At 39.4% G+C, this 143,571-nt stretch overlaps 5 protein-coding genes across 8 annotated transcripts in view; 3 read left to right on the plus strand and 2 right to left on the minus strand.

Annotated features, from left to right (window-relative positions):
• The window catches only part of LGI2 (leucine rich repeat LGI family member 2), a 20,689-nt gene extending 13,499 nt beyond the window's left edge, over positions 1 to 7,190 (minus strand). The window contains exons 1-5 of the mRNA XM_066185556.1: positions 7,006 to 7,190; positions 6,842 to 6,913; positions 3,880 to 3,951; positions 622 to 693; positions 1 to 57 (exon numbers count right to left, since the gene is read on the minus strand). The exon at positions 1 to 57 is cut by the window's left edge and continues 15 nt beyond it. Coding sequence (XP_066041653.1) covers positions 1 to 57; positions 622 to 693; positions 3,880 to 3,951; positions 6,842 to 6,913; positions 7,006 to 7,190 — 458 coding nt within the window. The remainder of the gene's footprint in view (positions 58 to 621; positions 694 to 3,879; positions 3,952 to 6,841; positions 6,914 to 7,005) is intronic.
• A 29,278-nt stretch (positions 7,191 to 36,468) lies between these two features.
• Positions 36,469 to 58,093, minus strand: SEPSECS (Sep (O-phosphoserine) tRNA:Sec (selenocysteine) tRNA synthase). Its single transcript, XM_066185557.1, has 11 exons — positions 57,915 to 58,093; positions 56,233 to 56,387; positions 53,897 to 54,015; positions 53,650 to 53,808; positions 52,982 to 53,135; positions 49,400 to 49,502; positions 46,592 to 46,721; positions 46,376 to 46,467; positions 38,695 to 38,788; positions 38,003 to 38,093; positions 36,469 to 36,874 (listed from the first exon to the last, which is right to left on the minus strand). The coding sequence occupies exons 1-11, from the start codon at positions 58,026 to 58,028 to the stop codon at positions 36,625 to 36,627; spliced, it is 1,461 nt and encodes a 486-aa protein (XP_066041654.1). The 5' UTR covers positions 58,029 to 58,093; the 3' UTR covers positions 36,469 to 36,624.
• Positions 58,094 to 61,095: 3,002 nt separating this feature from the next.
• Positions 61,096 to 83,066, plus strand: PI4K2B (phosphatidylinositol 4-kinase type 2 beta). The gene is made up of 10 exons (XM_066185558.1): positions 61,096 to 61,480; positions 65,532 to 65,680; positions 70,810 to 71,010; positions 71,490 to 71,621; positions 72,901 to 73,054; positions 74,561 to 74,628; positions 75,118 to 75,214; positions 77,667 to 77,800; positions 78,891 to 78,950; positions 81,515 to 83,066. Exons 1-10 carry the CDS (start codon positions 61,192 to 61,194, stop codon positions 81,686 to 81,688), a joined length of 1,458 nt encoding a protein of 485 aa, XP_066041655.1. The 5' UTR covers positions 61,096 to 61,191; the 3' UTR covers positions 81,689 to 83,066.
• A 186-nt stretch (positions 83,067 to 83,252) lies between these two features.
• Positions 83,253 to 93,721, plus strand: ZCCHC4 (zinc finger CCHC-type containing 4). Of its 4 annotated transcripts, none has more exons than XR_010721419.1 (13): positions 83,253 to 83,348; positions 83,538 to 83,656; positions 85,237 to 85,319; positions 86,020 to 86,295; positions 86,777 to 86,857; positions 87,173 to 87,245; positions 87,706 to 87,856; positions 88,363 to 88,463; positions 89,644 to 89,765; positions 90,347 to 90,422; positions 90,919 to 90,970; positions 91,445 to 91,575; positions 91,663 to 91,749. XR_010721419.1 is itself a non-coding variant. In XM_066185559.1 (13 exons), exons 1-13 carry the CDS (start codon positions 83,258 to 83,260, stop codon positions 93,616 to 93,618), a joined length of 1,494 nt encoding a protein of 497 aa, XP_066041656.1. In that variant the 5' UTR covers positions 83,253 to 83,257; the 3' UTR covers positions 93,619 to 93,721. The 4 variants fall into 4 exon arrangements, 3 of the variants coding, with proteins under 3 accessions (XP_066041656.1, XP_066041657.1, XP_066041658.1); XM_066185559.1 differs by lacking the exon at positions 91,445 to 91,575 and adding an exon at positions 93,495 to 93,721 and having other exon boundaries at positions 91,663 to 91,807; XM_066185560.1 differs by lacking the exon at positions 91,445 to 91,575 and adding an exon at positions 93,495 to 93,721 and having other exon boundaries at positions 86,053 to 86,295; positions 91,663 to 91,807.
• Positions 93,722 to 94,315: 594 nt separating this feature from the next.
• On the plus strand, positions 94,316 to 112,396 carry ANAPC4 (anaphase promoting complex subunit 4). Its single transcript, XM_066185564.1, has 28 exons — positions 94,316 to 94,458; positions 95,061 to 95,166; positions 95,763 to 95,895; positions 97,124 to 97,198; positions 97,312 to 97,338; positions 97,437 to 97,481; positions 98,966 to 99,050; positions 99,389 to 99,499; positions 100,075 to 100,158; positions 100,409 to 100,495; positions 101,180 to 101,244; positions 101,338 to 101,380; positions 101,534 to 101,610; positions 102,048 to 102,148; positions 102,230 to 102,281; positions 102,569 to 102,624; positions 103,798 to 103,844; positions 104,770 to 104,826; positions 104,987 to 105,043; positions 105,596 to 105,689; positions 106,343 to 106,440; positions 106,945 to 107,006; positions 107,098 to 107,136; positions 107,221 to 107,322; positions 108,426 to 108,503; positions 109,188 to 109,358; positions 110,515 to 110,638; positions 111,000 to 112,396. Exons 1-28 carry the CDS (start codon positions 94,351 to 94,353, stop codon positions 111,213 to 111,215), a joined length of 2,400 nt encoding a protein of 799 aa, XP_066041661.1. The 5' UTR covers positions 94,316 to 94,350; the 3' UTR covers positions 111,216 to 112,396.
• Positions 112,397 to 143,571: the final 31,175 nt, after the last annotated feature.

Raw genomic sequence — 143,571 nt, forward strand, 5'->3', positions numbered from 1 at the left:
TCTAAATCATTGAAGACATCCCTTGGCAGAGCTTTGAGATGGTTATTGGCCAAAGAACTAGAAAAGAAAGTTAGAGCTTAATATCATTGCTATCTCTTATCTTGCAATTCTTACCCAGTGTGAGCTCACTTACAGGTTGTTAATTATCTGGTACTGTCCAGCCACTGGCACTGTTAGAAGTTACCAGGAACAGGCATTAATTATTCTCATTCAAGAATGGAGATTGCTTGAAGTTCACATAAAAGTAAAATATTTAAAGCTTTTATTTTTCCCAGGTGCAAATGTAACCCACAGAGCAGTCACTGAGCACACTGGAAAGAGGCAGGAATTTTAATCAGGAGTGGGCAGTGTGGTAGTGGTGGTGGTACCAGCGCAGCACTGGGGGTACTGTTGGCCTCCCAGACCCAGCTGTGCCTGCACACAGGCAGCCCAAAGTGTGGCAGTGCTGCCCAGGCAAGAATTGCTCTAAGGCTGGTTGTTAATTTATGGAAGGCATGTCTTTGACAGCAGGAGGAAGCTGACACAGAGGGAAGAAAAGGTTTCTGTGTAGCAGGAAAACCGGTGGTCTCCCAGCAGAGTTTTGTTCAAGTAGAAAATACTCTCAGGTGTTAAATAACTTACAGGTGAGTCAGGTCACGAAGGCCACGAAATGCATTTCTTGAAATGGTTTCAATTTTGTTTCCTTCAATAAATCTAGGCCAAAAAAAAAATGTATTTTAAAATACTTAAAGTAACATTATTATTAGCATCAGAGTGCTTTAAGCTATGGTTGCCAGACGCAGCATATTTCTGGGCAGTTCCTTCAGACTGAAGGGTGGGAAGTCTCAGTGGAGTTGCTAATGTTCCCTTTTCCCCTTTCCTTGGGCAGACTGCAAGGAACAATGCAAGTACCTGGAAGAACAAGGGATGGCACATGACACAAACGTCCAGCAGAAATGGAACAAAGTGAACAAGGCCAAAAAAATTATTGCTCTCTTGGTAATCCTCTCAGGATGTGTTGTGCGAGGCAAGAGACCTGCGAAAGAGAACCTCCTGAGGCAGACTTTAGAAGCTAAAGTCCACTTTCCCCTCTCATAAATCACCAGCACTTTCAAACCAGCAGGCAGCACAGCGGTGCCAGGGCTGCCCAGGCTGCAGATCTGCTGTTATGGGTATCTCCTGTGGCTGCACACTCACACAGTGCCACCTCCGTGCCCACACAGCCCTGACTTGAACTGTGCACATTTGACATCTGCACAGACAGCAAGACCACTGCCTTGGTTTAGTCCTGGCTGCCACAGTTCAGCTCTGTCCAGCTGGGACATCTTCTCTGCAGGGTGCCAGCTCCACCCAAGCCATGGCCCCATGCACTGGGGGAATAATGATAGGCACATATGGATTTCAGCAGCACACTGCTCCTCCTGACTGCACATCAGCATTTAAAGAAAGAGCTGATATTTGAGCATCTTGACCCCTGAGTACTTGAGGACGCATCGCTAAATACACCATCATCCCTGCAAAGTGATTGCAGCCAGGTGGCCATCAAGATATTGCCTGAAACAGCTATACCTGGATGAAGACAACTGTATGCTGACTTTATAAAAGGCTTATGAGATCAAAGTGCCTCCCTTATTCCTAGTCAGCTCTGTTTGCCCTCCAGAGAAGTTAGAGAGAAAATGCTAGGAGACAATGTCTTTTCTCAAGAGAGTGAAGATGAGAATGCAAGAGATGACAAGTGCTCTTGGTTCTGCAGTTTAGGTGTAGGAAAAGTCCTTCATAAAGTGACCAGGATGCTGTCTGCAGGCAAAGGGTGCAGAGGAGAAAGTGCTGTGCCTGTGTGGGAGATGTCAGAGGCAGGTCAGCCCTTTCAGGGCTGTGTGGAGCCACAAATTCAATCCACAAGAGCAGAGTACTACCCTGCCTCCTGACACCCTCACTGGCAGCTGGCATCCCTGCACAGCACCAGCTCAGTGATCTATGCAAATAAACAAGGCTACACTGCAACAAGCTGGAACTCAACAATTCGCCAGATTCTTGAATCACCAAGCCTGGCTTCCAAGAGATACTACTCTGGGAATTCCAGTGTGTTCGCCAGCAAAGTGCCCATCCTTTTCAGGCCTGTCTTACCCAGACTCTGTACACAGGATAAGTTTAAGGGTGCACTGAATGCCATTATGAGTGGTGCAAGTGCAGCAGGACACAGCTGGAGATATATTATCTATATATAGGTACCAGCTATGGGTGGTCCCCAGCTGCTCCTCGGCCAGAGACTTTGGCTTTGTACCCACAGACACTTGTCATTCCTGTTTGTCAGTGAGGTTTCCTTCTTTACAAAGTCTGATCCCTGGTAACTAAGAGACATGAGATATGGAAGCTCTATTTGTTTTACTGCCTGCATGGCCGAAAAAACAAATCACAGAGAAAGGCCACTCACAGCCAGTTCCCAAAAGGTGGAGGGGTGATTTGCTGGGAAGAGGAAAAGCTCTATGGAATTGGCAGAAAAGACCACCACAACCATTAACTGAGACCACTTGTTCAGCTGCGAAAAGAATTTTAAACTGTAAGGCTTTACCAGTCTTCATCCTGCTCCCTGGCTTGCAGCTGGTGGTCAGGGATAGAGATTTGCCCTTTGACCATCTGAGGAGAGCAGGGTGTTTCATTCAGACAGGGATGTGGTTGCAGTGACCAGTGCAACTACCACAATGTATGCTATGCTATGGGACAAGCCCATTAACACTTGAAAGCAGGCCACTAATAGTACAATGGAAAACATTTTTCTTCCTTTTTACAAACTACTGCAAATAACTTCTTCCATGTAGACACAAGGAAAAGAGAATGCTAAGATAACTTGCTATCTCTGAAAAATCCAAATGTAGCTGAATCATGGATTTTAGCATATACCATTTACCATTAGCTGCAAATTCCATTGTCGGCTACTCCACATGTACCAGACTATTAACCCTGGATATACCCCACCATAATATCTATTTGCTTTCAAGATTTTAGCAAGAGTCAGTTTTATGAGCATTGGTCTTCCTGTAGAAAAGGACGAACATTTTCCACAGGTACATTTCAGCTTGGAAAGGTGGGTGGGATGAGGATTTTTTTCAGGTTGTATTGATAGTTTCAAACACACCAGCTCATACTGAGTAACACAGAGAAATGCCATCCTTTGGAGTGTGAAGGGAGGACAACCTTGTACCCAAGCTAATACTTTTTTATAAAAGCAAAAGGGGTGAAATAAAGATTAAAAAAAATAAGGACCAGAAAAAGAAAGGAGTGTAAAAATCAACTAACATATCAATCAATGATATAAACAAAAGGAGAGTTAAATAATTTTAAATAGTAATATAAAGAATTACAATAATTTATATTGCATGAAATTCATGTTTATATATTTATGTATTTATAATTAATTAGATAAAGATAAATTCTATGGACATTAAATAGGGTTTCAGAAAAAGGCAAAGTAGGAGACAAAAGTTGGGAGAAGAGGAGCAAAATCAGGGTTGTTCTGAACAGTACACCATTATTCTGCAATTCCTGCTTGGGCCACCCATAGGTCAGAACAGGCTGCTCCACCTCATGCCTGAGGTTCAAATCCCCTTCACAGGGGTGGCACTGTTCTGGAAAGCCAAGACCAGCTCTTGCTAAGTAATGCCTTTTTGGGGTTCTGTAATTGCACAGAGACACCTTGCATTCATGGCATCTTTCAAAAATGCACTGTAACATCTGAAAAATCGTCAGCCACCATAAAGAATATTTGCACAGGAGTGGAACATAAATCCTTCAGCTCCCCTGCTCTTGGGAATCACAGTAAAGACCAAGATTCTGCAGCAGGAGTCTTGGCAACTTATCAAAACATTTTTATTTATAAGGGACATAAAATACCAAACTTACAGGTATTCTAGATGGAAGAGACCAGCAAAGGCATCATCTCGTATAACAGTGAAGGAGTTGGAGTTTAGCAAGCTGAAAATGGAGAGCAGGCATTAGGAAAGCACATTAAAACTTGACACACTGGATTATGCCTGTTGTGTTTATTGCCCATGACCAAACTAATCTTACTGACTTGAGCCCGTATCACCCCACCAATGCAGCACACATAAAATACTGTGGAATGGTCTATTGAAAAAAAAAAATTAAAGGCATTACATGATGGTAGTTAATGTCCACTACTCCCCAGGAAAAATGCTTGCTGTGCCATTGACCTTGGCTAATTGCAACCTGGTCCTCAGCTCTATGGTCCACTGAGCAGAGCAAGCCATCACTAGATGGCAGGTCTGCTGAGTGTGGGCCCCATCCACTCAACACCCCTCCAGCCCCACTGACAGCTTTTAAGAGCCCTCCTCATCACCAGTCCTAAGCTCCTAAGCACCAGCTCTCATTTATGCAGTCGCAGTGGGCCAGTGCTCACTCATTCCACGTTCCCAGGGGAATGTTCCAAGCCTGACCTGCAGATGGGGCACAGCCTGCAGTGTGGGAGGCCTGCAGCCAGTTTGTCTGCTGGAAACACAGACATATCCAAACCACCGAGACAGACAATCCTGCTGTCTTTATAAAGCAAAGCACGGTGTCCACAGGCAGTGAGGAAGAGCTGCAGTGCTGCCTCCTCCAGGCACTGCCTTGCCCTACTCCCGTGTGAACTTCAGGGACAAAACATGCTAGAGCTGCACCAGAGAGGCTGTCACCTGAGCCAGCACAAGACAGCCAGGAAGGTTATGGAGGCTTTGCCAGCAGAGTTCATTCCTTGCTGTATTAAAGCACAGCAGCAAACAATCTCCAAATGTTGATGTTCAAAGGAAGAGAGGGCAATCTCCTTTCAAGAAAATAGCAAAACTTCTTATTTGGTCTAAAATATTAACACTGCTCAAAATAAATAATTTTTGGAAAATCTCAGAATTTTCCCCTATGAATGAATATGTCTGCACTAATTGCTTTATTATAGCAACTGATTAATCTTCATTTTGTATGGTTTTAGGCATTTTACTAAAATTAATTTAGAAGACTAATGAACATGTAACGCAAACTTTCCCTGTGATCCCTGGATATTATGCTAATACTAGACAAATGCTCTGTAAATTATCCCAAAGAAATCTGACAAAGATGAAGACCACCATCAAAAATGAATCCTTGCATTACTATTTTACCATGATTACCGCCACAGAAGACATTATCCTGAGGTACCCATGTGCTCAATTATGCATGTAGCTCATTGTTATTTAATTGGGGTTTTTTTTTCTCATGTTTTAAGGCAAAACTTACAAATCACACTAAACAACAGAATTTGTGAGTGCCCAAGGTGGTGGTGACAAACTCCTCTTACTCACACATCGGACTTATCACGTAAAGTGACATGAGTAACTTCTGCCTTCTTCAACAACCCACCTCTGCCCCACCACCCTACACACCCCAACATCTCCAGAAAACCTACTGCAGCTAAGGAAAAGGGACCTTCTTCATCTGCTCTTCCTATCTCTTCCTAGTACCACTATCCAAACCAAGCAAGACTCCCCCCAGCTCGAATTTTCCACCCACAGCTTCTCACCCATGGATTCTCCCTTTCCTTCCCTGGCACAGGTTGCTGTTTGCCACCCTTTATTGGTGGGCAAGGTCCTCGTGCCCTCTGCAGGGGGCTCAGTGGACACCTCCAACTCTCACAGAAACTTGGGTTTGGGACCAGTTTCACACTAAAGAAGGCGAAGGCTTCCACCCCTTGCTTTGCCCACCTCCCTCCAGCTTTTTTCATGGAGTGCTGCTCCTCTCAGTAGGAAGACAGGCCTTTGAGTCAAAGGAGGTGGGGTGCCCAAGGAGAGGAGCTTCGCCATCAGCTGCCTTTAGAGGCTAACTCTTGCTAAGACCAGTTTTAACATCTAGTCCTGTGGCAAGCACTCAGCCTGGGTTTCTGGCAGGCTTTGGATCTTTTTGCTGAATTTTTCTTTGCAGTGATTCTTTGCCTTGAGGGCTCAGTCAGTCCTTTTGGGGTGGAGGTGTGGAGGGCCTGCTCGGTATCAGGCGTTCCGGACAGGCTGCACTGGGCTAGACAGGATGCAGGCTGCTGCTCAGCTTTGCTGCAGACTACCAGAGAAGTGAGTATCCAGGCTCCCCAGGGAGCTTGTACCGCAGTCTCTGTATCTTCCTTTCTGCCTCCCAGGACAGCTAAATTAAGCAAGTTTGGGTAAGCTCCTGGAGCAGGAGGCACACACCTAACTGCAACACGGGCACGACCAAGCAGCTTGCCTGGGGTCAGGGAGGACGGATGGCTGCAAAGAGCTGGGAGCTGGACCACTGTCTCCTGGGGCAGAGGACATCTGTTGGGTTAGAAGGCATCAAAGGGGCCACCCTCCAAGTTGCATGTTGAAGCACAGAGTCATGCTGCAGACAACACTAGCACTTCACACACAGAGGATTCCCTCTGAAGTGTGTCCTGGAAGCCTCTGCTCACCCCATTGTGCCCACAATGTCATAAAGCCAGCGCCAGACTCCTGGGCACAAAGTAAGCAGGAGTGAGAGCCACCACCACGTAACTCTGGGGGACAAAACTCAGCCTTAAACTTACTAAAACTGAAGTTTTTAAAAAAGTGGAACTTAGGGCATCGTAAAACCTTTTCCCCTCTGTTTGTAACGAAATATACATTTAATTAAGTGGTTTCTGAGCAGAAAATGCATCCCTGAGCAGAAATGTTATGAAACAGCAGCTACATTGGGGGACCGTGCAAGCTGTCTTCTCCCGTTTTCCCCCTTTCTAAAAGGGAAAGGGAACTCGAGGAGAAACTGAGAGGCTCTATGCTTAAAGGGGCTCTATTTAGGAGAAAGGGGTGAGGTGCTACTTGGCCGTGCTCCTTCCCAGTGCCATACTTACAGCAGCTGCAGGGAGGGCAGGTGGGAAAACATCCTGTCCTTGACTTCGGAGAAGGTCCCGTTGACCAGGCTCCTGGAAAAAGAGACGCCACCCGTCAGGCGGGACCGCCCCGCATCCCTCGGCCACCCTCCCGCCGGTCCCGAGGCGCGCAGCCCCGCACTCACAGGGAGCCCAGGCCGGCGGGCAGGCTGCGCGGCGCCCCCGCCGCCCCCACGCACAGCGCCGACTCCCGCCAGCAGCTGCAGGGCGGCCCGCAGCGCGGCGGCCTGCGCGGGGCGGCGGGCGGCGGCAGCGCCAGCAGGGCGGCGGCGGCGCAGAGCGCGGGCAGGAGCCGCAGCGGGACCGCCATCCCGGCACCGCCGCTGCCCGCCGGCCGCTCCCCGCCGCCTCCCGCGCCCTGACATCAGCGCGGCGCCGCCTCCGCTGCGGCGCCGGCCGCGGAGGGGGGGTCCCGGCGGGCGGGGCGAGGCGAGGCGCGGCGGGGGCACCGCGCCCTCCGCCTCCCCGCGGGACACAAACCAAGAGAGCCCCGCGGGAGGCGCAGGGCGCGGGTGGCCCCCGCCGGTAGCTCCGGAGCGATGCTACGCCAGAAGATCGGGGGGAGCGTTGAGGTGCTGGAGCGTGTCCGGAGAAGGGCAACGAAGCTGGTGAAGGGTTTGGAGCGCAAGTCCTAGGAGGAGAGGCTGAGGAAGCTGGGGGTGTTTAGCTCGGAGAAAAGGAGGCTCGGTGGGATTTATTGCTCTTTACAATTAACTGAAAGGAAATTGTAGTGGGATGGATGTAGTATCTTCCCCCAGGTAAAAAGTGATAGGACAAGAGGAAATGGCCTCAAGTTGCACCAGAGGAGGTTTAGATTGGATATTAGGCAAAGTTTCTTCACTGAAAGGGTTTTCGGGTATTGTAAGAAGCTGTCTGGGGAAGCGGTGGAATCGCCATCCCTGGCTGTGTTCAAAAAATCACAGAATCATGGAATGGTCTGGGTTGGAAGAGATCTTAAGCATCTTCTAGCGCCAAACCCCGACCATGGGCAGCTTTCACTAGACTAGGTTTCTCAGAGGCCTACCCAACCTGTCCTTAGACACTTCCAGGGATGGAGCACCCACAACTTCTCTGGGCAACTTAATGTGTAGGTGTGGTGCTTTAAGGACATGCTTTAGTGGTGGACTTGGCAGTACTGGGTTAGTGATTGGACTTGATGATCTTTCAAGTCTTGTCTAACCATAATGATTCTGAGGTTCTGAGACCAGCTCGAGGGATGTCTAGATGATGAAAGAAGCAAATGGATGATGACACCACACAGTTCCAGTTGCTTTCCAGTAGTATGTGTGTTAAGTATGCATTAATTTAATCATATTGTATCTGAATACTTGAAAGGTTTCAGAACTGCATGTAAAATCACATTTGTGGCGCTGGGATTTGAATGAGACTAGTCAAGCGCATCAATAAAAGAACTACTCTTGCAACTTCGTGTTACAAGTTACTTGTCTTGAAATGTCAAAGAATTACTTTTTGTAACTCTTGTAACCTTCACTATCCTTTGTGTCCAAGCCTCTCTCCTTGGTTTGCATGGGCTGGTCACAAACCTCCAATGTTCATTTCCACTGCTACAGCTTGTGCCTGCTGCCCCCCATTGCCCGCACAGTCCAGCAGGGCCTCCTGTTAGGTGGCTGAAGACAGCAACGAGACTCTTTTGTGCTGAGCAGACCCAGTTCACATCTCCACCCATACACAACCCCTGCAGCAGGTAAAAATTCAGAAAGCGTGAGCAACACCTGAGCTAGCGGTTTAATTAATTTGTCATCTGATTAGGCAGAAACAAGACAGAGAAATTGTTTGAGGTCAGTGTTAGTCCCAGTTTTCTTTGCCTCGTTTAGTCTTTTCAGTGATTTTAATAATTTGTGTAATGCATCTCTTTGCAGGAGCTGTTTTGCACCACATCTGCATCTTAATTCTACAGCCACAATAATCTAAGGATGTTTATTTCACTGGGAAGCAGACAGAAATTGCTATGAACCGTTAAAGCTGCTGGATTTCCTGTCATTCTCTTTCAGCTGGGTCACTGGTGCTTTATCCTGATGTCATTGAAAGTGACAGAAAAAAGAATATTAAAAATTATAAGAACACTATCAGAAATCAAAAGGCTTTTATACTGTCTCTCACAGTATCCTTTTGAACAAAATATCCTGCATACAGGTAGAAAAGTCTGTAATAGACTGGGTGGGCAGCTGACTGACGCGTTGGACTTGAAGTGTTGCAGTGAATGGAGCTACATCAAACTGTCAGCCAGTCACCAATGGAGTTCCACAGGGCTCCTTTTTAGTGCCAGAGCTCTGTAAGGTTTTTATAAACTATCTGAACACAGGAAATGAATATACATTAAGCAAGTTTGCCAATGATACTTAATTAGGAGGAGCTGTGGACTCCCTCCAAGGAAAAGAGGCCCTGCAGAGAGATGTGGGTAAGACTAGAGGGCTGGCAGTCACCAAGCATGTGAAATTTGACAAGAGCAAGTGACAGATTCTTCACCTGGGACAGGTGATCCTCCTTATACATACAAATCAGAGGATGAGAGCCTGGAGGACAGCCCTGTGAAAAGAGATCTGAGGATCCTGGTCAGTGAAAAGTTGGATATGAGCCAGCAGTGCCCTGGCAGCCAGGAGAGCCAGGGTGCATCAGGCCCAGCATGGCCAGCCAGGCAAGGGAGCAGATTGTCCTGCTCTGCTCTGAGCTGGGGCAGCCTCACCTTGAGTGCTGGGGAAGTGTTGGGTACCACAATGTAAGAAAGGATATAAAGCTATGAGGCTGTGTCCAGAGGAGAACAACCAGGATGGTGAAAGATCTTGGGGGCATGAATTAATGAGGAGTGACTGTGGTTGCTGCATTTGTTTAGCTTGCAGAAGAGAAGGCTGACAGTGACCTACAACTTCCTCGAAGTGTCAGCAAATGCTGAACTCTGTCTGGTGATCAGTGACAGGACACAAGGAAATGGAATGAAGCTGAGTCAAGGGAAGCTCAAGTTGACCATTAGGAAAAGGGTATTAACTCAAGAGGTCAGTCACTTTTTCCCAGGGAAGTTGTCATGCCTCCAAGCCTGACAGTTTGAGGAACATGGATCTGGATCCCACTGAGTTGTATGGTTTTTTTTAGGTAATCCTATGAGAAACAGGGAGTTGGACTTGGTGATCCTTATCAGTTCCTTCCAACTTGAGAGTTATTCTATGATTCTATGAAAAAAACCCACAACTACAACTTCCCAAAACAGCAACAAAGTAATGATGTTCCCATGAACCAGACAAGACATTTCTCCATGAAGTGTGACTCCTGTGGCTGTCCAAGGATGCCACTTTGGGAAGCCTTTGATACATTCACTTTTTCCAAGTGTCACTCAGCATCGGTCAGGAAACCCTTTAGTTCAGTATTGCTACAGGGTTTAAAATGCCTACAAATGCCATATTGGTATGTAAAACACCTTCTCTAAAAGACACAAAGCTAGGACGCCAGCTCCACAACTCAGTTCTTCCACTTTCACTTATGCTTGCTGTTTCCTGGAGACGTCTGAAAATCCCAGGACATTTCAAAATGGAAAACCATTTACCTGCTAGCACTGCCCACAATTAATTTTGCAGACAACGTGTCTTCTGATTTAACTGATTTAAATGCAATCTATTTGGTGATCCTCTCTATCTCACCATGGAAGAGGAAGAAGGATTTTCTCCTGCTGTCTCCAACTGGGGTGTTCTGTGCAGCCTCATCTGCAGCATCTCTGTTGCCCTCAGTGAGGGGCTGCCAGGCACAGACCACCCTTGCTGGTGGTCTTGAAAGTGTCAAGGGGGGGTTCCCCATGAGTTGGAGGAAGATGAGGTAGAATGAGAGGCAGGTGCAGCAGGGTCAGGGTACTGCAAAGGAAGGCACCAGTGTGGAGAGTGTGGGCTTTATCACAGGCTGAGGAGAGAGTCTGGAGCACCAGCAGGACACAGCAGATGGTCCTGTCCTGCTTAAATTAAAAATGAGTGATCGTTTTGGAAAATTCACATGACAGAAAACAGGTATTTGAGGGGTTAAAAATACAAATATGCATCTAGATAAGCACATATAAATTACATTAAAAGAATATAAAAAATTACTTGGTTTAATAAGTGATGCTTATTTTATCCATGCAGCAGTATAAAAAATGCAGTGGTATAAAAAGGAAATCTTCTCTCTTTTATGAGAAGAAAATAGAAAATTGAATTTGATGTTGAAATAGAACATTAAAAAATGAGAAATAATACTGAAATGTGCATTTTGCTGCTTTCCCTCAAATCCCAGCTCACAGGCTCAGGTGATTTTTTATGTAGACTTGCAGGAGCATCCATGTAAGTCATGCCACAAATAAATGCAGTCAGCTGCACATGAAAGATTGTGCTATTCAATACCCATAGATAAAATGGCATTTCAGATGGGCAAAGAAGAACTCAGACAGCATGTCAGCAGGCATGATATAAGAACCTAAACAGATAGGAGGGGTGCAAAGGCTGTGCCATGCCTTTAAAAGAGTCACCACAACTGAGAGTGCAGGGGAACATGGGGATCCCCTGGGACTCAGTCTGTACCCCAGTGCAGACCTGTACAATGGTGCATGGGATCTTCCAGCTGGATATTAAGTAGAAAACACCAGGTGAATATGGCTGAGACATCTCGACACTGATGTATGACATTATCACTGTCATTTCTTCTAACACAACAGCTCTTTTTCTTTTCCAAAATTTCAGATATTTATCTTGAATTGCAAAGAGAAAATAAATCAGAAGAGCATTTAGGAGCACATAAATATTAAAAGAAAAATCTTGATGTGAAAGTTTTCACCTTTGTTTCTTCAGAATCAGGAAGGCATTTTCACTTTTCAATCCTTTTTTGATAAACCTCTGCTTTATTAAGTATTAACATAGAGGCTTTGACTGTATTTTTTTGCTGTAACTTGACAGAAGTGGAGAGTTATAGATAGAAGGCTGCTGATCACATCACCCCATATGAAATGACAATGTGGAAGGGAAAAACACGTCAATCTTTCATCTGAGAAAATTTAATTTCTAGGGTAGTTTGCAAATAAAAATGATCGCAACACACCACCTTTCCAAAGTAAGAAATTCGAAAAAACTTGTGGATGAGAGTAGAGTATTTCAGAGGAAGTGTTCCCACAATGAGGACCCTTAATTTCTTGTGACCCTGCTGTGGGAGAAGGTATGAGAAAATTAACGCTCTGAGCAATATTCATCTTGCTGAGTGTCTTCCTTTCTTTCTTCACTCATGGTTGATGTGACCTTTTTGGACTCCAACTGCTAGAGGAGATGTACTGCAACATGCAGAGCACGTTATTATTATCTTGAATTTTCTCCAGCTCTCAGACCAAATGTTTAGACTGCTTGGTCAGGATTAAATGTCCTTTGCTCTTGACTTCTGAAGATTTCTGGTCCAGATTGCACACCTGCTATTTTACTGCAGTTTTCCTTTAGAGAAGCACAGAAGCAATTTACTTTGTTGAAATGTAGCACTACAGGATAGACTTTTATGAAAACTGTTTTAAAAAATATTCTCAGAAATCATAAAAACCCGAGGTTGCCAAATCCTACATTGGGAGAGCTAGCATTGTTCTCTGCACTAACACAATGCTCCCCAACCCCAGTCTCTTACACCAGCAGCGTGCTGTGGGCCCTGTGTGGTGAAGCTGGTTATTCACATGACACCAGAAAAAGAGGACTTGCTCACATGTGCTGCCCTTGTTTTCGTGTTTTTTAAAAGGCCCCTAAGCCGAGATTCATGGTGGCTCCAAATCCCCAGATCTGGAAAGGAATCACTGTGGAAAGAAAAAGAGGCAGAACAAGTTGGGGTGGCCCAGAGAATTTCACACATAGTTTCACCTACAGCCCTATCCTGCAATGAGATGTTTTGAGATGAGGTATTAATAATATATTAGCACCATAGGAATAAAAGGAATAAAAAACAAAAGAAGCATAACAACCCACACACCTTCCTTTTTCCTACATTTATGAATCCCTGAGAGACCAAGGGATTAGTTGCAAATTGTTTCTTGAAGAGCAAGATTAATGAAGTCTGAACTAAGGCTGTGTACCCACATCCTCATGCACCTTCCTTCCCTGTGTCCTCATCCACTTGGGATCTGCACTTCCTCACTATGCCAGTTTCAGGGTCCTCATGCAATGGTTGCTCTCCTTCCAACTGTGCCCCAACCCTGTGCCTGTCAGGTGGGCAAGAAATTGGAAGCAGCTCCAGCTGGCACAGTACTCTGGGTGTGCTAAGCCCAGCTGCTGCCAAGTGCTGGTACTGCAAAGGCTGAGCAGAAGACGGGGCAGCCGAATGTTCCTTGCCTGCCCCTCATCTCTTCTTCTCACTGGCTCCCTGAGTGGGAGATCAGGATGTCTGTGTCCTCCATCCTTCTCTCCAAACTGGTTTAAGCTCAATGAGTCCAAAGTTACCAAAGGCTTCTGGCAAACAGGCACAAATGCAAATAGAGGCAGTAAGAGAAGTCTCATTTCTTTAGGACATCAGGCAAAGGAAAAGCCCCATAGAAAGGATGACAATTCTATGAGAAAAAGAGATTTTGTTATTTGCGGGATGGCTGCATTTCACTGTTTTGCTATATGAAATTTGATGTGAAATTTGACCACTTAACTTCCCAGAAAATCAACAAGGGATTTTAATTTTTCTCTTCCCACCTTAAACTAAAGAGGAGAATATTTCTAATTTACACTTGTAAATGAAAGAAAATTGCATCCTTTATATTTTTAAGGACAGAAAGACAATGACATTGGCTACAGAAAAAGTGGTCCACTTCTGGGTGAATTATGTCCTTTGAATTCAGTGAAACAGATTTACTGTATTTTTTTTTTCCATGTTTGGACAAAGCTCAGATAATCTGCAGCCCCTCAAAAACATAGGCACATGAAAATAAATTCTTAAATACCCCATAATTTCAGATAACCCACAGAGACAGGGAGGCCCTGGAAGAAGGAAAACAACCTTTGTGGGAATCATGGTGTAAGAGACGGTCCGAAGATCCCTCATCTGCCTCACGACCATCGTCAAGGACAGAGACTGAAACCCCTAAAAGGGACTTTAAAATCTCAACACAGGAGTTCTGGCCTGGCTGAGGTGGGATGTTGGCCAAGTGCTGCCTGCAGGTGTGTTCGATGGAAAAACCCAGCACGCATATCGGAACATCAGAACCTGAGCAGAAACAATGGGCGAGTCACGGTGAAGTGACTGCGCCTGCTGACTTGTACTGGTTGACACTGTACCTGCTGACGACCGACTTGTTCTGAGTTCTCTAAATGAACACACTGCAGTGATTTCCCCCACCTGTTTGGCCAACTGCCTGTCGCTTCGGAGAGGACTATAAAAACCCTGGAGACCCCTGCTCACTTTTGTGATCACCCCACTGGAGAAACTCGCATCTATAGGCATCTTCAAAAGCCTCGAGGACTCGACCTTCCATGTTGGTAGCTATAATCCCCATTCCCTCTTTTTCTGTCTTTCTTACTATTCTCTTTTCTCTCCCCACTATCGCATTTGTTGGCACTAAATAAAGGTGCATTTGTGATTGAGTAAACTGAGTTTGTCCCCCGCTGTGTCTTTTGCGCTCTGAGATCCCTAAAACGAACCATCACGAACCCCACTTGTGTGAGCGGATCGTGACACATGGCAAAGGAGTATTACACAGAAGGCTAGATTTTGCTTTAGGTTTTTTGGTTTGGTTTGGTTTTTTTGGGTTTTTTTGTTTAGTTTTTTTGTGGGGTTTTTTTGGGTTTTTTGTTGTTTGTTTTTTTTTGTTGTTGTTTTGTTTTGTTTTGTTTTTGTTTTCTGTTTATCAAATTGTACAGTCAGGTAATAAATTCTATCAATTGCCATTTGATCAACTGCAGTTCCTTGAACATTTCACCCCAATTCTGCTTATTGATTTCATATGCATTGAACTACTTCCAACATTGTCACTCAAACCTGGATTGCTGGACAGCACCCTCACAGAAGAGACAGTCACTACATTTTGGAAGGGGACAAACCCTCTGCAATCCCAGTCTCCCTGAAAATGACCCCATATTGGCTTCTGCACATTTGAGATGAACTTTAGGGTAATGTCCATCAAATGACAGACTTTGGGGGTTTTAATTACCAATCAGACTTAAACTGACACAGCCTTAGTGATGCTAAAAAGTGCTATATTTTCTGCCTTTTAGGAAAGTCAAATCTCATTTCAGCAAATGAGGACAGGCAGAACAGTCTAAGATCACCCAAAGAGATGCAGAGCAGCTTGGGTATATATTGACAACACAGCATTTGGTGCCATCTTTGCTGGATTTTTCTCTATTTCCTCCTAATTTCTATGTGGTTTCAGTCTTGTGCAGCCTGGGCATGTTGAATGCTGCTGGAAGTGTGAAGGGGCTGTGCTGACAAAAGGGTTTGGGGGCCTGGTCAAGCTCTGCCTCTTCCTTTCTCTAACATGTCCTATTCCATTTCCCCCACAGTATTTATACTCTGAAATACTTGTAAAGATTTGTGCTCCCTTGTCAGCTCTTTCCTCATAAAGCAACTACCTGAAGGTGGGTTGATCCTTGCTGGATGCTCTCCCACTTGTCTTTGCCAGCATGGAGAGCATCAACATAGAAGGTGGCCCTCTCTTGAGGTTTGTACTCATTTCCATGTGAGTCCCTCCCTTCACTTTCTTTTATGCCAGTCCCACAAAAATCATGAGTAGTAACCACTGTGCTACAGGGGAAAGTAGCATTCCCACTAATTATGTTCTGTTTTTAATGATGCTACATTATGTTAGAATATTTTATATTTATAAAATATATTTCTATTTTACTACGACCTAATCCAATACACTGAAAAGCCTATCCTAATGCACCAGAGCAAAGAATGCAGATTTAAAATGCCAGGTATTAAGTAGATCATGTAAAATCATAGTATGTAGACCTTTAACTTAAAATAATCATAACATCATTGCCCACCTTAGCAATCTATGTCCCTGACTACAGTTTAAGCAAAAAAAAATTGCCAAGTGCTACCGTATTACATTTGTCAATCAGTTCAACACGACTCATTTAAATTGCTTTGAGACACAACAAACACTCCCGTATAATAAGATCTGGCATATTCATATGTGTATTTTAGCAATTAAAGAAGCAGCACACTCATGGGAGGTGCTGAGGACCTCAGTGCTTACACTGCCATTCCCCTCTCAAGGCAACACAAAGTCCTTGCTCAAGCTTTGTGTGACAAAAAGATTAGACAGACCTGGATGATAACTTCAGGTGTGCAATTCTGAGTGCATTTTTCTATCCCTCCTCTGCCCAAGGCTGATTACCCAGCTTGAGGAAAGCTTCCTAATACTTCCTAAAGTCTTGTGAAAATAGTTCATGTTTTTCACCCAAAGTGTTCTTGACAAAATTTGAATCTTTCCTCTTGGTTCTACTAGAAGGTCCCCTCCCCAGCAAAGTGGATCTGTCATCTTGGTTCACCCGCACTGCCAAAATGCATCAGAAGTGCAGAGGATGGGAGGAGGAGAGCATCAGCAGAGGATGAGGATTTAGTCAGGAATCTCAAGTGAACTTGGACCATAGGTGTCCATGGAACCTGATGGGCTGCATCCAAGGTTGCTCACTCTATTGGCTGCTGCCCTTCTAAGGTCACTCTCTGTCACCTTTGAGAGGTCTCAGGGAGGAGAGGTCCCTAAGATCTGGAGGAGAGCAAATTTTGCACCTGTCTTCAGAAAAGACCAAAAGCACAACCTGGGGAATACAAGCCAGTTAGCCTAACTTTGTTCACTGACAAAATCAGGGAGTTCTCCAGGAGCACTTGTCTTCAATGGATGGTATTTATCTGAACATTAGCAAGGCTTTGACACTGTCTCCTGTGATATTCTTGCATCCAAGGGAGTCTGGACAGGTGGGAAACTGGTGTCTGAAAGCTGCTTGGATGGTTGGGCTCCAAGGGTAGAGTGAATGAACCATCCTATGCCTGAAGGCCAGTAACAGGTGGAGTGCAGCAGGCATGTGTCCTGAGGCCTGTTGGGTTTCACATCCTCACCAATGACACCATGAGTGCACTCTCAACGAGTTTACACCAAATGGCTGCACCATTCAGTAAACAGGACAGTAGGTCTGCCATCTAGAAGGATACACTGAAGGAACTGGCCAGCAGGAATGTCCTCAAATTCAATATGGATGATTGCCACATCCTGTACTTTGGAAGGAGCAATCCCTCATAGGGACACAATTGGAGCCCAACTGGTTGGGAAACAGCTCTGCCAAGACGGACCTGGGGATGTCAGTGGGTACAAGCTGGGCATGATCCAACAGCATGCCCTGGCAGCAAATGTGGCCAGGGGTTACCAGGGCTCTATTAATGACAGTGTGGCCAGAAGATCAAGGGAGTAGCCCCTTTACTCATCAGCATTGAGACTCTATCTGCAGTCCTGTGCCCAGCTTTGATCCTTTCAAATAAAAGGAAGACAGTGATGAGCTGGGTTGAGTTCAGCAAGAGCCTGCAGGCTGGCTGGAGACTGGAACGCTTCCCTCTGAGGACAGGCTGAGGAAACTGGACTTGTCCAGCCTGGAGAGGAGACGGCTTTAGAGGCATCTAACAGCAGCCACCCAACATCTGTGGGGAGACCATCAAGGAGGCAGAGCCAGCGTTTTAACCCACAGAGACACATGGTAGGAGAATGAGAGACAACAGATGATGAAACAAGAGAGGTTCAGATTGAATATGTGGAGAAAGATTTTTCCCATGAGGACAATCAGACAATGGGGCAGCTGTCTGAGAGGCTGTGCAGTCTCCATCCTCAGGGGTTTCAAGAAACAACTGTATCAAGCCTTGAGAAACTTGGTCTGACCTCAGAGCTGGCCCTGCTGAGCCAAGGTTGGACCAGTGATCTCCTGAGGATCCTTTCAATGTGAATCATCCTGTGATCACAGGAGTCTGTGGTAATGGAGCATTAGTTATAGAATCCATAAACAAGGATCCTGGTTGTAGGTGGCATCAGTGAGAATAAGAGATGCAATTTTGAAGTTTTTTGCTTCCCCTATATTTAAGTTGTCATTAAAAATGATGGATTATTTCAGGGTAGTTTTTTTTTTTTGCATCACCCTGATATATTCATGTATACGCACATCCATATATATAGAAACAGAGATCGTCTGTGCATTTTCCTCTGTGTATTTATCCACTAAATGCATGTTTTATAATCCTCAGTGTTTTTCAAGGCTACAGGGTAATCTGCTTCATTCAGTAGTTACTCTTGCTCAGGAAATGCACAACAGCCACAAATGCTCCACAGCTTGGTTGCTGGGTAAACTGTAGCTCATTTGTATTCAGCACACTGTGTAAAAGTGATAAGAAGCCAAATACTCCTAGGAAACAGCTCAAATGAAATACAGCACGCAGGAGGCAAAGTATTTATAGAAACAAAATATCAGCATTTTCCACACATTTACACAAAGCAATTTCAGTCTTTTCATAGGAAAAAAAGAACATCTCTGGCACTCATTTACTCATTTCCCTGCAGTCATATATTTTGGCCAAAAAGCACTGACTACATGGAAAACCTTCAGGTCATAGCAAATTAAAGATCAATGACAACCTAAAATAGATGCTGTCATATTTTCACTCCTAACATGTCTTTGCAATAAGAGCATTGTTTTAGCAAGTAAATAACGTGACATTTCTGCTTGAATGGGATTTTAGCATTGTGGCTGAACCCTGCCCGCAGATCCCCAGCCTGTTATGAGAGAAGGAGTTATATCTATGTTTAACTCCTTGGGACCTCTGAATTGATTCACTGAAGCCCACTAAGTACAAGACAGAGGCTGTTCACTGGAAAAGTAGCTGATAACATCTCCTTTTGTGTGCACTTTTCAGGCACAGGTTCTGTTTGGGGTGGGGAAGCCTTGCTGTGTCCAGGTGTGATGCCCATCGCGGCCCTTGAGACAAGCCCCCTGTGCCACCAGGGCTGAAATGCTTCAGGTGTGCTCAAGGGAAGCGAGGGAAGGACTCCCCCCACTCACGTCAAACTGGCTACACTGGCAGAGGGAGAACCAGGCCAGGCCCCCATTGCCCATCAATGCCTGGTGTTGCTGCACAATCCCCTCAAGCCACTGAGCACAGCACCTGTGCCATTGCCTCTGGCACCCAGCTGACAGAGCAATTTGTCCTCTGTCTTTGAGTGAATAGGTAGGAATAAAGAACTGTTTGCAAAGTGTAGGAAATTGATTCTTGATTCTATCAGATATGTTTTGAGACTCTGATTGTTATGTGTCGTCAGCCCTCCTGTCTCTCATATAGTTTTATGAGTACCATTAAGCCTATGCAACAGCTCTTATGGACTGGAGCAAAAATACAGTTTTTTAGTAATTCCGCAGTAATGTAATAGAACAGGTAACATTTTTGCATGAAGCTTAGAGAATAAACCCCTGTGCAACTAATTTGAAGTATTATTTCCATTTCGCTATCATGTGAGTGAAGGTTGGGAGACACCACCGGCTGTATCTTCTCTTAAGATCCCTTGGCTTTAATGATTTCCTATTTGCATATTTGGGGGTAGGGATTTGGAAATTAATGGAAAACATATGATAAAATCCCATCTGGAGTGTGAATTTAGCTCTTATTGATCTTTTATTGTTGGAGTTTTCATTAAGAACATTAAGAAACAGGAAAAACTAGAGCAAATGCTGAAATTTTCTAGTACAAAGCAAAGAAATAAAACAGTGGGAAAAAAGCATCTGAACTTGGAAACAGCAGAAAGACCTAAAAATGTCTTTTTGTTGCTATAGTGTACAACTGAGTCAAAAATATTTTAGACAGAAATTGTCTTATCTATTAGCAGAAAAGACACTAAATTTAATGGTACTAAGTAATCATTTGCACGTCCCTATTTTAGCCTCTGTTATCTTCAGTCTTTACCAACATTAAATAAGCCACTAAACATGTAGTGATCTCTACAGGCCAGTGATTTATAAAGAGAAAAACAAGTCTTGGACAGCACTGGAGGCTGTAGGAGCCACAAGGTGCTGTTGGGGCCTCATAGTTCAACAAAGTATTTTCTTGAATCTATTTTTGTCTATACCTACACACACAATGTCTGCAGGTAAAACAAAGATATTTAAAAATGTATTCCTGCAGAACAGGTTTCTTCCTCTACACCAGTCTTCAAAGCTTCAAATCTGTTCCTGCCTGGCAGAGAAGTGACAATATGTACCAGTTCTAGACAAAAGCCAGAAAAATGGAATAAACTGGGGAAAAAAGGGATGCTGTTACAAAATGTGTGAAAAGCTGATCCTGAAGCAGCTGCTAAGCAGCAAATCTAAAACTCTTCCTGGCCAAAAATGTGGAGGTTTTGCAAGTTATTCTATTTAGGAGAAATTGATGCTATGTTGTTTCTAAAAAAATTTCTGAGTCCTGTTCCTTCGGGCACTGGAGGGATTAAGAAAACAAAGATAGTTTCTGTGCTTCTAGCAACCCTCTTCCAGGCAGTCTATTTCCAAAACTGCCTTTCTGGTCTTTTTCTTGGGATCAAACTTACTTCGGGTAGGTCTGGCTTTCTGCCCAGTTCTGTGTTACTCTTCCCTTACATCTATAGCCAAGGATCATAAAAGTTCCTCTTCAAAGGCGATTCTGTTTCTTCAGTGAATTTACATATGTCATACATTGTATCTGGCGCTGATGCCAAGTGAAGGATGTTTGCTTCACCGATTTCTGTAAAACAGCTGGGTTTGTATGAAACCTACCAGAGACATAGATGAATATTCATGCTCAGGACATTTGTTTCACCCTTCAAGATGCTTACTGATTTACTGACATCTTTAAAATTAATGTGTAGGCTCATTATGTTTTGGATCATGTGGCTAAACTGATCCCGTTTCTCCAGAGCTGTAACAAGAATGTCAATGTTTCTCAGTGTGTAGCCAAACAATATCTTTTTCCTCATATCAGATTTCTATTTCCCATGCTAGGGTCGTTTTTATTTTTCAATACTCATAAATCATACTCATGCAACAAAACAATTCCTTTTATTGTGGAGTCTCCTACAGGGTCAGCAAGATCTTATCTAGAGCAATGCACACATGTTAGAAGCTGCAGTTTAGGAGTTGTACTTTTCAATTAAACTCAAAAAGACAGGCTGGGAAAGTAAGGTAATACCCCTCCATACAGGGTGTAGGTGCAGAGCATTGAAACTTCAGTAATGTATCAGATGGACCTTGGAGGGCAAAAGACACTTCCTTCCCACAGACAGGAGGATGGATCAGTAACAACAACTAATTCAGGGTAGGCTGGAGGGAAAAAAAAGAAAACCTGACTTAGAGATGAGATTGATGATAGAGGCATACCTTCCTGTGCCTTGTCTGAAGTCAAACAGGCTGCATGGCTTGGAATTTGGGCATCATCTACAGAATATAGTTTTCAATAGTGAGGTGGCTGCCTGTCAAATAACTTAATTGTTGCCCAGTACTGGTGGGTCCTAAGGTCAAAAGGTGCCTGTGTCCAAAACTGCCCAAAACTTAGGGTTCCAGATCAGGCATGCTTAAATTCAAAGGTGATGCAGAAATGGGGTGTTTATTGGCCTCTGCCCCTATGAAAGCCTTGAAGCACTCTATTTTCTTAAAGCACTCTAACATAACAAGGGACCAAGACATTCATAAAATGCAGTTCGAGGCACTATTTTTAAAATATTATGATAATCACTATGTTCCTCCCTCATACACTGCTTTCCTGATCATCATTCAATGAGGAAATGACAAATCTATTCTCAGTATTGCCCCAAAAGATTCTCTATGCCTTGAGGGAAGAGTCTTACCCTGAGGCTTAGAGTCTTCTCCTCCCTGGAAGTGGAGAGATGTACTTCATCCTTCCAGGTGTGACAAAGAGGAAAAAAAAAAAAATCCCCTCAATATTCATTAAGCTGAGCAGAAGGAAAAAATAGCTTGACAACCTTTGGCCTCATAATTCAGGAGGTAAAGAGCAGTGTTCCAAGCATGCCACTGCTCTCCAAGTGTATGGCAAAGGTTCCCCAGCTGAGGCCCAGCCGGGGACCTTCCATGGTTGCCTGCACCTCCAAGTGAAGCACTCCAGCCCTTTGGACATGTTAGAGGGTTCAGAGTATCTATGCTTTTAAGGTCAGAAGGATTTCTACAGCTACCTTATATATACTCTAGGTGCTACTGATGCAGTTCAAAGAGGTCAGAAAGCACAGAACTGCATGGAAGATGCAATGGGGTGCATGGTTGATGAAAATCTTAACATGAGCCAGCAATGTGCCACTCACAGGCCAGAAATTGAAGAGACTCCTAGGCTGTATCAAAAGGAGAGCGGCAGCAGGTCAAAGGAGGTGATTCTCCTGCTCCATTCTGACCTTGGGAGACCCCACTTGAAGTACTGTGTACAGTTCTGGTGTTGCCAACATAGGGAGAACTCGGAACTGCTGGAGCAACTCCAGAGGAGGATCATGGTGTTGGTAGGAGGAGCGGAGCACCTCCCCTGTAATGACAGGCTGTGAAGGTTTGGGCTCTTCAGCTTGGAGAAAGCTGTGTGGAGACCTCCTAACAACCTTCCCACATCTGAATGGACCTGCAGGGAAGCCAGAGAGGGACTTTTCATCAGGAACTGTAGTGAGAGGACAAGGAGTAATGAGCACAAATTAAAAGAGGGGGAATTTAGGTTAGATGCTAGGAAGATATTCTTTACTATGAGGGTAAAGACACTGGAACAGGCTGCCCAGGGAGGTTGTGGTTGCCCCAGTCCTGTCAGTGTGCAAGACCAGGTTGGATAAGCAACTTGGTCTAGTGAGAGATATCCCTGCCCCTTTGCAGAGGGGGCTTGGGACTATAGGATTTTTAAGGCCCATTCTAACCCCTTAACATCCTATAATTTTAAAATTCTGTGATCTGAAATACTCATGACTTTTTTTTTTCTTTTTTTCTTTTTTTTCCTGGCAATTAGGATTCAAGCCTCTGTGAACACATTCTCTTACCAAAAGTGTTCTGGCCTAGACATACCTCTAAGAGTCATCAAGAGGGACCTGAGGGACACGGACAGACCATACTATACTGCAGGGGTACTGGAATTGGCAGCTTTCCTCCTCTTACAGGGTATACCCTGCTCCAGACCCAGGCTGGCAGAAGTACCCCAGCCAGCATTTGCTTAGAGTTAAGTTTACTGCTTTTTATAGGCAGCACTGGAAAAAAAGTCTTACCAAAGCTATTACAAATGCAAGCTTGCACCCTGAGTATCACAGCTATGAGAGGAGGTGTGTTGTTCTCTGATGTGGAGGCTTGGCTCATGTGGTCCCACTGGTCCAGCTGTTGATGGCACTTCCCAGCTCCTGCACAGGGCTCAGGTCAACATAAAGTGCAATGCTGACAGCTGGATAGTGACAAGCCTGGCTCTCCCCATCAGTGCAAATCAAATGTCATGAGTCCCATCAGGAGAATCATCACTATGATAACTGCAAGCTGGAGTTATGGGATATTGCCCTAAACCACTCACTGAAAGCAGAATACACCTATTAGTTTGAATTCTGAATCAATGAGCAAAAAGAATATCCTTGCTTAAGACAAAAGACTGATATCGCCAGAGCTATTCTACACCATTTGGTAGATTTTTCTTTATATTTATATAACCTTTTCCTTTCTTTAAATTTTTGCTTTTACATTCAAAAGCAGAATTTTAGAAAAGTTCTATTAAAGATGACTTTGAGTGAAAATGATTCGTTTTGGAGCACTGTTAAGACCCATTTTCAGAAAGAATGGAAAAATACAGTCATGATGAAAGAACTTTGAATGAAGACAAAGGTAAGCTCTTCGGGAGTGCAGCCAAAGCTCTGGGTGTGGGAATCATGTTCCCAGAAGTTCCTTGCTTGACAGCTGGCTGCAAAAGACTGGAGCATGGGGAAAAGCCAAAGACTAGTGTGCAAGAGCAACTAAAGGTCAGAGCAGCAAAGAAGGAATATGAAAATATGAGATCAATCTGTTGGGAATAGTGTATTTATCAACGAAAGGCTTTGAGAAAGATTTGTCAGGAAGATGATGCATGCAGGAGAATTTGCTTGAGACAAACAGGAAGAATCTTGGATTGAATTCGGAAAGAGTAGCACCACCTATTGGTGACCATTTGGGGTGGCAAAATGCTGACATATTCCCAGCTACACTTATGCTGATAAAGGAGAAAAGCTGCTGCTACTATGATGCCTGTTTTTATAATGGACACCTTAAGTATTTAAAGATGGAAATCTTAGTTGCAGTTCTTGTGGCATAGTTGATGTCAATTCTCAATAACGCCCTAAGTACTTGAAAAACATATAGGTTTGAGCTTAACAGGACATGACTCAACCAGCATTACGTCCGACCTCATTTCAATTAAAATCAGAGAAAATCCACAGAAAAACTTTTCCCCTGTGTCTCACACTTACCAGTATTTAAAACTACAAGCAAAACTCTCCATATGGACTAACAAGCAGCAGAGTGGAAAAAGACTACAAGATAAATATCTGTAATACAGAATTTGGTGCCTTCTCTCCAAAGTGTCTAATCAATCAAAATGCATTTTGCTCTGCGTATTTGCCTATTATATTTGCTGACCTGTGTGAGTAAAGCTTATAAATATTGACAGTCCTGTGCTTTTTGGGAAAAAAAGGTTTCAAGTAAGGAGCCATCCATCATAGCATCAGTGCTCTTAAGAGCTGCTTAGAAATAATCTAGGACTTCTTGGGTTGTTCTAGGGGCCCTCAATTATCACTTATCATTGCTATAGGAGTGTGTACAGGATGATTACCCTCAGCAAGCGGGTTTCTATCCCAGCATATGTAGCTTGGACATGGTCTATTCACTGTGTCCATCTTCCTTTATTTGCCTTTTTTTTTTTTTTTTCTTTTTCTTTTTTTTTTTTCTTTTCCTTTCCTTCTTTTTTTTTTTGTGTTTGAGTTTGTTGTTTAGGTGGTTTTCCCTTTTATGGCTAGTCTGTTAGGAACCTCCATTCACAGGAAACAGACTTCTGTGCAGTTCAGACAGGTTAAACACTAGTGGGAAAAGCTTATGTGGAAAGATTTGATTAAGGTCGGTCAGGAGCTGCAGTTGATGCCCAGGCTGATGCCAAGTACCAGCAAGAGCCTCAGCTTTCCCTGAAGTTCATTTGCGGTTTATCAGCAGCTGGTAGGATCAGGCCACGTTCCTGCAAGCTCTATTAACGCATAATTGGATACGTTCAATGGTGTTCCCAAAGAGCATTGTTTTATCTCGTGCCTTAGTTATCTTTCACTCGTTTAACAGCTGGTTAAATGACAGATCCAGGCTAGAGGGAGCAATTCTGCCGGGGCCTGCCTGTGCTCGGCCCAGCTGCGCGGCAGCGATCGGTGAGCCGCCCGCGCTCCCGCCGACACGACTGCCCCGGGACACACAGGCCACACCTCGTGTCTCTGTCGGCTGCTTCTGCACGCTACTGAGGAGCAAAAGCAGCTTAATCTTCTTCCGTTTGACATTTCTGAACGCAGTTGTTAATTCTATCAGCCATTATATAACTGCAATATGATTGTGTATAAAGCGATAATATAACTAAATATTACTAATATAACTAAGTTATTATCTGCATTTTGCAAAAAACTTGGAACCATATCTATATACTGAAAGTGTTCCTGGAAAATGTGAAATATCAAGGGAAATTTTGTGTAGGTATGGATGAATTGTAGCTTAGATGACCAGGACTTATGTGAAGTCCTATACTTATCTATATTTTAACAATTCAAACTACTTTCTTAGTAGGATTTAAAAAAAAATAAATCTTAGAAATGACCACTTTGGATAATGTTTGCTTTGTTGAGACTTTGCAGTAAAATTGAAAGCAGACCTCAGCAACAACCTAAGTTTGGACGAAAATCATAAACACTTTGGAAAACAACCCAAATCTCTGCATATATATGCAGCATATGATGCTTCTCTGCACTCCGTGTGTTAAAAATAAAAGATCTATCCTGAGATAAAGCTAGAAAGAGAATTACTGTTTCAAATTAACTGACGGCACTGAATTTTTTCCTGACAAAATCTTATTTTAGACACCTTGTTTTCGGGAAAGCTACAAGTAACAGCTTAAAAAACAGTAACATTTTACAATGTGGATAAGTTATTTGCTTAATTTTCAGCAACTTTTAATAAATTTTTGTAAAACCATAGAGTTGAGGTAGGATTGGTAGCATGCAAGAGGCTGTGTAACTGTAATTGCTGAGATATTATTTTAATTATTTAAAGTATCTGTTGATAGTCCTGAAAACTGACATTTTCCTGCAGTGCATGTTCAATAAACTGAGAGCAGCAGAAATGGTGATGGCTCAGTGTCTCTTCACTGCTCCTCTGTCCCTCTGGAAGGAAACCAGAGAACTTTTCTAAGCTCCTTTTACCTTAGGCTATTTGAAATTATTGAAGGAGCTACCTAGTCAAACCCAGTAGCCCGCAACTTGCGAGCTGCTGATTTTTTACTCCCATATATTGCCATAATGTGGTATTTAGTCTTGTGGGTCCTATTCCACAAGACTAAACATTATTCAGGCAAAAATGTATTTATCCTTGTTTAAGTTGAAAACAGTTAAAAATGGAAGATTTGAAGCAATCTGCATGTGAAAGAGAGATGCAAGGACAGGGGTGGTATATGTCCTGACCTACCTGTCTTGTACATCATGCTTCGACCTGCTGCTTTGGGCTTCTGAGATAGAGCCAAAGGGCATAACTGGCACAGCTACATGAAAGGCAATTGGCCTTCTGAAGGGATCCTGCTGTCTTGTCCTTGTTAACTACAAAAAGGGAAAGATACTTACTCAGGTCCATCTCACAGACTGATGGAAAAATCCTTGCTTTCCACTTCAGGTTTTACAGACCTCAGGCAAAAATAAAAAATACATGCAAGTGTTGTACAACCAAAATGACAAAATAAAGAATGAAACTGAATTCTTAAATGAAAATATTTATGGGTTTTTGGTACATGCAAAGGCTTCTCTCATATCAGCTCTCCCCTCTTTGTGCCACTGTGAGTTTCTATTGATCTTTTTGGAAGCCTTGAACCAAGTCCTTCATGACACATGTGCTCTTAGTCTGGACCAGTGACATGATCAGTTTTCTGAGTCAATGTCATCCCTATGCTTTCACGACACAGTGCTTGCACTGCTATGTCTTAGTGAGGAAATGAGGTCACCCGAGACTCACAGATTCCTAAATACAAATGCCTGTTACTGTAGAGTAAGGCAGAAAAAACTGGAGCAACTACAATCCCTGCACAGCCCTGCTGCCACACAGGACACACCACCAGGATACACTTGAGCACGGGGCCATGTAGCAAGACCCTAAACACAGGATTTCTGCCAAGGAAGTCTGTTTCTCTCCAGCCAGCATAGGGGTAGGGAAGAGAGAAAGGAGCTACAGCACTGCCCTGTACACAAAAATAATATCAGCACTGCAGTGTAGGAACAAGAAAACTCAGGCAAACAGTGGGGAGGGGAAAGTTGAAGGCACCTTACAATTTATTAAACTCATGCCTGATCAATACAGGAGCAAAAGCAAATGCAAAAACCTTGCAGGGCTGCCTACACAAAGGACTGGGGAAAAGCCTAAAGTAGGACTAACCCCCTTGATAAGCCCTTACAGCTCTTCTGCTCTTTACTGAGTTTAGGACTCATTTAAATCTTATCCAAACAATTCCAATCAGCACTTTATGGACACCAGCTGCAGCCATGGCACTGACAGCCATAGTCACAATAGCCCTGGAGGCAGCACCACCTGTGTCTCCTCCTCAGACAGACCCCACCTTGACTGAAGGTGGAATGCAGCAGAAGGTGGGATGGAGTCGCATAAATTGAAAGCAGCAGCATGCAGAAAACCAAATCTGTAAGGTAAACAGCAGAAGAACACACAGCCACTGTAAGAAAAAAAGGCAGAAGGTGACAGCAACCTGGTAAACTGAAAAAGGAGGAGAAATCACAGAATTCCAGAATGGGTAAGGTTGGAAGGGATCACAGTGGGTCATTTGGTCCAAACTCCCTGTTCAAGCAGGGCCATCCTAGAGCACATGGCACAGGATAGTGTCCAGATGGTCCTTGAGGATCTCCATGGAAGGAGTCTCCATAACCTCTTTGGGCAACCTGTTCCAGCACCTCACCACTCACACAATAAAGAAGTATTTCCTCATATTGATGAGGTCCCCTCTCAGTTTTCTCTTCTTAGGGTTGAACAGGCCCAGCTTCCTCAGCCTGTCCCCATAACAGAGGCGTCCCCATCCCTTAATCATCCTCATAACACTCCTCTGGACCTGTTCCAGGAACTCCATGTCTCTCTTGTACTGAGGAGCCCAGAACTGGACACAGCACTCCAGATGAGCTTCACTAGGGCTGAGTAGAAGGGTAGGATCACCTCCCTTGACCTGTTGTCAATGTTCTCCCTGATGCACCCCAGGGTACCATTTGCCCTCTTGGCCACAAGGGCACTGCTGGCTCATGGACACTTGGTGTCCACCAGGTCCTTCTTTGCAGAGTTGGGCTTTCCAGGAGTTTGGCCCCAGGCCTGTGCTGGTTCCTGGGGTTATTCTTCCCCAGGTGCAGGATCCTGCATTTGCCTTTGTTGAATTTCGAATGGCATCTTTCTGCCCATCTCTCCAACCTGTCCAGGTCCTTCTGAAGGGCTGCACAGCACTCAGCTGTGCCCAAAGCTACACTCAGCATCAGCCCAAAGCTTCTCCCAGCATTTTGTCATCCACGAACTTGCTGAAGAGGCATCTGGACCTTCATCCAAGTCATTGATGAATAAATTAAACAGTACTAGGCCCAGTATTGAAGCTTTGGGGCCACCAAATTATGACAGGCCTCCAACTAGAGCCCATGCCACTGATTACAGCTCTCTGGGATCTGCTGTTAAGCCACTTCTCAATCCACCAGGAAGGAGGAACTGTTAGAAGAATGAGAAGATTTATCATTTAAAAAAACCCCCTCTGCTCTTCCCAATATGTTTATTTTGAGAACACATTCATTGTGCATGTGCAGCTTATCTCTGTAGCTCAGAGAAGAGAATAGATCAGCTCTCCGCTGTCACCTTGACTGACAGACAGCTGTTGCTGTGGCAGAGTGACAGCTGAAAAGCCATGTGATTGATTCCAATGCCATCTTGCTCGATTGCAGCTAAGGAGAGGCTTGTGTTCACTCTACTTTTATTGAAGTGATTTCTTCTAATTGTCTATTTAACACATTAAAAAATACTCGGAGATACAGGTCAGTGCTCCAGTAAGCTGATGTTCAGGTAATGTTTTCCAGGCACAAATGAAGATTTGCTTATGCTCAACACAAAGGCTGAAGAGAAAAAAAATTAATGATCTTATCAGGTAAAGCAGGTGTTGTGGTCACACCACCAAGGTCACTAGCATTAACAAAACACTTTGAAAACAGAACTGTGGCATGTTCCCAGCAAGGTGCTGGAGTGTTGTAGAGATAATGTACTCAGCCTCGAGGGGAAAAAATATGATGCGCTAACACTCGCTAACAGCTGTTAACGGCAGAGAATTGTGGACAGGAGAAGGATGTTTGACCTACCAGTCCATTGGAGAAAGATGTAAACAACTGGCTTGATTCCCCACTGCCTTGCTCCTACTACGGCCTTCTACGCTTATGCCAAGCAAATGCAGCATATATGCTAAATGCTCTCACAGCAAAAGAGCTGAGTTTTACCATCACTTGCATGGATGTAAAAATCTACAAAAACTGCAAGGTAGAGGAAAATTAGGGTGTGCAGATGCAGGGAGAGGGGTTTATGCAAGAACAAAGCAAACAGGGAGACCCAGAAATGCAGTTTAAGGCAAGTAAATGAGAGCAGCATCTTTTAGCTCTGCTAGGGGGTGCCCCAGGAGTCCTGAGTCACTGTTACTGCCTTCCATGACAAAAATACATTGTTACTGCCTCCTCTTTCTGAGCCCAGGCAGAGCCATCAGGTCTAGGAGAGAAAAAACACCACTCCCTTCCAGATCAGCAGACTGGACAACCCAAGGGCAGCTGCACACTTCACTTCTGCCTAGCTGACACCTGCAAGAGGGCCACCGCAGGCCCTGCCTCACTTGGTAGAGCACTGGCATTTCAGGCTGGCACAAGGTGTGCCATCATCCCAGCTCAAACACCCTCAGTCCTGCTCCACCCCACCAGCAAATCCACACATGGCTTACAGCCTTGCTTGAGGCAGCAGCAGTGTTTCACTTGCCATAACTACTGATAAGGGTGTAGAAGCAATAAAGAAGCATTTATACTGCCCATCTCAGTGCAAAAAGAGATAGAAAGTTATTAACTTGTAAATGAGCATATGGATCCAGAAGTCACTGGGTGAAGCCAGCACAAGACACTGTGAAGAGCCCACAAAGACATAAACTTTCTCAGTGACACAGAGTCATTGAGAAATATTTCCCTTCAAGAGTCCTTGGATCAATGAGGCTGAAATTCCTATGCATGCCTCCAGGGATGGGAAACGAACTCTGTGGGCCCCAATGAAAACATGCACTGTGAGGTCAACATGTGCATCTTGGCTGAAACTTTGAAGTGCTATCCAGATTTAGACACAGATTTAACATTCAGCTGAAATTTTTAGAAACAAAACTAAAGAGAAAACTAGAGCATGACAGTTTGTGCCATCTGCATGGGATATGAGCATGAGTTTTAATGGCACCAGTTAAAACATTATTTAAAAATTATATTCAAATCCATTTACTGCTTATAAACCCTTTAACAACAACAACAAAAAAAGCTAGTGGCATGTGCACTTGCACCTGCTGCCGTTGTACGCTCCAGTTGACTTCTTGCATAGGAGGTTCTGCATCAGTGGGGATGGCAATTCACTGGTAGGCATACCTCCTCCCTTCCCATCCTTTTCCTGGTGCACTAGGACAGCAGAGTCTAAAAAAACACACCCAAAATTCCTCAGTGGGTTGAGCGGAGAAGAGAGTACTGGAAATGCATAGTATTAGAGAGCAGGCTGCTACTGTGATGAAATGAGAGCTACATTTTGACAGTATTCTCTGGTGCTTGTACTGTGCAGGAGGTCAAGACTTGACTATGCATACTCTGGTCCTCCTAGAGACTCAACACCTCCTCAGCTGCACAGCAAGCATTTCAAACTATTTCTATTTTTATGAACTTTACAGACACTTTGCTCATCTTCCACTTAAGAATGTGTCTTTACTACATCCCAAGCCTCTCCACCCACTAAGCTATTTGCTATTGCAATAGATGCTGTATAGAATCATAAGCCAGAAGACAATGAGAATACTAAGCAGACCTGTATTTAATCAAGTTTATACAGCATGATGCAACTTTTAAAAAAAAGACACTTCTCTAGAAAATAATAACAGACATATTATTTTCCCTTAACAGCTACATTTCTCAATTTGACATATTGTAGACCAAACTAAGCTCTTTTCCGTTTTGGAGTTCCCCAGACTCCAGAAAGTTGCAGGTTTAACTCCTCAACAGTAGCTGTGTCTGCAAACTAGTTCTACTTTGCATGTGCTTGGCAGCCCAATATCAAAGCAAAGCAGGAATGCTTTCCCCTGCTGGGCACCGAATTCTCCTGCAGTCAGAGCTCAGGGCTGCACCCATGAATCACCAGCTGCAGTGCTGGAGCAATACAGCCTGCCCCAGTGCCTACAGAGGTAACTCAGAAATAGTTTAACTAAGGGACAAGAACGGCTGCAAACATTCTTTACATGAGTTTCCATAGCAATATGAGCTTTATATGTCACAAGAGCCAAACACATCTAACCAATGTAGAAAGCTACAAAAATGTTGGTGACCTTGCTCCTTTTGCCCTGGATTTTGGCCATATGCTCCTCTGGTACACTTCAGTCATAGGAAATCGGCCTCAGAAAATTCTTGGAGAAAACAGATCAGTAGTAATGCTACGTGTTCATCTTGAATTCTCAAGTGGTGTGTTCCTACTTGGGATGCCTAGAAAAAGATCACTAACACACACACCTGTGCTGCTGTCATCATATGTGTACACGACCAACACCACCCTCCAAACAGCAGTAGGTGTAAGACAGCAGCCTAACATTTGCAGCCCTTTGAGAACAAGTAATAAGAAAGCTAGTACCTAGCTGAAGCCGTTGCATTCTTTCTTCTCACATTATGTTAAAAATCAAAGTTTTAGTTCTGCTGTAACTGACTCAGCCTGGATCGGAATACAGGATCTAAGGGCAAATTAAATTTCACCATCCACATTAAGAAATCAATTCAGCTTCTGAACTGGATCAGCTTTGAATTTAGTTGAAATGGTTTGATGAAAGACTCCTGTCCAGCAGCAGATATAATTATCACACCCATCTTAATTGGATCATGAACTTGACTTTAGGATTCCCAAAGGAGTATTGAAAGCTTGATCCAGTTACACTGAACTCGGTCCAGAACACTGAAGCTTATCCATCAAGATAAATATATTACCAGTTCTTTGATACAACAGATGCTTGATGAGTAATGGAGCAAATGCCTTTTTAACTATGGTTTTTTAAAAGGATTATTAAACTGCACTAAAGTGTATGCTGTTATCTTTGAGGGGGAAAAAAGTATATTATATGAAAAACAATTATTACGGAGCACAATTTTTCAAGCACAAGTTTCAGAATTAAAAATATTTGAACAAAGGTTCGCTGTGGAATGTCACTTTGTACCTAATTCAAGGCTTTAAACAGCTATTGTTTAAAAAAATTGTCAGCTATAGGAATTGTTTTCCCTTCAGATTCCAAATCCTGTCAGACCAGGGTGATTAAAATGTCGCATTATAAAAAAAAAAGGGGCAGGGGGGAGGAAAAGGCAATCTAATCTCCCCTTATAAAAGTAAAAGCAGCAACTCAATTTTTAAAGTATCATGAACAAAAGGCTGTAGCCCATCTATCATTCACATGCAGATCCATGTAATGATTCTTCAATTAGAATTATTATCTGTACAGCAGCTGAAGACTGAGAACTGCTGATACACTGCAGATGAGAACATTTGCTAGTCTCTGGGCTCCAGCCTTTCTTAAAAAATGATGATCACACAATACAGATTGCTCGGTTTATATGTGTATTAAGCTGCAATGCCAGCATTTACATTTGCAACATTACAATTTTGCTTTCTTAGGCTCAAGAGAATTTGCTGCATCTGGTAGATTGTATTTGCTTTGTATCTTGGGCAATTGTTACGAGCAAAGCACAAATAGGCAATATTATTGCTCCAAGTCCTTTGTTTTGTTGATTATGTCAGATACTACAAAAAAAAGTAAACTAAGAGTGGGCCTGTGAGATGGGTCATTCAGTGCCAGTTCACTTGCACTATATTATCCCAGTGCTATTTTTATAAGGCATAGCCATCTGCTCCCTCATTTCTTCCACCTGTATAGATCCAGACAGTCTAAGATGCAACATCAGAGGGAAAGAAGAGGACCTCACACAACAGTTGAAGGCCCTGTAAGGAGGGGAACATCACTTTGGTGATTGAGACTGCAGCAAGCTGAGTTTTCCCTGCCTACCCTTGCACCCTAACTACATGCTAACTACATGACCTAGAAGATGATGGAGAGGTAGCTACATAAACAATAGCTGTAAGACAGCCTTACTAAATGGGCATCTCTTCTTGGTGTTTGTACTAAGGATTCCTGCTCTACATACCTTGAGTATGTTCTGAAGCCCAGGCAGCCTTCCCAGATACTTCCCTCATAATATAGAAGCCGGAGGCAGCAAGTTGGCTCCTACAGATTTTTGAGCCGGGTGAAAGCCTTTAGTGACGATGTAGAGATTAGGAAAAGGGCTGCAACTTAATTACAAAGCTTTTTGTCTTCACTGTACAATCTTGGAAAGATCTTCATAGAAGGCAAATACTACTAATGTATTCATTATTTGTTTTATGCTGCACAGTTTGATACCTGCCCATGCCACTGCCATCTCTCACAGTAATACTTTCAGTGGGCAAGAGCTGCCACAGCCATGAAAACTCCCTGGAACTGTTATACAAAGGAAATGAAAACTCTGCTCATAGGTATGTGCTCCAGTGTTATTTCACTACTTTATTATAGACATTACTGAATAGAGTAAGAAATTTATACTCTTACTTGAAAAATACTTTTTATCCTCCACTGAATCTCCTGTTTCAAATACACTGTAGAGAACTGTGTCTTCTCTGCTGACTTTGGAAGGATGTTGCCATTTGAATTACTTAAAATTTCCTTACATTTATGTGACATTATAGAATGGTCTGAAGACATTTAAGGAGGTAAACCAAGAAAGCAAAAGTGAAAACTGGCACAAAAGCTTACCAAAGCAATATAACATGAATACTTAGTTCAAGAGTTTATATATTGTGGTGGGACACATTTCTCAAAATATTTTAGATTTTCTCACTTCAGGTGGCTTCACTAAGATCTGTGAAGAACTTGAATGACACAAATTAAATTTTCTCTATTTGTTTTCAATTAAAGTCATCACATTTTTTTAATAAAAAAGGTTTAAGAAGTAAAAATCAAAAACTACTTAGGTCTATGAAGTCTTGTCTAGAGCTTTGTTGAAATTTTCAGCTTTGATTGCAAATGGGAAACATTTCAAAGACAGAAAGAAAACATTAGTCAAGTAAGCAGTTAAATCTGTGTTAGAAGTGATTGAATCACTTTCAACAGACAATTTAGTATGAGACCAAAAAAGGCAGAAATATGTTCCTCTCAGAGAAGCAACTGCTTTTTTTTCTTATTCAGAATATTACTAACCAAAATGCTTATTTTAGCTGCTATTACACCTCCCTAAACTCTTGTAGTAATAGTGCTAACATTCACATTCTGTGAGTGGTCATCTAAATATAAAAATAAATAATTTATACTCATTCAAGCAATATCAAAAACCATGAAGAAAGGTATTACTAAGGCCTGGTGGTTTTCACTGGCTGCTCCAATATACAAAATATTGAGGCAGTAAGCTGCAAAGATGTGGCTCCAAAGTTTATGGAAGTTTTACTGACTGGAAAAACAGCCTGCTTTTTTTTTAAAAAAAAAAGGGGGGGGGGAGGGGGGAGGGAGGGAGAGGAGGGGAAAGGGAGAAAGGGAGAGAGAGAGAAAGAAGAGAAAGACAAGCTGTTTACATCTCATTGCCACAAGGGCTCTGTGGCCAAGTTACCTGACATGTCTCCTAGGATGTGTTTGTACAGCAAACAACAAGGGTGACTGCAGTCTGGGGAGCTGTACCTGCACAAGCTTTAATCAATCTAATGTGTAACTGCAGCAATAACAATGTGGAAGCAGCAGTTCAACTTAAGCTGAAGATACAATGGACCTCATTAAGTGAGAGCACCTTCATGATGTTTAGCACGTTATTAACTCCCACATACTAGCATCACCTCTTGCATGAATTCATTTGAATGTGCTGGACAGACAATCTCTCAAAAGCTCCACTATTTTGATTAAGTGATTTACAGAGGGCTCTGAAGGATACATGTCTCAGATCCCACCCAACAAATAACTAAAACATTTCCTGGCACTTAAAACTCATTAATTGTGGTATCCTGAACAACACTACATTACAGACAGACAAAGAAAATGTCTTTGAGCATTATGCTTACTTTGAACAGTAAATTACATAGAAGCTATGTACAGTGCAGTAACCACATTTAAGAATAACTACACATTTTGCAACCGGCAGCACTGTCGCTCCAGTGATATGGAACCTTTGTTTGAGGAACAGACTCTGAATCTATTGTTTCTTTAATGAATTCAAATCAGCAACTGCACAGAGTCACAAGAGCAACAGTGCCAATGGCAAGAGACACTACAAAAATGGAAGTATATAAATTTCAACAACAGTGGACTAAAAACGCCAAAATACTCTCAGGTCTCACTGACTCTTAAACCTGATGTGTTAGTCCTACATGGCATTCCTCCTTCTCAGTGAGTTTTTGATCTGATCACCCAATTGAATTGGAAGAATGATAATTAAAAACAAACAAAAACCAAACAAACCCAAAACCAATGACTGTACCTCTTCACTTCACAAGTCCTCACTTTCAGTACTAAAGGTCCTTTGGGCAGCTGAACTATGCAAATGTTTTCAAGAGCTGAGTACTGACAGGATATGAGGCACTCTAGGTTCCTCTTTACCACTGGAGGCTAACTACTTCTAGATAGTTCATGACAGGTAAGAACACCTGAAAAACATTAGTATTCCAACTGTCATTTACCCATACAGTTTGAACATTGTAGTTAGTAAGTGCTATTCCAACATTTGCTTAAATCTTTGAAAAGAAACTAAAAGTGACACATTCACTGATGAAAAATGAAGTATTTTGAGAGCAGAGAAATGTGTTCTTTGGATGGTCTATACCTAGGAGGGAATTCAGTCACTGTGACAGACAATGTCGTTAAACAAAAACATGTGAATAAACATACTGTGATTTGGTCAAAACTGGTGGTCCAAATAGCCACATACAGATTGAAAGGCCAACTCTAAGTCTTTGTGAACATAAAGTTTTACTTTGGCAGATATTAACTGCATTTCATACATTGCAAAAAACTGGTGTCTGGTCCTTTGTTCTTGGAGAGAGTATCACCTACTTTCTTAGAGCTGAATTCCACCCAAATTTTTATTATTGTTTTCAATAACAAGAAATATAAAATCAAGAATAAATTTCTGTACTGCAGATGCACAGTCCCAACCCAATACAAACCTGACATACTTCAGACAAAAACCTTATCTTCATGTGTTACTAAATCTGTATCTTCTAGTCCTCCAGTTCTTCTGTGGCTGCGTTAGCATCACTTATTTCATTTATACTTTTTTCTTGCTTTACTTCTTTTCTAAAAGTCTTCAAACATTTGTCAAGTCTTTTTAGGAATACATCTACATCTTGCTTTTTAATTCCAATTGCTGAGGCAGCATTGAGGTAAGCACAAGGATAGTCATTTGCATGTGACATAAATCCTTTAAAAGTGTAGTTATTCACAGTTTGTACAGACCCACAGGGAACAACCCTGAAACAAACAAACAAAATCACAATTCAGTTAAAGAAGCCTTTACATTTTATGTGGTACCCTAGGTTGAACACAATTACACAAATTCCTACTGAAGTAGGGAGTTGCTATTCCTACACTGATGCTCAGCACCCGCATAACTTAAAATCTGTTGAAATGCCAGGTTAAACAGTACATACTACAAAAGAATGACTTATGTATCAAAAAGGAAAACCTGAAACCTCCACATCAGGCAAAGAACTGGAGAGTTTTAACTTCAAAAATTGAAACTTTTGAACAATTTCAGCCAAAGATTGTTAAAATTACAGGACCAGACAAGGTAATGACAGGCAAATTAAAAAGAGCATCTAACCACAGTATATATAGATTTACTGTCATTTATCTGTGCAGGAAGTGGAATAATCCAAGTCAATGAAGCATACCTTCTGACATGGAAACATTCAGCTCTGCTACAAAAAAATAACATTAAGTCTATGGCAGAAGTTAGCATGGCAGCAGTAATATTCAGATTAAGGAATGCTGCCAAAACAAATTTTAAATCATTTTCTTCTTCTAAAAGGTTTAAACCAAAATCATTAAAAATTATTTGGCTTGCATTTCATTGCAACAGTATCTCTAATAATAAATTCAGCTCAAACTGGCTCAGCCTATAGAGTTTTGCTTTTTTTTTTTAAACACAATTAGTTCCAGAAAGCAGAACTTTTTTTCCATTTGACAAAAAGCTATGTAGGATATTAAAAGCTTATTCCCTTGACATCCAGCATAACCATATTTGTGCTGTCAGAAACAGAACAAAGATCTCCTGTTGTAGCTTACACCTAAACTGTAAGATCAAACCACATCTGGAAACTAAATGAAATTAAGGAATACTAGGGAATAATGACACTAAATTAAATGGGCATAGATATCTGTTTAGGCTACCAAAGTAGACATGGAAAGCCTCACCGCTAACTCAGACAGGGAGACATTACTACTCTATAACAGTGATGATGAAAGGGTGATTGTTCTCTAACTCATTACTGTTAGACTGCCTACTGTAATCATGACAATTGTACAAAACACTTCACAGGATTTTGTACAATATATGCTAATACACCCCCCAACTCCCCCAGTTTTTTAAATTCATACCTTGCTCCAGAAACTTGTCTTGTGAAAAGCATAGATCCAAGCTGGGTAACAGCAGCATCATTAGTTTCATTCAGATTCTTCAGTGACACGGCTAAAGTAACATAAGGTCAGGTTAAAACTGCTACAAAGCTGCCTTTTCTCTAAAGAATCAGCACTTGAAATGACAAGTTGCTTTCCAACAGCAAGAATCTAGACAAATATTTGTGTTCACATAAAAAGAAAAGAAAAAAAAAAACAACAAAAAAACCAACACTGTCATAGATTACTTCCTTGGTTAGACTGTATGCAGATTCTGCACAGGAGGGCAGTATTATTTTGGCGTTCAGCAGAATTTTTGGTTAGAACAAATACCTTGAGCAGGAATTCCATAACTTCTTTTACAACACTAAGATGATGAGTAATTATACCCTAATTTATTTTTAAATCTATTTTTATGAATTATTACTACATGCTAGCATTTTCAGCCTGTCTTGTAATCATTTCTGTCAAATTAATATGGTGGACAGGAGCAAAATAATGGGTCCAGGTTACTACACTACTTTTATAGCAGATTACCTTATTGGTAACCTTATTCAATTATTATTCAATTTAGTAGAATGTAGTGATGTTTAATAGATAGGAATAGTATGTGGAAGTGCGTTATGAAACCGCAGTATATTAGATTTTTTTAAAGTTAAAACCCCAACAATTACCTAAGGAAATGGGATTATGTGGTGTGTCTAACAGTCTCTCATTGTGGTTATCTGCCAGCTTCTTCAGCTCACTTGAAAGATACGAAAACATCTCCTGAAAAAGAGATGCAATATTTTTGTTATTAGCTATCAAACAGAGAAAATAGCACCTATTTCACAAAACTGTTACATCTCCATTACATCCCACAGGTGCTCAGCTGATTCTCTTTTCATGTGTACCAAGTAAGTGGATTAGACAATTCTCTGAAATAATTCTATAAAGGAACAGCTCCATTTCCTGAACACTGTTCTTATCTCTCAAGCTGATACAAAAGTCTCTGTCTGGTCTAATATATGTGCCTGGGATGTCATTCATCCTCTCTGTGGCCCTGAAACCTAGGAAACTAAAAAATATTGAAGAGATTCCCACTGCACAGCAGGTCTTACCCCACCCTACTTTTCAAGAGCCTTCCCATACCCTAGTCCCCATGAGCCACCGAGAATGAACTGTTATCATCACAGATGGCCACGTTTTGGCAAATTGCTCCCTTACTTTGTCTTCCCTCCTTTAATACATTCCAGACTAAAAGCATTGTATTTTGTTACCACGTATCACACAATCACATTTCCCTAGCGCAGAGACTTCTTTCTTCTGCATGAGAATAAAAATACAGTTCTTAAAGAGGCTATAAGTACACATTTGACTGTATTTTGTTTCACACAATATACACTCTCCTGAATACTCAGCTCTGTTGAGCAGTCTGTCCTTTTCCTAGGACCCTCCTTCTGTTCAAGCTGACGGTAAGAATGGAAATATCAGAATTTCTGCTATCACTTAATTGGATTGCACCTTTACTGTGAAAGTGTCATAAGACTGACATTCATAAATACTTTGGCTCAGATACAAGTCACACTGCACATAAAAGACTGTTTCTCTTACTTCATCTGTATTTTATATCCTCCCTCTTCCCCAAAAGTAATCTATGATAATTGCTCATGTTCTTCCTCAGTTTAATATATCCGCCTTCAGATATCAGCCCAAAACACTTATGGACAGAGTGAGAATAAACATCATTCTTCTTATTGTAAGCTTTAGCTGTTTTTCCATCCTTTTTAATGCTTAGTCTCTCATAAAAACTAGCAAAACCATACAGACACTGAGTAGCCTTTTTAAAAGATATTAAACACCAGGCTTCTCCTCTTTCAGGCCATAAAAATTGTCCTGCTTATCTGCTTTAGTGTGACTGGCTGTTTAAGCATCCTCATCAATTTCTGGACCTGACAAGTGATTTTTCATTCTTTAAATAGAATTACCTCTTCTGTTTGTAGACCAGTATCCTGCTTTGACCTGTGGACTCTGACAGATATAAATTACAGCTTGTGACCAAAATTATGCTTTTGAACAGAACCTCCCCAAGGTCTAATGAAACCAAATGAGCTTTATGGTACCTAAGCTAGAAGAATGTTACAGCTGCTTTTCTTGAACCACTGCAGGAAACCTTGCCTCCCTTTGTGAGTGACTCAATTAACACAGCTCCCCACCTGTACTTCCTAACACCACAGAACGAATTCCGATGGAGAGAAATGTACCCTCTTACTGTCTAAATGAATGAGGCAATTGATACAACTATCATCAAAAACATAAAGCTTCTATAATACTTGAAAAAAAAACAACCACCAAATTGGGAGGTATCTATATTTAATTATCAGAACATGAAATCTGTGAAAAATCATTCTTATTTCACATAAATCAAGTGATTTTGTGGTTTCAGTTCAGAGTTTATTTACAGTTCACTCAAAGAAGCTGAAAAATATTTATGTTTCAAATGTTAAGACACTTCTGCCTTTCCTCTGGTCCCTCGCTATATATAAGCACATTATTAATTTGTTACTTTCCATAATAAGCATCACTAATGTACAAGCCCTTTTATTAGTATTTATTTTGGAATACAAATCATAAATTAATTTGTGCTCCCTCTGCTGGCTATTTACTTCCGAAACTGAACCAAAATGTTGTAGAAATACACATAAATTGTGCCTACTCTGGAGATACTATTGGTGAAATTAGTACTGAGAAAAAATATACTGGAACAAGATTATTTCTAAATAATTTTCTGTGTTTTATCTAGGAAATTCTCTGATAAATCTCTTACAGCCTTACTGAAAGGAATACTGGAAATATTACTGAAAGTTGGTATAAAAAGTTACCCACTGCATAAATAAATTTAATTAAATCTGTTAAATGAAATTAGGTTACTAGATGAGCCTTTACATGCATAGGAATTCGTTAAAACAAAGGAGGATGGAAAGATGGCAAAAAAGTCCACGTATGTATTTTCATCAGTTTGACTAAAGCTCCATGAACACAAAATCAAAGTTTCCTGTTTTTATGAACAACACTATTTTGCATCTTTCCATTGGAAGCCCTGTAGACATTTTATAGTTTCAGAAGTTTGTTGCAAAATAGATTAACTGCCCTTCCAAACAATGGATTAAAGCAATATTTTTGGGAGGTCAAATCTATAAGCAACCCCCATCATAAAACATTTCTCTTATATGGAAAATTTATAAGCACCCTAAGCAATTATATATAATTGAGGTCTTACATAATAGATTTTCTGTAGCAGGCACTCAAATTTTCTCCAATGAAGCCAACTATTATGCTAAAGTTACACTGAATCACTCAAGCACCACATGTCAATTAAGTTTCATTATTTAATTCACTCTTTTACCTTAGAAACTTATCACAAAACCTCATTAGTCTAGATAAATGAATGCTAAACTATGTGAAAATGTCTTTCACTTTGGTTCTTTGAGCATCTAAGCCAACAAAACACCTTAAAAAAAAAGAACAAGTCACCAACAATACCTGCATCAAATAGACCAAATAACTCAATTGTTTGGATGAAAGTCTACTTTGACATACATAAACAAAAATATTTTCCATCATTAAAAATATTTGAATCATACTATAAATGTTTATATATATATATTTACACTATAAAACTATTTTTAATAGAACCTACACTAGGTAGGGGTGACTCTTCATTTGTTGCTCCACTGTGATAGGCACTGTTCTTGCAAATGAAAAGAACAAGAGAGAAACAAATAAGGAAAAAGCCAGTAACTACAGAGAAAAAGATGGGGATACTGAATAAGCCATCAGTCCCATACTAGCTGACAAAAAGACAACTGATGAAGGCCAGAAACACTTTTGTGCAGGGCTGAAACTATCCTAGCTAGCTCTAACCACCCAGCTTGCTTACACTCAGTCTCTAACACTCTGCCCTCCTCCCTGTGTCACTCTCATCTGAGAAGATGAGCTGTCCTCAGGGAACAGCCACAGAGCTGCTTGTGGTGCAGAAGAGGACACTGTGCAAGAGTCATTTTACAGCCTCTTCATCCTAGACACAGTCTGCCAGCTCTCCTATGCTTGCCTGAGACTGATGTGGTCCCATCTTACTTTGCAGCAGCAGCTGTTTTATAATGCAACCATCACAGCCTCACCTGCTTCGTGCCTCAAGAAGGACCAGCTGCTTCTGAGCTGTGATCTGACCAGACCACTTGGCGCACCATGCCACCCAGCAGAGGAGCTGCAGTGCTGAGCATGGAGACCTGCCAGCAGATGAGAGCCCAGGAGGAGGCTCAGTTCCTTGAAATGCAGCCAAACACATGACTAACTGTTGCAGCAGCTCTCTTGTTAGAGGGTTGAAATGAGCCAAGACACAGACTCCATGTTTACCCCTGCATGAAAAGGGACCTGGTTTATTCCTCTTTACAGCTCAGCCATCCTGACTCCAACTATTCACTGACTCTGGCTGCAGCAAGCACCTACTGTAGGTTTCCCTTGCAGCCTCTGACTGCTGGTGATTTCCTGCTAAACTATGACTGCAGGTATTAGTTTGCAGACTCTGAACGCAGGCTTATACCCAGCTAGACTGTGACTGCAGGTTCCAAAAATAGGCTCTAACTGCAGACCCAGACTAAAGTCACAGCAGTGATTCTCTCTCCCCAAGATCCTTCTTCATGATTCCCCTTGTTCTCGCTTCCTCAAGGTTCCTCCTCCTTCATGATTCCCCCTCACTAGCTAACTCACTGCCTTTTATCACACTTATCTTTATTTGCTATAGCTGTGACTTATCAGGGGCAAGTCTGTATTGCGTAATTAACACAACTGTTAATTATCAGGGGCAAGGTCACCTGTATTCCCTTCTCCTACAACAAACTATATGTGTATGTGTGTGACACCTGCATATACCACACGCCCACCTAGGCAGATCCTCTTGCATTGCAGGAATTTTGTTATGGATTTATACTAGAAAGTTTTAAAAATACAAAATTAATTACAGAGCCTTTACATCTTTATATCATCTGCATCTAACATATGTGTAATCTACCAGAAAGTGCCCAGTAAGCCTTGCCAATCTGATTTGGTAACACTGACATTCACATTTTTTAAAAACTCCTTCTTAACAACAGCAATCAACACATTTTCTCTTCAGCACTTGTGAGACCTTGAGCTCAGGCTCTGTGACCCACACTTCCCCAACACAGGCTTCTAACTATGAAGGCCTCTCTGAAATTTCCATTCGTGCTTGGCACTTGTTTAGTTACACAACACCATTTAAAACAGTTCATTTAAACTAATTTGCCTCCAGCTACTCTGAAGTTTCAATATGGTTACATATACTTTACATGAGGAAAACCCTCCTAATATTCTCATGTTTGACATGCTACGGTGTAACAAGCTGACTAGGAAAAAGAGAGGAGTAACAAATGTCTGTCTTGCTTTGAGAATAGCTGATTTTTTTACATTTTTAATATCTCTCATTAAATGGCTTTCCTCTTCTTCCATCATAAGCAGAGCAATACAAACTCACACTGAACTGTACAAGTAATTTATTCCAATCAGAACAACTACATCAGTGATAACTCATAAACCCAGTATTATAATGAATTGTAAAACCCAAACAACTTCCTCCCACTCTGTATGATTTTAAATATTTTAGATACATACTCCATAAGGACATAAAAATGACTCCAGTTTTACTCTCAGAAAGTATGCAGACAGATGGATACCAATATAAAAAGCTCTATCACATCCCACAGTAACACAGAAAATGCATTTAAGAAAATGAGGATTATTTTGATTGTTAAGTCTAATGAGGAAATCCATAACTGCTGTAAACAAAATAAAACCATCACCTTCTTCAATAATACCAGCATAATAATTAGTTAAATGGATTAAAAGGACCATATTGGATAGTAGCAGGTATTAAACCTGGCCTGTAGGGTTCTGAATGTAAACCCTGAATGTAGGGTTCTTGCTCTCCATGAAATATGAGATGACAACTAAGCCTGTTGTTTTATGCCATGACATAGTGCAACAACTATATTTCACGTGGCCTGGTTTAGACACATATGTACATATATGAAAATAGCAACTTTTACCACACAGAAATGTAAAACACAGGACATAACATGACCTGTACTGAGGCATCAAAAGTTACTATAAAAACACAACCTGTATATAAAGTTCTTTAAAAGCAAAGATATTAACAAATTTGACTATGGACAAGCTGTTATCTGCATTGTAAAAGGACCTAGAATCACCTACTGAGATCAGAAAACCACTGTTCTAACCATCACATAAATGTATAAAAAGGAATTCTGAAAAGTCAGTACTCCTTCATATAACTACATATAATCTCACACTCTTGGACAACTGCACACTCCACAACTCCCAGCTTGTCAAAAAAATCCCACTCCATGTACATGCTCCTCTCCCTCATATAATCTCTTCTCTTCCTGTATTAAAAAACTAATCTCTGTAAAAGAAAAACTGGGCAGATTATTTTGTTCCTTGCTTGTGTGAGACTAATCTCTTCTCAGTAATATTCTGGTCTTTCTGGCCTAAGCTCAAATAACCTGAAGTAACACCCACACGAATGAGGATCAGGTAAAAAGAGAAAGAAAAAAAAAACCTTTAAGTTTTTTATAGCTGATTTTTTTTGTATGAGTAGGTGCAGCTGCACCAATATAGAAAGGAGTACTCAATGTCAAGCTATAAATAGTTCCTGCTGGAAGCTTAATAGTTCTGCTCTGCTTCCCCAGAGCACAGGCAATAAACTATCACTATTGCATTTTTACAATTCAGGAACAAACAGATTTGAGCAAAAATGTTTCTATTTCCATAGCAAACCCAATAAAAGAAACATATTTATGCCATATATAAGGCTCTGTTTATAGAGTATATTCACATTTGAAATAAAAAGATCTGAAGTTGTAAAAATATAATACCGTATTCACTTTAGAATTCTACTTCCAAGAAAATTAGATGACTCAAAGTATACAGCTATTCATTAAGATATTTATGAAAGAATTATTATTTATGACTTGGACAATATTTCTCATGCCCTTTATACATCTGCTTCTGGTAGAAATGTAACAGCAAAATCAGCTTTGTAGAAAACAATAAATTCACTTGAGATTCTTTTGGACATAAGAGTAAAGGGGAAAAATACAATTTGCTTTTAATGAAGACACAAAACATAAATGGCAATACATACAACAGTCCAGTATAAAATATTGCAGTAGAGGCAAAAGTGGTAACTGCTTTCAGCATTTCACAACCTGTTTTCACTTTAGTTGCACAGATCACTTCTCAGTCAGTGTAAGGCCGCTAAGTTGGTCTCGTTTTCTATAGTCAAGCTATTCCTGTGGGATCTCAGTTCCAGGACAGAATTCATGGATGCCTCTATAAGCAGCTAGAAATAAAGTCACAGGATCCAGAACTACTGCTCTGCCACATTATCAAGGACAGCACCAAGCTGTCAGCAGAAAACAACTGGAACATAGTTTTCAAATAGAATAATGAAACAGATAATGCATAGTTTAAAATTATTAATTTAATAGTACTTAATTCACAGTATTTCCTTATATAAAGCTTCTATAAAAACAATTTTCTGTATTACTATATGAAGAGAGAAAAATCAGACATGTATTAATTCCAGAATTAACGATAACTCAAGATATACAAATTCCAACCTGGCATCCACTGGATTTTTGTGCAGTGCCATTTTACCCAAATTAAAGCCCCTAGTCTGTGAAAAGAAGAGAAGAAACTTAGCTCTGTGTCTAGATGAATAACTAAAAGGACAATATTTTCCTCTTTTTGTGGCAATGCACAGTATTTATAACGCAACCAGAAGTTGTGATTCTCCAGAGAATGTGGCACACAGACATTTAATTAAGCACTGTCATAGCACAAAAGCACAACAGGGACAAATGCAAAAGAGCACAGACCACGGGTTATTCTTGAGTGTGCAATCTCCAGTCCTGGAAGCAGTGTGACCATGATAAAACAGTATAGTACTTCTCCATTTAAATTTTTGTGGACAAAATTCTACTGTATTAGTCACACTTAGGAACAACAAACACAAATACTGTACAAGATAGTACAGGCCCTCCATTTAACCTCCCGGTTTGAACAAACAACAGCATGGAAAATCATGCTTACTCATGAGCACCACTTAGACAAGAAGTAATTCTATCGTACTGACTTTCTCGATTCAGAGCTCCGAGCTCAGAATAAGTTCAGTGGCTTTCTAGACGGAAACTGGATTTACTACACAAAGCACTTTTGCAACAACACTTTGTTAACAGCTGACTTCAAGAAAATACTGCTTGCCAAAGAGCTTACCTTTCTCTCTTTCAGTAACTTTTTGTAGCCACTGGTTCCCAGAGACAGAAGTGTAATGAGGATATCTAAAGAGGGAGACGCAGATGCTCTTCCTGAAAAAAAACCACCCAGTATACAGATTAAGGTGGCAAAAATAAATTTTATGTGAAAGAAAGCTGATAATCAAGTTTTCTACAGTTATTCTGTATGGCTGAAATCAGCCCATGAACGAGTTACCTGGATACATTTTGCTGATGTCCTGAATGAAGGACTCGTTGAAGCCAGCAATGATAGCACCACCTACTGGAACCATAAAATTTTTGTCCAAGCTCTGAACAAAAGCATCTATTCTGCCAACTCGAGCACCCTTTACCAAAAAGGATGAAAAAGAAAATCCACAGCATACATTAGAAAAAAGGGAAACGTGATAGCATCATAATTATATAAAAGCGTTGCTAAAAAAAATATAATTCCTGAAACTCTCAGATACTGCATTTGTGATCAAAACATAAAAATCATGGTATTATCTCTTTTAGCACTGCTTACTATTAGTACCATTGTCTGCCTAACATAGTACCTTACAAATTCTCATTTTCTTGTGATTTAAGATATGGATTTTAGTTCCTGCAAGTCTAAGTGTAACTCCTTTTCAGCAACAACCAAAAAGAAACTCCTCAAAATTTAATGGGAATTATACAGTTAAAACTGTTCAATCTTCAACACTTTTTACAACTCTCACAATAAAAGGCTACAAGTTAATGCTTCATTAGCAAAGCTTTTTGCAATACATATATAAATTTGCATTAAACAAACAGGCTTATTACAACACTCCTTCTAAGGCTGCTTTCAAAATCAAGATTCAAGTAACTTCTTATAGCAGATATCCCCCACACCCTAATACCTAACCACTTATATTTTCAAAGGAGAAAAAGTAGATTCTGCAGTACACCTTCAATTTGAGTAGCATGTAACCGTGAACTGTACAATTAAAAAGTATGCGGCATAAGAGAATTTGAAAAGTGATTTAAACACCATACACATCAAAATACATGCAAATACACATTTTTAAGACTACATACTAAATGTAAGAAGTAGAAATAGAGTTAATACTTCTGGCAAACAGATGGGAAAAAGTGGAGCCAACTAAACCTCATTTATTAGTTTTACATTTTGATAGCTTAATGCACAGGAGATAGGAAGAACACTCCAAGTTTGTCAGCTTTCTGTTGTGAACATGAATGCCAGCAGCTACCATTTAATTTAATTGACAGGAGACCACCAGAGGAAAAGCACAACATGAAATGGTCTCAAAAGCTTTTTCCTGTGGTACTCTTGCAAGTTGTGTTCACACTGTGCTCAGCATGTACATATTCCTAAGTATTCATTAATAACTACTTTCTCATAAACAGAAAATTTTCTAGCACAAATAAATTTTGTAAAAAATGTAAAACAAGCCAGAGTTCAAATGTATATATTTGCATAAAGAAGGAACAAACAACTTATTGAATCTAGAGAAAACACAGAAACAAACACAGTAAAAATTCTATTGGCAGCATTATAGACTGAAAAGTTTGTCATTGGAACATTTCATGCAGCAAAACCCAGCGCTTCCACAGCCTCATTCATATTAGTTTCTCACTAAACTTGAGCAGGTTAAATACAATAAACATGTACTAAGTACATTACAGAAAAGCATATATCATTTTCTATTTCATAAATTCCCTCAGTCTTTCAAGATTCAGAAATGTCAGCATGACGTTCTACCACAATTGTACATTAAACTGGTCTGTGTCCTGTAAGTAATGCCTTTGTGTCCTGGGTTGTAGTATAGGATGTGCACAAAGTATTCTATCACCATCTTCACGAACTGTTGAATCCAGGTGGGGCAGTGTTTTCCCAGACTCCCTCCCTCTGGGCCATTATCTTCTGTTAATGGCCCATCAAATGCCTTGCCCATGACTCATAGATAACTCCCTCCGGGAGTTAATCTCTGTTTAATGAGCCATCAAGGACCCCCTGCATGACTCATCATCCCAGTGTGAGATGCTCCGCCCAGGGGGAGGAACCAAGCATTCTTACCTGGATATAATCTGGGGTTTGGGACAGTACAGGGGGCCCTTACTCACTGGATTCCCAGAGGACCAGAGCTACCAGACCTTTCTACAGGATCACTGCTTCAGGAAGACCACCTCTTCTGGACTGCTTCCATCATTCTACTCAGGTTGTATTCTGACTCTGTCAGTGGTTTTTTGTATTATTGCATCTATTTTATTTTACTTTCTTTCCTTTCTTCCTATAAAATTGTATCTCTGACTTGGAACCTCTCATTTGTTTTGCTTTCAAACCACTCCACTTAGCAATCAGAAAAAAAGATAACCAGCATCTTTAAATTGCTAATAGTTCAGGTTCCTCCAGATCCTATTAAAATATAACCCCTATTATTTTGAATAGGTAACAGAAAAGAAAATATTGAAGAACAATGCACATACAATACAATGAAGAAAAATGTAAGAATTCTATTTCATGACTGATTTTAGATATCAAGCAACATCCTCTTCAAACTAAACAGCAACAGAAATTAAACTTTTTTGAACATAACATTGAACTTAAACCAATTTCCTCAGCCATTTTGTGCCAACAATATTTGTGCTGCTGTAGAACTCTGCACCTTCAATTAAAAATCTGTAACTCATTCTGTTGAAGGTTTAATTTTTATTCAAGTATGATTCATTATGTCACTTTTAGTCAACAATTTTAGGAAATGTTTTAAGAAAGCTTATTAAGGATATTTTTCCATTATAAAGACGTATGAACATGCATAAAACCTAAATAAATTAAGGTTACATAAAAAGCACAATAGAAATAACTATTATGCTTAAATTCTATTTCTGTCTGTTGTGCTTTCCCAGAAAACTGTTCAAATATCAGACAGGCATGAGATTACTCTCAAAGGTATGAAGCATCTGATAAAATTTGCTAGGTTTTCTACAATCACAGATTTACTTATAGTTGCTAAAAATATTATTGAAAATACACAGCTCCTACCTGCTGGATAAGATGCATACATTTTGAAGACTGAACTCCATATGCATTGTTGACAATATGTGGAATCTCATAATTAGCACAAATCACAGCCAGCTCCTCCAGCCTGTGAGCACAAAATTGCAATTTAGAGAAGCATTGATTACGGTAGCTCATCTTACAAGTCAGACCATTAAAAGACTGAAAGGTCTACAAGGAAGTCAGAATGAGAAAAGTATCTTTTTTGATTAGTACCTCAAGGGAGTATTTGTCATGTTAAGCTATAAAAGTTGAGATGAAAATTCTACTGGCTTTTACATATATTGCAAATTGTTGATCTACTCTGAGATTTTTCTTGCTTTGCTCTAAGTTTTGTCTGGACACCAGTTAATATATCCCAAACCATTCTGCTTTAGACACACGTTGCGCTTTTTTTTTTTTTTTTTTTTCTGCTTTCCTGTTAACTAACACAGCTTTAGCTAGTCACTTTTTTTCCTTTCCTCTAATATTCAGTGTGAAGACAGTCTATAGCAATTTCAAGAGTGTTTTGGGAATCAAAAGCATCCTATAACAGGAAATTTTACATGGTTCTGTTTATTTCAAAGAACTAGTATTTTAATCCTTTGGCTGGAATCTCACTTGCATGTTTCAGATAAAGGCAATAAGAAAAAAGAAATTCTTTTAAGAAAACAGAGCCCTAGAATGTCTGAATATGGACATCAACAAACTGAAAATTTGTTCAGCTGTTTATTCTTCACTAGCTTTTAGAAGCCCCTGAAATCACAGTGCACTCATCCTGGATTGATCAATCAGTCAAATTAAGATTTATGTGAGCACACTGATCATTTTAAGTAAGATCCTTCAGCATGTTAAACATACATACATGCAATACCCTTTTCTGAAGCACTCCAATCATGCTAGATTAAAAAAAAAACCCTCATGATCCTTCTCGAACTTCTGAATCTATTTTAGAAATAGAATCTTTTTGAAAAAATTAGGCAATATAAAATAATTTTAAGTAATGATAAAGGTAATATTATCTTTAAAAAAAAAATCAGGAAGCCCTACTTCCAATGCATTTTTACCCTATCTTCTCCTGTACAGCCTCTCACTGTAATTTACTGACATACATATAAAATGTGACAGAGTATGAAAACATTTTCCAAGAGGTGACATTCCTTTGCATTCTATTTCTATTACACTGTCTAGCGTTGCTCTGCAACGCAAAATTCTGCTGCATCATATTAAATTTTTGAAACATAAATCCTTAGGAAATCATCATCACCATATTATCCTCAAAGAAATCAAAAGTACTTTATGATTAGGAAACACCAGCAATATAATGTACATATTGATCTTCTACAGTCAAGATTATTTGTCAGGAGCTGCAGTTCCAATAATTTTTCACATTTATCAACACAGAGTCACAAAATATTCTGAGTTGGAAGGGACCCACAAGGATCATCAAGGCCAACTCCTGGCCCTGCACAGCACAAACTCCAAGAGTCACACCATGTGCCTGAGATCATTGTCCAAATGCTTCATGAGCTTTGTCAGGCTTGGTGCTGTGACCAGTGCCCTGGGGAGCCTGTTCCAGTGCCCAACTACCCTTTAGGTGAGGAACCTTTTCCTAATAGCCAACCTAAACCTCCCCTAACTCAGCTTCAGCCCATTCCCTTGTGTCCTGTCATTGGGACCACGCAGAAGAGATCAGTGCTTGCCCCTCCTCTTCCCCTCACTAGGAATAATATGTAACTGCAAGGAGGTTTCCCCTCAGTCTCCTCTTCTTCAGGGTGAGCAGACCAAGGGACCTCAGCTGCTCCTCATGTGGCTTCCCCTCATTAAAAGAATACTTGAGGGAATATAACAACAAGCAGGGCAAAGCTTTTGCCTTCTGCTCTGCTGGTTCTTAGTCAGACACATTCCTCACCTTCTAGAGAGACTCAAAGGAACAGTTTCCCTCTTACAGGCTTCTTTTCAAATGCAAGCAGAGAATTTCACCAAGCTAGAAACACAGAGGATGTACAGCTATGTAGGTTCATCTTTCTCACCTTCTGAAAATTAAAGGAGCAATAACCTCTTGCTACAAGTATTGAAATCAGAAAAGTCTTTTTTTTTTCCCCAAAATATTCTATTGAACAATTAGATCCATTTTGCAATACAGAATGAGACGGCTACAGTTTGAAGGAAATGTGTTAGCATGCAAGGGAAGCAAATGATGCACAGCACCTATTTATACCTTCACTTGCTTCCAAGGCCTAGAATGCAGCATTGAAAGTGCTACTAAGCATGTCACAAAAACAAAGCATTAATGTAAATTGGCTACTGAAATTCTTAATAGTCACAAATAGAGAAATACTTCCCAGTTTATTCTTCCTTTTTTTTTTCCTACTGTTTGTTAAAGTTCATGAAAAGAAAGCTTTGTTCTTTTTTTCTACCACTGAAAGTAAAAAGATACATAATTCCACTAAGTACATAAACCAACTAAAAAGGACACTTTCCCTTTGGTTCTCTTAAATACAGTAGTTTAAGAAACACCTTACAGCATCAGCAGGTAGAATACCAAGAAAGAGCATTTATACAATACAGAATTACTCCCACAGAGGTAAACAGTACTTCAAAGAAAAGCCATAGGTACAGCAGCCATAAAACTACTTAAAATTTTAAAACACGACCACCACAACTAAATAAAGCCTTACAAATGCAGATATTTAAAAACAGACATTTAAAATTGCACCCTCCAGAAATGCTATCAGAGTTTTCCTTCCTATAAGAAGATGAAGGTTATGGCCTTCAACAGTTGACACTTTCTTTTGAACAGAAAGTACATTCAAATCTTCCTGTATCTGTGGTATATCATAACATAGTGCCACTACCTAATAATTCATCTCTTAGTTGTAGAGGACAAAACAATCGCAGCATGCCAAAAAGAGGAAGCAGATAAGGAGAAGATTCATTTACCCAAGCTATAAAACAGACCATTCAGCTTTGAGAGCTGTGATTTAAGTTAGTCAATAAATCTGCAAGTCAACTTCAGGCAATGTTCATAGTATTCTGACAGAATTATATGGTTTTAACTCCCATCTTTCCCTCCAGCAACTAGGTTAACCTATGATAAATACTGGGGGATTTTTTAAGGTAGGAGAGGAGAGTGAAATATATTTTTACTTGCCACATTTCAGAGTCAGTAACATTTCTTTCCTATGCTTGTGGAGGAGGAGAGTTGAAAAGGCAACAGTAATATTAAAACATGGCATTAGCTATGGAGCTACATTTCCTGGATTATGTTTCCATGAGACTACTTTTACTACTTCCATGAAATTTTAAGAAAACCACTAACAAAATGACATTAATTTCACCACAAGAGAGCAACATTAACCTCACTTATACGACAGAAGAAAAACCTTCTGTATAATTCTTACTTTTTAAATATACTTTTCTGGAAGGGGATTAAAGAACCTTTACTAATTGCTGGCAGAAGAAATGGAAGACGGATGGTTAAACCACAGAGGTGTTGGTTGTTTGGGTTTTGTTGTTGGGGGAGTGGGGAGGATGTTTATTTGTTTTAACAGTAACAAATAACACACTTCTTAGAAGACTACTTACCTATCAGGTACTCTTGGAGCAAAGCAAGATGTTGTAGAATGCACACAAAGAATATTTTCAGCACCAAGAGCCTTGATTTTGGCCTCCACTGCTTCGAGGTCTGTCCGTAGCTCATCACCTTCTAATACATTTTCTATCACCACAGGCTCAAAACCTGACCAAAAAAAGCAAGAACTGAATATAACTCAACAAGTCTCTGACTAATTGTGGGACTTTAGTTCTAGTATACATTTGAAAAACACTTCATGCTACTATTGTTTTAATAGATTCTAACAGAAAAGACTGTGCAAACCAGACTGTCACCTTCTGATCACAATTCCTAGGACACAAGTTTTTGCATAAATTTGAGATCCTTGAACCATGAGCTTTGGTTTTGCATCTTACTCTGAGGGCAAACTGTAACTTCCTTAGTATTGTGTTCTCACTTGACTCCTTTATACACCTCTGTACCACTGCACACATCTGCATTTTGCAAGGCATTAGGAAGACAGCATGCATGTTTTAATTACATGTTAGAAATCAGGAGTGCACAAACAAAGCAGAACTACCATGCATTAGGCCTTCTTTTGTATCTTGGTACAAGGATATGAATTGATCACTCTGATGGATGGAAGTTCTGTATCTGTTTGAAGAACACATACTGTGTCATCAATCAGTTACCTTCTTACCTGCAGTTATCATTGATTTAAAGCAAGATTTCTGGTCTATACGTGGCCAGATAATGTATTTTGCCTTTGGTCTCTTGTGCCTCAATGTTAAAAAACACAGTGTTAGACTCATGCCTGTTGCCATAGGAACCACAAAGCAACTGGTCACTGTCTGGACACCTGCACATAAAAAGAAAGTCAGAAATTAACATGAAGAATCCATGATGTAACTTCACAAACAAGTGAGATTTTTCAAATATACACCTACCAGCCAGTTTTATAACATCCAGAACTACTGAATTAGTAAGTTTGTTCAAAAGGCTTGAACCTGCAGCTTTAGGCTGTACTGCAGAAATATCACCTGACCTTCCAATTCCATGGATCAACCTAAACAAAAAAAGTTGAAAACACACATCAAATTTTTTCATATTGCAAAGGCATAATACTTGCTGACTGAAGAGAATTTAATTTGATAAACAATTGTGGAAAACTTTGTACCCAATGCAATATCAATATCTGCCACAATCAATTCCATTTTAACAAACTACACATATTTGTATGAAATTTTCTTTGGTGTTTTTTTTTCAACGGTAGATTAACAATGTTCCTGCATGCAAGTAAAAACTTTGAGAGTACCCATAGCAGCAACACCTTTAGCACCTGGCAGGTTTTCTTTTAAGTGCACCTCAGCACTTCTTGATGTTTGTCAAAATAGGATTATAAATGCTGACATGTTCAGACACACAACCAATGAAAACAAAAATGAAGTGTCTATAGTGTAGTGTAGCATAGGCATAGTGGTATTATAGATACTCCCTTGACAAATGCTTCATCTTCATAAGGCAAGGAAACAATATATACAAAGTGATACATATCTATATACACACATGGATATATGTTTCACTTTGCCCATCTTATACATCTTCACTTCATCTATCATTTTGCTATTCAATGTTATCTATCATGGAATACTATGTCTCTCTGCATTCTGTTTATAAATTATGGTTATAAACTGCATTTATAAGTATTGAATATTATTTAGTTCAGAAGCAGTGGGTCCTGAAGTAATTTATAAGATACAAACTTACAGAACTAACCTTACCAATGGCAGCTGCTCAAGTAAGCTAGTAACAGTATACACCTACTTATAGCTTTAATTCCATTTTTATCTTGGCAACAGAATAAAATGCAGTCCAAGGAATATGTGACATTCAGAACTTCTCGGAGCATGGTTTTACAGCTTAAATTTATTTTCCTGTTTCAAGTTCTAAGTTGAAATCAACAAACACTTGATAACTAATTGAAACTTACGTATAATCCTCACTACACCTAAAATACTTTCTTCCCTCATTCCTGCTATGTTCTTAATAGCTGTCTCACATCAGTACATTTTATTTCAGGCACATATGTACTCTTCCTAAGAAGTAATCCTCCCTAAGACTGACCCTTCATTAAACTGAGAGACAGCTTGAAAACCATTTCCTGCTACCTCCAATACTCCCAAAGTCACCTGTAGAACTTACTGCAGAAATAAGTGGAGGGGATGACACTTTGCTATTGCTGACACTCACAGGAGAAGTGAGATGCCAGGTGACAGAGCTGCATTGGAACAACAGTAGTGAATTCTAGTTGAGGCTCTCCCTGCCCAGAAGCCAGGCACACTTTCTCCAGCACTGCCCAAAAGCAGAACTTCCTCCCCTCCCCAGCCATGCACATCCTAATCTGGAGAGCTGTACACAAAACTAAAAAAGCTGAAGTGATGCGTTACTGGATTTTGCTGTAAATATTTTACCGTACTGGAGGGCTTATCAAAGCTATCAAGCCTAAGTAACTCAACCTCCATATGGGAAAACATACTAAATTCCTGGCCTCTAACGTTTTTGTGTTTATCTTTCAAGGAGAAACACCCTGGAACTTTCCCTTCGTTTTGCTCCTGTTGGATAAAACATCACAGCAAGGTAGACAGCACAGAACTCAACGCACAATAAGAAAAAGTACACTTATAAGAAAATTAACACAGAGCCTCTAAAATTATAGCATCCAACATACCTGTTTAAGTGTCAGAAGGGCTACAAGCTTTAGAGATCTCCTTACTTCATATAAAATCTAGTATAGATGGACTGGTGTTTCATCTGCCTATCAACTAATCACATTATAAAATCTACTAACAATTATAATAAAATACAAGTAGCTGTTCATGTACAACTACAATGGACAGTAGTTTTTAATAATATACTATACATAATATTTAATAATATATAGATGAAAAGCTGCACCTTGTTATAAAAGGCACGTAATGCATAGTATATTTTAAAACAGTAAGATCTCTGCTTCCCTTGTAGAGGACAACTCAACAACTTCAGATTCTACAAATTCAACATAAAGGATATAATCCCAACAAAATATTTTTGCTTCATTCAAGACTTTCTAATGAGTTATTACTGAAAATTTAATATAGAAAGCCGTATCAATTAAATTACCACCACATTATATTATTTTTCTCAAATGCTATCAAGGTCTTAGATAAACAAAACCACAATAAAATCTGGCATTGGAAAGCACTAATAATAACCCTAAATAATTCAAATAGTCAATAATTTGTACCTGTAATGCCTTCGGGCAACAAGTCCTGACACCACTCTTCCTTCCCTCTCACCAACGCCACAGTTGCCCAGGAAGTTATTGCTATCCATTATAGCAAGTTCATGAAGAAACAATTCAATGGTGCTTTCATCCCATCCATCTTCAGGACATTTTCCCTTAATAATAACAATAATAACAAAAAGTTAAATAATGATTTTTCTGTGTATTAAATACAATTACATTAGCACACCCCGACATTAAAACAATCAAGATATTTTTTACCTTCAAGTGTTCTCTATGGAACACACAAAACCACTGCAGGGCACACATGTTAATTACTCCCTAAAAGACTACAGATCATTTGATGTATTCTCTAGACATGATGTACAACTACAAAAACTCAATGGTGAAGACTGTACAAAAAGGGAAGATATTCAGATATTAGAGAACCAAAAAGATATTCAGATATTAGAGAACCAAAAACATGAGCAGAAGGGAAATTCAGTTTTAATGTAACACATCTTCCTATCTACACATTTTCCTTTCTAGTTATTATCTAACAGGGAAGGAAACCATTTCCAAAATACGTCAAAACCTGCAACCAGAAACATGCTCATTCTTGTGCTCTTTACTGAATTAACAACTGCACCCATCTTTGCAACTTGCAGACAAGATTCTCAAAGGACAGGGGCCCATAAAACCGTGAAGAGTTTTTATAGGTCTAGAGGCTTTTTCACATACCCCAGTAACAAAACAGCCCATTCAGTAAATCTAATTAGCTTCTGAAGTGTGGTATCAAAGTTAAGTTGGAAACAGTAGATGACATGACTGAGGATGCTGAAGAACTGAAACATTTGCTAATTCATTGACTGTCGCTCTGATTTTTCAGCCTTCTGATGTTTTTATATTTTTGCACTGGAGTTCTCGCGCTTGTAACACAAACAAAGACTGAGGGTTGGTAAATAATACATTCCTTTCTAGGGAGAAGAACAAATTGATGGACTTCTGGTTTGACCAGTGGGGTCATGAACCTCGTCTCCCCATCACTGGTCAAAGTCCAAACCCTATTTAAACCCCAAGCCAAAATAAACGTCCTTCTTTTCTCGTCTCACCACATTAAAGTGCGAGTGTGATCTTTCCGTGTCCGTCTAGCGACAATTGACAGTGATTTTTATAGGCCGAAGGCAATGAAATACATTGTTTTGGCACCTTACAAGCATCACTTTTTACCCCATGCAACAATGTGCTAATATCTTACAGTTTTTAAACATTTATGTAACAGTGCGCTGGGCCTTTCTCGGGAAATGCACAAACCCAGGGCAGTAATTTTCTTTTCCTCCCAAACGCGGCCTTTCACCCTGCGGCTGTCAGGTCCCTTCCATCACAGCCGCGGCTGTCCCGAGCCGCCGGCCGGACACGGCGGTGGCGCCGGGCCAGAGGGCAGAGTCCGCGAGCCCCGGCCGGCCTGCGCGCTCACGGGGCCCCGCCCGGCCCGGGGGGACGCTGCCCCGCCGAACCCGGCTGCGCGGAGCGCCGGCGGGCGGCTCAGGGCCGCTCTGCCCGCTCGGACCTCGCGGCGCGGAGGGTGGGAGGGGGCAGCTCTGCCCCACTGCGGACGGTGGTGCGCGGAGACGGGGCTGGTCGGGGCGGCTGTGCCCCGCTGGGCCCCCGGCACGGAGGGCGGGAGGCGGCGGCCCCATTACCTGCTCCAGCAGCGCCCGCAGGCACAGCTCGTGCGCGCGGCGGCCCTGCGCCCCCTGGCGCACATAGGCCGCCGTCACCAGCCGCTCGCTGCAGCTCTGGTTCTCCGCGTTCATGGCCGCGGCGCTCCGGGCGCCGCCGCCGCCGCCGCCGCCGCTCCCCTCCCGGGCCTGTGCGAATCGGGCACTTCCCGCCGGGAAGGGGCGGGCGAGGGCGGCACGGCGCACGCGGAGCTCCGGGGCCCCGCCCGCCGTCAGTGCCGCGCCGCGGGCAGCCCTCGGCGGGACCGCCCCGCCCGGCCCTTCCCGGCCGCTGGGCGGGGCTGGGCCGCCCCCGGGGCAGGTGGCCGGCGAAGGAGCGGTCCCGGCTTGGGGTCTGTCACGGGCGGCGTCCCGCTGTGACAGGCGGCTCGCCAGAACCCAGACTGCTGGGCTGGGAAGAGCCTGTTCCTGGGCTGGTTTTCCCCGCCCCGCAGAGTTTAGCATTAGGCTGTTGAGAACAGCTGCGTACATCCCCGCTGTTCCCGGCGGGGCGAGGGCGTCCTTTGTTCCTCGGGACGATTCTCAGGGAATAGTAGCTGCCTGGTAGGGCTGGGGGCGTAGCCCAAAACTGCATCACAGGAACAAAAACATGTTTCCTAGCGAGACCTAATTTTTATTATTCTTTTATTTTAGTTTTTACACAATTTGGGAAAAACCAGTTACACCAGCCGGAGATCTGGGTCAAGCTTTGCGCCTTTAAACTAGGAACTGCCAGAAAAGCCTCAGCAGGTGGAAGCTTCCCTGGGTCACAGGCACCTGGCCGCCGTCGCTGTCCTTTGCCCCCAGGCGGCCACGGGACTGGCAGGTTCCCATTCGCCTCCTTGAAATAATAAGTAGGGAATGTAAAAAATTTGAAGAGGCGCGTTAAGTACGCGGTGTGCTTGTTCAAATGTTTAATTATAAGCGGCCTATACCTGGGCAACGGAATCTGTTTATGAAATCTAATCTGATTCTTCTGTTTTATAGTTTTAAGCTCAGACGGCTAATTGGCGAGTGAAGTGTACGTAGCGACCGTCCCGTTTCTGTAAGTTTAGTTAGCCTGATTAGGATGTTTTGGGCGTTTTGACAGAGTAATCTTACACACCTGATTGAATTCTTGGCTCATACTATAATTAACACGGTTTCTTAGCCCCTTGAGCAGAAGAGAGCTCTGCAAGCTAAGCTCTCCCCCTTCGCGGTCCCCGCAGTCACCGGCGTTGCTGTAACATGTCGTGTTGCTGCTGGTTGATGAACGCGGAGCAGCTGCTCCTCCTGGTCTGTATCACAAGAGGGCGCTCACCGAAAGCGATAAGCGCACGATTGTCAGTGTATTCCCCCTTCTTCCTTCTGTTCCTTCCACTCCAGTGTTTCGACAGTGCTCAAGTACTTATAAGCAGGTGACAAAGTCTGCTCTGTTGTTTAGAGGGAGAGGGACAAAAGCTTTAGCATGAGGAAAATGACTCAGCTTATTTATGTGATGTAATTCTCAGTAATTTTAATTCAGATGGCTAATTGAAGAGTATTAGCTATTTGGAATTAAAATTAATGGTTTGTTAATTACTATGATGGTAGTGTGTAATTTTTTTTCAATTATGAGCTCTCGTGGTGTTTGAACTCTGCACTACTGAAAAGCGAGACAATGTAAAGGCTTTGTTAGATCAAGACCTGTGAGCAGAATTCTTATTGAAACAGAAGATGAAAACTACCAGTCAACTGCATTTAGAAATACAGTAATATGTGCAGATGGAGGTATAAACCAGAAAAAATAAGGTTTTGTACTATTTTTTGCTGTGAGGCTGGTAAGACACTGGAACAGAGTGCCCGCAGAAGTTTTGAATGCCCCATCTCTGCAAGTGTATAAGGCCAGGTTCAGTGGAGGTCTGAGCAACCTGATGTAGTGGAGGGTGTCTTTGTCCACAGCAGGAGAGTTGGAAATAGATGACCTTTAAGGTCCCTTCCAACCCAGGCCTTTCTATGAAATAACTAATGAGTCATTTCTTGTTTATTTTTTTCAAAATAATGAACTCTTAATTGTTTTAGAAGCTCATTAATTGACTGTTCAATGGAACATTATTGAAACAGCCACAACTCACTTGTAGCTAAAGGGAGCTGCAGTATTACTTAACAGTCTGCTGAAAAAAATGTCAGACTTCTTCCTTTTAATTTGATCTTTTTGTTTGCTTCACACAGAAACTAATGTCTGTTTAATTTTCCGTACAGAAAATTACATCCAGTTGCTGTAACCTTCATAAATGTGTTTACTAGGGATCAAATGGCTATTCATCTGGAATCACAGTTGACTGAGCTCACTTTTAATTGAAAGGAATAGGAGCAGAAATGCAACTATGAACAGATTTTATCAAATATTACAGATATTAGTAGTTGCATAAGTAAATGACACTCGGCTTAATTCCAAAGTCCACTGGCTGACCGGCAACCCTAGACAAAACAAACACAAATCCAGCATTTCAGTAAGGTTATATTTTGTCAGTAACCAAGAATAGTGGGGTTTTTTCCCTGTAATCCAGATTATGCACATACATGTTAAATTCGTATACCATGGTCTTAACTACATGATTAATTAATAATATATATATATATATATAATTACTATTTTTAGTTGAGGACTGATTTGGTCCCAGCATAACCCACAATCCTAGTTCTATGCAAGTATTCAATGCAAGTATCTTTCTCTCATATTTCACTAAAACTTGAGGAAACCCCCTCTTCTATAGACAGGATTGGGAGAACACATCCAGGCTGAAATATGATGCAGTATATTTGGGTTACAGTTGTATTCTTTTCTTCCAATTAATAGCGCATTGGGGGGGGGGGGGGCATGGAAATAATGGCAATGTATTCATACTGTTTTCTCTTATACTGTTACCGTGATGGTATAGAACGATGTGCAAAGTTTGGGGAGGGAGAGCATCTGGCTGTGGCAAGTGGTGGCGAGGAGGCGAGCCTGTTCCAGGTGTAAAACTAACGCGAATTTCAGGGGTGTTTTTGTTGAACGTCCATCGCTGAAAGCTGCGGTCCGAGCTCCTGACCGGAGGCTGGCCCGCAGAAGGCTCGCCGGGGGCCGCCGGCCACCCCCATGGCGGTACGCTGCCCCTTTAAGGCAGGTGGCGGGGCGGGCGCGGGGCCGCGCGCACGCGCGGGGCGGTAGAGCCGGAGCCGGAGCGGCGGGAGCGCCCCGAGCCCGCCCGGCCGCGCCGCCGCCTCATCCCGCCGCGCTCGGCCCCGGCCCCTGCCGCCCATGGCGGAGCCGGGCGCGGAGGAGCCCGACGAGCAGCTGCTGCTCCTCGTGGAACCGCCGCCGTCGCCTCTTGAGGCAGAGCTGCCCCGGCGGGGGCCGCGGAGTGCGAGAGCCGCCCCCGGCGGGGCCGTGCGGCAGTGTGCGGAGCCGGGGCTCGAGGAGGTGGAGGACTCGGAGGACTCGGGGCCCGAGGGGGATGGAGAGGACGAGCCCCTCCTGCGGGCGTCGGGTAGCGGCCGGGGGCGGCGAGCGGGCGCCGCCTGGGACAAGGAGCGCCGCGCCGCCGCAGGTACGGCCCGGAGCCGCCGCGCTCGGCGGGACGCGCGGGGAGCGGCCGAGGCTGCTGCGCCTGGGGAGGGCGGCCCGCGGGTCTGGGGGCAGAGGCAGCTCCTGCCTTGCTCTGTCCTTCCGGCGAGGCTACAAAAATACCTGTCGGGACTGAAGTGCGCTCCATGTGCCGTGTCCCACGGCACAGCATCGGTGCGGGCACAGATGTGTTGCCTCTCTCGACGTATGGGCTCGCTTAATGAAGGGAAGATGCTGCAAACGGATAGAACTTCGACCGCTTTGACCCTATGAGCAGGGCTGCTCGAACTCGTTTACTTCTTCCTGACTGTCTCCACTGTCTGTCTGCTGCTTTGTTGGGCCTTGCTTTGTTTGTTTCTGTCATATTGTTCGAAACTTGTGGCTTTGCATGTTTTAAAGACTGTTTTGTGGTGGAACCGGCTGCTGCTTCCTGAACACTTCGAAAAGTGTCAAGTTTTCAGTTTGACTTGCCTATCCCACTAACTACTTTTTTTGACTCCCGTCGTTTAATCTTGGGAAAAAAATTAGTCTGTGTTTGTTCTTTGTTTTAATCATATGCTCACTTTGTACTGTCATATGCCTTTATGAGTTTTAGATGTGGGCTCTACTGTCATATTTTTGGTTTTCATAAATATTTTTTCTTCTTTTCGTATTTCCAAATCAGTTCTTGAAGAGAGAAATATAATGTGGAGGTCCAGAAATGCAAGAACTTAGTTATTAATTTAAAAAGAGACGTAAGCATGCCCAATATCTAATTATAAATATGCTGGCAAAATGATCAATGACATGATATTTATTGCTTACTTTCTTTAGACTTTCAAACTTTCTGATTCTGTGCAAATTGCCATATAAGTATGCATCTAGGATGGGCTTGCTGACAGAAATACGTGGAGTTCTTTCACTTCTTTGTTTTTGCTGTTGTAATTATACTGTAGGATTTCTTGCCAGAGACTGGCAACACTGTTTCTTTTGCAACAATAGAGTGCTTGACAAAAAATCCAAACAATCCCCCCCATCAAGTTTAACAAATTAAGTTGTGTTAATAATTCTATTTTAGTAACTACAGAGAACTTTTACTTGTTTGGCCATAAAGACAGAAAAACATAGTCTTTTAAGCACTGGTCTGAAGTGTAGTCCATCCGTGTAATGTAAACATGTCATTAAAATGTTAGAGTTTTCCTGTCTTTTTCCTACAAGGCTTAAGATCTGATAAGGAGATAGTGCTTCTAGCAAAACGTTTCTAGAAACTTGAAAAAATAAGTTGCTGTTTCAGAGTGGAGGCTAGAGCCGTGGGTCTTGCCCCGCTGAAGCAGTTAGGATGGTGAATGCAGAGTACTGCTTGGAATCTGCCTCAAAAGTGTGTAAGAAAATCTCAGAATTGACACTGATTACAGCATCTCATCCTTTGTTTCCTTGTCCTTACCTTTTCTGTTTGTGTAACCCTTGAAGGTGCAGGATTGTTTCACATGTCAGGTGGAACCGACATGCACCAGATGTTATTCATGTATGTTATCACAACCCAGAGTGTTTCCTTAATGGAGCTATGGTCAGAATAGGGACTGAATAGAAGATGGAATTGGTTAAAGGGGCTACCTTTAATCATATTTATGTTAAAAAAGTGTGAATCTAACTTATGCTGAAGGAGTTCATGCATGTTACTCTTGCAAAGTGTATTAGTTTAGCCTAGCTCATGTCATACTTACTTGATGGAAGAACAGGTTGAGGTGTGTATGTGGGTGATAGTATTTGTATCTTTGGCAAGTCTTCATCATCCCAGTATAGCAGCTTCACAGACTTGGGCCTTAGCCAAACTAATGTGAAGAAAGTTCTCAACCTTGGTGGTTTGACTGTGTATGCGTGAGCCCTGTCTCCTTAGTGGGAGTTTAATGAGAAGAGTAATTTTCAAGAGTAATTGCAAGAGAAACCTTAATTAGTTATAATTGTAAGTTTAGAGACTGTACTGGGAAGAAGTTGTGACATAACGTGGTTTCTCAGTGGAAAACTTGATTATTTTTTTTTTTTAAAGAAACTAATGCAAAAAGCCCCCAAACCCAGCCACATTCAGCAAATACTATCTTCAATTAATATGACTTTTTTCATATGGAGAGGGTTTATAAACTCCTTAAAACTGGTAGTTTCCTTGTCAGCCCAATTGTTTTTGTACAGCCACATCACGGTTGTAACATGCTTCCTAGCAGCACAGTATCAATACTGTGCAAATAATGAGTTTCAAAAATTATTTCTCTCTTCTTTCAGCATGCAGTGTAGTTTTTTGTTTGTTTGAATTTATTTTTTCTGAAGTTATCTTTTATGTTAGAAAAGACATGGTTGAAGAATTTCCTCAGACAGTGAGCCTACTTAATGGTTCTAAATTCTAGAATAAATGAACAGAAACTAAAAACTGACCTCTGAGTCTTCCACACAGTCAACTGCAATCCATGTGATACAAAGTTCATCTGTAGGTTTCCTTCATCTGGAAGGTAATTGTGCAGAATGGCTTAGCATGGATGTTGCACTTTGTTTGGTAACAGTATAATGCACAACCCTGATTTTGCTTTCACTGACAAAAATATGTAGTAGTTGGAACTCAGCTGTGTGATGTAAAGTAGATGTATGGAGATAGCTGAAGCTCGACTGTAAAATAAGAACCACTGATTCAAAGTGACTTTTTCCATGAATATAAGTTTATTGTGGGTCTTTTGGTGTATTTCCCTAACTCATTTAAGTACTTTGTGACAGGAAAACCTTTGAACCTTTTCCCTCCCTCTTGTCCTACTCTAAAGACTTAAAATGTAGTTTATCACAGCAGTATTGGCCAAATTGTTATAAGTGATTCGGATTCAATGGGCTGTAGCTGTTGATTCTTAAGAATGATCTGCTATTAGCTTTAAGGTTTCTCTTCCTTGTTGCCAATTTATACTAAGATTTTCCTATATTTTAGTGCTTCTTGACTGTTTTTGTTTGGAGTCCATGTTACTATTTTAAGTGGTACATGCAAGCAAGTGCTAATGTTCTAAAAAGCTTCAAAAACTGTCCTGAGGTACAAAAAAAATCAGTGTTTTTTTTTTTTTAATTTGACTCTACACAAACTGTTAAGGAGTATATTTTTTGAATGCATTTATGTAGAAGGATGTATATTAAATTTCTTGAATTGCTGAAATGGGAACAAGGCAACTTTATATGTAAATGTTTAACTTAGAATAATATAGCTGTTTATTAATGCAGAAATGAGCCCTAATGCACAGGCCCACCAGAATGCACTTGGTGAACATGTGAAACAACCCTAGCCTTAAAAGGAGGTATAATAATCTACAGTATCAAAACTTGTGAAGAAATATCTAAAAAATTGAAAGGCCAGTAGTATTCTGGCACCTTCCTTTCTACTTATCTTTCTGAACATTTGCATAGAGTCCTAGAGTTTGCACAAATGTCTGCACAGACCTCGTCTTTGGTCAGTAGGTAAAGAAATGCTACAAGTCACTTCCAGTGTTATAAGGCTGGAGTGGTTCTGGCGTGCAGGACATCACTGCTGTGTTGGTGCCACTTGTGAGTGCTACATGTAGCAGATTATTCAGTGGATTAACTTCCTTGTGTTTTAGCAGATAATAAACATGTTAGCCAAGCTCTTAAATGAATGGTACAATACTTTTCTAATAGTGGGTGATGGACAGGACACAAAAATAATATGTAAAATCTTTCACACTTTTTTTACAGTTGTTACTTTGAACTTTTTTTTTTTCCTTAGATTTGTTTTGTAAATAAATATTAAAAAGAAAAATCCTTGAAAATTGTAAACAGCAGTGGCAGTCTCAAATTTGTTTTTGCAGATTTGGCTGATTTACTTGAAATGAAAATTTGACTAGACATGGATAAATCAGTGGAGAAACTTGCACTGATTAAATGGACCAGATTTTTCAGCCTGTGGTTGGATGGGTGTCAGCAGGGAAGGCTGTTGGCTTATCAGTGTGTTTGCTTATACTTAATTTGTAGAACAAGTTGCACTTAAGACTGGTTGTTTTTTTCTTGTTTTACAGGACATACTGCAGATATGAATATATTTTTAGATGATCCAGAATTTGCAGAACTTATTCTGAGAACAGAACAAGCTATAGAGTGTGGAGTTTTTCCAGAAAGAATCTCTCAAGGATCCAGTGGGAGTTACTTTGCTAAGGATCCAAAAGGGGTGAGCATGTTACTGCAAAGTCAGACACACCATCAGCAGCAAGTTGAAAATGGAAATTCAAAAATTCTCTCTATATGCAAATTAATTTAAATAAGTTATTTAATAATTTATTTTATGCCAAATTTTATTTTGGAAAAATCAATGCAAGTACTACTTAAATTTCTAATTATGTCTTGCTGCATAAGCTAAGGAAAAATAACTATTATTTCTGCTGCAGTTTTATCATGTTTTTGATGATCTACACCAAAGAAATATGGAAAGAATAAAAGGGCCTCTAACATTTGAAAACCATTCAGGAATTCCCTTGTGCAGAATCTTGTTCTCTGTGTGTTTTATTTGATTTTTGCCTAACTGAACTCCTGATTTCAGCATGGTTTAACTTTCTTTAGCTAAGCCTTTTATATTTTTTTCCTCTCTTTTCTTCTTAGATAGCCTTTTATTTAGGTCATGTCTCCATTCTCATATATGATTGTTAGATAGGTGAGAAGAGTGATATCAAATCTACCCTTTAACTTGTCTGCTGAATCTTTGCTGAAATATTTGGCTTCTCCTCTGCAAGATTTGGGTTTCCCTTCTGTAGTTTGTAAATGGTACCTTGAATAGTGGTCATCGGTGAGGTGTCCTAAGGTTACTTGGAGACAGAGAAGTAATAGTTACTTGAATCTTTCTCTTGAAAAGCAACATGCCCTTAACATTAGTTAGAGGAAATTATGTCTCAGACATACTTCACATTGTTTTCTTTAAATTAGAAATACTTTGCTACTGACCTGTTTCACAAAAAAAGACCTCCAACTGCTCAGCTTTTTTTAATTTGTCACATCTGATTTTATTTTAAGCTCAATCAGCACTTTTTAGCTCTTAGATAGATGTAGGTGTTCATTAATCCTGAAGATCTTAGTTGTGCTGGAAATGGAAGTTGGAACACTTTGAATGCTTATGTTTTCAGAGCATGTTCCAAGATTTGGCATTTCCATAACAGTAATTTGCCTTTCATCTAGAAGATAGTATAGTTTTTGTTTAGCTTTTAATCATATTATTGGTCATTAGAAAATCTATTCCCGTTTTGCCAGTTAATTTTCATAGTTGTTTGGCATGCTTTAATGGCAATTTTCTGGTGATAGTTTCTACACTTTTTTGAATAAGTGTTTTTTCTTTTTGAGTAGTTACCCAACTTTAATATAAATAAATATGTTAATTTATGATTTTATTTTTATGGAAAGTGGCAGAACCACCTTTCAAAATCTTCTGAAAACTGCAGTTCATATGCTTGTGTTCCAGGAACATTTGTTATTAATGATCCCCTCCATTCTGGTGGAGAAAATAAAAAGGAGGGTCTCTTCTCTTTTTGAAACCTGAAGGAAAAAAAAAATCTTTCTGTAATGGCTTTGTGGGATTCTTGCTGTCACATGCAATGCTGTAAATATAAAAACTTCTTCAGAGTTCCAGCTTCAGGTCACTTTCTTTTTTAGTAGCTTAGATCTTTGTAGATTTTCTGGTTCTGTGCTTATATACACATATTCAAACTTTCTGTTCTTTTTAAAGTAGTATTTTAAAGTACGTTTATATCTTTTTAAACATACAATAGGAAAAAAGTGTAAGTAATCAAATACTGGTCTGAATCAATAGTTTTTCAAAATTTCTATGCATGATGTATCTAAAGAATATTCTAAAGTGTCATGCTAAAAATGCTTTAGAACTGATTAAGTTTTTTGAGTTTTTCTTAATGCTGTGCAATCAAGTTTTTTTATTCTTAGAAAGTTAGTGGAGAAATGACTAGGGAAAAGAAATCACATCATATGTGCAAATCTGTTTTGTCTGGAGCTTATCTAGATTAATTTTGCTGGTTTTTGGTCACTAGCAAATGCCTGAGGTATTCACTGTGCCCTGGAGATGGTGAGAGAGTATTTATGCCTCATTTTAGTATAAACATAACCATAGTATTTTGGATAGGGCAAATTATTCCTTGTTTCTCATGTGGTGATTTTCTTATAGGTTTTACTTTTCTTTTGCTGTGTTGGTTTTGTTCCTAGTTAAGTTTCTCGTAGTGACTTGCCCTCCTCCCTTTTGCAGGTCATTGTTTTGAATGTAAGTATTTAGGAGAAACAAAGATTGAGAAAAGAAGACTGTTTATTTTATATGGTTCAGAAAAAAAATACTGCAAAATACGAAAGTATTTGGAGTATGGGACTGCGAAAATAACTATACTAAGTGCTTAGCAGACTTCAAATTTTGCTTTAATTCTTTGCTTTTGTTCTAGAGCTTATCTGTTTGCTATCCATATTAAAGGTCTGATAAAACTTCATTTTGTCAATAGTGCAACTTTCACGTGTAGAATGGATTTCAGATCCTGTTTGAGTATTGCATCATTCCACTTCAGACCGGTTCTGTCACTTGCTTTCTCCTATTCCTCTTGAGTAATCTCTTCTTTCTTATGCTGGGAAAGAGCTCATCAAAGATGTGCTAAGCCTTTTTACTGGTCACCTTCTGAAGTGTTTGCCCAAAATGCATACCAAATTACTGATAAAATAAGCTGTTTCCATTAGGTCACCTTATGTGCTGATTTGGTTCTGTCGGAAAGATAAACTTCAAATTGCATAATTAAAATTAGCTTTTTGCATTTATTGGCAAAAGTTCTGTATTTGCATACTGAAACGGAGTTCAGTACTTAAGCAGCACTATTACAGAAGGCTTGAAAATTTCTGCATTTGTTGTTCATTGTATAAGCCATAAATAAAAGACACTGTGTCTGTTACAAATTGTTCTGCAATATGTTCCTGACAGTTTCAACTAATTGCTAGTGTTAATGGAGTCAGTCTATAAATTCATTTTGACTGGCAAAATTAAGACTAGCCTTGGTAGCTTGTTCCATAGATTGAACTTTTTGGTTCTACTCTGGTCCTCAACAGCAGTGGTTCTGCAAATTTTGGCAAGGTTCTAACTTCAACAAAACCTTAAAAACCATGTCTAGATTTGACTTTATAGCACAGTACAGTCCAGGCTGGTAACAGAATGAGCTAAGCTCCTTTTTCAAATGGGCACTTACTAGGAGGTATTAGCCAGAGAGTGATTCAGACGAGATAATTAAAGATTTGGCATGTACTTCTAAATACACCGCAATGTTTCCAAGAAATGCAAAGCTGCTAGCTTTGTTTTAAGCGGGTGGCTACATGTGATTCAATAGGAAAAAAATAAATAACTTTTTAATAATTCTAAACCTAACATTGGGATTTTTACTAAAGTAGTATACCAAATGCTGTGATTTAAAAGTAAAAAATAAGTAGTAAAGTATTCAAAAAACATGCTGGCCTCTCACATTGCATAGAATATTTATTACATTTGTGTGGGTCTAAGCCAAATTTTGTCTGTGCAGTTGTGTTCAAGGTTTAGAATCCAACCTTAGAATCACAGATAACAGCATACCAAACCTGAGAGAATTCTTGTCAATTTGTTTCCTGACTCTGTTGATAGGACACTAATTTTATAGTACAAATACAAATAATGGTATTTTGTAACTTAGTGTTCCTTGTAGTTAATGGGAATTAATCAATGAGACAGACGATGCTACTAATGTCTGGTGTCTTGTGTGTCTGTTTACAAACTGAATGAATTAAGTTTCCTATGGTTACTTAGTCTTGGGCAGTCTTGGACAAAGCAAGATTGTCTTGGAAAAATTGGTTGAAAAATCTCTAGAAGTTGAACCAGCTGGTCAAATGCTCTCCCTAATCCAGCTGAATCAGCAGCTACTGAAGAATAGTGCTGGTTTCTGACTGCCAGGAAGCATGTTCATGACCTGAGTGTGAATCAGCTTTGAGTGCTGGTGCAACCACAGGCAGTGTTTAGCTTATTGAGATATTCACTTTTTTTCATGAGGATTTTGTAAAGTACTAATATGTGAAAATGCTTCTTAAACAGTTGTCCTTAAGTATTTATCAGAAAGAATTAGATTTACTTGCCATTGTCCAGTGAGAAGGGATGAAGATGCAGCATTTCTATAGCATTCCACTTCAGCTACAGAAGAGTCATGTGAACTTTATGCACTCGGTCAAAGTTTATCACAGACAATTGAAAGGTTATATATTTTAATGTTGGAAATAACCCTGTGGTTTGAGGTTAACAAATATAGAACCCTATGTAGAAGGCACCTTGAGAAATTGCCAGTTTAATGCTTGTGCTGTGGAGCAGCATCATTTTAACATGACTTTTGAGGAATGTCTAACTAACCTGTTGTTAGTTGCACCCTGCTTTGGAGACTGCAGAACCTCGTCGTCTGTTCCAGTCTCGAGCTGCACTTAAGTTTCTAAAGGACTTCTTTTTTGCAGCTTATCTACTGGGTTTTAAGCCTGTCATTTTTTGGCTTGTTAACAGTAAATGTGTTGTTCCCTTTTTTTTTTTTTTTCTATAGCAATCTATTCTGGAGTTCATTATGCCTCAGTTTTCTCTTAGCTTAAGCATTCACTGTTCCTACTGTCTTCCATTATTCACATATTTTGTGCTTATTCTCACTTCTTTCAGCTTTCTCCAGTTTGTTAGCAGATTTGAAGCACAGTGTCCAAAACTGAACACAGGCCTCTGACTAATTTTAAGCTTTAATATGTGTCTCTAATGTAAATGATGCCTGATAGTCATTTTGATCCATTCAAACTCAGGCTAATAAGAAAAATAGATTTAAAAGAAAACAAATCAGTTGATTTTTAGTGTTCTATATGTTCGTCACTTTCCTGGAGCCATTCTGTCTCTGAAATAGGTGGTCAGTGAGTTGTTGTTGTTGGTTGGCTGAAAATTGTTTTTAAAGCCACTTTTAAAACCTCCTTTTTAAGAACTTATATATATATATTTTTTAAAATGCAGTGCTTTTGAATTTTGACAAAATGTTTTGAAAATGTAAATGTTTGGATTTTCTCTTATGAAGAGCTTATTTTTAATTTGTACTAATCCTAAGGAAGGACTTCATGATAGATTTGTTTGGAATTCAGTTTTGTTAGTTTTATTACTTCATCATCTAAAAAGAGCAACAGTAAAACACACTGGATAGGATTTAACCAATATTTTAAAATAACTAATTTTTAAACTAATTTTAATATTTTGCAACTCAAAGTGCTTATATTTTAATTTTATGTTATTTACCTTAGAAAATTATTGGAGTATTCAAACCAAAATCTGAAGAGCCTTATGGACATCTCAATCCAAAATGGACCAAATATTTTCACAAAATTTGTTGTCCTTGCTGCTTTGGCAGAGGCTGCCTCGTTCCGAATCAGGGATATCTCTCTGAAGCTGGTGCCTATCTTGTGGATGAGAAGCTGGGGCTTGGAGTTGTACCTAAAACCAAGGTAAAAGTTAAAATACATAAATTACTGAATTAAAAAAAAAAAAAAAACGACATATTTTTCAGTCTCTGAACTGTGGTTTTGTAGATAGCCTTGTATATCCTGTGTTATTTATAAGTCATTTATAAACTATTTCCAGTACAGAGGCACAGTGATTTGATGTAGAAAAAGTGACTGTGATTTTTGATTTAATGGATAATTTTGAGAACTGAATTGAATCTCTTCTTTGGAACCACTTTCTAGCATTTTCTGATACCTTTTCTGCCTCACATTTTGATGAGATGCAAATTGCAAAAATCAGCATATAAAATCCCCATTTTTGTTTGGGATATGTAAACTAGAGAAATTATCTGTTGAAAATGCCTGGTGCTTGCTTCTTTTTTTTTTTTTTTTTTTTTTAATAACTGAGCATGACATTAACTGTAAATTTACAATTGAAATAACGAGGAATTCTGAGCTGTGTTTAACTTTCGTGTTTTAAGGTTGTCTGGCTTGTCAGCGAGACATTTAATTACAGTGCAATAGATCGTGCAAAATCAAGAGGAAAAAAATATGCTTTAGAGAAAGTGCCAAAAGTTGCTAAAAAATTTAATCGAATTGGACTACCTCCTAAGGTAAGATCAAAAATAAGAAATTTGTGCACTTCCTGATTCTTACATAAAACTTCTTTTTTTTAAAGGGTATTTATGAGTAACTTCAACCATAGAAGAAAAAATTTGCTGCTTGTTGAAAACTGTCTGAAATTTGATACAACTGTTTCCATGCAACTTGTATCCACTCTTACATCATTCCTTCTTTTGAACTATTTTAATAATCTTTTCACTTTTTGTTTAAATTAACAGTCCAGTTTTCTGCTGGCGTTGTAACATTAATTTTTGTATATCTCACTTTTACTCTACTTATTGATTGTTTACAACCTGTCCTTTTAGTTTCATGTTTTGATATTGTCAGTCTGTTTTTTTCCCTGCAGTTTATCTAATTTTAATTTTTTTTTCTTTCTATAGTTTTTATTCTTCTGGGTACCCTGCTGTTGTGTTCTTCCTACCTCCCTTTTGACTTATGTGCAGACTACATTATCTAAAAACCTCACATCTTTTTTGCCTAATGAGCGTTATTGTATCCCCAGAATATCACCAGTGTTCTAATCCTAAGCTTTTAAAACACAGGTTGTGTACAGTCTGAGTAATTCACTTGTGTCAGTTCCCAGCAGTTTAGATCCATGTGACATGGGTTGGGCAAGCTTGTTATGAGCATGGTTATTCCACATGCTGTGTGTTTATCTGCCTGCATTTTAGTTCTCAAATATAAGTTCTTGAATTACAATCTTGAGCACCTTTCACATATGTATGGAGCCTATGCCAACTGTCACGTTCTTCCTTGGACTCTTTTGGGAAATGTATTTCAGTCATTTTTTGGAAAAAGCATCTGTCTTGAAAATGGTTAATGTTGCTTTTCTTATCAGTGAAGTTTTAAGGCTTTTCAAGAGAGGAAGATTTCTCTCTCTTAATTTTTAGTGAGTGTTCTCTGAACTATTGAAACAAGGATTTCCAATGAAAAAGAGAACAGTTTCATATATTTCTTGTAATACTAACTGTTCATTTACACTGAGCTGCCTGGCTATACTTTACTCCTGGAAAAGTCACTGAGTGTTTAAACAGATATTTTAAAAACACCCCCCCCAGAAACCCACCCTCACATGATTTGACTCTTACCTTTTTTAAGAATATAGGAATGAAAGAGAACTTTATTTATCACTACATTTAATTTTTTTAGTGTCAAATTTCCTGTGCTCTGAACTTTGAAAGTATATAATGAATTTTTTCTGTTAATGTTAAGATTACTTATGTGACCTACCCATGTGCATTTTCCAAATGCAGTTTCTTAACATTTCAGGTTGGCTCCTTCCAGCTGTTTGTTGAAGGGTACAAGGAAGCTGACTACTGGCTCAGGAAGTTTGAAGCTGATCCTTTACCAGAGAACACAAGGAAAGAATTTCAGTCGCAGTTTGAAAGATTGGTCATCTTGGATTATGTCATCAGAAATACAGGTATTTGTTAGTATCTCTTGGTATCTATCTATTTTTGTGAGGCAGAAAGCAATGCTGCCTGAAAACTGGTGCTTTAGGCTTTTAATGCATTTCAGATGGTTTCTCATGATTGAAGGCCAAAAAGATGCATTTTAAATTAAAAATTCCTTTGGATTAATACATTAAATATTGCAGTATGAAAACAGTCTAAATACTCTTTGATTGTTACTCGCTATTTTTAAGAAATGTGAGAAGTCAAGAAAAAATACTTTCATTGTGCTTTAATTCAGTGCATAGGCTATTATTAACTGTTTCCCTTGATTAGGATAAAGGATGGTGAGGTTTCAGGACCCATAAGAAAAGCCATGACTACAACTCCTTTTATTCTAAACTGGAGCTGATAATAGCACGGTTTCACACCAGATCACAGTAGTTCATATTCATTGTGTAGGTACTGAGGTACCACTGCAGTGTGTACCTGTCAGTTCTCCTGCACTCTTGTTTTTACCACTCAGAAGCTGGGATTCTTCTGTTACCTATGTAGGTGAAAAAACCAAAGGCAGTTTTATGTTTAAAATATTTATTTTGCTGTTTTGGCAGAGGTGGGCATCTTTGCTTTTCTTCAGACATACCAGGTCTAGTTCATTTTCCTTTTCTCAAATTCTCTTTTTAGAAGTAAACTAGAAGAAAGTTTCATAAGAACATAATATTTGCTAGCTGTGGCCGTAGTCTGTCAGCTTTATCTAATAAGCTTCTGCATTTCCAAACAGTTAGTGGTTTTAGACATTCTTAAAATTGTGAGTCAAATACTCAAAATGCAAAACCTCATTACGTGTATGATGTTACCTTCATCAAATATATCTAATCATAATACAACATGAAAATCTGATGGTTAAACTTAAAGGTACACCTTAAAATGACAGAAGATCCTACAAATCCATGCAATCATCTCTGTCTGAAAGACCTTCTCAGAGTGTTTAATCTCTCAGTTTTGTCTGAACAGTGCAGACATTTTCAGTTTCTTGCCCTTCTGTTCAGTTTTGTCCCTCCTCCATTTTAGTAGAGTCTGTTTTCTCCATGTAGTTCAAAGGCCACATTATCTATAATTTTGGAGGCCCTCTCCATTTCCTATCAGCATGAAAACAAGCTTAAAAATTAAGTCGCTGGGGTCTGATAGTGTTTTCCTCAGGAAAAATGCACACCACAACCAATCTTTTCTGCATAAAATGTATGAAGAGAGTTTCTTTTGGCTTTCTTGATATTTTGCTGCATATTTAGCCAGTTGGGGAACCTAAAGAAGTAATACGTACCTAAGAACACATGGTAAAATTTGGCCTTTCCACTGAGTCAGTTGCCTTTGTACATTTCAGTAAAACTAAACCACATGTGATGGGAAAAACCGTTTTTGAACAGTTTTACCTAACTCCATGGGTAAAGTGTCAGTTTACACACACATAGTTGTATGTCACTCTAGATGATGATTTCTTTATAAATGACATGCTGTGACATGCATTTTCCTGTTTAAAGACAGAGGTAATGACAACTGGTTAGTCAGGTACGAAAAACAAGATGATGGACTTGATCTGTCAGATAAGGTAAGAGAATTGTACTCTGAAACTTATATTCTTTAAATTGTTTAGTTTTGTAACTTGGTCTTGCTGGAGATTTAGGGCATATCCTTAATCCTGGTGTATGGTTTCAAGAAATATGATAAGTACAGATTATTGTAGGCAAAACGAGTGGAAAAGCTATTTTGATTAGACTCGGTAGTACAGTGCTAGAAATTTTTTGTTCTGTATTTTTGCTCTACTAGCTTGGGCTAAAATAACAGTAACAATGTCCACTTGCTCAGGCAGATTTCTTCATCCCTTTGTGCTCTGCTTATCTTATGTTTGGGGAAGGGCTTCTCTTTAATGGTGGCAGAGTAAGAAATTATATGTGGTGGAGTTACTTGGATACTACTTTATATTGTTTAAGTTGAATTAATCTGAAGCTACAAAGTATATTATTTGGTGCTTTTAATTTGTTTTGCTGTTCGTGTAAGCATGTAAGTATCACTTACTTTTTGAATATTCCTTCTGTAGGATAGCCAATGGACTATAACTAAAGAATCTATTAAAATTGCTGCAATTGACAATGGTTTAGCATTTCCTTTTAAGCATCCTGATGAGTGGAGGGCATGTAAGTACTGCATTCTTCAATCATTTTCCTTTTGGGAGTGTAACTTCCAAAGAAGTAATTTTTATTTGTGTTGTTGTAGTAAGGAACTAAGAAGTCATCAGTGTAGCTATATATTGATATTTTAAATAATGTACTCTTCTTCAGAAAGTTAGCAACAATTGCAATGGCATATGTGATTTGGTTCTTGTTCATATTTTTTACCTTTAAACAATGTTAATACATGGACACTCATAAACATAGTACTGGATATAATGGTGGAATTGGAAGAATTTAGGAACACATTTCTCACATGTGGTTTCTTGAAAAACATAGTGGAAAATAACTTGGTTGCAAGGATTTGCAAGTTGTCCCTCTGTTGGCCCAATTTCTATTTCAAAATGAAGGGTACTGTTGTAGGTGGACAAGTAGACAGGTTGTTTATTCTTGTTCTCAGCTTTAGCTTACTTTGTAGAAGTTAATATTTAGTTAGGCAATTTTCTATGTGCTTGAAAATACTATTGCTATTTTTGCTAACCTATTATTGACCTATTAAAATGACGTTGTTTTTGACCACATCTCTGACTACTTACCACTAGGAGGGAAGTGCCCAACAGGGCTTGCCATGACTTCTGTGGGCTATTATCCAGTCAGGTAATTCTGGCAGTTAAGTGTGGGCTAGTTATGCTGTCAAAAGGCTGGTTAAGTACTCCACCCAGAGCTCTGTGCAGCCTCTTTCTTGATACTAAATAGATGCTGTCCTACATATCTCTTGGCTACAGTCACTTCTGTAGCTGTTCTAAAGACACAGCGATTTATTGCTTATTTTATACCATCTTTACTTCAGCACCAAAAGGAATAAACTTGCATGATCCTTTAGAATTCTTTTGCAGATGGACAGGTGTGTGATAGTTTTGTAAAAGTAAACTTGTAGTGTAATTTTTATAAATTGCAGTCTTTACCCCCTAGCATGGTTTTGATGCTAGAGCTGCTTGGTCATTGAGGATAACCTTCTGAAAGCCAGAGAGCAGCATTTGCAAAAGGCAGGAAGTTGGTCCAGCATAGATGAACAGGGAAATCCTGACTGAATTGGGATGCAAAATTTAAGTATATTAAAAAAAATAAATAAAAAGGAAATATGTAGAGACTTTCCTGAAAAAAATAGAGAATTTTTCTAGAAGTGCAAGAATGGAGTTTGGAATGTCAAAGCTCAGCTGGAGTACAGCTGGCAGAGGACATAAAGAGCAACAGGAAAGGGTTGAGTAAATTAGAAGTGAAAGTGGGACTGAAGAAAAGTGCAGCAAAAACATAAAGGCATAAGAAAGAACACGTTACTCAATGCTGACTTTGCCTCAGTTTTCACTTGTAAGTTTTGCTCTCTGTCCCTTGGATCTCAAAGCTCATAAGTAGAGCCCTTGGGATTGAATCCCCAAAGCAGAAGAAAGGGAGCACTTAAGGAAAATGGTCATAGAGAAGTTCATAGGAGGAGATGGGATGCAGTGGGTACAGTGGGAGCTGGCTGATGCTGTTTGTAATGCAGTTTTCTCATCACTTTTGAAAGAGTGTAGTAATGTGAGAGGTTGCTTCAGTCTCCATGAAGACTGTGGAATGAGTCCTCCTGGAAGCTGGGTTCAGGCAAGGAGGTGATGGGGAAGCTACAATGGATTTACCAAGGACAAACTGTGCTTGATAACTAGGCAGGTTTAAATGATGACTGCTTCAGTGGCTGAGGGGAGGGCAGTGAAAACTGATATTTTTTTTTGTTGTTGACTTTGGTAAGGGCTTCTACATGCTCTGTCATAGTATTCTTGTAGGGAAACATGAGATATGAGCTGAATGGACTGTGAACTATGTGGAAAACTGGCTGGGCTGTCAGATTCAAAGGGCTGTGGGCATTGTGAGGAAGTTTAGGGGGTAGCCTCTGCTAGTGACTTTTCTCAGCTCCTGCACTTCATAGTTTGGTGTCTTGTTTAACTTCTGGTAATATTAATTGCTTTTGCAATATAATTCGATAAAAGCTGTCTAATGGCATCTACATGAAAAGTTATGAATGCCTTTCTCTCAACATACTTGGAAGGCATTTAAAAAATTTAAAAAATAAATCAAAAATAGTAACTTTTTTGTTAATTCTTCCATATGAGTCAAGTACTTGAAAGATTTCTATTTGATTGCAGCTATTATTTACTCCAAAGGAAACTGCCTTACTAAACTAGGGGAAGGCCTCAACTGTTGCTCACAGTGTTTAATTTATACACCTTTTCTTTAACTAAATATTTATTGCTTAATATATTTCACTGTTTGAAAAAAAGGCTTAGCAGTTATAAAGCTGCTCTGGTAACTGTAGCCAAAAGGGATGTATGGGGTAACAATGTTGGGAAAAAGGGGTGTTAAAACTTGCAGTAGGTAGTGTAGTGTACTTGACTCAGAATTTCATTTCTGCTTGTTTATCATTGATTACACTGTTTTTCTGCATTAGATCCCTTTCACTGGGCTTGGCTTCCTCAAGCAAAAGTTCCTTTCTCTCAGGAGACCAGAGATCTAGTTCTTCCTCGCCTTTCTGATATGAACTTCGTACAGGACCTCTGTGAAGACCTCTATGAGCTATTTAAGGTGAATCAAGTGCTTCTTTGAATTGACTGTTACTGAAGTGTCTGATACTTGTAATGGGACAGTTACATGCATGAAAAAAATAACCTTCTAACTTCTGAATGCCAAGATACTATGTTATTTTACCTTTAACATTGACATGGTAGAAAGGGTAATTCTAAGGAAGCTGTCACCAATGTGGTTAATTGATAGTAATTAGCTCATCTGAAAACATAAATTACCTATTCTATATATGTTTCACATAATCAATTAAAGCTAGTTTACTCTTACAGCACAGATCTGTGTAAAAACAGCATTTAACATACCTCTGTGGTGTGTATATACTTAAACTGTAGCAGCCTGAAGAAATAATGTATTTAATGTAACTTAAAGTACCTCCATTTCTTTCATGCACTTAATTTTATATGCATATATTGTGCTAAGCTGCTGCTGAAATCTGGATCATATTCAAAGTCAAACTCATTTTAAAGATACCGAAACTGTCTACAGTATTGACATATAAAGGGTGTCCTTCTCTAAAATGTTTTGTAAACATTTGTGTCAAGTGAAACATTTGTGTTCAAGTGAAATAATCCAATTAAGGATTGAAAGAATTGGAAATTCTAAACTTTTAATGAAAATGCAGCTGTAATGTCAAAACTAAATCCTGAAACACATTTTTCCTATATTTGCATCTTCAGCTTACTAGTGTTCAAAATGCCTCTGGGTTTCTTAGTTAAACATTAGTAAATCTGAAGGAGGAAGTACTTCTCTGCTGGAGACATCGTGAGAGAAAGCACTGTGTAACATTGTGTGATAATATTAAGCCTGGTATTTACCACCTCTTGATATTTACCAATACCCCAAAGTGGTATCCACTGATGTATTTTATTTTATGATTTGGAACAGTCTTAATTTTCACCTATGTAAACTTGATGCAATAAATAGACCTTTTTGTGATTGATACTAGCATTCTCTTTGAAGCTTTCAAAAATTATTATAGTGTGGGTCAATATGAATGTGCATATTATGATACTGATGATTTTACATGCTAAATATATAGCTAAAAAATAAATGGGTTATTTACTATGAACTCTTTGTTTTCTTAACAAAGACTGACAAAGGATTTGACAAGGCTACTTTTGAAAACCAGATGTCTGTTATGAGGGGTCAGGTAAGACTGCTTTTTTACATTTTTGTTTATGTATTTATTTTGTCATCACTCCTCAGCTGCTTTCTTTAGAGCTACAAAAACTAACTTCTATTACACTGAACGACATTTGAAAGTATTTTCATCTGAGAAGACTAAATTTCTTTCTAGGGTTTCTTCTTATTTGTGGATAGATGAAACAGCAGAAAGTGTATGCTAATGTTAAAAAATACAAAAAATGCTTTTATTCTAATTCTGTTTTACTGTTTTTGTGGGGGATGGGGAAGACTTAAATGTATATTCTTAGCAGATATTTTAAAAATGAAAAAGAGTAATAAATTTGGAAAGAAAATTTTATGTCTGATTTCCTTATGCTATTAAAATAAATGTGACTTCATTTTAGAGGGTTGACTTGATTATTATTGAAAGCAATATTAGGTAATAAAATTTCTTTATCCTATCAAATGTTGAAACCATCCTTCCAAATAGTCCAGCCATTTCCAGGTTAGAAATTTGTAGAAATTTGATAATAGTTAAGTGCTGGGTTTGTTTTGTTTTCTGGTGGTTTCTTTTTTTTTTTTTTTTCTTTTGTGGTTTTTCTCAAACACTAAAGTAAGAGAGGAGAGGGTTTCTCCATCTTCCTCCTACTTGTAATTTATGAGTGGTGTGAAATACTAGAGAAAAAGCTTTACCTAAGAAAAAAATTACTTCACTGTAGGCATAAAATAGTGATTTCTGCAAGTGTAAGGCAATTGGACTAGGCAAATTAATAGTCCCATTTGCCCTGAATTTATTGAAACTTAGTCTTTGTGTTCATAAATTCAACACAGATAGTTTTAAATCAGACAATTCCTGGAGTGTCTTAATTCAATGTTTTCTCTGTAGAATCTCCTATATTAAGATGTACCTAGCACAAGACTGCAGCTCTGCTTAGTCCCAGTAAACATCTTTTGTGTGGTAGCTAAAAAACAGCAAACCTTACTTATTAAATTGAATTATAGGAGTTGTTTTTGAAATAACTCTTCTGAGAAGTTTGTATACTCACTGGAAGGTGGGTTTTTGAAGTACTAATGCATCCTAAACTGTATTAAGTAGTGTTTTTCTGATGAGACAATTGGCTACAAATAATCTGTTATGTAACAAAACATTTGGAAAAATATGATTGATATAATTGAGAGTGATGTAGCTGGGGTTGTCAAAATTAATTTTCTACTATAAAGGCTGGATCTGAATCCTTTCTTCACACAGTCCCACTGGTGGATTTTAGCAGAGATTTGTTTTAGGTTGGGGGGGGGCGGTTGGGTGGTTTACCTCTCTTTAGCCATAAAAGAGTGTGTTTCACCATGGGAAATGTCAGGTTTTCAGGCATAGAAGAGATGCAGGTAATGAGTAATCCTTGGATGCAATTGGAAATATATTGGCAAACAATGTATTTGTTTAGCACTGATTTTAAACTCGTTTTTGGTGTGAAACCCAAAGTAGGTTACAAGGGCATTATAGAAGACTTGGCCGTCTAGATCACATGCTAATGGTTTCATTCAGTTGGGATGAATTTGCAATATATCCAAGCATCTAAATACATCTTTAAAAATGAGAATTTAAGAATTAGATAATGAAGAATCTAGATAAAGAAACTGTAGGGAAACATATCTTGCATGGAAGAGTCAAGGTCTTTAAATCTAAGATACCAAACATAGCTAGAAGCCTATTTTTGTGAAGGGTAGGAAAAAATTTTGCAAAGAGTTTCAAACCCAAAAGAAACAGTTCTCTCAGGAGTGTAGAGTCTAAGCAACGGGTAACACATCTACAAAGGATTGGCATAGAATTTTGAGAATGTAAATGTCAAGTGGAGTTGCTGGCAGAACCAAATTGCAGTAAATAAGGCAAAAGACTTTGTCGGGGATCTTTGGCCACGAAAGAGCAGAGTAAGCAGAGGACCAGTCTTACAAGGAAGAAAGGGGCATTGTGCAGGGGAAAAAAGGCTTGATATTAAGGATAGTGCAAATGTGTCACTGGAGCCAAATAGAATACTTGCCTCAGTTTTCAGCAGGATAACGCTGAACATGGAGTAAGTTATGAGGGCAGTCCATGAGCACTGAAGTTTTGGAAGAAAGATAGCAGACTCCTGGGAGCTGAGGGCTGAATTGGGGTCTCAGCACTGAGTTTGGTATGAGCTAATTATATGGCTTCATATATTCTGATGTGAAAATTGTAGCTAAACTGCTGGTACATCCGAAGTTAAATCATGTTGGTGGCTTTCTTATAGGTATTTTTTTTCACTAAAGGTGCAATGCTTTCAAGAGATGTGCTAAATTTAAAATACTCTTAGATTTTTCACTCTTGGAATTTTCTGAAAATTTGGAGAGAACTGCATGAAATAGGAAAAAAATGGAAGGGTAAATAGCAGTAGGATGTATTCATGTTACTGAATAAATGAAATATTTCTACTTGCAACAGACATATTTTGAAATGAATTTATCCAGCACTTATTCTACAGAATTGATTAAAGAGTGACATCTAAAATGATAAGCCTGTTAGCCACAGTTTTATTTGTGCACCCTAACCTCACCTGCTTTTACTCTTTTTAGATACTAAACCTTACTCAGGCATTAAAGGATGAAAAGAGTCCCATTCAGCTTGTTCAGATGCCACGTGTGATTGTAGAGCGAAGTAGCACTGGAAGTCAGGGCCGAATTGTTCATCTGAGTAATGCATTCACACAGACCTTTCATAGCAGGAAGCCTTTCTTTTCCTCCTGGTAGCAACAAAAATACGTGGGAAGAGTAAGATTCTCTTAACTTTAGAAAGCTACTTCTGTGTAATGGCTCTGCAATAATGTACTTCTGCTGTATACCAAGAGCTCTGACTGCTGACACCTCAGAACTTAAATTCTAAAGACTTAAGAAATGTATTTTGAATGTAATAAAAGTTTACAATTTTTGTGTCAAAATTGTGAATTCTTATGTCAGGGAATAAAAAGAATTTGTCCATACTGTATTTTTATAGGCTAAATTAATGTATTCCGAATAAGGGAAGACAGTTTGCATATGCTGAGAAACTAATTTTGAATATAATAGGATTTTTTTGTTTAATGTAAAGGTGAGAATCCATACACTATCAATTTCTTTTTATATGGCCTTTAAAAAAAAAAAACGGTTCAGAATGTTATCTTTGATTATGAAAATGCTTTTCCGTGGAATTTCTTCTGGTATTTTAAACTGGTTATAGATTTTTGTAGACCAATTACTTGAAAAGTCATGCACTTAAAATAAGTCAATCTGTCCTTGAAAAACAAAGAAAGGGAAAAGGGGGAAAATGCTCCCAGTAGGCTTTTTTGCACGCGGGGACCAAAAATAGTTATATAGTTGAATTACAGCAAAATTCCAACCCAAGTAAATACACAGAGTTTCTACTGTGACAAAATACACTGAGTGTATGTTTCAGAGGTTGAAATTTCACTGTAATGTTTAGCACTTGTATATTTAAGCACATATATGGAAATCTGTGATATTTCTTTGGAGATGCATCACAAAGGAATTGCACCATGTTGTTAGAGGTTTGTTTTGCCATTTGTGTAAAAATGTGTTATCACTTGTCACCAGTGGTTCCTCTGCTAATGACAGAGGCACTAATGTGTTCAGCACAAAGCCATTCTGCCTTCTAAATTTCTAGCTAAACAGTTTGTTTGGGGTTTTTTGACTGGAAAAAAAAAAAAAACAAACAAAACAACCCTGGAATACCTATACCTACAGCACAAAGAATTATTTTTGTGCCCTGAATGATGTTGTGCTCACCTGCCAATTGCTATTTGCATTTATGTTTAAGTTACCTGGTTAAAGACTTGACAGTCATGTTTCTAAGTCTGTGACTTTTGTAATGTGCTGCATATTTTTATTTTAATAATTTTCTGGACATTTAAGACTTGGAAGGGGAGAAAAACTGCTGCTTTTATGAAACCTTCAGTATTTCAGACATTGCTGTATTTTGTAATTCTAAGCAATATTGTTGAACCCAGAAATAATAAAACGCTTGTATTTTATATAATTTTGAGTGGACGTAAATATTAATGTAGTGTGTCAGCAACTTCAATGTTTAAGCCTTAAATGTAAAACACGGTACAGTGCAATTCAAAAGGGAGAGAAAGGCCTTTATACCCTTGCCACGATTGTTTCTATCCGAGCGCTTGATCAAAAACTGCGCGCCGTAGTTCCAGTGGGGGCCGGCGCGGCCTGTCGCCGTGCGCAGGGCCGGCCGCTGCCCTGGGGCGGGCCGCCCTTCCGCTGGGGGGCGCCGTCCGCCCGCACGCTGCGCCTGCGGAAGGAGGCGGTGCCATGGCGGCGGCGGCGGCGGGCCCCGAGCGGCCGCGGCCCTCAGCGCTCGCCCTGCTCGGGCCGGCGCCCGGCGCGCCCTGCTGCCCTCACGGTGAGCCGGGCCCGGGGGGCAGCCCCCGAGCGTCCCTGTGCTCGGCTCCCGCCGCGCTCCCGGCGCGGGATGTTTTGCCGCAGCCTTTGCGAAGGCCTTGTTCTGGAAGCTCGGCTCTTGCAGCGGAGCAGTGAAACAGATCTGCAGGCGTTGCCTGTGTTGTTATCGTATCCTCGCGTTTGTCTCTAGGTCCCGCGCTTCTGTTTGTGAAGACCAGCCAAGGGAAAGAGGAAGGAAGAAGATTCTATGCTTGTTCGGCTTGTAGGGATAGAAAGGATTGTAACTTTTTTCAGTGGGAAGATGAGAAGGTAAGCGAACGCTGCTTAAGGCTGTGCTAAAGACTCAGGGCTACGAAGGCGATCAGAGGTCTGGAGCACCTCTCTTAACTTCTCCTAAAGGCTGAGAGAAGAGAAAGCTCCGGGGAGATCTTTTAGCAGCCTCCCAAGGACCCTCCCTGAAGGATCCTCCAAGAAATCTGGACAGGGACTTTTTGCAAGGGCACGTAGTGGAAGGACGAGGGGTGATGGCTTTAACCACTGAGAGGATACGTTTAGATGAGATATTAGGAAGAAATTCCTTACTGTGAGGGTGGTGAGGCACTGGAAAAGTTGCCCAGAGAAGCTAAGTTATATTTTATATAGTTAAGTTATATTTTAGTATTCTGTTAATATTGAGATTAAGATTTAAAGTTGCCCAGAGAAGCTGTGGGTGCCCCATCCCTGGTAGTGTTCAAGGCCAAGCAGGATGGAGCTCTGAGCAACTTGATCTAGTGGGAGGTGCCCCTGCCCATGGCAGGAGGGTTGGAACTAGATGATCTTTAATTCCCTTCCAACCCAAATCAGTCTATGATTTTATAAAACATTGGCAATTCTTTCCTCTATTTAGCAATTTAAAAAGTATATCTTACGGTGGAAATCTCTGTTAAGTGCTATTTCCTAAACTTCATGTAATAGTTGGTATTTAGCTAGCACTTATCTCTGTCAGGAGAACGTGTTTCGAGTGTAGCTTTCAAGAAATGCTGTGTACATTTTGAGCAAACCTGACATTTTTTTCTGTTGGCAAAACTTATAGGAAGTTTGCCAATGCTATACAATGTTGAACAAAATCGGGTGCTTCTGATCCCAAGATGTCCTTGTCTCCCCTAATTAAGATAGAGAAAATCTACTGGATACAAACAACAGTGAGGTATACAAAATGCTGAGGTGGTGGGGCTCGGCATGATGCTCAGTAATCTCAAATATCTGCAGCAATCTCTCTTTGTCATTCAGTTTGAATATCACTTGTATTATGATGTCTTTTCTTGTATTGCATTTTACTGTCTCCTCCTTTAAGCAAAACAGTTCTGTAAGTTTTGACCAAATGTCTTGAAACTGTTGCGAAACCATGAGTGTGTTTTGTGGGAACAAAGTGGAAGACTCAGAGAAAAGTGTGAGAGAATGAAATGTTAAAGACTCAGGTGCAGATTATAACAAGGAGCTGTCATGCTTTTAAAATTATTTCACACAAAAGGCTTGTGCAACATTTCTATTATCATCAGGTTTCAGGATCAGATTATAGTTCTTTAGAGGGAGCACAACTGCTGGCACACATTAATAAAAAGGATGGCTCTTTCTGTCTTCCTCATAATCACCTTTTGAGTTTTTCTCTGAGTATTATATGTGATAGGAGAATGAAATGCACAGTTTAAACTCACAATGAGAGGCTTGTGTTTTGCAGCATGCCCCTGTGCTTCAGATGTACTTGTTCTTCTGAAACAAAAAATGTGATTATTTTTCCTTGCAAAGTCGCTAAAGCATGAAACCTTTGATGCACCCTTTTTTCAAGCTGGGATTTGATGTACACGCAGCAGTAGCTGTTTTATAACTTCTCATATATGCAAATTTTACAGGTGTCAGAAACTAGGCTTGCAGCACGTGAAGAATATAATAGAAATCATCAGCCTGCTTTTACACACAGACAGAACGTGGACAGGTATAGTTGATGTGTATTTTCTTTAGTAAGGATGTAGTAATACAGATTCAAGCACACTGAATGTACAGATAACACTTCAGGATTCTTTAAAATATGAAAAGAGGAATTTGGACAAATAAGAACTGTTGTAGGGCAATGGAAAAGAAATAGCATGAAACATTTAACTAGAGGATGGTATTTTCAACCCAGGAACTGGGTGGGGGGGTTGGTGTTTTTCTTTTGGCATGTATAATCATTCTTATGTTTGTGCTCATAATGTGCTTACGAGAGGTCAGTAGCAATTTCTGGTAAAAAAAATTATTCCTGACTTTAGTCTGCAAAACTAACAGGCTTAACATTGTGAAAAGAAGCAAAGGTAACTTAGTAACAAGTGATGCCTGAATTTTTGTATATAAACATACAGGACTTTGCCGATAGTTGATGGAGTCTTCACTCTGTAATCCAGTTATTTTATGGAGATTCCTAGTATAATTGGTGACAATATTTTATGCATTTTGAAGTGTCCTTCGAATATTTTTTCCTAAATAATACTTCATTCTCGTGGAGTTTAGCAAGAGCAATGTAAACTGCATTGTCTGCTTAAATGTCTGAACTCCTAGAACTCCTAAAATATAAAAAAACAACCCCTCCTTAGCTCCCCTTCCTATCTTTGATAGAGGCTTTTTCCAGCTTTGTTCCCTATTGTCTTTTGTATTCGAAGGTACAATAATTTTGTTCTGTTGCCATCATCAAGGAGGAGGTTTTGCCAGGAATGCCAGCAACTGCTGTTGCCAGCAGAATGGGAAAAACACTCAGACCATCAGTTCCTGTGTGATATCACCACTGCCCAGCTGAAAAGTCCAAGTCAACTTCTATATCCACTGGAGAATAAAAAAACAAATGCACAATATTTATTTGCAGACAGAAGTTGCCAGTTCCTGCTGAATCTCCTTACAGATTTGGGATTCAGACGAGTGCTCTCTGTTGGAACACCCAGGTACATCAGTGAGAGTTGTTACGCTTTCAAATAATATTTCTCTCTCAAAACTGCTTAGTAATGATTACATAGTCACTGATTCTCCCATAATGAGGGGTTCACTATGCTTTAATTGGCTGGGATTATCCAAACATCTAGTGGGGTCTAGCTTTGAACTTACACCAGAGAAGACTGTGCACTGCAGATAACACACATGCACACTTCAGATCTCTTTGGTAGTTGTGGAAGTGACATTGAGTTTCTTACCTTATGGGTTTTTTTTGTATGAGGTGATCCCATAGGCTCCACTGACTTCTCATCTTTTAAGACTAACCTGTTTTTTAACTTTGAGTACAGGCCAAGTGGAATCCCCCAAGTTTGGACTACTCCATTTTCTCTGTCTGTTTGGTTTATGTTCAGTAAAGTACCATTCTTGTCTTCAAAGATCATTTCTGAAGACAGTGATTATGTGTTCAGTTTCTTTGTTCCAATTTTTCTTCAGGCTTCATGAAATGATCCAGTCAAAAGCATCACAAGAAGAAGAATTCAATGTTAGAAGCCTTCTGCTAGATATTGATTTCAGGTAGGTTTTAACAAATGTTTATGTATCCGAAGAACATATACAAAAATGTATATTCTTACTGCCTTAAGAAGATAAATTGGTGGTTGTTTTCCCTTTCTTGTCTCTGCATCTCTGTTCCTGTACACATACACAAATGACATCCGGTTGATGAGAAAAGTAAATATACTTAATAATTTCTCAGTATTGGTATGTGTTGTCAGTAATCAGAACCCAAAGATGATGTTTTCCTTGAGGCCTGTTTTCCCTCTAAATACCCCTTAGGATAGACAAAGAGTTATTTATATTTTTCTGCTACTATCAAAACTTATTCTACAGGTATTCACAATTTTACAGAGAGGATGAATTCTGCCACTACAACATGTTCAATCATCATTTTTTTGGTGGAGAGGTAAGGCCAAGTATTTATTGAGTGCTTTGGTAAAGAGGTGCATGTTGTTGATGCAGAATTTGGTAAGAAACTCATGACTAGTCTAGTAGAAAACATCATTAATTAATTAAGAACATTTCAATAAATCAGCAGTTAAGGTGTGTAAGCAACATTAGTTAGCATAAATTTAATAAATTGAGTGAAAGAGAACTACTGAAAGGGAGGCAGTCTCATTCTTTGATTTTCAGTAATGTTTTTATATGTTAGTTGAACAGGGCACTTGTTTTCAGTCCTTCAAATCTAGGTGCATTTTTTGTGGATTTTTTTTAATGCTCCTCAAGAGGAAATTCACCTCCATCAGAGGGGAAGAAAGTTCCATCTTCAAAGTTGAAACTTCTACAGTGATCGGTTTATTGACAGAGAGAATATGTTTACAGTTATTGAGTCCTTATTTCTGGAAATTAACCTCTGTTTCTTACAGGCTGCACTTGAAACTTGCAGGAAATTCTTGTGTGAAGAGAACGGTGAAAGAGTCATTATGGTAACTGATCCCCCATTTGGAGGTCTAGTGGAAGCACTGGCTTCTAGTTTTAAAAAACTGATGGCAATGTGGAGGGAAACAGAAAATGAAGGTAGGTATTACAGCCAGATGGGTGGCTTGTGCTGTAACATCACTTTAAGGGAAAAGTACTTATAAATATGTCTCTGATCTTGTTACTCAGGTGAATGTGAGCACAGTCATGTTATAATTTCTAAAGATGAACTACCATATATCTAATTTATTCTCCTGACATTACTAGGTGTAATTACTAGTTCAGTAATGCCTAGTCCTCAAAGTCTGTCTTAAAAACTTTTCCCTTTTTTTTTTCCAAATGTACTTTGCAATTAAAATGGACTTTAAAGGTAGAGAAAAATAAGCTATCAAACCAGTACTGTTTTTTAGCAACCTAAGTCTATGTCAAGCGTTTAGTTACATGGCACTTACATCTCCACATGTAAAATATGCCTAAGAGAGCTAGTTCTTCTGCCCATCATGACATACATGTCCATGTTTATGTTTTTGGAATGTTCACTGTAAATTTCTTATGCTGCATGTACTGTTTTTCTCCTATGTACACCAAAGTCTTTTCATTACTAGGTCATGACAACAAAGAGATGCCCATGTTCTGGATATTTCCATATTTCTTTGAGTCTCGCATTCTTGACTTTTTCCCAAGCTTCAGTATGATGGATTACCAGGTATGGCTGAACCCAGTGAATCTGCTAAATACCAGTTGTGTGCCATGTGAAGAAGAATGTGAGTGAAGCCAGGTGCAATAGCAGTGCTTCTCTGTGACTGGGCCTTGCTCATGTGAAGTCTGGATTCTGTATTTCTGTTAGTTGTATCTTTGGTAACTTGATCATGTTCCTGCTGCGTATGTTTTACTCATCTGCCATTTATCCATGAACTCATTTCTTCTGCCAGGCTTTCAGTATAACAAAATTTGTGCTAATTCTGACAGGTGCTTGTTGCAGAGGTGAGAGGTAACTTGATGAAGAGTATTTCATTTTCTGCGGGTGTAGAAATGTCAGTGGGTAGTGCCCAGCCCTAGAAAAAAAATACATGTGGTTTAAAAAATTAAGGTCTTTCATTTCCAAAACTGCTGGGATCAGAGTAAAATTACAGTGATGGAAATGTTTGGAATTACTTAATAAGTGAACTTGTCAGTGATAAAGTAATAAACTAGCATCACCTTCTTCAATATTTTATCCATTCTGTGCATAATTTAAGCACACAAACTTCACTGTGTCTAGAGGGCCCAGTCACGGGTATTCTTGATGCTAAAGGTTTTTTTTTTCAATTAACAACTCTGCATGAATTTTGATATTGATGTTCTGGACAATGCATTTGTGTCTTGTAGAATGAAAATGTGTTGAAGAAAATGGAAAACTCATGCTAGGCTAGACTCTGCATTCCTGCAAGTGTTCAGAGCTGAAAGTTTTTGTGGCAAGTCTCTGAAGGCATTGCTGGAAGAAGCAGGCTAATTGGATTTGCAACTTTGCAATTATTCTGAGATGGGTTAAGATGTCATTTCTTGTAGTGACAAACCAAACTGTATAGATTCTTTGTTTTTTTAGTAGGTTGCTCTTGTAAACGGCTGCAATGTTATCTTACGTATTCCATGCAAATGAGCAAAAATGAATTAGTAGAATATGATTATTGAAGTATTGTGAGTCTAGCCTGATACTATGTTTACACAAATTTACAAGTAAATGAGACAAAAAACTTGATGTAGAATTTGTGGTCTGATCTGGGGTTAGAGTCTTTTATATAAACGGGAATATTTCATAAAGCATTTATAAAGATAATAAATATGTAAATTGCTCTGCCTGTGCTTAGCATTCAGTTTAAGACTTTTTTATGGTTTTATTTTTCTAGGTAGACTATGTTAATCATGCACTGTATAAACATGGCAAGACAGGTCGTAGACAGTCTCCTGTCCGTATTTTCACAAACCTTACCCCAAGTATGATTGTGCTTCCTGAAGAAGAGGGATATAGGTAAGATGTATTAATGCTCAGGTGACTTTTTTAAAAGAGTGTCTTTTTCTTAATTAAGGCATGAAGTCTCCAAAAGAGGTTTGAGATGGTGCTGTTTGGTCGTGTCTTGACTAACTTACATGCCAGGCTTAAGACCACATTTTTCTGTCTCATTCTAAAGTTGCATATTGTATAAACAATGTGTAGGAGAGCTGAAATGTCTAAAAAGACCTTTAAATTTTCTAGTGTGGAGTGATGAGATTCCTTATTTTGTCTGTAGGAAATATTGTCTACATCTGTAAGAGATTTACAGCTATGTCTGATAATCAGCTGTTAATGCAGTAGTGAAAAAATGAACTTGTAAGAGAAGCATCAAGGATAGAGGAATTTAGTTTCATTTACTACTGATACTGTTGGTAATTTGACCTGAATTTTACTATGTGGATGTACCATGTATAAATGGCCCTAATGGTCATTTATGCAGCGAAGATACCATTTTTAGTTCAACAAAGTGATTTTGCAGTTCTTCTATTCGTTGTTAAGGTTGTATAAAATTAATTGTTTTGTGTGCAAATAGTGGACTGGTACATCTTTTTCCCCAGATTTTGCACTGTATGTCAGCGATATGTTAGTTCTGGTAACCATCACTGTGAGATATGCAATTCATGTACATCAAAAGTAAGTATTTCCACTTCTTTCTGTATGGAAGTTTTGGCAGTAGTCAGATAACCACCTCTGTAATACTTGCTTTGGTAAAAGCCTGTTCTGATGCTGAGTTCTGTGGGAAATCCACAGCAGTTCAGTTTCACAGACTTATTATTACCTTCACAGTAATCTTCCATAACCCACTGGGAATTGATTTTTCTTTCCCTAATTCCTTTGTGTTGGAAAGAGGACAGAACAAGTTTGCTGCTTGCCACTTAGACCAGAACTTACCCAGCTGTCCTCTGTTGGCACATGCATTTTTTTCTTATGCTTTGAAGTTGTAGAACTTGCTAACTTCAAAATTTTGTCTGTGGTTTTCACAGATTCTCAGGACTGTTGTTTCTGAGTTAGTCCTTCCTACAGAGGAGTTGTTCCTGTAAACAGTTGGGACCATGCATGAATAGTTCTGTTTTAAGATAGGATCAGTGAGGGGGGTTCAATAAACAAAATCATTTATTGCCTTTTGTAGGATGGCAGACGGTGGAAGCATTGTGTTCTTTGCAAAAAATGTGTAAAACCCTGTAAGTACAGAATAATATTTTCTAAATGTACTTAGTCCAAAGAAACTCAGATTCCAAACTAGAAGAGAAAATACTCTGTGGAAGAGGTAAAATGTGGGAATTCAGAAGACAGAATAAAGAAAAAGTCTCAATTTCACACAAGTTGCTATTCTTTAGTTTAGGTGTACTTGCAGTGTGTGGAAATGTAATAAATTCTTGTCAAGGCACACTAAATCCCATTTATATTTATCATGGCAAAACAGAAATATTTCCATTTGTCTTATAAGTGTTTCCTAATTTTGTAAACTTTGAATTTCATAAACAAGTAGGCAATTACTAAAAGGTTTGAGAAATTATGATAAAATTTTGTTTCATGCACAAATTTGGTTGTATTTATACCTCTGTATAAATAGCTGAAGCAGTTATTTTTGTTACTGTTACAAAAATCTAAACTTGTAAGTACTTTGTAACATCTGCACTATTTTTCTTTTGAAGATGACACACAGGATAAAAGTTCTAATGGCAAATAATTCACACATTATTGCACAGTATGTCTAGTGATGTGATAAGGCATCAGAAAGTGACTACATCCATCTCTGTAAAGCTAATCCAGAATTAAAAACCTGGTAATGTGGCCTATAATTAAAGTTCAGTTTCAGAGTGTTAGTTTTACGTTTTCTCCAAGATCATAAATCATGTTATTTATTTTTCAGCTTGGTTTCACTGTAACAATTGCAATTGCTGCACTCTCCAAAAGCACAGCTGTGAGAAGACTAACGTTGGCTGTTTCGTTTGTGGCAAGGCAGGTCACAAGCGCAGTGCCTGTCCCAGTCTCTCCCACGCCAGAGCAGCTTGTCAGTAAGTGTGATATTGCATTAATGCAGTAAAATACAGCATTCTGATGAGGTGGGGTCTTATGTCATGGAATCAATTCAGAAAAAGATGATTTTTTGGCCTTAAGTGCTGATGTCAGCTTTCACTATGGCCCACTTGCTGCATTGCTGGGGGAGTATATGTTGATGGGAGGGTATGATAAAAGGCAGGTCACTCACTGGAGCTCCCAATTCCCTGTCTGTGGGTTTTCTTTCAAAACTGATCTACATGGATTGCAAACTTGGTGACTGATGCATGGGGCTCTGTCAGGATGACTGAAAATTTAAGTAAGGGAACACTTTTATTTGAATTCCTCATGAAAGGGTGGAGAAAAGACTCACTATAATGGTTTTATTGCTTCCTCTCTCTTTTGCTTTGTTGTGGCATGTTTTGCTTTTTTTCTTCTGGTATTTCAGGTGCTTTTTGTAGTATGATGTAAATCTCCACCATTAATGAAGATCACATTGAGTACTTTCATTCTTCCATGATTGTCCTTTCATTACATACCAAACAACACTGTAGGCATTATACACAGCTGTGTACACATGATACACTGTATGTGTCAGAGAGCCAACTAAATGGTGTGTGGTTGTCTTCAGATGGAAGTAACTGAAAAGAGGAAAGGGGACTTGCTAAGAGACGATCCAGCAGATGACTCAGTCTTTCCTGTTCAGGATAATTGATTGCACTGCTGTAAATTCCTATCCAGAGGAATGGGTTTTTCTGTTATTTTGGACTTGAATGGCTGTAGCGGTGGAAGGCAAATTTTCCCTCCCAAAAGCTGTACCTATGTTACACAGTGAGACTCAGACAATTACCCTCCTGGATCAGTATTCAGAGACTCACCAGGTGCCTGCTGGATGGCAGATGGATAGAAGTGTTTTGCTTCATGTCCTACTCATACTAAACCAGGTTTTGCTAAGGAAGTATTAGACACAAAAGGTGCAATGTTTCATTTTATATATCTTTCATAAAAATTCTATCTCTTAATGTTTCTTTTTCCTTTGCTAAAAAAATTAAAAAGGATGCTAAAAGAATTTCATGAAACTTCATCTGTTTTTTCTGTCAAGGAAGATACTGCTCTGTGAGTTGTACCAGAATGGTTTCAGTACTTTCAGGCCATCAGTTAATTCTTTTGCTGATTCATTGCAGAAGATGAGTTAAATTTCTTTTTCTAATAAAAATTTTGTACGTTTTGTAATAATTATTCAGCATTTTGCATTATGACATCTTTTGTAAGAGACAGAAAACAATCCACTTGCTAGTTGTATTTAGGTCCTGTGTTAATTGCAGGATGCTTGCTAATGGTGTTAAACTTCATGTTCTTTCTTCTAAGTTTTCTATTATATATTCATGCATTATATATTCAGCATGAAACTCTCTGTGTTTTTTTTTTTTACTTCGTGAGTTTCTTATTTTCAGTATCTGTGTAAATTTAAATGCTAAATAAATACATAAAATGAATGTGTAATGGCAATAAAGGGGACATTCTTGTGAAGTTGAAAGATCATTTTGAGGTGGAATGTTCCTTGTACTTTTTGTGACAGTACTTCACATACTGCCACAAAATTCAGATACTTACTTAAAATACTAGCAAATGTATTTGTACAGAGCAGTGTGGTCTTCATTTTGTTCTAATCTCTCTGTTCCTTTTTTTTTTTTTGCTTTACAGACCTGACAAAAAGAAAAGGCAGAAGACTCAAGAGAGAGTAAAAATGGGGATCTGTAAAAGATTAGCTTTGAAACATGCCATATTCTCCAAGAGGAAAGTAAAGAACAAGAAAAAAAAGACATGACTTTTCTTGCTGCTACATAGTTGCTAATTTTTTTTATTGTCAGCCTTTCATTCCATTTTCTAAAAATGTAAGTGCTATTTATCCAGAATAAAACTTGATTGAATTAAGTGACAGTTCCTTTATTATGCATCATTACTGGTACAAAAAAAAAAAAACAACCACCAAAAAAAAAAACCCTAAAAAAACCAACCCCAAAACAACTAAGTCAACTACCACAGCCCTTACCATGTATTTGTATAACAGCCCTTACCATGTATTTGTATAATGTGATAATTTTGTACTTAGGATTAGCTATTTGTCTGATTTGGTGGGTGTTGGACGTTAAGGGGCTTACTGCTGAGAGGTGAGGTACTGGCGGGTGCTCTGATTTTATGGGGCAAGGGAGGAAGTGAGGGCAGGTGGTGGGAAAGGCACGAGTTGAAGGAATTCAGTCTCTGTTAGTTACAGTCGTCTCACAGGATGGCTTGTGATTTTTAAAAAAAATTCTCTCCAAATGGAAAAGGGGCTTTAGAAAAACCAAAGTACTTTATTTACTAGTATTCAATGGTAACTGAACGGAGCGGGAAGAGCCTGACCCGCCTCCCCGCGCTCGGCGCTGCGGCGGCCCCGCTCTCACGGCCCGCCCCTCTGCCGGCATCCCCGCCCCGCTGCCGAGGCCCGCCCCATCCGTGCCCGGCGCGAAGCGCCGCCCCCGGAAGCGGGAGCTGAGCCCCGACGGGTCCCGGCGCAGCCATGCCCGCCTTCAGGCAGGTGGGCGAGAAGCAGCTGCCGCAGGAGGTCGTGTTCATGTCCTGGTCCCCTAAAAGGGATCTCATCGCCCTGGCCAACCGAGCGGGGGAGGTGAGTGCGGGTGCCGGGGAAAGGAGCACGGGAGGGACGGGCGCTGCCTCTCCCTGCAGGCCCAGATGTTTTCGCTGCTACCTGGGGCTTGTTTCTCGTAAGCCTGGCCAGGCATTTAGGGATAGCAATTTTTAAAATCAAGCACCTTAATACTGCTCCGTCATTTTTTGCATTCTAATTTCTGAACAGTTTCACATATGATGCGCTCGTTTCTTGTTTGTGGGATTGTAAAGTGCCTGATAGTTCCTTTTTAAATTAAATCTACTTTTAAGTACTTTTTCCCGTGGAAGTGTAGTATGTAATCATTCATGAAGACAAGATTTGTACTTTCGAGCTGTCTGCTAGAGAGGCGATGGGTAACCCCTGCTGGTTAGGAGTTTGTATCCTTATGCAAGGCTCAGGTTATTTCCCTGTACTCCTGTGAACTGTGTGCAGTCCTCTAAAAGAACATAGGAGTGAATCATCTGCTAGAGGAGCAGGTTGTGTTTAAGACATATGAGTTAAAAACTGGTAAAAAACCCTGTGCAGCTTGCACTGATTTACAAACTTCTGTTAATGGGAGAATGTGGTTTAAGGTTGTCTTTAATGCATTTGCTTTGTAGGTTTTACTTCATCGGCTTGCAAACTTTCAACGTGTGTGGAGTTTGCCTCCAAATGAAAATACAGGAAAAGAAGTGACTACTCTTGCTTGGAGACCAGATGGCAAAAGTAATGTCAAATATATGAGGTGATATGGTGTGATAAAACCCCATGGGAAATCATAAATCATGATACCTCTCATCTGTGAAGGAAATTTTCAAGTAAACTGTGTTTGAAGGGAAGGGTGGCTTTATTTTATGTAGGTTCATTCACAGTAATGGAGAGATTAACACTGTTGAATGCAATTTCAAGACAGGTTTGTAAGCCAGATTTATGTCCCAAATTCTGCTTTTCAGACTATAGCAAAATTTCAACCTCCTAACTAAGCAGGATATTTTGTATGTATGTAGTATGAACTACAAAGTTTTTTGGGAGAGAAAGAAGCTGTCTGATCAGGATTGATTGAAGAGGTTAGCTTACTTAGCACAGGCAAAACTTTGTTGGCTAAAATTGCTCTAATTGCAACTCCTAATTTGTTTTTTGTCCACCAAACCTTTTTGGTGGACAATGTTATATAAAATATTTGACTCAAGTTTGCAAAATTGGAAGCCTCTACTTTATCAGAACTATGGTTAGAGGTGTTAGAAGCATGTTTAGGTCTAGGTCAGCGTGAGATACAGAGTTTTTCACGTTGGTTATTTATGCATTTTATTGTCGTTCTCTAGTTTTGGCTTTTGGCCTTGCTGATACCAAGCGGATTATTCTGTGTGATGTAGAAAAACCTGAAAGCTTGCACTCCTTCTCTGTGGACTTATCTATTACATACATGCATTGGATGGAAGTAACTGAGGAAAACAGGTGAGTCTGAAAAGGAGTAAATCACAGGCTATGTAATGCCACCTTACTGATAATTTATACTTGCAGTGTTACAAGCAGTCACATAAAGTAAGACAGTATTCCCCGTATAACCCAGCTGTGGGGTTTTTTTCACCACTTGGCTAAAATTTTCCTTTTTTTTTTGAATAGACACTTTTCATATGCTTATTTTTAGTGCTCATACCTTAGTCTTATGGTTCTTCGGGAAATACATTAAATTTCAGCATGATCTTCTGCTTCTCCTTTTAAAGAGCTGCTTAATCTAGTGTTAGCGTGTACAGCATGTCTTCTGATCCAGTTTGCTTCAATACCAATTAATTTAATAAACTAATTATAATAATGTTATGTTCATCTATTTTGTTAGTCAGAAATAAGTACTATATTTGAATCTTCTGTGTGTACAAGATCTTTATTTATTTCAAGGTTTTCATGTTTTGTCTTGGGTGTTACATCCAATTCCCTTGGCAATTCTGGCGTTCAGGAAGTCAGATTATCCCTAGTGACCATGTGTGACTGAACAATTCTCAGCAGCACTTGTGACCTGGAGGACATCATGGTCCCTATTTCTGTTGTCTTAAAGTAACCTCTGATATGCAACTTATGGCAGTGCAAGAACATGGTTAAATACAACATTTATTTAGAAGATGCAGGCAGTGTAAGCTCCTGACTTGAGGATTTCCCCCCTCACCTCCAGTAAGCATCAGTCTTAAAACAGCAAGAAAGTGGCTGTGTCTTAAACCACACTAACATTCTTCCCCTGGTGGGGACAGGCTTAACTTCTTATGGGGAATCTCATCCTTCTGACATATTTCAGATGTGATATTAAGTATTATGCTTTGATCTTCCTCTCACTGCAATGTGTCTTTAGCTGTTTTGAGGTGTGGGTAGGTTGTACTGCAGGTTTGGAGAGAGTTTAAACAGAAAGGCTCTGATAGTAACTGCATTACAGGTAATGAAGGATTTGGTGACAAGCCTCTGAACCACCACATACAAACTTTATTCACTGGAAATAAAAAAAGATTTTCAGTTCTTTTATTAATTTGATCTCTTGATAAATTATCAAAGGTCCCATAAAGGACTGTCATCTGATATTTGTAATTTTGATATACATAATGCATTGAATATATACTCTTAATTCTGGAGTTGAAAAGAAAGTCTCTTCTTATTTTTACAGCTTGGGTAATAAAGACAGTATTACATCTTTTTTCAGTGTTCTCACTTCCTTTTACAATGCTGAAGATGAATCAAACCTCCTTTTGCCTAAATTACCAGCACTACCAAAAAAGTAAGTAAGCTTGAGGAAATACCATTTGTCATTTGTGGTTATTTTGGTTATTCATCTTTAATGCTCTGCAGATGTGTGATCATTGTTACTGACAGTAATTATTTTGTTTTCAGTTACAGTACCACTGCAAAAATTTTCAGGTAGGAAATTGTCATGTTATAGCTCTCTATTTTTTTATTTTGTTTTCTGGTATTGAGACAAAGTACATAAGCCCTAATCATGTGTTTTGTATTTTCAGTGAGGAAAAGTCAGATGAGATTATGAAACTTCTGGGTGATGTCAGGTAAATTTTTGCTGTGGGTTGTTGGTTGAGGTTTTTCATTTGGTTGCTTTTTTAAAGGTGTAAAATAATTGATAATTGAGTTTACTGTTAAGTTATTAATAATTGTTTTTAAAGTTCCAGAGAAATTATATGGAATGCCTTTTTTATGTGCAAAGATAAAGTTCAAAGCCTGTATTAAAGCTTCCATCAGTCACCTTTTCCCCTTATTTTAGAGGGATTATAAGGCCCTTTATCATCAGCTGCTGTTGGTGTCGTATCTTCTTTTTCTTAGCAGATTTCTTGGGGTGCGTTTGAGGGCTGGTTTGTGTTTCTGAACCTGGTCTTGGAGACATTTGTGAATGTTTGTTCTGTACAGAGAATTCCTGGGGGTTTGCATGAGTGTGACAAATCTAAACTTAAAAGTAGCTCTGAAACTAGCAGTATCAGTGTTACTTTAAAATAAACGTCTGTTATTAGGAAACACATGAAGGACAGTGTTAGCAGACTGAGACTGGCTTTGTGCAGTGTCTTGTGCTGCTTTTTTGACAAGGGCACTTTAATGTCTGTGCCTTGTTTTTTCTATTTCACTGTTCCTTAGTGTCTCACCACTCAGAACCACCCTCCTTAATTCAAATCTACATCTCTATCACCAGTTACTCCTTCTTAAAACATGATGGTTTTTCTTACAGTAGGATTTCCTTTCTTGAGAGAGAGTGAGCTGCCTGTGGTGTAGGAGCTTTGTGAATTCTCTCTGCTCCCTTCATCCACTCAATTAATCACCCAAAAGTTTTTAAGATGCTGTTTTCCTAAGTTCTGTGTTGGCTTTAACAGAAACCTTCTGCCTCAACATATATTTATTTAGACATGTAACAGGCAGAAGTTGCAGTTAATTTTCTTGTATTTGTAGGCTTTTTCCCAAGCCAGTGTAGCACATGTGTGTTAATAAGTGAGCAAAACATAGACCTGTCTGTCCCAGACTATTCTTTGAACTGGGTTTCTGTTTCTGATGCTGTTGTTACTTCTCTGGCTGTTACTACTGCTGCGTCAATTTCAAATGTTCATTGCCTTTGAGGTGCTGAGGAGTACCACTGAGTGAGTGTGACAAACTCACTCTGCATATAATCAGGGTAATTTGAAGTAGCTTTGTAATAATGCTTTGCAGCCTGCATTGGTAAGGGGAAGGTTGCTAGAAACTTGTTACTTTTAGTGAAAAAGGACTCTGTGACTAAAGTGTGCTATTTTTTGCCTATTCTCTCAGTTAATGTAGTAATTGATACTCTTAATATAAATGTTAGGGACAGGTTTTTATCAATAAAATCCAAGCTAATTTGTTAGTTTGTTTTTAAATTTCTTCAATTGTGGACGGTAACAAAGTGTTTCCTTTTCTGCAATGGTTCTTCAGAGGAACAATATTAAAGGGGTGGAATTTAAGTATTAAGAATTATATCTGTGTGTATCCAAATTTTTTTCAGTATGCTTATTAACATATTCTTCCATTTTTATAGACTTAATGCTCTTGTCCTTGGTGGCAGCTCAGGATTTATTGAGATATACGCTTATGGAATGTTCAAGATTGCTACAGTAAATGGGGTACGTTTGGTTCCTTTCCATATTTTTTCTTCATGAGTGAAAATACACATATGGTTACACATAAGTGAAACTGGACTGCTGAATGTAAAGAAACTAATTGATTGAGTTGTTGGTTATTGATGGAAAGACATTGTAACTGGGAAATTTAACATCTTGTTTCAAAGTTCACTGTTAATACACAATAAAAAGCGTCGGTTTGTTCCTGAGCAGCAGTTGAAAATTACATTTCATTTTTACATGTCATTGGACACAGTCTTTGTATGTCAATGTGTTAGAGCAGTAAATATGTCTTAGAGGAAATGAAGTGTTTTATTAACTTGTAAGCTGGAATCCTTCAGGTGGCAGGTTCATGTCGTGGATTATGTTTGTCTAGTGATTTGAAATCACTGTCAGTTATTACGGAGATACAAAGCTCTTCAGACAGCGAAGCAGAGATAACGTATTTTCAGGCAAGTAAACTAATTTTAAAATGTTTTTTAAAAGTAAAACTGCTTTTAAAATTACATTCAGGTAGCTTTATCGGTTTCCCATTATTTGCAGAAAAATAAAACTACCAGTTTCAGCCATTCTGAAATTAACTCCAGTTTAGCTTTTGAATTTATGATGTTAACATGCAGTTTCACTGATGAGACTGACAATGGTGATCTGAGGCATTCTTTTAAAATACTACTCTTAGAATAACATGAATTTGTTCAACTACAGTTGCGATTATTCAGATTTTCTTCATTCTGCACACAAAGGCATAACAGCAATGCTTTTGATTATCTTATCTATCCAGAACAATCATCCTCAAAACTATTTCTGTTGGAGTTGCAAAATGTGGAACATTACCAGGGGTTTTTATAGATGTATTAAAAATAGTTATTGCTTCTTTGAATTAAATGTATTTTCCTCATAAAATCAAACTTAAGGAATTGAGAACTAAGAGAATTCCTGTGGGTCCTTCAGGTCTTTTATTTCTGTAATCTATATATTGTTAAAAGACAAATAATCTGTTAACTATTGCTTTTTTCATTTGTTGTAGTTGGACACTAGTCTATTATCAAGTTACTTACCTGAGGTAACTCGAATGGCCCGGAAGTTTACTCACATTTCAACCCTGTTACAGGTACAGTTGTGTTACACCATCCTTCCAGTCTCATGGTTCTGCAGGCTTTGGCATTCTAATGCAAGTAAAATAAATGTTTACTGGTAGGACACTTGAGTTGGTTTTAAGTAAACATAGAGTTCCAACTTGGAATTTGATAACAAATTTTAAATAAGATCTACAGTATATCTTCCCTTTATATTGTAACATCCATTTTTTGAATGTGTTGGGGAGAAAGGAAATAATACTAATACCAGTTTCTGTATTACAGTATATAAAGTTGTCATTGACATGCATGTGTGAAGCATGGGAAGAAATACTGATGCAGATGGACTCACGACTAACAAAGTTTGTACAGGTACTGTAGAATTAACCATCCTTTTGGAAAAACACTTTTTACAATAGTTCTGTTTTTCTTGTTAGTCTACTGCATACCTCAATGTTCGGTGCCTCCAGATAAGTCTCTTAAGTTCCAAGACAGCCTGGAAGCTACTGTGTGTCAAGTGCTCTGATGCTGGAGGTACCTGTGTGCAATCAAGCATAATTGTATTGTGAGACTTTTATTTATTCTGATTTTTTAAAAATTCATAGCTTTCAGCTTGCCCAGCTGTTGAAAGTTGCTTTCTCTTTAAAGTCGTACTCTTTGTACTTAAGTAATTGATAAATTGATTACTGCAAATGTTCAGTAACAACACAGAGTCTAGTTCAATGGAGCACATATAATTATCCATGTTTAAGATGCTATTGGATTTGCTTAAATTTTGTGTTCACTGACCATGGCCAGAAGCTAATGAATCATGTAATTTATTTATTTATTTAAACAGATTCTTGGTGATGGCAGACTGCTTAGACTTTTTATTAGGTAATGCAGTTGAAAATAACTTGAAATGCTAGAAAAATTTCAGTGATCAGTAGTGTGATTTTAACATTCAAAGGTATGGGTGAGTTCTTTGAAATACTTTATATGGACTGTTTGTGAGATATTTTGGTAGCCTGGATTTAATCTCTTCACCAATCTTATTTCAATCATTTTGACTGACAGGAAAAGAATACAACCACTTCTGTTCAGGATGAGTTTATGCAGCTGTTGTTATGGGGCAAAGCAAGGTAGTTACTGTTGTTTTATCTGAGTATACCTTTGCACTTGATGTTGAAACACAAAATTAAATGCCTTTTTGGTTCTCTCCCCACCTTCTTCAGTCTGGAACTTCAGGCATTACTAATGAACCAACTGACAGTAAAGGTATGTTAACATTTTTTAAACATACTAAACTACCAACTGACAGTAAAGGTATGTTAACATTTTTTAAACATACTAAACTAATCTATTTCAGTATCTTTTAATAATTTTATGTTAACAGAACATTTTTATATGATTGTATTTCTTTGTTAACAGGGTTTAAAAAAACTTGGTCAGTCCATAGAGTCTTCCTATTCCAGTATACAAAAGTTGGTTATAAGTCATTTGCAGAGGTAAGTCACAGAATTTCCAATGAGTTATAGATGAAATGGCATATTATATGCTTTGCTAAAAGACAATATGCTGTCTCGGTTGGTGCTTTCTATGTAGGTGTGCTGGCATGGAGACTGTGATCATGGCAAAATGTATTATTTTACTTTTGCATAATAGAGAAGTATTGAAGTATTTTGAACAATCTCCGTGATACGTCACCTGTAAATTGCTGGCTGGTGTGTTTTATAGGATCTATGCAAAATATTCATATTAACTTTATGTGTCATTGGGACAATATCTGCTTTTCTCTGAAGTGATGCCTTATCCTCGTTCGTGTCAGACCACCTTATAAAGCTTTGCACTCTGTGCATTAAATGATAAAAATGTAGCATGCAGCAAAGCACTGAATTTCCAGAGGGTGAATAAAAAATTATACTTCTTTCCTCTGCCTTCCTAGCGGCTCTGAGGCACTTTTATACCACTTGAGTGAATTGAAAGGAATGGCATTATGGAAACAAAAATATGAGTCTCTGGGATTAGATGCGTCTGGAATTGACGGTACAGTAGTGTGGGTGTGCTACCTACCTGCTCTGAATTCACTTGTGAAAGCTTAATAATAATGGTTAGCTTTTTTTACAGATGCTATTACTGCTGTTGGTTCTTTCATCCTGAAGGCAAATGAGCTGCTTCAGTAAGTATAAAGTCTGGAGAGTTAAAAAGAAATTCCTAATCAATCTTGGAGGAGATTGATGGGCTAGGAATAGAGGAGCTTGGGAGACAAGACTCCTCTGTTGGTGGTGAGCTTTTGTCTTGTCTCATTGCATGTCAGACTCATACCACAAGAATAGTCTTACTTGAAATGTTGCATTGGGCATTTTGAAAAAAAACTGACAGTGCTTGCAGGCCTTTCTGTGGTAAAGATGGGACGTAAGCCTGGAGCAGCTTGTGACAGATTTTGTAATTTCTTGTCTTGTTTAGAGTGATCGACAGTAGTATGAAAAACTTCAAGGCATTTTTTCGATGGCTCTATGTTGGTAAGATTGTTCACATAGTAATCATCCAATATCTGTTTTATATTGTAACCATTGAAATGCAGGCAAGTAACTAGGCCAGTCTTAGTAATAACCATCTATTTTTATCTATCATAGAAAATTTCTGGGCTGTAAAGGGATATAGTTGATGAGGCAAGAGTAATAATAATATTAAACACAGATTATAAATTTGGTAGTTTTCAATTAAATTTAGTACATGTAGAGTGGGTATTGTATATACTTGACCTGTAGTGCTGCACCAAATTGTTTTCTGCTTCATGAGCAATTTACTGGTCTTGATTTGGAGAAAAATAAGGGACTTCTTCTAGTCTACACCAAATTTGAAGTATAGCTTAATTCTCTTTTACTCTGTTACTTTCTGTTTTCTCCTGTGACAGCCTAGTTACTTGTAAGGTTCTGCACAGATGTAGACAGTCTCTGAATGTCCACATGCACTTAGTAGCCACCTTCAGTTGTGCCTGGGTAGCTGTAGAGAAAATGTTAGAAGGAAGTGAAAAACACTGTATTTTAGCCTGCTTGTTTTTATAAAGTATTTATATAACTTCTATTTGATCTTTTTAAAACTACTTTACAAAAACTAAGTGGTATTACCAGATGTTGTAAAAGCATGAGATATACAGTGTTAGCACTTACTAGCAGGAATATAATAGTTCTAATTTTAAAAATTGCGGAAAGCAGAGCTATCAAAGTTCTCCATCATAATGTTATGTTCACAGTTTGTTTGGTTTCAAACTAAACAGAGAACTTTATCCAAGCCTTGCAGATTTAAAATGAATCCTGTGCAATTCTCTTAAAACACATTTTCTGAGTATGACAGTTTTAATGTATTTTACATTTATCCATTTTAGTACTCCTTGTATGGACATGAAAAAAATTCTTATGAGCCCTTTTCATAATAATTTTGTTTCAGTCTTGTACAGGGTAGAATGCAGTTGGAAAAGCTTGAAGATAAAAATTCTTCAGGATTTGTAATGTAAGCTAATGAGACTAAAGAGACTTAATTCCAGTCTTGATTTGTAATTCTTCATTCCAGGGTCTTTTGCAGGTTCTAATGAAGTAATCTTTTTAACAGCAGTGTCTTGTTACATACACTTGAAAACTTAAGAATATTAGGAAAATGATATTAATGCAATAGGAATATAATTTTTCCCTCAGCCATGTTGAGGATGTCAGAAGATCATGTACTTCCAGAGCTGAACAAGGTAATAGTAACATTTTCTGATAAATGATGATATCCTCTATATTCTGCTCATCTTGAAAGCAGAATTAAAGGTTTCTTTTTGTTCCAGAACTGAAAGGGTAGTGTCTGTGCCATTTGTTTGAGAAAATTGATGCCTGCACATTCACAATAATTTGCTGTCGTGCATGAATTACTTTTTCTGTTTCCTTTGTTAACACTACTGTATTTAGTACACTGGGTATGCAAGGCCGCTGTATAGCAGCTCTTTATGTGCCCTAAATGATGAAGTTAACCAGAGTGAAATTTTAATGTCTTTATCAATGCCCCAGTAGTGGAGAGGGAATATAGAATAACACAGTAATATAATAATATAATAATACCTGCAGCGAATTTGCAGCCTCCATCACACTGCCCTCACTTGAGGGCAGCGGTGCCTTCCAGAAATAGATAGGCTGGAGGAATGGACAGGTAGGGACCTCCTTCAGTTCATGAAGGAAAAAATGCAGGGTTCTTTTGTGGAGTGGGTTAACCCCCTGTGAAGGCATCGCTGGAGGCCATGTGGCTGTGAAGATGTTAGCTCTGCCGAGATGATGTGGGAATCACTAGATGTATGCTGGGCATGAGCCAGCTGTGTGCCCCGACGAGGGTGGGCTGGGGTGACCAGGGCTGTAGTAATGAAAACATGGCCAGGAGGTCAGGGAAGGAGTTATTGTCTTTATTTAGCACTTGTCAGTTGCATCTCTGGTTTGGGACTGTCCTGTACAAGACAAGAATGGTCTGGGATGAGTTCAGCAGAGCACTCCCAGGCAGGTTGGAGGCTGGAACATTTTCCCTGTGAGCACAGGCTGAGGGAGCTGTGCTTGTGCAGCCTATAGAATGTGTGTTCTGTGCTTTTTGGAATGTATTTCTTACCCTTTTCTTTTCTCACTGTTTTTTTTTCCTCTTAGATGACTCAAAAAGATATCACATTTGTTGCCGATTTTCTTACCGAGCACTTCAATGAGGTCAGTAATACTGGTTTTCAAAGTACATGACCTGACTGTGTTTATGCTGATAATAGCCGAGTCTGAAAAATCTTCAAATAAAATAATTTGATCATCTTTTTGTTTACTACTTCTCTATTTTTGTGTTTAAGCCATGGGTTTGTTTGCATTATTTTTTTAGGCACCAGAACTTTACAATCGTAAAGGAAAATACTTCAATGTGGAGAGAGTTGGCCAGGTAAAGAACTTAGGAATAAATGCAAAAAGAATAAATGAGAAAATCCTTAGATAGAGAAGCTTTTAAAGCTGTGTCCACTTTTCTTCCCTGGCTCTTTTGCTCTGTGTTGCACATACCAGTAATGGTAAAACAGAGTAAATTGTTTCCCCTTACTATTAGTAAGGGTTTAAAACCTTGTAGTTTCACTTTACACGTGCTGTGTTTTTAGGAAAAGACAAAAACATTTTGCAGCAGTAGTAAAACTCTAAAAGTCAGCTTCAGTAAAACTGATATGTTTGTTGCCTATATGGCATTAATCACTGCATTTCAAAACATTAGTGTTCATGCTTGATTTATAAATGAGTTTCTTAGGGAAATATCACCATGATCTTAAACAATAGTTTTTGATTTTTCTTACTGTTTCTAGATGGGGTGGCATATTTAGTTTTAAGACTATGGCACATTAATTTAACAAGAAACGTGTAATATATTCACTAGGCCAAATAGTGAAGGTGAATTCTGATGTTCTCTATTCTTAAATTGCAGTCTTAAAAACGTGTGTTTCTTTTCTAGTACTTGAAAGATGAAGATGATGACCTTGTATCACCACCTAATACAGAGGGAAACCAGTGGTTTAACTTTCTTAAAGATAGTACTCATCTTAAAGGTAACATGCTTTCACAAAAAAGATCTGAATGCAAGATACATGTAGAATGTAACAAATGTAGAAGAGTGATCTTTTTTCATGCTTATGAGTTCTGTGGTGTTACTCATCTTCATCTGAATGGATTGAAATAAATAGGCCTTGTTATTTTGCACAGGGTTTATGTAGCTGCTTACCCAGTCAATTACCATTTGCTGGATATTGGGAGTTCCCCATCTTTTCTGTTCCAGTCTCAGTTGGCTTGGAAGTAATCCCAGAAGAGGTTTATTTTAGGATGTCTTAATTCTGGTTAAAGAAAGTAATAGTTATGCTTAGGTTGAACCTGGGGGAAGTGTCCTAAATTGTTCTGTTTTGCTGGAGTCTGAGACTGTTTCGTTAATTAGTGGTGAAAAAGAAGTAAGAGACAATAATGAGCAGATGGTGACAATTATTCTAGTTTAACTTTAGAAACCAAAGACTGTAAAACCTTGACAGCATAAACTGTGTATAATAGAATTTGCCACAGTTGCCTTTTTCTGCCTGTTTAAGTCAATAAAAGGGGGGGAAATGGTAGCATTTTTGTTTGGAAAATAATGTTTAGAAAATCTGATTTTAGATATGTAATATGTTTCTATAGTGATACAAGCATTTTTAAAATTAACTTTGTCTGTTTACAGAAAGCCCACTTCTGTTTCCCTACTATCCTGAGAAATCACTGCATTTTGTCAAAAGGCAAATGGAAGGGATCATTGATCAGTGTTTACAAAAGCCAGCAGTAAGTTCAGTTTTTACTGAAATGTTAACTTTCTTTTAGGGATAGTGGTCAACTGAAGGTAGGAGTTGTGCTTAGCAAGGCCTGAAGCTTTCATCTTTGCCTTTGAGTGCCTACAACTTGGGTATAGTCCAGCTTCACTGCTGGGATATCTCAAGCCTTTGGGCAGGGAAAGCACAATGGGGGATTTTTTTTGTTTAACATATTCTGTTCACATGATTTTGGGATCTGGTTTTAGTATTAATTATGTGTGTGTGTATGTGCTGTGTACCAGATAACTGTGTTAGTTGGCAATACACTAGTGTAATATGGAGAAACATGAAACAAGTATATGAAGTGACAGTAGGGATTGCATTAGTGGTGTTTATTCCAGGATAAATATTGGTAGAGTTTTCTTTCAGATGTACTCAGAGGTTGTTGGTTGGTTGGGGTTTTTTTGTCTTAAAAACATGTATAATTATGAATAATTGCTCTTCTTTTGTGGTCTGTTTTTATTATATTTGTTAGGATGTGATTGGAAAGTCAGTGCATCAAGCAGTCTGCATGTCTCTCTACAAAATTTTTCAAAGGTATTTCTTTACTAAAAGCAGCTAAAGAAATGTGCAGCTAAAACTCATGCATGAGAAGCATTTTATAAACTGTTTTGTCTTTCCTTTACAGTGAAGATTCCACACCTCAGTTATTTAAATTACCATTTCTGTAAGTATGGTGCTATTCCTTGTTCCATGTAGTTTACCGGTTTTCAAACTTGATCTAAATTTTCATTTCTTTCCCACATTACAGGTGGAACGACAAAACATCTAATTTACATTATGTTCTCTTCACCATGTTAGAAAATTCTATTTCTAAAGTACACATTTTGAGGAGACATACTGATACTTCCAGGTAAGACAAAAAGAGGGGAAAAGTGGTGTGTGATCTTTGCCACATTTGTACAGAGACAGTTACAATTTAAATCTATTTGTAAAAATAAGGAATGAGCACGATGAATACAGTCTTTCTTTGGTACTAGAGAAAATGAGGAGTACATTAAGAAGTGCAGCAGGAAACTGCAGCAGAAGTTGGTGTTGTATTAGACTCAGAAAACCTGATCTCGAGATGCAAGATGGTTCTGGGATAAGGAAAAAAATCAGACTCCATTAGATTGCTGCTCACAGAATTACTTACCTGTGCGAACTTCTGAAAAATTACAGAGAATCACGCTTCCAGTGTTGCTTTGTCTTACTGTAAATAGTATTCTTTGATTAATGTCTTGCAGTGTGTAATTTAATACTTTTGGAAATATGGGGACTGCACTCACAGGTGCCTCAAATAGAATGCATCTCTTTTGGGGTGTGGATGTATGTACCTCGATGTGATTTCTCACAGCATGGATGTGCTGATACAACTGTTCAAGCTGTGTTCTATCAGTGGGATGGCTGAAATAAGCTAGGTTTAAAAACAACAAAAATTCCTCCTCTCTGTAAAGTACTGATTTTTATAATCATTTAATTTGAGGAGACAGTGAATTGGGTGAGACTGTGATGGAGTGGGAATTTGTAAAGCACTTTTACTGCTAAGGGAAGGAACGTGGTGAAACTATCTTTTGTGTTTCCAGTTGATAGCTGCTGATGAATTCCTGCCCTGTGGCGACTTCTAGTTCCTCCCTTATTGATACCTAAAACAATCTAACCTCTTTTGCTGTGGATTAACAAGTGACATAATGAACCTGAGACTAGGACAATTCAATGAGCAAGGAATTCAGCAAGGAGATGCATCCCGTAAGCCAGATGTAGTTTTCCATTTGACTCCCTTGATCACATTTTTCTGAGAAGCAGAAGAATTTGAAAAGTTCCTATCCACCAATCACATAATTTTGGCATGTAGCCATGTATTGTGTTCAGCTTGGATAGGCTTTTACACCATCTTGTACCACAGTTGCCATTAGAGATTTTGGATTCTTAGTGAAGGGAAGTTTGTCACTGAAATAATTAACTCTGTTTTTCTAGGTCTGTCAGTAATGGGATTGTTGCAGTAGAGTTTGGAAACTTCTTGAACAACAGTATAAATGAGAGCTCCGACTCCAGGTCAGTATATTTGATTTTTCTTGCAGATTGCTGAATTAAAGATCGTATTTCCTATGGGTTTTCTTGCATTGTTACCTTTGAAGTTAACTCACCTGGGTGAGTGAGGGTGTGAGAAATGGCACAGGTGCATAAAGCTGCAGAGCCCTGCAAATCTTACTTGGCTCTTCATCTCAAGGTCAAGTAAATTTTAGTTTTCCTGTTGAAAACTAAAGCTTTGACACGTGTGCAAGAAACAAATCTAGCTGGAAACAAATTGTTTATCTCTGTGATATTCTTTAGGTAAGATGAGACTTAGTGTGCCTGAATCTAGCCATCTTACAAGGCATATGATAGACCAAACTTGTCCTTTTCATGTAGAAAAGCCAGATGTGTTTTGCCCTCAGTATACCTTCAGCTGTATTTCTAAATTTCTAAATATTCTTTGGTATTTATGTTTACTATTTCTTATGTTCCATCTGAAATGTGAAAGTTGCTAGTAAGGTTTTTTTTGAGTTCCTTTTTTTTCCCCTTCAGAATCATTTTTCCTGCATGATAGAGGAGTCTGCCAGATTATGGCTGTCATTCAGTGTCATAGCTGCAAACTGACCTCTTTATTTATTTAACATGAGTGCTGTGCAACTTTAAAATATTTTAGTTCTGTATTCTCTTTTATTACTTGATGCTTTCTAAATTATTTTCCTATAGATGCTACAGTTGTTTGGATGCTCACTTCTATGATGATGAAACTGTAACTGTAGTTCTGAAAGAGAGTGTGCAACAAGAGGGGAAGGAGAGAGTCTTGGCTCAGCTGCCTTTGTCTTCAGTATATACGGATGAGGATCAAGACAGGAAATTCACCTGGGATTCTATGGAAAGGTATTGAAAAACCTTGAGCAAATCTGAAAATGTAGAACTGAAAAGCAAATTAAGCAAATATTGTAATTGTGTACAGTTACTCATACTTTGCGTGCGTGTAAATATTTAAAGGATACAGACTCTTTTTATGCCAGGAGGGTAGGATGGGGGAGATGAAAGCTTTCTAAATAGTTTGTTTTGTGGTTTTTGGGAGGTTGATTTTGGGTTTTTTGATACTGATACTACTTCTGTACCTGGTTGTCATGAAATGCAAAGATCAGCTGAAGACACCTTGTAGAATCAGAAAACTTCATTTCTCTAGAAGATGCTAACTTTGCTGGTCAGAATACTTCTATTTAGGATGATTGCAGCATATGTGCTCATATACCTGTGCCTTGTAATAAGAATACACAGGTATTTCTTGATCTTTCCCTGGCAGTCACCCTTAAAAATATTGTCAGCTTAACCTTAAAACATCAGAACCGGTACTGCTGTCTGCATTGGCAGGTAGAGGAGAGCATCAGGTGAAAGTCGACACACACACAAAGGCCAATGTAGTTCGAGCAGTGAATCCAATCCTTTGGTTGCTGTGTGTCCCTTGCTTTTAGTTTTCTCCCATTCTTCTCTGGTGGTTTGCTTAAAATGCATTTTTATTTTGAACTAAAAAGCCACACTAAACTGTAAATTAACTTTTTTATGCCACGAAGATATTGTGTATTGAAGAATGAACAGAAAACATTAAGAGCAAGTTCAAACTAATTCTGGCTGCTGTAAGAGGTAGGGAGTGGGGTAGTGATGCATATTTGAAAGGTCATGGAGGCCAAAGTTCTGTGTAAGGAAAGGCAGTGCATTCAGGATTGTGTTCAGAAACTCTCCTTTGTGAAGAGGAGAGGTTTGAAGAAAAGCCACCCACATCCTGCTATAGCTGTTTCTTGTGGGAAGATTAAACTTAACTCCCTTCTCACCTGCTGTAATGTTTTTAACTTGAATGGGTCATGCTGTGTCTCTGCAGTTGGATCTCCTGCTGCAGAGTATTGTAGTGATATTATGATGGTTTCAGAGGCTTACTGGCCTGTTGAATGTGATGAAATTTGGACATAAGAAACTGGAGGTTTCTCTTAGAACTGCAGTTGTTTCTTGTGAACCAGCTTTGTGCTTTTTTTCTTGCTGTGTGCAGGCTGGATGAGCGAAGCGGTGAGATACCCACACGTACTGTCTTCTTGGAGAGTCAGTGGAGAGTGCTGGAGAATATGAAAGCTCAGTATGTGTCTGTAAATGGCATTAGAAAAGTTTCTTGTGTGGTAAGTGCAGTATCTCTGAAAAAGCCTGTCTATTAAAGGAAGTGTGCTGACTGAAGTGGTAGCCTAGAAGTTACCCATTTTTTTTTTAAACAAGTAGATATTTTTTTCATAATATGCTAATAGTGTGTCAGGATACAGTCATGCCTATTTAATAGCACAGGATAGAAAAACTGTAACAGAAGATTCTAGATCTTCTTGCTTTACTTCTCAGCCTGTAGCTCAATAAAAAAAGTTGCTAATTCCCTTGAAACCTCCCTTTCAAAGATAAGGGTTATTTCTAAAGCTAATGGCAGACTATTAAAATGCTGTTGGTGTTTTTACTTAATTAGTCATTAACAGGAACTTCTTACTGCCTCTGTAGCTAAGTTCAAACCTCCGCCACATCAGGGTGTTTGAGATGGATGTAGAGGATGATGGGGAAGTTGAGGAAGAAGAGGAAGAAGAAACAACTCAGATTGCAGCTGGGGAATCTGATGAGCCAAATCAGCCTGCAGATGGCCAGGACAATGTGTGTGATGCATCTGCTGAAGAACTACCTGATGAAACTGAAGAACATGAGACAAGTCTGGATCCTTGAAATAGGCTTTGGTAATAGTAAAGACACAGGACCAAACTGTAAATACTGTGTTTAATGGCACAAAGAAATTGTGTATTGAAGAATGAACAGAAAATACTAAAAGCAGGTTCAAACTCATCCTGGCTGCTATAATAAGCAGGGGCATTATCAGTGCTGTCCCTGAGACTGGGTGTGATGTGGAGTGATACATTTGAAAGGCCATCTAACTAGTTAGAAAATAATCTGTCTCCAGGCTGCTGAGATGATGGATCCCATACCTCCTCAAGCAGCTGAATCAAGTTGGAATTCTGAATCACTTTTCAGCTAAGACTGAGTTCTAGGGTACCTTTATTGACTCTTTTTTGTCTGGCACATGGTTTGGTACCAGCTAAAGCCTTGAAAGCTTTTCTATTTGCATTTTTAATAGGTGAGGAGGAAAAGAAATACCAACTGAAGTTTTTGTAGCTAGGATGTTCAGTCCCGAATAGTGTTGTAAAGATAAAATAAAGTTGTATATAAAACCAACAAAACTTGGGGCCTAATTCTTTGCTTCTCAGACTTTGTGTTCTAGTAATAAGTATGAAAGTTTCCTGTGGAACCAAAATGTAAGATTGCAAATCTGTGTAGGGCCAGTTACACAACAAAATGTAGCCACTGTTAAAGAAATGCATAGTTTTAAAAGCTTTTTGTGTAACACATGTCCTTGGTAACACATCATTTCAATCTATGCCATTCTTTAGTCCTCAGTGCAATGTGTGTGTGCAGTGCATGATTTGTCAAATATTTGCATGTATCAGCCTGCCTAGTTTCTGTGAATTTGTTCCTGAAAGCCTGTCTTCTCGTTCTGTCATTTTTTGTAATGAAAAATTTCAACAGAGAGTATATTTTTTTATTCTGATTTAGCATTGGAGGTTGTGCATACCCTTCAGCATAATCGTGTTACTTGTTATTTAGATATTACTGTAGGCATGATGTAGTGCTAAGCAGTAGAAACTAGAAACAGCATTTAGAAATCTAAAATGTTTTCTTCTTCCCACTAGCTGTCGTTCTTAACTGACTTAAAAACTCAGCTCTTTGAATGAACAATGGTGCTTAATGCATGATCTTCCTTCAGAACAGTGAGTGTACCTTGTATTTGTGAAGAGGACCAAGTTTCCATTCTGTGCTTTAAAAATAAATACTTTTAAATTGCTGTTTGACAATTGAATACTAATTGAACACTAAACTTATCCTCTTGTTTTGAAATATACAATTTTAAAGTAACTTTTAAAAGTGAAATTCTGAAGGTTTTGATATCTTTGGGGGAGACCCTGATAAAACCTACCTAAAAAAAATGCCTCAAACCCCATTTGTAAAATGGGAAAGCCATCTCTGTAAGCATGGAAATTCCTTGGTATGTGGCCTGTATTTAATCTCTGTAGGCAGAATTGATTCATGTGTCTTATTGTGTGCTGCACCAGTAACGTCTGAGGTCTCTCATGCTGTCTGGAACTAGCTGTTGCTCTTGGAGTTGTGACTGTAATCTTAATTTCTTGCTTCACAAGCTGGTTTAGGGGAAGAGCTGTTTTAGTCTGTGCCACAGAGGAATGGTAGCTGTCTAAGAAGCCCATATAGGCAAGTGGAAGGAAAACTTCGTCACAGATCACATTATAAAGCAGTAAGAAGAACAAAAGAAAGGCAAAATGACATAGGGGTCTCTAGGGAGAATGTTGAGGAGTTCCAAGAAAAAAGCCAAAACTACATACCACCTCTGTAAGCTGAAGGGAAGAAGTGCCTCTTGCAGGTGAATAAAATGCATTTAACTATTCCTTAAGGTTAAGTAATGTTGCTGCAAAGAAATCAGCAGCTGTAGACCGTTGTTGCCAGCCAAGTCCAGGGTTGAAGAAGTTACAGTGGGATGTAAGTGTCCTGTGTTGTTCAGCACTCTGCCCACAGGGGGTATTATGGCTTCTGTTCCCAGCTGGCAGCATCCCAGCTCTGCAATTATGTAATCATGCCTGCTCCTGCTTTTATGCAGTTCTCACACTTAACCTACAAGATAAAGAATCCTATCAGGTTTAATTCTGACAAGGTCCCCCCAGGAGCCTTACCTCCCAGAATGAGCCTGTTCTTGCTGACAGCATTATAGCTGGCATCCCTTTTTCTCTCTGTTGTCACAAGGAGTCCTAGACCGACCTCCTGGATTCAGGAGTCTACCCACCTGAATTTTGTGCAAACTACTTGGCCATGCACATTCAGGTGCTTATGAGTATGTGGATATGAGGGTGTGAGTGAATGAAATTGGTTCTGAATTAAAATGAAATTGGCTTCCCTTACACTGCCTGAATTTATGGTTTGCTATTTTGCTGCCGTTGATTATATAAGAAATAGGGGCAAAGAGATAGAGCCAGTGCCTTTTAAAGATTGAAAGGATGGACCCAGTCTTAAGAGAGTATTAAGGGGAGGTGGAGAGAAAGAACTGTATGCAAATATTTTTAGCAATGTATCTGATGCCTTCTCTCAGGAGCTGTGATGGTGCCCTTAGCAATGTCATTTAGGGAGTGGCATCTCTGCCCATGATAGGGATGTTGGAATTAGGTGATCCCTAAAGTCCCTTCCAACCCAGACCATTTGATGATTCTATAATTCTGGAAGACTTAAAATACCAGTCCAGGGTTTAAGAGCATATTGATTTATCTGTGATCTATATTAGGGATTTCTGCTTAATTTAAATTGAGGAATCTGATAACTTGCTTAGGAGTGACACTGAGAGTGGATTTGGCTTGACATTCAGGGACATGATAGAAATTGCAGCCAGAAGAGAATGAACAGACATTCTGTCCCCAATTTCCTGTCTCTCCAGTGCATTTTATCTTTGTAGATTACCGATATTTCCTTGACCTGAACCTTGATTGCTCAGTACTGAGTGAAGGAGCAGCCTTATCTGTTGTGGTTGAGTATATTGACATTTGATTGGCACAATCTCAGCTCTAGCCAAAGTCCTGTGCCACCCTGTCCTTAACACAGCAAAACCAATCAGGGTTAGCCTTTGGTTCTAAAGTCCTGGTCGAAGGAGTTCCCCCAGGAAGGGAGACCACTTCTCTCCTCTCCTCCCTCCTAGCTTAATACTGAGCTGCTCTTAAAAGCAGCCTGGAATATGGCAGTAAACATGCTCATCTGATTCACTTCATAGCATTAAGAGGAGAAATATGCGTATCTTTACACTCAAAGCAGAGGTAAACAAAATAAAGAAAAATGTTTACAATTTGTTGAAATGAAGTGCATCAGCAAAAGTCCCAATTACATATTTTGCAGAGCAAATCCAGCAGGAGCTCTTAGTTGCAAAGGCTGTCTCTTAAACTGAAACTGTGCCAAAATCTCTGTAGCCATGTTGGAATTGGATTGCCTCAAAGTGAACCAAGGCAGAGCTTCAAAGCAAGTGTATCCCTGCTAATTATAGGTGCAGGGAGGAGAGAGTGTCCCAAAAAAAGTAAGTAAAATTTATGTCTTCCATTTTCCCTCAATGTTTATTACTATGCTTTTCTTTCCGTGTCACAACTAGAGACTTTCATTTTTAAGGTTGTGTAATAGACCCAAATTTTCCTTTCAGTTTCTCAGCTTGCATTAGAGATTGCATTACTTTTTATTCCATAATGTCTCTCAGACGTGCTAACATGCAACAATACATGCAGCACAGCTGTTGCTGTGTTGAGTTTGTAGTCTGTGTTGAATTTGACTTCCTAGAGTGGGGTTGTCCAGTCTTTGGTGAGCCACTTTCAGTAAAACACCAGTGGCACTAATTCAGTTTGTTGTGACTGTCTCCCCTCTCTACTGCACAAAGTATACACAGCAAGTATTGCAGAGGAGAAAAATGGTTCTGAGTGCAGTCAGATCTGGCTGGAAATGATATCGCTGGCTTGCCAGGTCATATTCAAGTTGGGCAAGGTGAAGTCTATTTTTAATTGAACAGCATCCTTCAATATTTCCCCTGTTCATCTCTTGTTCTGGTTCAGGGGTGGGGCTTTTCCGTGTCGGGGTGAAGAGCTGTGCTCTGCCCTGCAGCTCCAAAGCTGTGCTAATGACAGGCTGATGTCCTCAGGCTATTTCTGAGTCTAATATTTTGTTCATGTGAAAAGCTGCAGGTGACTTAGTGAACAAAGTAGCCTACCTGCACACAAATGCTTTTAACAGAAACCTGTCTCCAGTTCTCAATTCGATCTCATACTGGGATCCTTCAACAGCTTGAAATGGACTTAACTCTTTGTGCATGCTTTGTGCCTTTGGGAGATAACCAAAGTTTGTATTTACGTAGCAATATTTTGAAACAAGCTATTGAGTTTACATCAGAGAAAGGTTTAAGGTTTTATTCTTGCTTCCCTTCCAAAGGACTCTAAGGAAAGCATGTAAATTCAGACCTAATCAGCTTGACTTTCGCAAAATCAGCACTTGATGGGTTTTCAGCCAGGTCCAAATTTATACCCTGTTTTGAGTATTACCAGTTATTGACAATATACTTTCTTACATTTTGATATCATGTTGTTTTGAACATCTTAGGATGCTTGAAGTATGGAATCATAGACTCGTGGAATGGTTGGGTTGGAAGGGACCTCAAAGATCACTCCTAGTTCCAGTCCCCTGCCATGGGAAACACATTCCACTACACCAGAGCAACTTTATGGAGATTTTCTGTGAAGGTTGGACAGGAGAGGTTGGGAGGGGTATTCTTAGTATGTACTTTGTTCTTTTCTGGTTTGATTTCTTTTTTTTTTTAAATCCAAATGACTTCTATTGGCTGTTATAGTTTTATTTGTGATCTAGTTTTATGGATTTATAGCATAAGTGTTCTATCAGATAGTTTTGTGGCTTCATTTTCAAATATACTGTACGAGACTGGAAGGGAGGTGACAGCTTTAACAACCCTTAAAAGGTATTTGAGGGGAATTTTATAGCAAACTGCTTGATCTCATAAATCAAGTATGATTGGACTGAGGGAATTGAACAAGAAACTTCTAGGTGCTACACAGGACACCATTGGTGTTTTAAGGGGGATAGCATTTTTCCCTGAGTCCTCATTGAAAACACCTCGCTTTGGCTACTACATTATTTTTCCTAGCCCTTCATTATTGCCTTCTTTTTTGTTACATCTCTTTTAGAGTGAATTTTCTTACTGTTCCTTAGTTGATTCATTGTGAAGTCAGTATTGCTTTACCACTTTCTATCCTCTGTTTCTAGGCTGTTCCAGGTAACTTTGCTCACCAAAACCTTTCTGCTGCCTTTTCTCTAAAACTAATAATAAACAATTGCTCAATTTAGATTCTGTGCTCAATTTAGAGTCTGAAGAAGGTGCCAGACTAGGTAGTAAACTAAAGCTTCAGCGCAGTGTCATGTCACTAAGATGTCAGGGAAGTGATGCCTGTTGAGGTGGTTTCCGGAAGCTCTATCTTCCAAGAGTGTTTTGTTTTATTGATCTCTTTGCCAAATACATACTTAGTTACTAGCCTTGTGTGTCAGCATTTCAACAACATTGGAAAATCCCATCACTCTGCAACAGGGTGAGGTCAGAAAGTGTGATTGTTAGTTTTGTAGGATGAGAAACAACTGGCAGGACGTGGATCCTGCCACACACTTAATAATGGATACCACCAATAAAAGACACTCCTTGTCTTATTCTTCCAACTGCTGATTTAATATAGCAGATTTTCTACAGTGAAAGTCTGCTTCTCAAACCAGCCCTTAACATAAGGTGGAAATCAGCCTTCTCTATCATCCTGGGAACTTGCCCATAGGGAAACAGCAGTAATGGAAATCCTGTACTGTTTTCTGCAATCAGAGTGCTGGATTGCAGTTGTCTGTCAAATCTTTGGTGACTGCTTCCACTGTGTAGATCTTGGTCTTATTTAGTCCTGTGTTAAACTTCATAGTTATTTACAGCAATCATAGAATCACAGAATGGTTTGGGTTGGAAGGGACCTTAAAGATCATCTAGTTCCAATCCCTGTCGTAAGCAGGGACATGTTCCACTAGACCAGGTTGCTCAGAGCTCCATCCAGCCTGGCCTTGAACACTGCCAGGGATTGGGCATCCACAGCTTCTCTGGGGAACCTGTGCCAGTGCCTCACCACTCTTACAGTAAAGAACTTAGTAGTATTTCCAAGTACACACTTCACGATTGTTAATGTATTACATCATGGACTGTGATTTTTTTGTTAGTTTTTCATTTCAATTCTCAGACTCCTCCGACATGTTTAAAAGCCCACAGAAAATGTGGGACTGAGATAGAGTGCTGTAGCTTCATGATAGCCAGAGATCTGTTTTGAGATGTGAGGGAATGTATTACTCATATTCATTACTCAGCAGAAATTTCAGGCACCTACTTCAAAACAATACTCTTGCAGGTGGCTTGTAAGCTACATGAGTAACACTCTTCTTTCAACTTTGTTCACTAATTCTGTAGAAAATTGAGAAAATATTATATGTCAAAAATAACTATACAGTATTTTTTTTAATTTAATAGTTCCTTAGTTAACTTTTGGTTACAGGCAAAACTCAGTTCTGATATTTTTTCTGCATGCTACATATTCATGTTCTCCAATTTTAATCCGCGTAATAGTAGGGACATGCTTATGTAATTGCATCATTGACCAAGTTCTCAATCTGAAATTTTATTTTAAATCCTTGCAGTTCTACAATAGATGATTTTGAAAGAGCTGATTTTTAATGTGATCAAGGCTGCACTTCTGTTTTCAAAGAACATCCTATTAGATCAGAATTGTGGCTTACTTTAAATATCATTTGCAGGATCTTGTTTTCTCAGTTTATAGAAGTGTGTTCAATAAAATGGGTAATATTTGATAGAGTCAGACTAAGTGGGGGACAAAGAGGCTTTTCATTCTAGTAGGCTTTCCAAGTGTTATTCAAAAATATTTATGCAGAGTTCAGAAAATCTCTAAAAATAGTTTTGTTTTTCTAAAGCAAGAAATAATTTGGAAGCCTTGAGAAGAATAGATAAGTGAGAACATCCCTCAGAAAAGAAACTGAGTACAGTCTATCTTCCTACACATGTGTTATCTACATTATGGCAAAAGAGTGTTCCAAATGTTGCCATCCTCCCAATGTCTTTCATTTCTCCTTGTGATTCCTGATTATGGGATCACTTTTAGACATTTACTGAAGTAAAAATGTAAGGGAGGCACTATTTTTGTTACACATTGCTGGAAGTTGCTTCATTGTTTGGATGGAATAAACCTAATATTTCTCAGTCATGTAAACATTTGGATAAATATTTATAGTTTCAAATAACTCAGAATCATTTAGTTAATAGAAGAAGATCTTCTTACCAGAAAAAGTTGATTCTTTCCCAGAAGCTTGCGGCAAGGAATGTTACAGATTCCTGAAACACGCATTTGAGTTGCAAGATCATCACTTGTGCTGCAGAGGCCTTATGGAAACTGGAATTAGTAAATTAAGTAGTTTTTGTCCATGTTTCCACACTTTGGACTATAATTTTTTTAGTTTCAAGAGGAGTAGTAAATACACATTCCTGTCAGTATGTATCCATGTTTTTGAAGTTGTCATTTTTTCATAAAATATAAGCTACAGACCATCATAAAGACAATATAATTAGAAAAAAACTGTTTTTCTAATCAAGGGATTTGTTTGACTTGATTTTTTGATAGGGAAGGGAAGAGGAAAGAGACATGAAGGTATCAAATATGTACTAAGTTTTCAATTCTGTTGAGAAACAAACCCCAGTTTTGTCACTTGGGGAAAAAAGAATCTGCTGAAATAGTTTTTGCTTTTGCTTTAGATAACGAAGTATTTATCTGTATTGTCTGTATGTAACCAAACACGTGCCAGTCAAAGGATCAGACGCAGACAAAGTAAGGTACCTATCGCTTCCTGTTTCCTACATATTCCCTTAATTTTTTAACAGTGGAGTGTTTCTCAGAACAGAGGTTTTCTGAGTGCCCTTGATGAAGGGGAAATATTTGGCTAAGAGGTTGTTTCTATTAGTGTGGGTGGGATGTAAGAAAGTTCACATTTGGGAGTGGATAAAAAATCCAAAAGGGCCAGTCATCAGTAATTTGGGCAGAGCATGGAGACTGGGAGGTGAGTGTGAAAGGAAGTGGGAGAGACAGGTGGAGACCATGTTGGCCAAAGCTGATGAGATGAAATCTTGTGCCTTGGCAGTGTGAGCCAGTGAAGACTTCTGGAGCAGCCCCAGCTCAAAAGATTCAACAGGACATTTTGTGTCTGAGCAATGTGGTTCCAGTATGGAGTGTAGCCAGAGAGCTACTTTTGTCTTTTGTTTTCTGTTTTTTTCCAAATTAAAAAAATACAATTTAAAAAAAAAAAAAAAAAAAAAAAAAAAAAAAAAAAGAAAGAAAGAAAGAAAATAAAAAAACCCTAGTAATTTCCTTTAGCAGACTTCCATCAAGTAGGAGGTCTAAACACCTCTGTTCTTAACAATGTTGCTACAATTGTGTCAGCAATTTTGCAAATTTTTTTTTATCTAGCAGAATGTTAGATAAACTTGCTAAGGTACACCATTTGCTGTATTGGAGTTGTAAGCACGTTAAAGGAGTATAAAGCTGACCTCCATCTAAAAATAGAAGTACCTGGCAGAATGCAAATGGAAATCTGCGTCACACATTTTTATTTGAACAAAACTAACTGTAAATCAGATATGGGCATAAGAGACGATTTGTCTTAAAATTAGAACATGGTTCCTATTTGAAGGACTGTATCTGTAAATCATGTCTGGGCGTAATGAAAGGTTTATTTTCAAACTGTTGTAGGCAAGTGCTGATAATACTAATGCAGTGCCAAGTATGTAATGCCTTTTAAAAAAAAAATCTACCTAAAGTTTTTTATCTATCGCAAAAAAAGTGAATTAAAACAATGCACACCTTGTTGGTTACTCCCAATATCTGCCCCATATTGTTTCTACATGCTAATAAGGCCATCTGTTATTAGCTTAGCTCAAAAGTTTCACATAGACAGATGGGGCTGTGCTTTAAAAGTCCTGTACTGTATCACTTAATTAAAAGAGAAAATCTAGACAGTCATCCTTGTGATATAAGCAGTGACTTGACATAATCTTGCCTTGTGTCAATCCATTAAATGTTTCTCAGCTAAGCTAGAGGCTTAAGTTCCTTTAAATCTGGATGGCTGGATACAGCCATGGACCCACAAACAAGACATGGCATAATGGTGTAAATTATGGATTTATAAAAATAAGCTGGTGAGTGCCTTCCCACAAGACTCGCAGCACAGGTGCAGCAGCCACCCTGCAGTGAGAGTACCACAGCACCGTGTGAGGAGGGCATGCTCAAGGGCAGCTTCTGTGAAATGCTGGACGTGTGCTGCAAATCCACACCACAGCTCACAGCAACTCATTTTAGCAGTTGTGTCTTCATATCTTTCTATCAAGTAGAATTGTTTTTGGTGAAAGAACAAACCGAACATTCTTTTTTAATATAATTATGATGAGCACAGTGAGAATATGTGCAGAAAAAAAAAACATCTAGGACTAACTGGATGGTTCATGTGACTCTGAGAGGTTCTGCATGCCAGGGAAGTACCTCTGAAAATCTGGGCTTCAGTCAGGAAAAGTTCCCTGAGAATGGGACTGAAGCATCTGGGTGTAGGCTGCTGTTGTTCGTGAGCACATCTGAAATATGGACCTGATGCATCCTCTCAACTGATTGGTGAGAGGCTTGATTTTTATGTTTACTGCCTCTGGATAAAACATTTGCTGGCCCTCAACCTGCTTTCAGCGATAGTGTACAGGTTGTAAGGTTGGCCTGTGTATGCAGCTCGGCCATTTGTCAAGGGATCCTGGATACTTGATAGCCCCATTGGAGCAGCAGCTACCTCACACCTAGGGAACAAGGAGAAATGGACCGAGTACCTAAAGGGGAGGAAGAGGGTGTGTGAGGGCAGAAAGCCTCAGAAATTTGGTGAATACTTCCTGTCTGCTGGATAATTTGCACGTTTTAGCACACAAAACACTGTAACTATTTTAAAGGTCTTGGCCTATTCATTACTTTCTCAAAGCCAAACTTTAACTGTACCAGGGGACAGAAACCACAGAAGGTTTTCAATGCTGTTCTTTTTCCTTTATGTCTTTTCTGTTTCAAATGGAAACAATATCTATGACTTAAGGTTTCTGATTAAACCTATGCTCCCCCATTTCCATATTTGTTATGTGACACTGCAGGAATATTACCGTGCCTTCTTGCCTGGTCCACCAGCCATTAGACCCAACTAGAAGTGGTTAGATCTCAGATGTTTAAGAGTGTTAGAGCTCAACTGGAGAAGAAAGTCAGAAGCATTTTTCTCTTTGAGTAACTGAAGTCTTTTAAGAAGAAGCTAGAGATTCACTATCTGTTTTTAAAAGAGGAGAGGTAGGGAGAAGAGGAATTATATTGTGAAGTCTGATTTCAGAAACTCTCTGTGGGTTTCCTGTACTTTCTGGGGAGACTAGGAGCTGGTGGAGCATGTGACTGAAGTGAATATGGACCTTAAGAAGGCAATTTTACCCATTAGTCTTATTGCTTATACATTTTGACTACATGGAATGACTTTTTCTTTTTTTTCCCTTTGTTTGTTTAGGTTATCCCTGTTCAGCCTGCCTTCAGTTAGTGTATATCCTACTCTACACATGAAGCAATCTCTTTGTAGCAATCTACTACTTTGTAGTAATTGCTTAAAAGTCAGTTTCTCAGAATATTCTACCTATTTAAATTGTTTGCAATAGTGAGAACAGAGAGCAAATGCAGAAAATGAGAACACAGATTAAGTGGATTTGTTTTTAAATTAAATTAGTGGAAAATATTTATGGGATTCATTGTTCTCTCACTGTAAAAGCTGCTATTGAATTCCTGTTTAAGTAAACACTTTTTCCTGGAACCTTCAAGCAATGTTCTTCTTTTATCAGGTGCACACTTCAAATGCCAATGTCTTCTGCTTAATGACCCGCCGGAGGCCTCGTTACACTTTCTCTGTTGTCCTAATCACCGTCTTAGGGAATTTTCTGATACAAGGCTGTGAAGGTCAGCCAGTGTCAGGAATCGTGCCCCATGCTTTGACCATCTGGAGTTCATCCTCAGAGTGCTTTGGGGAAATGTATTTTGCTCACTAAGATCTTAATTTGCCCTATTAAAATTTGTACTGTCTTCGTGCAGTCTGAAATGCCTTGGCTGTATTATTGGCACTACAGGTTAATGCTCCCTCAGAGCTGAACCTAAAATGATTTCTTAGTATCAAGCCTGTTCATTTGGATTAGTGGTAGTTTCAATATATTGGTGGTGTTCTGAAAGGCAGTATTTTTAGGGAGAGATCATTATATTTTATCAGATCAACAGATTTAGCTGGAAAAAACACAAGAGCTGCGTTAAGAAACAAAAGTGCTTCTCCAGTCTTCAAAAGTTTGTTGCAGCAACAGATTAGTTGAAAAGCCCCAAAATATTGCTTCTCTCTGTAAACCCATTTAGCTTTTGCTTTGAAAAGTTTAGTGACCTGCTTCTGGCTAATGACCTGAGAATATTATAACCTGCTACTCCATGAAATAATAACTCAAAAGTGGGGCTTATCTGAATTACCTGGATCAAGAGGGGAGGATGAGTTTGCTGCTATAAGGATTCAGGTGAAATTGCAAAATTGTTGTGAATGTTTCATAAGCATCAGGTCCCTTAAATTTGTGTGATTCAGTTGTTTGGTTGGTGTCTCAAGTTGCTTTTCAGAAGAAGTCTGAAAGAACTTGTAGTAGCTTGCTGTGTGCTAGCCCAGGACTGGGGGTCCAGAAATGAGAACCGAGGTGGGAACACAGACCATACTTCTTTCCTTTCTTTCACTTGCATAGGGATTTACTTTCCAAGCCTTTGCATGAAGGCCACTCTTTTTTTCAGTCTTTGCTGTATTTCTATAGTCTGTGTAAACAGTGCTGCCTCAGAGATAAGCACTAGACAGGTGCAAAGGAGGAGAGACAAGCCAGTTTTCCTGTGACAGAAATCCTACTATGCTGCAGCTCATTTCACCTGTTGTTGCTGTAGCTGGAAGAATAAAGCATCCTTCAGCTGCATCTCTTTGCTCCTTTCAAAAAACATTGGGAAAATAATGCTGCACTCATTCTGCCATCCTTTCTGCCAAGGTTAGTGGGCAGTGTGTGCTGAAAGAGAGCTTGGGCCAAAGCAAAGGAGAAACTTGCATGAGAAACTTGCATAAGAATCTAAATATTGGTTGAACACTCATCACTTGGTACCAGAATACATCTGAGTATTTAACTTAATACTGAAACCTATTCAGTACAAATCTCTGCTGAAATACGATGTTCAGGGCAGAATAATGATTCCTTCTCTTAGAAGTTATTAAATTAAAATATGAGCAGCCTTTCAATAATCAGGGATCCAGGAAATACAGGACAATTGCTAGAATGGTTTCATAGCAAAGAATTTGATTACCCATCACTCTAATAACTTTAGCTGTTTTAAATAATTTCAAAATCTCTCTTGTTTTCTAAACTTTTAAATGTATTTATTAATTATTTATTATTTAGTCAAGGTCTATATAAATTTATTAATTTAGTCAGGTTCTATATAATTTATTAATTTAGTCAAGTTCTATATAAATTAATTTCAAAATAAGATGATTAGAGAAGCTTTTTCTTCCTTTCCTGATAGAAACAATAGGGGATCTCAGCCTTGTCATAAGGCTTGCTTTGAAAATATCTAATAATTATAAGGTGAGTGAACAACTTCTAATTGCACATTTATGATGCCTCATCTGGATTTGCTTTTTCCTCTGAAGCCTCATTTAGACCTAAATTAATTAGATGACTAATTAAAGGAAGGCCTTTGATTTGAGATCAGGAAAGCATGTTTGAATGAAGGCTACTCCCTCTTCTTTATCTGGCAGCATCCTTGAATATTAACAGTGTGTAATAATTAGGCATGTCAAATTATGAGTTGATTCATCTTCTTTAAATGGTCCCAGAGGAAGAGGTAGAGGATGATCATTCTCCAAAGGAGGCTGAAGAGAGTAAGATGCATAATGTATTCTCAATTCCTGATACTTCCTCAGAATATGTAGCTGCTAATATTTAAGTTCTTGAGCTCTACTACATCCCTGAAGTGCAGACATGAAGTAAAAAGTAGGAGTGTGAGCAGAAAGACAGCATGTACATGAAAATAATGTTACCTGTGTTGGGGAAGTAGTCCAAAATTAGTTCATTTTATAGAGGTAAAACCAAAATCTTTTGCAGGCCAGTTGGTAAAGCACTTCCATCCCTTCCACCTGTTTTGTACAATTGTTTCAGGGAGCGTAAACTATCAGTCCCTCCTGTGACTGATAAAAGTAATCTGTGTACTTTTTGTGTATGCAGCCCCAAACACCACAAGCTTTATGAATTATTTATTCCAGGAGGGTGTTTTCCAGAGCTGCTAACCACTGTTGATCCTAAACTGAATTCATGATTGAAGCTAGCAATGTTCTTTGAGTCTGACTTTGGTTTGCAATCTACCTGTGTGCAGGTGCAAGTGCCTCTTGAAAAGGAGTGCTGTTAAATATGGAGCAGACCCAAAACACAGAGCCTTGGTTTGGTTCCCTATGGCCTTGGTTCCCTATATTCTGTAATAGTCTATATTAGAAACAGTCAGACAGCCCAAGCAAAAAACCTAGTCTGGAGTCCTGTACCTGGGCCAGTCCATGGTGGTCTTCATACACCTGGTGTGATGTCAGCAGCTCTGGTACTAGAGAACAAGCTACAAGTGTGTAGGAGGGATGATGGCAAGCTCCTACCTATCATAACCACAAATGAAATGTTGGGGAGTTTTTCTGCAAGTAAAGCAATTCTATGTAATACCTACCCTCTCAAGCACAAATAGGAGTGATTGGTATGCAGGTCTACAGTTGCTGAAGAAGTTGATTGTTAAATTCAGAAAGTTGACTGTTGTATTCAGTGAGGTTAGTCTTCATTTCTAACGTACACTGATCTGAGAACATGCTATCACCACAGTGTTGCCCTGTCCTCTTTCCCCTGCACTGGCAGTATGTCCTTACCCTGTAGCTAGATGGTGGTAGCATAATGGCCAGACGATCAACAAATTCATCAAGCAATTGTCCAGTTTCAGATGACCTCTTCTGAGCTCAACTTCATCTTTGTTAAAAACCAGTGATTTAGAAGTTCTTCCCTGCTCTGATAACAGTATTTGTTACTGCACTAATGAAATTAGTAATCAGATTTTTTTAACAATATTTTTCTGTCATTTAGTATTTTTCTAGCTTGAAATAATGTGAAAAAGTTTCCTTGCAGAAGTCAACTGTCTGTAATTAAATCTCATGGCCAACCAACTGCTGAAATATACTTTATGAGTTCTACAGCTTCCTAAACCAGGTTAGATGAATCATTAGATAATATTGATGGTCCTTGTTTACAGTTTCTCAAGCTCTGTGTTTGTTTCCTATAATGACTGTTAAACATCATTATGACAACATTATACTTAGGTTTCCTATAATGACTGTTAAACATTATTATAACAACATTATGCTTAGGTTAAACCCTACTGCTTGAACTCAAAGATCAAAAAAGGATGTACAAAAAGATACAACTTTCTTATAACAGATTGTAGCTGCTTCTGGCCCAGGAGGTGGTTAATAACATGATATTAACTCTCATTCCTGCAGGCACTCCCCTTCGAAGCAAGTGTTTGAAATAGAAAGTAGCACTGTAGTTTGGACATGGGGAAAGGCTGAAAAAGGTCCTGAGTGCTGGATTGTATCCCAGGGGATGAAGAAAACTCTGTACTTGGTGGCACAAATGCAATTATTCCTTCATTTCCTCCCTCTCCCCAGGCTGCTCATGTTCTCTCTCCAGCTCTACAATCTGAGCTGGACTTAGCTCTGTCACTTGTGCACTTTGATTGATTTGCTATCTCCTCTGTTCTCTTTAGGAATCTTCTACCAAGCACAGATGTCACCCTGAGCTCACTATGGAAATCACTACCCAAGTTCTTTGAGATTCCTACCTGTAAATCTCTCCCCATTCTCAGATACCTCTCTCCTTTCTGGGCCTCTACAGTTGTCCTTATTCTGTCTCCCATCAGTGCCCCAAGATCTTTTTATCGTTTTGTTTGTTTAGCTGGTTCCTATTGCAGTCTGGATAGCAACTGTGAAATAAAATGCCTTTCCCCCTAATCTTTCCCTCCCTCTCAGTTGTAATTTCTTACTCCAGTCTACCCTTCCATTCAAAGCTTTCTTGTTTTCTGTTTCTGTCTCACACTCTTTACCAACCTTACCAGCACTCCTCTTCAGGTTTGTCTTCCTCCTTTGTCATTCTGGACAATTCATCCATTTCTAAACCCTAACCTCCCCTGATGACCAGCTATGACTGTGACTCCTCACTCTTAGATAATCAATTTCATGCCAGACTCTAAATCTGTTTCTTCTCCCAACCATTTGTGTCTACAGATGTTTGTTCAGGTGAAATGGTTCTCCTGGTGGTGGGCAGTGTCACTGAGGCCATCACAAATTCAGGAGACCAGGCTTCCCCATTCCTATCTCCAGTGCTGTTTCCACCTGCTGTCGCTCCTTCCACTTTGGGCTGATGCAGGCTTTGCAATGATGGAGCACAAAGTCTAAGAACTGTGCTGAGATAAAGCCAGTTCAGATTACTTGATGTGTAAAATCAACTATTGCTTTTTATTGCTGGTGTTTTTAAGAGCTGGTATGTTGTTCTGCTGTTTTTGGAAGTGCATGTGGTCACTGTAAGCACAGAAATGCTCCCATCTAGTGCAGGCTGTATAAAGGCTATCAAGCTTCAAAAATAGGCTACGCTCTGTTTAAATGTGATGACAAAAGGCCACCTGGAGTTGTCGGTAGAGATTTTGACCCTTGTTTCAGAAGGGCCAAGAGTGGTCTCACGATGAGTGCAGCTGCTTTCTATGCACGTAATGCCCAGAGCAGAGCACTTGACAGCTGTCTCTGTAGATTACCTGCAGATGTGCTACTCAAGGAATTAATGTGAAAACATAAAAAGCTTCATAAGCCAACGTACAGTCATGTTAAGCCTGCATGTGTGAAAGTTATGCTGCTTTTTGTTTTCTTCTAAGTCTTTGTTATATACTATATAATTTCTTAAATAATATGCCACCAGGTCATGTTTTGTTCCCCAGCTTTTTGAAGTTGGACTCAATGATCCTTACGGGTCCCTCCCAACTTCAGATATTCTTTGCTTCTAGGAAATTGAAGTGCATATTTTAAGAACACAAAATAATTCAGCTCAGCAGTAGCTCTGGCTTGGTTAATTTTTTATACTGTATATAAAATTTAAAGGGAAGTCATATACAAAACCGGTCATCACAGCATGGGAGAAGGTCTCTAATACAAGATGCTATCTTTATTTTTGTGAATGAGTCTAACTTAAAAAAAATAAAGTAAGACTTTCTCTACCTCTAACACTTCAGTGCTGTGAACATTGTAGCTATAATTTGTTTGCACTTGGGATTCTGGGAGAAATTATTGAAGGTGAAGAGAAAGAAATCAAGGTCAAAGATCTGCAGGATGCTAATAGAAAGTGGAGGAGAGCTGCAGAGGACTTGAAAAGGCAAGTGCCTTTTATGAGAACTGTAGGAGAATTAAAGAAAAAGCAGAAGGCTGGCAGTGAAGGGAAAGGAAGGCAACATAACTCAGCAGAAGTGCAGACGTCTGTGTCAAAGGAAGATGGGTATGCAGCTTCGATGACCTTGGCTGAGGTCATTGATAACTTTGGCAGGACAGGTTACATGAAATTAGATGTTACATTACATCTGAATGTCACCTAGCATGAGGTAGGGTGTGGCCCAGTACCTTTTGTTTAGTAAGAGTAGACGTAACAGAAACAAGTTTGAGAAATCCTGTTTCTGGAGCAGCCAACCTTTCACAAACCTGGGGCTGCAGCACTGCCTCTGGTGTGGGACCACCCCTTACTAATCCTTTGCCTGCTCACCCACCACAGGGATTAACGTGGATGGCTGCTCTGCTGCATGTGGTGGGGCTTTTTGGTCTCTCCCACTGCAGCTTCTGGAGGTCCTGGGTGCCTGCTGTGGGCTATGCTGGTGCGTGCAGAGCTGCAGCACCTGTGGGCTCCAGCCACACCGCCCTCCTGCATGGAGGCAGGGGCACCTTTCACCCCCTTTGTCGCCTCTCGGGAACCTGTGCATAACCTGCCTCTCATTATTAACTGAGCACCCTTTTGATTTAGCTATGTAAACACTTTCTGGAAAGAACAAAGAAAAAAAAATATAGTAGAAAAACAGGTGCTTGGTTGTTTTCTGTTGTTTTACAGAAATTCATGGTTAGACAAAGGGATTGCATTATTTCTATGGCAACACTATTGATTTGCTCTTTCTGGTAGGAATTTGTAGTCTTTCAGTGCATCTCTGGTGACATTATAACTGAGGTATGGTGAACAGAGCTGAGTATGAACAAGATTTGTGTGATCCAGTTGTTTGCCTGTGGGGAAGTAAATCTTTGACTATCAGCCAGCATAGGTGATATTAGATGGTCACAGGTGATGCAGTTTCAAAAGGAAATACATGGTGGAGGTGAATTAAAACTACCAGCTAGGGGAAGAGGGTGTTAGTACACATACCTATTGTCAGCCACTGCTGTCATATTCTTCAATGTAAACATATTTGCTTAACATGGGAAAGGTCTGGCAGTAGGAACGTGTAAGGTAAATAATGGAGGAGAAACTGTAGGACAAAACAAATAGGCATAGAAATTATTCTTTAATTTTTGCAGTGGTTTTTCTTCCACATTATAGCATAATTTGTATTTCTTATCTGTGAATGTCTACTTGTAATTTAAAAGCCATTAAAATTTATCTTCTAATTATAAGGATAGTAGAATGAATACAGAAAATGAAAAAAAGGATTTGTACATGGATTTGACCACAGCATTCAGTTCTGAAATAAAAAATTATCTTGGAAAAATTACTTGCTCTGCCCTTGAATTCCTTTTTTCCCAATTTTTTTTCAGTTTGGCAGGTTGGCAGACACAGTTATAAGTATGCTCAGAACAGAATTTGATTAGTACCAGATACTTAATTTCATTGTATGAGGAAAAATATTCAAGCTGTTAATGATGGACAGAGAAGCTTTGTGTGCCATTCATGTTTTTAACTGGGAATCATTTAAATGGAAACAATCAATTAAAGCACTTATTGGCTTTTTTATCTGCTGGTCTCTTTGTCCAAGATTAAGTATTTTCTATATACTAGATGCTTCAATTTAATCTAAAATTATGGGTTTGATGATAAGTTATTTGGTCAAGTTTAGAAACTGCAGCTGTGCAAATCAGAAGAGATAATAAATAATAATTTTCTCTTACATCTACACTAAATTTTTCCTCATTCTTTTCTTTTATGGGGCTCTACACTTTCTTGAATGTGTTTCAGGGTTATAGTGTATGTTCTCAGGCACTGAAACAACTAAAACCATCATCACAATTAAGCAACAAGGTATGGCAGATGCAGTCTCAGGCTTGGAAGAGAAAGCAGAGCTGATGGCAGCCTCTAACCTTTATTAATAAACTAGTGCCAGTGCCATTGCTTCTTTCTCCACCAGGGACAAATCACCCACGTGTTTTACTGGTTTTCCTTTCCTGAGTTTTTAAGGGACTGTTTCATCTTGTCTTTCTGGACCAGGTCCAGGTCTACAAATGGGAAATACATTTATTATATTCTAATATTTATGTTGAGATACCTTTTCTATAGGCCAGATGATTTAACTCCTACTCTAGTGAGAAATGGGCTGTTTACTAGGATTGAGGAAATGCAACTGCAGCCTTTCACTTCCCCCTCTTCCCTGCAATGTCTGCTATGCAGACCAATGCTCGCTGGTTTGTTCTTCCTCAGCTTTCTCAGTTTTCCAAAATAAGACCTATACTTTAGATCCTGAGCATGCAGCTCTTAATTGGTCAGAATTGCAAAGACCTGCCGTGCTGGGTATTATACAGATTTAAAACCTGCTGTTTGTTTATTGTTGTTCTCAAAGTTGTTTTTTGCAAAGGCTGTTTTATCCAGAGCTGTCTCTCTTGAGACTTTCTTTTTGTGAAGGAGGAAGCTCCATCTCTTCCCTGAGAAATCAGTGGGTGGGGAGCTGCTGTTGCTGACCGAAAACTACGCGTTTTGATCAATGGCCCAGAAATCAAGATAGTTGGGGCTAATTCTTTGCCAGCATGTACCTGAACATGCCTGGTCAAGGCACAGTACCTGCGAACTTCACAGGGGGTATTATTCATTTACTTGGACTCACTCTTTCCATACTAGGAACTATGCTGAGGTGCTGTATTGTATGACTTTCATTTCCTTGTAGGAATGTGATGCTGCTTGTTTCTTTAATATTCAGAGAAGCATGTGGCTGATGCTAAAAATAGTAATGAATAATCATGACTTTAAAGCCAAAGAAAACAAAGAGAGAATCTGGGAACCCTGAGTATGTAAGTCTTCTTATTTGGCTGGTGTTTGCTTAGCCTTTTTATTTGGACTATCTTTTTTGCAGTCAAATAAAACTTTGATAGATCGGTTTTCAGCTAAGCTGACTCTATCTGGAAGGCTAACAAGCTTTCCAAACAAAACAATTCTTTTAATGAGATCATAAAGCTGTCTCCTTAGGAATGAACCAAGGTTAGGTACTCATGGCTTAGTCTGCAGAATCTGACATTTTCAAAGGCCAGAAAAACCTGAGGCTTCTCAGCTTTTGTCTTTATCTGTGGTTCAGTGTCATCTCAGCTGGAGGCATTTGGTCATTCAGATACTGCAAAGTAGAAGAAGAGCTGATGTGAGAAATTATATTTTGGCACTCCTTTTTCATGTTCTTTTCCCATTGTGTGAAATGGGGGGAGTCCATTAACATCGCTCTTCTGCTGGAGCTGTATTTCAGCTCCATCGGCTTTGTTGGCCGAGGTTATTAGCACAGAGAACACAAGAGCAAAACAAGTTGCTCTTAGCAAAGCCCTCCAAGCATCAGTATTATAAATGATGGTGAAAATTTACTACCTGTGTTTGGTTAAAGTGAATAGCAGAGCATAGAGCCACAGAAAAGGAGAGAGATGGTTCTGCAGGAGTTTTGTGCTGAAGTGCAAGTGTATGGGGCCAACATTACAGTATTTAACACCACCAATCCCTCAGAGGTTAAGCTTCTTGTCAGCTAATTATGGGCATCCTCTGTTGCTCTGGAAATTGCACAGCTGCCAAGTGTAACTCTGGAGCCCTGCTGCCCATGCAACAGAGGTCTGGAGATCTGTCTCTCACAGCCTGCAGTCCCACCCCTTCCTTTTCTCTTACAAGGATAGCTTTTACTTTATTTTAATTGCTAATTTATTTTTAATGGAACTCTTTCATATTATTCTATATGTATATTGTTGTTATTATACTGTTTTATTTTAATTATATTCAGAGACATGAAGACTGTTTGTGATCAACCACATGAACAGCTAAGAGAATAAGGGCCCCTGAAGAAGCACCTTGAAATGTGCGCTGTGGTGGTTCCTCGTGTTCCTGTAACTTGTCTGTTCTGGGCAGAAGATGTGTGTTTGTCGCAGTAAAATTAAGCCCTTGGTAATGTCAAAACCAGTCTCATTAGATGTCTGTGGAATTAGTGCTTCTAAGTCACAGAGAGCGGCCCCACCCTAGACACTGGAAGATGGCACAAGAAGGAGAGACTTGAATAGTGCCAACTCAAGCTCATCTGTTCATAAACAGTGCCTTTTCACAGAGTTGTGTGTTTGGACCCAAAATCAAGGCAGCTGCACTACAGAAGTGCTGCACCCCATCGCGTATGACCTGGTAGTTCAGCCACAGCTCAGCGCTGGTGTGGTGGCTTCACCAACCACTCTGCATTTCTGCTCCCTCAGAGGTATCTGAGCTCTGTTCCAGCAGTTCATGAAGACCAATGTAAGCAAGTGAGGAGCCTGAGGCATGCTGATGTTCAGCAGTTGGTAAAAGCCTATTTAAAGCCTTAATGTTACTTCTGGAATAAAGGAACCTGCTTTAGAAGGCAAGTTGAATTTTGAAAGTAGTTCAAATAGGCATAAAAGAATTTTGCAACACACACACAGATCCAGAGGAACAGGTACAGCTCCTTAAAAGCTGATGCAACCTCTTTCAGATTCTTTTAGAAATACCAGAAATGAACTAGACAAAATTCAAGCTAGAAACTTGAGTTACTGCAAACAGTGAAACTGGACTACCCTTTACATTGATCAGGAGCCTGTTAAGGCTTTTTATTTTTTTAACCTAAAATTTCCACTACTGCAGAAAGATGAACACAGTGGAGTTAGAAACAGAAACTCATATTTTAGGGTGTCTTTATTTTAAATCTAGTCTTCCTCTCACTTCCTTTAGCTGAGAAGATATTGGTTAGGTTTAGCTTGGGTTTGGATCTTAACTGTATAGAACTGTAATTCCCTGATTAAAAGGGAAAGAAACATTATTTTAAAAAGTAACATCTAATTCATTCTTCTTTTTCCTCTTGCAGTCATGGGAACCTGGCTTGTAATCTCCCCATTCCTTGCACGCTGTTTGTCACCAGAGACCAGAGGCAAAGCTGAGGTTTCTGTAGTATGTACAACTCAGACACAGATGAGAATTCCTGAATATTTAGCCTGTTTAAATATCCCATGACATTTCTTTCCTGAACTGTGTAAATGAGAAGTCACCAACCAATATTTCTTCACCCTGCCGAAAACTGCTGATGTTTGCCAAGCACACTGCATCATCCTTGCTGAACTCTCCAAGAGAAACCAGCGTGGTTCAATGCCCTAATGTGGCGACAGTGCAGGGGCACCTGGAGAGTATTGCTGCTGTAGGATGGGATTATGTTCAGACTAATTACAATGTCCTCTCTGCAGCACTGCTTGGGAGATGCTGTTGCACTGTTGTTTCAATTCTGGAGCTGGTTTGGCAGTAGATTAAAAAACCTAAATATTAACTCTACTGACCATGTAAATATATCTCAGACCTCTGTGAAGGTCATTTGTAGTTCAGATTGTGGCCTAGCCTACATCCTAACTGGAGCCATGGTATGAATTCCCACCCCCTTCCCCCCTTTCCCTTTTTCTTCTTTTTGAGGGATCATCTCCTAACATTCATAGCACTTTTCTTCTCCTGTGTTCTGGCCTTACTCCACTGCCTTCGCTCAAGAAGCCCCATCTTGCCAAGGAGAAGACTCACCACTGTTGTGTCTAAAGTCATCAATTCCTTAGCATAGTCCAGTGGACAGGAAAGATGTTTATCACTGCCTTCTGGGAGCTCAAGATACCAGAGTTCTTGTCCTGATGTAACCCATCTGTCAGCAGGGGTCACAGTGTACTGGTTAAGTTCAGAAAATGAGTTTAGGGAAAGAATTCAAATAAGCACTTTTGTAAGCTGCCTCTTCAATTAGCAGAGGAAAAAAAAAGCTGTTTTTGTAGGAGTACTGTGGTATGTTGCTACCTTCTGAACACCTTCTGGAAAAGCCGGTCTCTCTCTGTTGATTGTGAAGGACTAGAAACTAAAAATAAAGGTTTTACAGAGAAGCTGCATTTTTCTAAAGAGGGAAAGTTAAGATCAGCACTAGAAAGGCAATATACTTTCTTGTTGGTCTGTCACTAGAAATACCAGCTTTTAATAATGCCATTAAATTCTATAGATCTCTGAGTTGTTTGATGATACTCATCACAGCTATAAGTACTTTTTACTTTTTCTTGGCAATTGCCTGTTCTTGTTACAAGCAGTCGCTGCTAGATCTAATCAAGTTTAAATATCTGAATCATAAAATGTAGAGCAGTAGTCTAGAGAAAAGGGAATTTTGATGTAAACTAATGCACAAAGAAAGGTGTAATTGTCATGTGGCTTTGCTTGTGTATCTGAAATATATGGCAAACAACAGCATGAGGGAGGTGTTTTCATAGAAGCATCTCTTAAAAGCGTTGTCCTTAAATTACTTCTGTGAGTCAGTAGAAGAAACATGTTTAAGGAAATGATCAAAATTGGAAATGGCTTTGCATGTCTGTTTATTTTGGTCTGTTTAAAACCACAATAAGCTTTGTATTTAACTACATTCTTCACATGGTACTGTAATTATTTGCTATACCCATTATTTTTTCCTCTCCTCCTTGCCTTCTTTGAACTTCTAGCTTTTAAACTTTCATTTATTGTGACCTTTTTTTTCCTATAAATGTTTGGATTAAAAATAAAATTGAATCTTTGCTGTGGTGTGTTATTATTACATGCAGAATTTTACACATGGGTCCTCAGTATCCTCAAAGAGTGATACACATCTGACATAGGCAACTATTTTATGACCACAAGGTAAATTTAAAAAAAATATATTTCTAATTTATTTTGTTTCTTTTGTAGTCTTACTGACCAGGCAATTGGTATTTGGTGTCAAACATAAAAATTCAATACACTGATGACTATTGAAATTTTTGGTCACTGCTCATCGTATGAAGGGCAACTGGGTTAGCAAATGAGGGGCATCTTCAGGCCCCTGACAGATGGCTGTCTCTGCTCCAAAGCCAGTTCTAATCCACAGTTGCTTGGGTTATCCACTCCTAATCTTTTCAAGTGAAAATTATCTCAAGTAGCTCTTGATCCCACTAGTTGCTCTTCCAATGACCCTGTCCATAGGTGTTTGCACGGACAGCCATGGTTAGAAGAGAATGTACAATCAAGCCTTACTGAGAGTTTCTCATGAACTAAACTTTCTGGGCTCACATCGCAAAAATCTTGCCTCCTTTTTAAACAACACAGCAATTTTCCATCCAAGAACCTTTTCTTCAGAAGTTTTATTATTATAAAATGTATGAATCACAAAGAGTTTTGATGAATCAGCTTTCTCTAATAAGTTGAAGGTCCCAAACACCTACCTCCACCTCTAACCTCCTTTCCTGACTCCTTGGGTTTTAAGGAATGCTTTGGAAAGGCAGCTTGAGTGATCTGCTCACATTTTTCTTGAAGTGCTCAAATGACAAACCCCTGAATATATGGCCAATAAGACACTGCATTGTTTTGTTGTTCTATCAAGCTGTGATGGTCATCTTGATGTACCTAATTTCCATTCCAATTTCCTGATCACCTTTATGTACACAATTGCTGAATACAAGTCCATGTTTACTGTGCTGGCCTTCTACAAAATATAAGTAATAAATTACACAAGATGCTTTGAATCAAATATAAAAACCGCAAAGTTAATTGGAAGGGCTTAAAGGTAGAGGGATTTAGAGTTGTTTCCTTCTCAGAATTTCTGAGAACTGACATACTGCTTTTCTTACCCAATGATTTCTCTATGGGACAAGGATCAAGTTCTGCTGGCAAGCCTGACCAAGATTCCAGGAAAGGTGAGAGGACTTTCCTATAAGCTTTTTCACCTTCTGGTTTTATATTCAAGGTCTGTGGGGTGGTTTCCTCCTCCTCGGAGGAGGAAAGGCCTCTGTCCTGTCCTTTTCATTTCAGGGTGGGTGTAGAAGTCCTGTGGCTGCAGGTTTAGCAGCCATCCTGACCTAGTTGTGATTGCTGTGACTTTGGCTGTGAGCAGTGTCCTGATCTGAGCACGCACCTTCCAGAGGTGTGACTCTGTGACTTGGCACAAGATGAAGGCTGCACCAGGTGAAGGCTACGCTAGCTGCTCTGTGTGACACACTTCAATAAAATTTCTCTGCTGTCAGGTAGGAAAGTATTATTTACCATAATAACTAAAAGCAAGCCTCATTTTGCCTCTCAGGCATTTTTTCTCAGGAAACACTGTTTTCTATGCAATTGCATTGGGTGAACACCAATGATTTCCATGCTGCATATGCAATCCCAAATACAGTATGCTCTTACATGCTATTGTGTGATGTACTGACAGGTGAGGTGATTACATGCTCTGTAAGGCAATTCTTACCTTCAAGATCTACTTAAAGAAAGGGGATTTAAGAATGGATTTTTTTATAAAATATTACTAAGTTCAAAAGCCTAGAACCTCCAGAGGCTCATGACTGCAAAACAACAAATCCTCCCATTCAAGCCTTTTCTGTCTGTGAAAATGATAGGTGTGTATTTTGTCTTTAAATAGCAGATAGTTTGTCTTTGCTTATACCCCTAGGAAGAGAGGATCTACTCCATGGTGTGCATTGAGTAACTGGGTTTGTTAAACATGCCTCAAATGGTCTCTTCTTTACCACTAAAAGAAATGTGGGATCTGTTGTGTCCTGTGTCCTGTTGATCACCAGGTTAACGGTGCATCTTTGAGGAGAAAAAGAAAAAAAGATTTCCAGGAGGAAAACACAGGGCAGCAATTAGGGCCAGGAGTGTGGGAATATATAGGCCATACCTGAAACAACTCTAGTGCATTGGGGAGGCTCATTTGGGAGAAGAAATTCTGTAATAAAGGTCAGAGGGAATGTGGGTCAGATATCTTAAATGGCTGCCAGCCCAGCAGGGAGATAACAAAACCGGAAATAGCAAGTGTAGCATATTATCCATGAAAGAAGGGAGAAAACGGTGACCAAAACAATGTACGTATGTTGTAGTGTGCAAGGCCTCAGAAAAAAAAGAAGAAAAATTGAGACAAGAATTATGAACATATGGAGGTTGATAAAACAGAAGGTTGGGTGTAGGTAGGATGTGTTAACCTACAAATGTTTTGAATAAAAATATCTGTTGTCTAGTTCTGCTGAATTCCTTATCTGTGTTCCTGTGAAACTTGTGAATATATTCTCAGAAAAAAGTAATACCTAAATCTAGAGATGTGTAGTAGAAATGTGATGCTGATGAAGAGGTATCTGACAGACATGTGTCAGTCACTTGGTATTGGTTGAGTATCATACCAAAACCCCCATGAGGACTGCAATACTAGAAATCAGTCTAAATATATACACAAAATAAGTGGATGGCAAGAATATTAGCAGTCAACCATTGTTTGCTTTAGCCAGAGAAAGGAGAGTAGGTTAGGACGAGAGTTGTAGGGAGAGTAGCAGGGAGAGTAGTTTATCTAGCTATTTCTGGCTCCCTGCCTTCTGTAGTGTGGAAGGAGTCGTCTTCCAGTGCTAGAAACTGTTGTAGCTCTAATGCCACATTTTAACTCTTTGAATCTCAGGCCAAGGCTAAAATTCTTTTAGTGAAGCTTGTTCTGCCTTATGGGGTTAATATTGTGGCAGAAATGGCTTTTGCATCCAGACTGTTCTACTTTAGAACAGAAAAAATAAAGATAAGATAGAAGTTATCTCGCAAAACATATCTTGCAATTCCTGCAAACCAAAGCCCACAAAAAGCCCTGTGCATTTTCTTATCTGTGAAGAATTTACTGTATCACTAGGATCTGTGGACTAGACTAAGCATGTGCAAGTTACACCCTGAACCTCCAGGCCTGTGAGTTTTCATTCCTACTGGCAAGTTGTAAAGCCTTTGAGGCGGATGAGAGCTGCACTTCTCACCCTGTTCCTTAGAGTTGGTGCATGTTTCTGTGTGGCAACAGATCACGGCACAGCTGGATTTGCTGTGGGTGGGGATGAGGACCAACCCCTACACTAACAGCAGAGAGCACCTCAGCCTCCTTCCCCTCCATCCCTCTGCATGCCTGTCCTTGCAGACCACAGCCTTGCTGTCAGATGTGCAGTTATGGGGCTTAGTGCCCCTGCTGTGCCATTCCCCAGGCATGCCAGCTCCTCATCCCCAAGCTGTGAACCCCAGTTTGCTCCCAAGAGGATGGTGTCCCTTGGTGGGTGCTGCTGGCACTCTGTGCTGGGACAACTGTGTGGAGTGAGCAGCAGTGACGTGCTGGGCTGCTCGTGCTGATGTGTTCCCACCCGCAATGAATTCCCTTCTTTTGTCACTGCCAGAGTGCTGTGGCTGCTGTGGTCAAGCTGCTCTGGGAGGGGGCGAGGTGTGGGCAGCAGGAGGAGGAAGGGGTTTGATGGTGTAGTTCTCTGCACTGGAGGTGCTCTGGGGGCTCCAGTTCAAGCAAAACATCCCAGCAAGGACTGTGGCTAGAGAAGAATGGTTTCCACTGTTACCTTGAAGCTTGTGTAAACCCAAATATTGTTTCAAATCATGGCAGCAGGAGCTGGGGTGCTGCAGGCAGCCTGACCTGGAGAGCAAGGGGCCACTGGGAGTCAGAGGAAGCTGCTCCACTGGTGGAGATGATATGATGCTGTCACCTGACTGAAAGGTGGCACGTTTTGAAGGATTCAGCAAGAAGTTTGCCAGCTATCTCAAACTGGCCACCTCGATGTTCTTGTGTTTACTGGCCTGGATAAAAGTGCTGCTGAAACACTTCTTTTAAGGGAGTATTTCAAGGATAGAAACTTCTTAGAAATGGTTGTTCAAATAGGCATCTCCCTGTCACTTTCAAAGAACAATTTTAAGCCCAATACCACCTGAGACAGAAAACAGTAAAACAAAGATTGGAAAAATGTGTCAGTATCTTGTGTCTAGCACCTGTCTCAGGCTACATTATCTTGTCCTTCACCAGAAATTGCTCTTAACCATTTATAGCTATCTTAATCTTGTATCTTCAACATGCATCTTGCATCTTCAACAGATTGATTCCCTTTAATGTGAAATACACAATGCAAAAATCAGTTATTATTATACTGTTATCAGACATAATAAGCCTTATGTATTTTGTTTACAGATTACACAAAATGTGCTGGAAACTGTTTTATATGCCTCCTGAAAAGATCATGCTGGCTTTGCATTAATGCCATTTTATGGTCTGCTTTAATTTTCAGAATGCAAGACCAGTAGTTGAAACTGTCACATAGTAAATATGACACCTTACAGAAATGATGGGACTAAGAAAATCAGTCAGTCACTTTCCAGAGGAAATATCAGTAAGGCAGTAAAAGACAAACAATAGTATGCTAGATATTACAAATAAATGGGTTGTAAAATCTATTTCTCCTTCTACATGCTACCCTTTGCTGTGATGGTTTGCTGTCTTCATCTCTGTAATATCCAGCTGCAGAGGAGTGCTTCCAGTTTTGCAGGCAAGTGCATGACGTATCACATACATGAAAGACACTGCAACCTGGAAGCAACATTTATGTGGACTGCTTCTCTGTGTAAATGGGGAGTTGGATTGAGCTTTGTGCACTTGTTTGTGTGTGCAAACATACTCTAAACCCTACCGGAAACCCTGGCAGTTTGCTGTGTTCCCGTTTTCCAATTTTCAGGGCTTGTATTTCATGACACTATTTATTCACTCCTGAGAAGCAGCCATGTGTTTCCCAAGGCACCACATTTAGAAACTGATGCTCAGTTGCTGCCAGGACCCTGTTGTGTACCTGCTGGAGTGTGTGTTTTTCATCCTTGAGGGAGCAGGGACATGCCCATGTCCCTGAGTGCAGGGGGGCAGCTCTATCCCATCTGCACCCCCATCACTGCTTGTCTTGACAGACTGCAGTTCACAGTGGGTGCCTCAGACAGGCTTTCATTCCATGCACAGTGTTCCCTAGTGCCCTTAATGCACCTGGGCTGAAAAAGGATCCTGGTTGTTATTCCTCCTGCTAAGTTTCACTGAAAGGAACAGCCGCAAGCATGGAACAATTACATCTGATCAAGGGCTTCAGACTGTGGAAAAGTCATACATAATAATTATTCTGAAATGTCTGCTTTGACTATCTCTAAATATCACAAGCTCTAAATTTCATCCTTTTTTATTTTATTCAACAGTGTTTTTCAAATAAAGAACCAAACTCACCTAATAACGAAAGAATGTGCTCTGTGGCGTATGACATGTGCAAACCCTTGCTGTGACTGACAGGGGAGGAGGCTGGTAGGTCAAATCTTGTTTCCTGGAACCAGTAACAGTTTACGAAGCCTGTGGAGACAGAGCTGATTAAAATATAGCAGACCAATCCAAGCATGGTGTGAGGATCAAGGACAGCACGTAACGTATTGTAAATGGGCTATACATTATTTATATAAATTAGCATAAAGTTACAGTTTTACAACTCTGAAAGTCTTAAGTTACACATCAGCTGTAACAGAAGCACCTCTTTAAATCTTAATATATGCAAAATGACACTTGTTACCTTCAGGTTTAAAAAAAAAGTTCTTCCACCACAAATAAGAAGCAATTCTTGCCTTCTCGCTGAATTAATTTACGCTTGTTACTTAAACAAAGAAACACTTATTTGAAAGTAATGGAAGTCGTAGGTTTACAATAGTGTAATTTTTAATGGAAAGTCCAGAAACTTCAACGAAAATGTATTAAATTATTATTAAGACTGTGTTTCTGTTAACTGATAGAGATACTTAGCAAGATTTAAAAGCAAGAGCTTAGTTAGGTCACATTATGCCAGAAAATTCCAGCTTATCAATATTTGGGCCTAAGTTTAAAGAGGTTTTAAAGGGCAGCCTAGCTATATAGCCAGAGGTTTATCAATTATTTTTTTAGAGATAAAATTTTATTTTCCTGAGCAGAGGAATTGTTCATAATGCTTTTAAAAGCTAACATGACCCCCCTTTTAAAGCAAGAAGATGGTCTTTGCTGCAGTATTTCCACTTTGAACTTGAGCAACCAACCGAAGTTTAGATCTTTTTTCTTTTAGGAAAGGTAGCTAATGATGTATTTATTCAGATATACTTGAAGTATCGCTCTGTATTTCCAGGAAATGTTCAAAATCCTGTTTCATGAATTCATCTTAAGAAAAGGACAGAGAATATTTTGTTGTGAGTTTTTGCTGGCATTTTTCCACCATAACTGAGCCCAAAGGTTTGGATATTTATTTAATACATTTGAGTTCTGCTTTGTGTACTCAGTAGGAAAAGCTGTTACAGATTCCAGGCCTTATAAAAAGGAGGGAGAGGGATTTTTCACAGAGGGTGACAGGACAGGGGGCAATAGTTTAAAACTGAAACAGGACAGGTCTACATTAGATTTTAGGATGAAATTCTTCCCCATGAGGGTGGTGAGGCACTGGGACAGGTTGCCCAGAGAAGCTGTGGATGCCTCATCCCTGGAGGTGTTGAAGGTCAGGTTGGACGGGGCTTTGAGAAACCTGTCCCTGCCCAAGGCAGAGAGGTGGCAACTAGGCAATCTTTAAGGTCCTTTCCAACTCAAGCCATTCTACGATTCTATGATTTTCCATAAGAGACACAACTGCAATAAAAGCACATCACTTTCTGTCCTTGAAGGGAAGCAAACCCCAACAACCCTGCACAGGAGGAAATGCTTTCTGTCTTGGGTTCCTCTTCAGGTGTGCCTTGTGTCTATTGCAGCGCTTCTTTGTAAAAGCAATATTGGTTTTATTACTCCCTTAATTACCCCATAAAAAGCTAAAAATATTTGTATAAAAAGACGAACTGTAAACAATTAAAAAGCAGCTATTGCCTGTGTGCCTTGGTCAATATAATGCCTTACACACATACATTTACTCTTCGGAGTCTAAAGGAACTGTAGTTGTGTGTGGACAGGAGATTTCATCTTTAAAAAGTTTACAAGAAGCTACGTCTTATTATTCTAGTGAAGTGACTAGAATTGCATGCACCTTAAAGATGGGCACCCGAAGTCTATAGAAAGTCCTGGGCACAGTGTTTAAAGGAAAAAATCCTTGCATTTCTTTGTATGTGACTTAAGACTGAGGGCTTATATCAAATTTCACTGCAAGGAGAGTAAGAATGGTTCTTGCACCACGTACAATGCCATGTTTCCAAGAATAAAATCCTCCAAAAGAATCCACATTTTCAATGGCTGACAGCAGGACTGAATCAAAACTGTTTATGTGGCACAGGTATCACTGAGAGAAGTTGCTGTGAAAGAAGGAGACAAATTTTCTGATGTTTGGCACACTCCTAATTGCAAGATCTCTCAACTATGCTGCAAGACTAGTTTGCCTAATGCAGTAAGAAAATTGCTGCACTGCTCACACAGGAGAGGGCTGTCCTCACACCTGACTTGACTTGGATTGCTTTCCTTATTATCCTGGCAGGAACGGAACGGAACGGAACGGAACGGAACAGGATAGAATAGAATAGAATAGAATAGAATAGAATAGAATAGAATAGAATAGAATAGAATAGAATAGAATAGAATAGAATAGAATAGACTCAGTTGGAAGACACCTACAATGATCATCTAGTCCAACTGCTTGACCAATTCAGGGCTGACCAAAAGTTAAAGCATATTGTTTAGGGCATTGTCCTCGTGTCGCTTAAACGCTGACATGCCTGGGGCATTGACCACCTCTCTGGGAAGTCTGATCTGGGGTTTGACCTCCTTTTTGTTTAAGAAATGTCCAGTCTAAACCCTTCCTGGTGCAGCTTTGAACAATTCCCATGAGTCCGGTCCCTGGGTCCCAAGAAGAAGTGGTCACCTCTCTCTCTCTCTCTCTCTCTCTTTTCTTCTCCTCGTCAGGAAGCTACAAAGAGCAATAAAGTTACCCTTCCTTTTCTCCTCCATGGACAAACTCAGAGTCCTCAGCAGCTCCTCACATGATATTCCTTTCAGTCTTTTACCATCTTTGCTGCTCTTCTCCAGACACATTCAGAGACCTTTGTATTAGGTGCTAATCACAGGTAATTGCTTATAAACTATACATTAAGGAAAGTTACTGGGTTTGATATTTATTTATTATTCAATACCAGATGGTTTGATTTTGCTGCTAATTTTACAGATCTAGTTTAATGACTTGTACAGAATTAGTGAGTTGGACAATTAGTTGTATGGCAACAGATTTCAAAGAAAAGAGATTTATTCCCTCACCTTATGGCAACAGATCACCTTTAGGTAAGTCACCTAGAGTTGTCCAAAAGCTGTTTCATGCATGAAAGCTCAGAAAGGAGATACTGTCAAGCATTTTCCAACAGTAAGTACAGAAGAGTGCCACTGATAAAATAATTTGTAATTTTTCACCTGGAGTTTGAGGTGTTTCATACTTTATTTGGAATGTACATTTTTGTACAAAATTAGTGCATATGGCCTTTGAATGAATAGGGTGTGCTTGGGAGACTATTTATTTTTTCATAAATTCTAATTGTATGTCACCCTCAAATCTGCCTTTTTGGCAGAATTCATTTTGGGAGATGGTCAATAAGTGTGGGCGTGGAACCTGAGCAGCTGCTCCATAGGCAGCATGGGGAGGCCAGCAGGCTGCGTAACGCAGGAGCAGGGGAAGTGCACAGGTGGGAAAGGTGAGATGAAGCTTCTCATCCCTGCAATCATATTCAGCTGGCTGCCAGAAATTATACTCGCTTGTCCTGCTACCAGCAACACCATGCCCAGTGTCAGCCGAGTTAACAAACCATATAGGAAGAAAACATTGGGTTTCTTAAAATATCTTTAAACTGTCTGTGAACAATAAAATAGCCAACGTTGCTAACTTTCCCAAAGCACTTGGATCTGTAAATTAATGTCTGCCAAAGAGTGTGAATATTATTATTTATTTAAGA

This window comes from Chamaea fasciata, unplaced genomic scaffold (assembly GCF_029207755.1).
Source record: "Chamaea fasciata isolate MVZ Bird 193981 ecotype frontalis unplaced genomic scaffold, bChaFas1.0.hap1 SCAF_6, whole genome shotgun sequence".
Classification (NCBI taxonomy): domain Eukaryota; kingdom Metazoa; phylum Chordata; class Aves; order Passeriformes; family Sylviidae; genus Chamaea; species Chamaea fasciata.

Excerpts from the sequence above, each read along its gene's own strand:
- SEPSECS (XM_066185557.1), bottom strand. The coding sequence starts at position 58,028 with ATGAACGCGGAGAACCAGAGCTGCAGCGAGCGGCTGGTGACGGCGGCC. Across the intron at positions 49,503-52,981 it reads GCTCCAAGAGTACCTGATAG|GCTGGAGGAGCTGGCTGTGA; the intron begins GTAAGTAGTCTT and ends TTGTGCTCACAG. Across the intron at positions 36,875-38,002 it reads AGACAAGTTTCTGGAGCAAG|GGTTGTTCCCTGTGGGTCTG; the intron begins GTATGAATTTAA and ends TGTTTGTTTCAG.
- PI4K2B (XM_066185558.1), top strand. The coding sequence starts at position 61,192 with ATGGCGGAGCCGGGCGCGGAGGAGCCCGACGAGCAGCTGCTGCTCCTC. Across the intron at positions 71,011-71,489 it reads GAGTTGTACCTAAAACCAAG|GTTGTCTGGCTTGTCAGCGA; the intron begins GTAAAAGTTAAA and ends TCGTGTTTTAAG. Across the intron at positions 78,951-81,514 it reads TGTCTGTTATGAGGGGTCAG|ATACTAAACCTTACTCAGGC; the intron begins GTAAGACTGCTT and ends TACTCTTTTTAG.
- ZCCHC4 (XM_066185559.1), top strand. The coding sequence starts at position 83,258 with ATGGCGGCGGCGGCGGCGGGCCCCGAGCGGCCGCGGCCCTCAGCGCTC. Across the intron at positions 86,858-87,172 it reads CTGCTAGATATTGATTTCAG|GTATTCACAATTTTACAGAG; the intron begins GTAGGTTTTAAC and ends CTTATTCTACAG. Across the intron at positions 87,246-87,705 it reads ATCATTTTTTTGGTGGAGAG|GCTGCACTTGAAACTTGCAG; the intron begins GTAAGGCCAAGT and ends TGTTTCTTACAG.
- ANAPC4 (XM_066185564.1), top strand. The coding sequence starts at position 94,351 with ATGCCCGCCTTCAGGCAGGTGGGCGAGAAGCAGCTGCCGCAGGAGGTC. Across the intron at positions 101,381-101,533 it reads TGAACCAACTGACAGTAAAG|GGTTTAAAAAAACTTGGTCA; the intron begins GTATGTTAACAT and ends CTTTGTTAACAG. Across the intron at positions 105,690-106,342 it reads AGATAGTACTCATCTTAAAG|AAAGCCCACTTCTGTTTCCC; the intron begins GTAACATGCTTT and ends GTCTGTTTACAG.